This window comes from Echiichthys vipera, assembly GCF_963691815.1.
Source record: "Echiichthys vipera genome assembly, chromosome: 13".
Lineage (NCBI taxonomy): Eukaryota > Metazoa > Chordata > Actinopteri > Perciformes > Trachinidae > Echiichthys > Echiichthys vipera.
Window position 1 is genome coordinate 11,013,397 of NC_139838.1, and position 144,179 is coordinate 11,157,575.

The 144,179-nt window shown below is 40.7% G+C and overlaps 7 protein-coding genes across 10 annotated transcripts in view; 3 read left to right on the forward strand and 4 right to left on the reverse strand.

Annotated features, from left to right (window-relative positions):
* The first annotated feature begins 27,777 nt into the window (after positions 1–27,777).
* Positions 27,778–44,221, forward strand: mfsd2ab (MFSD2 lysolipid transporter A, lysophospholipid b). The gene is made up of 14 exons (XM_083925873.1): positions 27,778–27,988; positions 31,128–31,250; positions 32,174–32,298; positions 36,921–37,044; positions 37,431–37,509; positions 37,621–37,796; positions 37,943–38,033; positions 38,668–38,786; positions 39,007–39,090; positions 40,996–41,079; positions 41,263–41,375; positions 41,455–41,598; positions 42,031–42,207; positions 42,291–44,221. The coding sequence occupies exons 1-14, from the start codon at positions 27,899–27,901 to the stop codon at positions 42,343–42,345; spliced, it is 1,584 nt and encodes a 527-aa protein (XP_083781999.1). The 5' UTR covers positions 27,778–27,898; the 3' UTR covers positions 42,346–44,221.
* Positions 44,222–47,323: 3,102 nt separating this feature from the next.
* yars1 (tyrosyl-tRNA synthetase 1) lies at positions 47,324–57,798 on the forward strand. Of its 2 annotated transcripts, none has more exons than XM_083926310.1 (14): positions 47,324–47,415; positions 52,232–52,301; positions 52,389–52,535; positions 53,006–53,181; positions 53,299–53,428; positions 53,671–53,751; positions 55,244–55,336; positions 55,422–55,557; positions 55,652–55,737; positions 55,841–55,976; positions 56,129–56,238; positions 56,380–56,573; positions 56,681–56,822; positions 57,001–57,798. In XM_083926310.1, the coding sequence occupies exons 2-14, from the start codon at positions 52,245–52,247 to the stop codon at positions 57,109–57,111; spliced, it is 1,599 nt and encodes a 532-aa protein (XP_083782436.1). In that variant the 5' UTR covers positions 47,324–47,415; positions 52,232–52,244; the 3' UTR covers positions 57,112–57,798. The 2 variants fall into 2 exon arrangements, with proteins under 2 accessions (XP_083782436.1, XP_083782437.1); XM_083926311.1 differs by having other exon boundaries at positions 47,354–47,415; positions 52,235–52,301.
* An 81-nt stretch (positions 57,799–57,879) lies between these two features.
* Positions 57,880–95,665, reverse strand: nhsl3 (NHS like 3). Of its 2 annotated transcripts, XM_083926308.1 has the most exons (10): positions 95,632–95,665; positions 94,596–94,998; positions 65,346–65,504; positions 64,944–64,987; positions 64,698–64,836; positions 63,723–63,830; positions 63,483–63,643; positions 63,180–63,377; positions 59,570–63,056; positions 57,880–59,095 (listed from the first exon to the last, which is right to left on the reverse strand). In XM_083926308.1, exons 2-10 carry the CDS (start codon positions 94,828–94,830, stop codon positions 59,055–59,057), a joined length of 4,572 nt encoding a protein of 1,523 aa, XP_083782434.1. In that variant the 5' UTR covers positions 94,831–94,998; positions 95,632–95,665; the 3' UTR covers positions 57,880–59,054. The 2 variants fall into 2 exon arrangements, with proteins under 2 accessions (XP_083782434.1, XP_083782435.1); XM_083926309.1 differs by lacking the exons at positions 94,596–94,998; positions 95,632–95,665 and adding an exon at positions 84,203–84,651.
* Positions 95,666–113,601: 17,936 nt separating this feature from the next.
* rbbp4 (retinoblastoma binding protein 4) lies at positions 113,602–118,953 on the reverse strand. Of its 2 annotated transcripts, none has more exons than XM_083925167.1 (12): positions 118,810–118,953; positions 118,094–118,241; positions 117,833–117,978; positions 117,399–117,572; positions 117,105–117,220; positions 116,841–117,001; positions 116,601–116,727; positions 116,379–116,456; positions 115,982–116,058; positions 115,820–115,877; positions 115,598–115,708; positions 113,602–114,514 (listed from the first exon to the last, which is right to left on the reverse strand). In XM_083925167.1, the coding sequence occupies exons 1-12, from the start codon at positions 118,823–118,825 to the stop codon at positions 114,452–114,454; spliced, it is 1,275 nt and encodes a 424-aa protein (XP_083781293.1). In that variant the 5' UTR covers positions 118,826–118,953; the 3' UTR covers positions 113,602–114,451. The 2 variants fall into 2 exon arrangements, with proteins under 2 accessions (XP_083781293.1, XP_083781292.1); XM_083925166.1 differs by having other exon boundaries at positions 118,094–118,244.
* Positions 118,954–120,179: 1,226 nt separating this feature from the next.
* tert (telomerase reverse transcriptase) lies at positions 120,180–129,249 on the forward strand (the record flags this gene model as incomplete). Its single annotated transcript, XM_083925116.1, has 16 exons — positions 120,180–120,395; positions 122,521–123,835; positions 123,918–124,107; positions 124,178–124,331; positions 124,442–124,609; positions 124,829–124,990; positions 125,092–125,193; positions 125,279–125,364; positions 125,511–125,627; positions 125,772–125,843; positions 125,941–126,129; positions 126,284–126,410; positions 127,042–127,103; positions 128,423–128,547; positions 128,640–128,777; positions 129,146–129,249. The coding sequence occupies 16 exons, from the start codon at positions 120,180–120,182 to the stop codon at positions 129,247–129,249; spliced, it is 3,327 nt and encodes a 1,108-aa protein (XP_083781242.1).
* Positions 129,250–130,639: 1,390 nt separating this feature from the next.
* On the reverse strand, positions 130,640–135,240 carry LOC310955924 (sodium-dependent neutral amino acid transporter B(0)AT3-like; the record flags this gene model as incomplete). Its single annotated transcript, XM_083926004.1, has 12 exons — positions 130,640–130,849; positions 132,026–132,188; positions 132,292–132,451; positions 132,532–132,736; positions 132,925–133,081; positions 133,174–133,302; positions 133,389–133,501; positions 133,593–133,703; positions 133,795–133,976; positions 134,395–134,532; positions 134,643–134,783; positions 135,099–135,240. The coding sequence occupies 12 exons, from the start codon at positions 135,238–135,240 to the stop codon at positions 130,640–130,642; spliced, it is 1,851 nt and encodes a 616-aa protein (XP_083782130.1).
* Positions 135,241–141,884: 6,644 nt separating this feature from the next.
* LOC310955925 (sodium-dependent neutral amino acid transporter B(0)AT3-like) overlaps positions 141,885–144,179 on the reverse strand; it is a gene marked incomplete at both ends in the record, with an annotated part of 4,963 nt that continues 2,668 nt past the window's right edge. Inside the window, 8 exons of the mRNA XM_083926005.1 lie at positions 141,885–142,094; positions 142,469–142,631; positions 142,731–142,890; positions 142,983–143,187; positions 143,402–143,558; positions 143,655–143,783; positions 143,860–143,972; positions 144,064–144,174. Of these exons, the coding sequence (XP_083782131.1) occupies positions 141,885–142,094; positions 142,469–142,631; positions 142,731–142,890; positions 142,983–143,187; positions 143,402–143,558; positions 143,655–143,783; positions 143,860–143,972; positions 144,064–144,174 (1,248 nt within the window). The remainder of the gene's footprint in view (positions 142,095–142,468; positions 142,632–142,730; positions 142,891–142,982; positions 143,188–143,401; positions 143,559–143,654; positions 143,784–143,859; positions 143,973–144,063; positions 144,175–144,179) is intronic.

Here is a 144,179-nt window from a genome sequence, read left to right on the forward strand (position 1 = left end):
GTGTTTATCCATTTGTTGACCCTTTATTAGGTGAAGACAGAAGGCGATAGACCACCTCCAGTTAGGGGTGTAGCACCAAATCCCCCTCCACCCTGCCCCCAACTCCCAAACCCTCTCAAGTGCTTTACTATGGTTGAATAGGGGATTGCCGATTCAGTTAAACTCTTCAGTTAAACGTCATTTTCAAAGATGACGTTACGTATTCGCATAACTTTATCATGTGATTAACAATTCACATGTGTATTCTTTTAGTTACAAGTGTAAATGGGATGATCACGCTGTTTTTTAACTTTGAACGTAAGTTGACGTTTCTTTCGGTAGTAGTCAGGACGAATGAAACAGCATCATTTAAACAGAAACTATTGACCTTTCTCTTGCTTTTATGCATTATACCGCACAACATACTAGTTTACTCGTTATTGCAAAAAATTCACATAATTTCTCATAATATAAATAGGTAAAAAAAAAAAAAATTCTCCTGTATGTCATTGTCAAGTTTTTATCAAAGTATTTTGATTAAACTCACCTTTCTTCTTTTATACCAGTTGGACGGTTTACTTATTTTCCTCTCCCAAGTCATGTTTAGCGATACACAGTAGTACTCCTTGTTATTTAATTGCATTTTTTTTTCTCTTTGGTGATTAATCTGTGGATTCATGTTATAAACATGTTTTGTTCATTAAAAATATATTATTCAAGGTAGATGTCATTCATTGCAACATATTTATTGATTTGTTTATTAATTCATTTATTACTTCTGTAATTTGTGCAGGTTTTGATCACGCAATATGACCGCAATTACACATGGTGGCGCTGACAGCAGCCACTGACATCTAAACCTTTCTTGCCTTTAAACTTCAAACACTGCTCACTTTAGGACATGTTTAAGTACTAATGCATCTGTCGTAGAGTCATATCATTATGGCATGAAACGAAAAACTCAACTGTTTATTACAAAAAAAACACCACAAGAAATATTTTACTTATAAAAGCGGTTCGAGGGGATAACTTTTGAACGGTATGGCGTCATTTTATAATAATTCATGGGGTTGGTCAGTCAGTCTTGCTTGCTGCACGTACTGATGAAATTTGACGTGTCAGACTTGCGTGGCTTTCCAGGAAATCGCTGTGTTTCATTCGTCCCGTGTTTCAATCGCACCGGCTCTCCCCTGCCATGCTTAAGAGGATAATACTGTGTGTTCTTATATTAACTAGCTAGCTAACTCCTGTTGTATTCAGGCAGTAAAAGATACAGTTAGCTGGCTAGCAATAACAGCTGTGTCGACCTCTGCTAGGTAGATGCTAGCTAGCTGTCATAGCAGGAGTTTGCTAACATCTAGCTACGTTTCTTTTTACAGAAATGAATTAGCAGTTTTTCTCCCTTGGTTTGTTTTTCCCGTCTTTCTTTTCTCTCTTTTCTCTTCTGGGACCCAGACTTTACTTTCTTGAGGGAAGAAACTACACTGGTGAGTAGATTAGGTGACAGATTCTCACGCTGAGTCGTAATAGATGGACTAAACCATTTTACGCCTTTTGTAAGGGATGAGAGGACCCTCAGAGAACCTCTACTATTTTTTTAAATACATTAAGTCTCTCGACCAATGTATTCAGCTGATTTTCAATTGACATTATGGCACTAATAACAAAAAAACTCTTTAAATTTCAGACCTGGGTGGGGAGGGCTGGGCCCTGGGAATTTGGTCCCCTCTTTCCCCCCAGTGTTACGCCTGTGCCTCCAATCACCGATCCAATCTCTTGTGCAGTGGATTTATTTTTTCCATTTTCTTTTTGCATATTGCGGAGAACACTTATCTCCTCTGTCTCCCAGACAAAATAACAGTGCTGTGAGTATAATAATGTTCCCACAGTCATGTGCAGAGATCAGACAGACGTTTCTCTATAGCTGCCACGCATTTGATGAAATAACTGTGCAGTCCGGATGGCCCCGAAGAATTGTAGGTGTTCCTCATCATTGTCCAGCGGTTGACGTAAGGCGTTTTCCAACTGACACATTGTGAGTGTTCAGCGGCCACACACAATCTGCTGCTGAAGACCATATATTCATTGGGTCCTTACCTCGCTACAAAGACTCTCTGCTCTCCCGTCAGCCCTCACAAACTCCTTACCTCCCCCTCTACAATCACAACAACACCCAGCAATTGTCTCTCCCCGTCCCTGCTGAAGAAAACACAATGGTTAACTTTAACAATACCTCCTCCAGCTCCTCCTCAATATGTAACCAAAGTGAGACAGGCCACTGTGTGTCCGTGAATGTGTGTATCTTCTCCCGATTGTCCGTGGAGCATATGGCCTTCTGACATCGCAGGCAGAAGGTCACGGTCTCAAAGAATTCAAATTATTCTGGGAATCTTTCTGCCTCCCTTCCTCTTTTACAAACTTAGTTATAAGGCACTCATGCTTGAAAGTGCAGGCACTCTTCGACGCACAAAGACACACACACAGACACACACACACACACACACACACACACACACACACACACAGTTCCTATTTGCAACAAAATATTTGATACAGGTCATACAATTCTATATAGCCTGTTTCAGTTTGATACATCCCTGTGAACCTAATAATTGCGGTCTTCTTAGCCTAATTGCAGTCTATTTGCTGCTTTCATGTACTCATACAGAACCCTTCACATGCAGTTAGAGAAAGTAACTAAATACTTTACTTAAATCCACATCCACTGATCATTTTTTGGTTACTGTTGGGCAGCACATGACGCTGTAAACACAACACTCACCAATTATCATCTTAGCAAACAGTTGCTTGGTTACATATCCAGCGTACACAGAGCAATGGGTCCTTTACTTTATACTTATTTCACAGTTATGTTTACTAGCTACTTTGGGGATTAGGAAGTTACGGTTTTTATGTTCAGAGCACATGGTCATATTATGAAACATGATGCATTTTTATGGAATAACTCTTAAAACAGATTTGACATTAAAATGTTGCTTACATTCTGTCCGTCAGTGATTACTTGGGACTTTACGTGGAAATTACGTTTTACTTTTCTATTTAAATACATTTAGATGATAATACACTGTATTGCTCACTTGTATTACTGCATCTGAATTGCTGTGTGGAGGTGTGGGGAAACACATACAAAAGCACGCTACACTCATTATGCACACTACACAAAAGAGCCATGAGGATGCTATCTGGAATACACGTACAGTCTGTTTTTAAAGTCACATGCTCTGAAGGTTATGGGTCTGGTAGAATTTAAGATTGCACAAATTATGTGTAAAGCAAGCAATTATTTTCTTTCTTAACATACTAAAAATCAGACAGAGAGGGGGTTTATAATTTAAGAGGCGTTGTAGTTTAATTCAAAAACACATTGCTTCCAGACCACCATGAGTATGTGATTTCAATTTGTGGAACGGTTTGGAAATAGAACTCAAATATAAATGATGTTGGCATGTAGACTCACTAAAAAAATATGAGAGGATGAGGAGGGGTTGGTAGGATGAACATGAGGTAATTGTTTAGGTAAGATATTATTTACACTGGCTGGATATTTGGGTTATACATAGCTGGGATAGCTGTTAGCCTATATACTGTATGATGAATATGATTCATTGAGTTGTTGAGGTATAACCCTATAAGTGTATACTTCTTCCTACTCCTTTTCACACATGTAATATTTATTTATGTTTATGAGAATTTAAATATTGAGTGATATATTTGCTGTTGATTTTATTTTTCATTCTAGTTTACAATCGAAATACATTTAATTGATCTAAATCTACTTCTGCATTCTTACTTGAGTTAAGTTTGAATACAGGGAATACAATGGCTATTTTTTAACATTGGGATATTTCTCCTTTTGCTTTCGTACAGGATCTAAATCCCTCTTTTACCCTTGATACTATGGCAAAAGCTTGAGGACAACCTATCATTAAGGTTTCCAAGTTGGAGCCTTACTGACATATAGCCTTTTGTTCTTCATTGTCTTTTGTTCTCTTCCCTTTGACCATATTCAAATGTTTGAGCAAGATTTTCAAAATAAATGGAAAGAAATTTATTTTATTTTCGTTCCTTTGTACTCTACAAAAAAATCATGATCCCCAAGCTGTATATATATATCATTGTATGTATTGAACTGTGAATTTTGCATACCATTACACCACTAACACACACACACACACACACACACACACACACACACACACACACACACACACACACACACACACAAGATGTAATCAGGAGCAGATATCAATGAGGAGCATCCTGTTACATCTTAACTGTGGGGAGGGAGAGACACTGTGAATGATACACACTACCCCTATTGTAATGCTACCTTGGGGGAAGGGATGCGGGGTATAAGAAGGGGATGGGATGAAGATAGAGAAATGCAAATGTTTCTATAATCTCGGCCCGTTGTTTGCCTAAGAAAACAGTAGGGGATGACAAAGAGCTCAAGAAAATATAGGGAGAGAGCAGAGATTTAGACCAAAAATGAGGATTAAAAAAAGCAGTGATGGTGGTGCTTGGTTTGGGGGTAAAGAGATGGTGTGGGTGGGGGTGAAGTGATCAGACCCCAGGGAGAGGCTCTGATGGTGGGCTGTGGTCTCTCAGGTGGCAGCCTCTTGCCTCGGGAGCTGTCCATGTGTCGGCCCTGGCTCGTGACAGATGTCTCTCTCTCTGAAAAAGCAATAATTCACACTAATCAGCAGATGATACTGTAAGAAAGGAGGAGGGAGTTAAACAAAAGAGTGAGAGAGAAGAAAGAGAGGAGGGGGGTTCAGAATATTCATTGACTTCCCCTGTAAATGAGTGATGCGGGACTTTTTCAGTGTACCTCTCTTTGCAGTATCTGTGCATGCTTGGACGTGGCACAGTATATCTTCATCCCTGCATCTGCTCTCTCTTTCTCTCGCCTCCACTCCCCTTCTTGTAAGATACAGTGTGTGTGTGTGTGTGTGTGTGTGTGTGTGTGTGTGTGTGTGTGTGTGTGTCCCAATCATGGTAGTAAATCCATCCGTACCCAGGCTGTTATTATCCAACCTGTATCTGGGTGTATTTCTCCCATGCTGACACATTGTCCCTGGTGTGGATGTGGAGGAGAAAAGCAGCACCCATGAGTGGGTTGTGGCAATTTGTGTGCGCGCGTGTGGGTATGTGTATTTCTGCATGTATGTGCTCCTGTTTCTGATTACAGTATGTGTTTGAGTGTCTATGTGCACGCACGTGTGTTGTGTCCATTTGCGTGTGTGTCTCACTGTGGTGATGTAGTATCCTCCAGGGATGATCCTCACATCAGGCCTGTAAATCACTATGATTGATCAGTCTTCTGCCCCTCCCTTCCTCATTCCAATCCGATCCCCTTCACCCTCTCCTCCCACTCTGAGCCCCCTGGTGATTAATCACTCAGTCATTCAGACAGGTAGCAGTGACATCATCCATACCAACTCGACACACACACATTTAAAGAGACACACTGAATTGGTCAGCTAAAAGTAACCCGCTGTGTCCCCAGCAGTCCCTGAAGTAATCGTACATATTGGCATCCACTTTGTGATACGGAGCAGTGAAACAAGGGCGTCAAAGAGAAGGTTTGGAAATGAGTCATAAGCATTTTGTATATATTCTTTATATCATCCTCTATCATAAAAAACAAAATGGGCCACGTAGAACAACTACAATATCCATGTTGGCCACGGCACCCCTACGTGGTATAATCGCACACCACTGCAGATATCTTTAAAATGTCATAAAATGGCTTGAAGTGTCTAAATCCAAAGTTAGCAAACTTGGTTTGAACTTTGTAATCAAATTATTTTACTTAACTACTGTGTTGCATTATAACAGAACCCTGCTTCACCAGGTTTTGTTCGGGACAGCCTGCCACAGTCCAAAGGGTCCCAGAAGGTTCATATGGCACAAGCATGTTAGAGACGTATCAGGGCCCAGTGCCATGCACTGATTTGAAAATTTTAGAAATGTTGTAATGTGGAATCCTTGCCGCAGTAGTTCCTAATTTCTGACTCCATACAGCTCACCTCTTCCACCGCTGTGCTTCCTGGGGGCCTGCAGGTGCATTCACTAAAAAAGCCCAGAATATGCCAACATATAAATCACAGAATAACTTTTTTTTTTGGCTGTGGATGTATTTTCACATGATGACACCAAAACCTCACACATCTATAAAAAAAAAAAAAGACTTATATCTATTAGAGCTGCAACGATGAATCAATTGTTTATCAACTTTTAAATTAATGGTTTGAAGATTAAATTCTAGATTTTGATTCTAGCTTCATAAATGTCAATGTTCTGATTTATTTTTACTTTAATTTACTTCTCTGTAAACTGAATATCTTTGAGTTGTGGACAAAACAAGACATTTGAAGATCTTGGGCTTTGGGAAACAATCGTTGATATTTTTCACCATTTTCTGAACATTTAGTAGACCAAAGAAGTAATCAAATCAACTACAATGCAAATATTTGTTACTTGCAGCCCTAATATCTACAGTGGAGATCAAAGTTAGAGAACAAATAATAAATATGTATTCTGAAATACTGTCAATTTTTTTCGTTCAGAATATAATAGTATGTCTGCTGTGGCTATACCACTGCTGTACTAGCATGTTTTTTTGTGAAAAGCCTTTATTTTGTGAAAAAACTAGATACCTCAAAATTATTGGTCTTAATCTGTCACCTGGTGACACTTTACTTAATTGTTGGACACATCCTATTTATCTGGCAGCTCTTCACCAATTACAAGAGAGGTTGGGCGTTCCAAGTAAGTGATTTCAAGAATATTGAAACTTTACAAAGACACAGATTCTCAGTCCCTCAAAAAGGCCGTTCATCCACATGAAACAAGTGCACAAGAGGAAGACGTTTCACCTCTCATCCAAGAGGCTTCATCAGTTCATGTATGCATCTGACCAGGCTGAGACTGGTCCAACTCTCTGGTGTGGAGATCCAGGTATTTAACCTCCCACAAGGCCGATTATGTCACTGGAACCCTTTGCTACATGGCAGGGTGAATGCAATGTTTATGTGAACTTCTGTCAGCAACATGCAATACCTTCACTGCATTTGTCTCACAATCAGCCCACAATTTTCATGCAAGACAATGCCCCCTGTCTGCAAAATAGATTACGCAGTTCCCTGAAGCTAAGAATGTTGAAATTCTCATAGAGAATCTCTGTAAAGTCCTTGGCAACAAAGTAATGTCTAAGAAACCCACTACAGTTACTGAACTGCGGAAGAGAGTGAAGAAGAATAGACCAAGATCAAATCAGAGCAGTGTGAGAAACTAGTGATGTCCTGTGGGCGCAGATGTGCTGAAGTCATTCAAAGCAAGGGCCTCTACACTTCCTGTTCATTTTTGAATCCTAATATTTTTCCATTTGTGACACAATCTTTTCACTCTTCAGCTCTACTTCAGCATCAAAAGCAAAGACTCAGCTCAATGATCAGGGGAAATAATTCTTTCTTATGTGACCCTGAACAACATTGGTTCTCTGTAAAGAGGAAGTGCGCTAATATAGTCAGTGTACACAAATGCAGGGTGAGCATTAATATTACCTACATCTACTGATACCCACAGGCCACTCTTGATTGTGTTATTGTGGGCGGCTGTGGGTCAGTGATAGAGTAGGTCATCCTCCATTTGAGAGATTGGGGATTCGATCCCCAGCTCCCCCGGTCCCCATGTCGAAGTGTCCTCGGGCAAGACACTGAACCTTGAATTGCTCCTTGTGCTGCGCATGGGTGTCTAAATGTGGTGGGAATGGTTAGATCAGATTAGATGGTATGTAGATGTCCACTGCCATCTGTGTGAATGTGTGAATGTGACAAGTTGTTTGAAAGCACCTTGAGTAGTCAGAAGACTAGAGAGGCACTATATAAGTACAAGTCCATTTACCATTATTAATGTTTTGTGTGTGGTATTTATGTTTCTTCAGTAAAGGTCAGGATCCCAGGGGCTCTGTCACCTTTCGCCTGCTGCTCTCCATATTGGATCAGCTAAATCATGTAATTCTGCAAATGAGAGAAAATATCCTTTTTGCAAATCCATTTAAAAACAGAGAAAATAAGAAAAAAGAAGAAAACATTTCCTGGAATAACTGCATTGAACATGAATGATCCCATCTCTGGTCAGCATAGCAGGAACATTGACTTTTACTGCACCCTGCTGGGCAATGACGCATCCTGCACACAAGATCATTTATCCCAATCCCCTTGGCGAACATCTAGATAAAGTATTATTGTTTTTGTTAATCATTATTATATAAGAACAGGGCACCTCTTTATAGCATCGATTGCGCTTTCTTTATGTTATGTAAGTTACAGGAATGAATCAGAAATGCTGCAATATGCTGTATTTTCCTAAAGTAATTCAAATTATACAATAAAATAAACAATGTATTTACAGATATAGCCGCTGTAGTCAACCTGTCTTCTGCAGAAATGTACATCTGATCAGGTGGACAGATGTCATAAACTTCCCAGCCTCCATGAGGAAAATAATAGCTTTAAGTTTAGTTTAGTCCGTTTTTTAGTTTTCCTTTCATTTCTTTTCTCTTGAAAAAATGTGGCTCTGTTAGACTCTTAAAGTTTGAATTTCAGTCACTTAGAGTTTGGACATAGAGTAGTATGTAATCATATGCAAAATGGTAATTCTTTTGTGGTTTTGTTTGCCTTTGCAGTGTCCTCATCTCAGCAAACGAGTAGCACACAGACACTGTAAATCGAGCTGTATTCCAGTAGGTGGCAGCAAAGTTATAAAAATGCCCGGTGCTGCTGTTCTACTGATCCATCAAAGAATTGCTCCTCACCTTCTCGCTGATCTGTTGGCATGGAAATCTGCTGCCTTGCTGCAAAAATAATTTCCTCTTGTGTGACAAGAAAGACTGGAAGTGAACTGCATGTTTAGCTGATTTTAAACAGTAGCAGTATATACATGTAAGTATTAGGAGTTATTGAACAAGTCCTATGTGAATGGGAAGCTGTAAAACTGTAAAACAAGCTCATACATTGAGATATTGTAGAAGTCCTGCTTTTCCTTTGACTCCATAAATAATTGTTGCGGCCATCTTTATGTTTGTGCTAAACTATGGCGATGTTATATACATTCTTGCATGTTAACTATGCCTAAACATGGTTAATACTGTCTTTATGGAGATTTATCACAAAGCTCAAAGCCCTTACTCAGCATTTCTCTCTATGATCTTTACCTATGATATTACTATTCGCATATTCTTACTCGTCAGGTGATTTTTAGACTGCTTCCTTCTTTATCTACAGATTTGCATCTTACAAAAAAAGTAAGGGAAGATACTGTATTCCCGCCCATGACTTATTCCTCCTAACTGTCCCTACAGTCCTTACTGAGCTGGGAAAGGGGCGTTTGAGTATGCGGCCCGACCCAGTTTAGAATCAGTTACAAAAACAACTGCATATTTGGGAGCTGGTGTCATTTAAAGTGTTTCTTAATGACTTGGAAGCAGGCACATCTGGCTGTAGATGTTTTGAAGAATGAAGAATATGTTTGATATCTTATGATTCCGTAATTTATTCTTTGTTATATGTTGGATTTACGTCTGAAACCATTTAATTTGTGCTGCTGCCTGTCTTGGCCTGGACACTCTTGAAAAAGAGTATTTTATTCCTGGTTATAAAGAAACACCATTTTATCTTTGTTGATAGTTTACAAAACAATCTATAGACTTTTTACACCATCCCACAACTGATATCCCACTCTTCAAATGGACATTATTTGAGAGGAGATATGAGAGGTCACAGAGAGCAGGACACATTAACTGGGATATCTCTGGAGAGGTAATAAAGATAATGGCTAATGAGGTTGGATAATGGTTTACTCGTGGAGGAAAGTAACCCAAGAGTGTGTCCGTTGCTTTATTGGAGAGTGTCTGAATGTGTGTTAGTGATTTGAGCTTTTTTAATTTGCTATCTACACTGCTTGTACTGTGTATGTTGCAGTAAACACTGGAACTTTTCTTACATTTGAGAGAATGTACATACACGCAAATAATAGAAACACAGCAGGAGCAGCAGAGATGACACACATCAGATCACAGAGCTCACAAGTCGTCAAGCTGGCAGTGAACTTGGGAACTCCGATTTCTTTTGACTGTCCTTGTCTATTTTCTCCCAAGGGGCCGAGGCAGACATGCCAGGGGGTTGGTACACCACACACACACACACACGCAGACCTAGAGAAAGACTCATGCACACGTCACAGTTTCCATTCTAAACAAAAATAAACCCTCCTGAGAGCATAACCATACACAGTGTCTATTATGACACCCCAGCTGCTCTCGTCCGCATGTAGCCTATGATGAGTGTTTTTATATCAACAGCTGATGGATCACCGGACACAATCAAAGCTATTAATTTAGCATCGATGTGTTGCAACACACTGACCGATATATGCTTGGTGTCCCTATTTTGACCTGACTGACCTGGACTTGAGAGTCAAAATGACCTTCCGCGGACTGAGGTGACCTCGGCTAAATCATTAAACAGTCACACCATAATGACCTCTCACGTAGCACTGAGCAAATGATCTGCTACGATGACAGGGCAGCCATGGCAAAAAGCTTAGTCTGAAATGTAATTAAGGTGCTGCATGGTGTGTGTTTATCAAGTCTGGGTTTACGGCTTTATTTTACTGCCTGTGATGACTGTAATAAAAAAGTTATAATGCTGGCTTACTGTATTCATTGGATTTTAGGCGGAAACCACAGTGGAAATCTCCATCAGACACCTACACTTCTGGACTTTGGCTTATGCTTTTATTATGTGTTTGTGTGTCAAACTGTGTTTGTATTGGTTTCTCCTGCTGGTTTAAATGAATACTATAAATGTATCACAATGTATGTGTATGTGTATATGTGCCCTTTACTCTACTTTATGTTCCACATACCTGCTGCTGTGTCCCGGGCTCACACACACTGTTCCTCATGTAAGAACATACAGTACATTATTGATCTCGGTTATTTATCTCTTTTGACCTGCAGCAGATTCAATGCATATCATGATATTCTGAGAACTGGAGACCATCTGGGATCACACACACGCTGCGTTGATAAATGTGAGTGTGTGTGTGTGAGTGAGTAGGCCTATGTGTGTGTGCCTTGCTCGAACCCCATCCATTTTCTTACTTATCTTAATTTTCATCTCAGCTACACACCTGTACCTTTTGGCAACTGCATCTTACACAGTTGTGACTCTAAACACCTTGCAAAATACTCAAAACCACCTTTGTGTTAGTGGATGTTTCTATGACCACATTCTACCATGATCATACAACCATACAGACTCACAATTCCAGTGTATAGGTGACCAGATTTCTGAAACAAAATCTGGGGACATTTTCAGTTCAGAGGCGTAAAAACCTCTAAAACATGTAGTGTTTTTGTCTTTGAAAAAATAAAACGGGGACACTGCACTTACCATTCATAAAGCAGTTTTTCTCACCCTATTTCTCCTAAATTGCAAAGGAATTAATTAACGATGAGATTTTTTTCCGCTGATCAAAGCAGCTGAGATCAAGATGATCCATAAAATCAGCTGTGATAAACAGGTATCAGACACTTCACCCAAACTAAGGCGTCCTCCTTACACCATCTGACTTTCACAAGATTTGGAGAAGAGTTTAAAACAAAAAAAAAAAAATCCAAAGTTCATGTGGAATGACAACCTGGGGTATAAGGTTTTAGAAAATATATGGATTTAATGTCATCATCATCTGCTTTCAAGTTTACCTGTCTTCACCAGAGCCAAACTGAACTGGATATAATATGTAGCCGATCCATTTTAAACAGTTAAAGTTATAGTTTAAAACAGTTTATAAACTTTTGGTTCATTATGCTGCTATTGGAATATTATTCTAAAGATTGTTTAGCTTTAATCATTTGAACCATGCTAACGTGACTGGAGGAAGATGTCCTGTCAGAGCAGATACAACTCAGCTCAAGAATAAACTCAATGAGGAGGTGGGTCTGTCACCACAGTAACACACAGTGACGTAGATAAGTAACTTTAATCTGACTACTGATTTGGAAATGGTAACGCGTTAGACTGGCCGACTGGTTACTGAAACAAAGGAGTCAGATTAGAGTAGCGTTACTAAGAAGGCTAACGTGTTAGTGGCATCACTGGTCATCACTGACACTGACAGGCTGGTACAAGTTTGTGATGAATAGTTTAGAATAAATTTCTGGTGGTTTTATTTACAGCTGACAGACAAACAGATGTCTTATCACACACATTATAGATACTAAATACACATATAAATCAATGGTTAAATACCATATAACAAAGATGATAAACGGTAACATGAAATAATCTTACCTGTAGCTGCCTCTCATGAAGGAAAAACAATATTCTACCGCGCAGCTATCCCACCAGTCAAATTACCAGAGATATGGGCATTGTGCTGTGAGCTCTGGGCTGGCCCCGCTTGTTCTGGCTTTAGCCTGTGCGGGTGGTAGGGTGTGCAACTTTGTGTTGTTTGGTCAACATTTTTGTTTTTTCAGTTATTCCTATATTCCATTTTCAGATCTTTCAGTCACAGTGAAAACCGGGGACATTTCCGGGGACAGCAGTAGCCGGGGACAGGTCACTGAAAACAGGGACGTCTGGTCACCCTAAAGCATAATTTTTGCCATCATGGAGACCACTTTTACTTTTCTTTTGTATTAGCCATTCAATAAAGCATGATATGGCTTTTGCTTTAATGGGAAGCGTCTCGCTTTGGACAAGTGGACATTGGGACAGTGCATCCGCCAGTTGGTGGGAAAGCTGGGGTCGGGCTCAGATGGAGTCTCTAGCTGGCTACGTTTACAAGGCAGCATGTGAGGGCAGAGTTGCTGCACAACCACTTGATTATCAACGTTTGAATAGAATAGAATAGTTTTTATTGTCATTGTGCATGTACAACGTAACTGTCAGTTTCCTTTTAGTGCAAAATGGTTGAGCTAAAAACATTTGTGAGCCTAAAAGTCACTATAAAAATATATAAAAGAGGTAGTTAGAAATGAAAAACACAAAATATAGACATACTACACAAAGAAGCATGATTTATGCAAAAACTCAAATAGCCTTGAGTGAAGTTATGGCTCTGGAATAAAAAGGGTTTCTGAGTCTGTTTGTTTGTGTTTTAATTGTCCTGAAAGTGTGTCTGGGGTGAGATGGAAATTGTCGAATGATCTGAGCTTTTTTGAGGCAGAGGGATCTGTCAACATCTTCCAGGGAAGGGAGAGGGCAGCCAGTCATCTTCTGGGCGGTGGTGATGACCCCCTTTTCCTCACTGATGCTGTGCAGCTGGAAAACCACACACAGATGCATATGGTCAGTATGCTCTCTACGGAGCAGAGGTAGAAGGACACTAGCAGGTTTTTCAGTGAGGTGGTTCCTCCTGAGAATCCTCAGGAAGGAAGGGCTCTTCTGTGCCTTCTTAACTGGTACAACAGGACACAATGAACTGCTGAGAATCCCAATTCAATAATACTGTATTACAGAATACTATTGACCAGCTGATTAGACACTTTTTAAGGCATCCTAACTCATCTTAGCCTGATATCAGACAGGACTTTTTTACTGGTTATGCCCAGTTTCCTCTACATGACTGTGTCAAGTGAACAGTTTTCTGTACTGTTCAAACTAAATAACTTACTGTCTTGTCGTTGTTTTGTCACTATCAGCACTGGTGACAAGCAGTCACCAACTACAAGATCTTTAATCAGTAGGAATCCCCTATTGTGATCTAGATATCTAATACCACTGCTGATGGTGCCAAACACACTGGGCTTTCAACTTTTAACCTATCTGTGGTGATATTAGAAGCTCAGAGCAAGTATTCCATGATTAAAAAGGCAGGTGGGGGTGTTGAATGGATGAAACACTGGACTGTCTCCCAGGAGACCACGGTTTATGTCCAGTCCATGTCCCATGCACCACTGTAGCTACATTACAAACCCACCCATTATCTTCTCCTAACCCTGAACAAGTGTTTTGTTGCTTAAACATAATCACATAGTTTTATATGAGTTCATAACATAAACAACATGAATCCCTGTGTTTAACACTTATGACACCCAGGGCTAACTATTGACAGGTGATGTTAAGGAGTTGGGACGGGAATGGGTTGTGAAGCCACAATGTTGCATTATCATGCATTTGATCAGGCCCAAAAAAATCAGCCAGTTTTGGACTTGAGCTCGATTAAAACACAGAATTTCCCTTGACTCTTTATTCAGAGGGTGGTGGAGGGTCATTGTTGTATACAGACCATACATTATCCATGATTGTAATTCACAGACATTAAGGTCTTCATTTTTCAAAAACCTAATAAATAAATAAATAAAATAACACTGAAAAATTTGCATGAACCCAAACTGCTTCTTGCTTGATGGAATTTTTAAGAAATTACAACCTGCTCTACGAATAAGATTGCTTGTTTTATTGCAAATGTAGTCAAGTTTATTCAATGTCATTCAATTTGACTATTTGTTACAAAATAAAAATAAAATCTTTGGGTCATTGATTGTTGTGAAAATTATGTATTTAATGTTGTTCTCAGGACAGTTTCAGTAGCCCCTCCCACTTTTAAATTCAGCAGAAAAAATCAGAATGTTCAAGTTCATGTGACATCACATGCAGAGAAAAGTGGGAGGAGCTAACGCCTGTGATGTCACAGTGATGGAATTAAGAGAATGAAAGTTTAAGAACCAATTCCACTTGCAATCACTTGTTCAATTGTTTTGACCGGTGAACTACAGATGCAATTTCTGCGAACAAAGGAAGAATTTTACAGACTATCAGCTAAATCAGCTAACAAACGAAATCTTCTTTAGACAAGAAACGTCAGTCAACGTCTGCTAAGGACAACTACAGTCTGCTAAGACAACCGACGTCTGCTAAGACAACTGAAGTCTGCTAAGGACAACTACAGTCTGCTAAGACAACCGACGTCTGCTAAGACAACTGAAGTCTGCTAAGACAACCGACGTCTGCTAAGACAACTGAAGTCTGCTAAGACAACCGACGTCTGCTAAGACAACTGAAGTCTGCTAAGACAACCGACGTCTACTAAAGAAACCAAAATCTTCTACGCACAACTACAGACGTGCCATGGATACAAGAAAGACCTCAGTAGGAGAAGATGGACCAGCTGATGGTCCACAGGTCTGTCCTGCACCTCCCGCAACCATCCCTGATTTGCAAAATGCGCTCAATCGTGCAAATGAGCAGATCAACAACATGGGAACAGATATACGCAATCTGTTGGAGTGGAGGGATGTATTACTGCGAGAAAGGGAGCGTGTCTGCCACAATGTGATACATTCAAACGTGAGAATGGAAGGGTACGTCCGGGACAAGGAGGCTGAACTGTTGGCTCTCAGCAAAAAGAATGAGACTCTCTCTGAGACGCTAACAGGGACGAAAAATATGCTGCTGAGCAGAGAAGCTGAACTCTTGCAAAGTGAGAATGCTTGGAAAGCAAAATACAGCGCTCTCGAGGAAAAGCTCTCCAAGGATCTTGTTGATAAAGAGACCAAAGACAAAACAGTGGAGGACTTAAAGAAGGGATTTGAAGAGAGCTTGGAAATGCAGCGGGCTAAACACCGACAGAAAATGAGCGGGTTGATGGAGGAAGTCCAACAGAGAGACGGTACAATCGTCAGTCTCGACAAAGAAAAGAAGAGCATCTCTCAGAAGCTCACAGAAACCACAAACCTTCTGAGCACCAAACAAACTGAACTTCTACAGAGCGAGAATGCCTGGAGAGCCAAATATAACGCTCTCCAGGACAAGTTCTCCAAGGATCTTGTTGATAAAGAAAATTGGCAGAGCAAAGAAAAACAGATGGAGGACGAATTCAACCAGAGGGACACAATGATCGTCAGTCTCAGCAAAAAGAACAAGAGTGTCACTCAGGAACTCGCAGAGACCACAAACCTTCTGAGCACCAAAGGAAGTGAATTCCTACAGAGCGAGAATGCTTGGAAAGCAAAACACAACGCTCTCGAGGCAAAGTTCTCCAAGGATCTGGTGGATAAAGAAAAACAAATTCAGGACTTGAAGAAGGAATTTGAAGTGTTCCTGGACACAATGGAGTCTGAATTACGGAAGAAAGTAAACCAGATAGTGGAGGGAATCCATGAGAAGGACGCTGAAATCTCCAATCTCAGCCAGGTGAAGGAGAGTCTCTCTCAGAAACTCAATGAAACCACTGAACAGCTGAGCTGCAAAGAAGCTGAACTCTTAGACAGCGAGAATGCCTGGCAGGCAAAACTCAACGCCCTGGAGGAGTCCAGAAAGGTTCTGTCTGAGAAACAACAGAGCTTTGACTTTCTGCTGATAGAAAACCAGAAGAAAGTGGACTCCATGGTTGAACAAATCCACCAGAGAGACACCCAAATCCTGGATATCAGCAAGGTGAAGGAGAGTCTCTCTGAGAAACTCAAAGAGACAATGAACCTGCTGAAGAACAAAGGAGATGATCTCCTACAGAGCGAGAACGCCTGGCAGGAAAAATTCAACGCTCAGGACAAGAAGTTCTCCAACGTCCTGGCCGAGAAACAGCAAAACTGGGAGACTACAGTCAAACAGATGGAGGAGGAGACAAAGGAACTGGAGGATATCTGTCTGCGGATGAAAAAGAAAAGGAGAGGCTTGTTTCGCACGATGGGGGACAGAGAGGTAGAGCTGCAGAAAATGAAAAGCAAAATGTCCCAGAAGAAGATGAAAGAAAACCAAAAGATGGACAAAGCTGAGACGGAAAACACAGCAAAGGTGGACGGTGACAGTGAGGGAGAGGAGGCTGCTGGTTCTTCAGACCAGATGGGACAACAATAGTCCTCCCCACTGCAGCCTCACAGAGACACCTGTGTGGAGTTTGTATATTCTCCCTGTGTGTGTGTGGGTTTTCTCCTGGTGATCAGGTTTAAACCCACAACACAAAGATATACAATGTGTTTGTGTCTCTGAATAAATGTATGACACTATGGTGACTATAATAGAAGTGCTGGTATCTGTTTAAGTTTTGATTTAAAGTGGAAAAAATGATTGAATCCACTTTAAACAAGTGTTTTTTCCCGATTATTATTTATTTTTAATAGTTTAAATATTATGATGAATTACAAAGGCAAGCAGTTTACCAGTCTTTATGCTAACTAAACACATCTGATAAATGGATAAATGTCAGACTGCTGTTTTATGGAAAAGTTTGACATTTGGGAAACACAGTTGCTTTCGTGCTAAGAGTTAGATAAGAAGATACCATTTTCGTGTGTGTATACGGTAGATCTAAATGGGCACATGAAGCTAGTCAGCAGTCTATTAGCTTAGCTTAGCACAAAGACTGTAAACAAGCTACACTGACTTTGTCCGAACTCCAAAGGTAACAAAATCTGCATCAGCACCTCACTAAAGTGTCTTTAGTTCAACAGGGTTAACTAAATGTCTAACTACTCCTTTAAACTTTTTTGGGTTCATTCTTTAGCTTTGCAAAGCAGAACTCAGTGTCTAATTTATAAGCTAGCACTGACTGTGCTCTTCAGGTTGTTCTATTCCAGATGGTGTGAGTCCAGTATGAGACTAAGAGTAAAACCTTTGACTGTCCTTTCTTACATTCATTACTGAATCCTCTTGACTGAATCACACATTTTTTCTACTGACATGCCAACTTAAATTTGCGAACTGTCATTTCATGCAATTGTAGTACTATCCTATGTGCACATTTATATCCAAATCAATGATGTAGAAAGACAGAAAAATGAAATGGCAGACACTCAGGCGTTATAATTCATATTTTGAATCGACCATGCAGCCATGATCTAAATGTGGGGGATGAGGGGCGCCCCACCAACAAAACTGCATGTTCTTCAAACTGATTAGCAGATCTTTTCATAAGGAACTGTACAAGCCCGGTACCAACTGTTATTGACTGTGCCTTCAACCAGACAAACTGGATGTGGTTTATAAGTTACGTTACAAGTAACATCATGTAAGAAGGATGCAGTCTATTAACCCGTCATTTTTTAGGTTTTGGTTATGGTAATTATTAATTTGATTGAGTCAGTCATATCAAGAATTATTGTGCATGTGAGTATGTCTGCATATTTGCGTTGTTTCTACCTGTTACTATCACTAAGACAACTGCAGCACATTTTTTTGTGTTTGCTGTAGAGTTTGTTTTGTCTGAGCATGTCAACATTGTCTCCTTCTCTTTCTCACAAATCTCCTCTTCTTATTCTCTCCCCTCAGAGTTGCTTGGAAATCCCTGGAGCTTCTCTGATATCTGCACGTGATGTCGGCAGATGTGCAGCACTGTTGACATTAAAAAGATAGCTCTGTGTGAGGTTTTTATTATAAATCTATAGGCTTTTGTAACTGTTGATCTTTTCTTCTTTTCCACTTTCTGTACCACGCTGTGCAGAGAACACACTTGAACTCTGATCACAGCCCCCTGCTGTAGTGGGATGACTGTTCAATCTTTTTCTTTTTACCTTTCTTGAACCTCTGACTCTATTCTGAAGTTTTCTTTAAATATTTATGAGGCTTGGACAGGTCCTATATTGTAAAAAGTGGAATTTGAATGTCTTTTCGATTATGAAGCAGGTCAAGGTGCTATATACAGCAAATACTTTAAAAGACCAAAAACACTCAGAAAACGCACACAGCCGTACACAGAAACTGAGCCTTTCTACGTGCCGTCAGGACTTCTGTATGGTTTTAATGTCACAATTATAATATAGGTAGAAAGTGGCGACAAATTGAGAACTCATAATGTATTTCTTGGACACAGCTGTTAAACACATTTGTTAGTAGTTTTAGATTTATAATGATTATAGGTTACTAGACCTTAACTACAATAGGCATGCATTCTTTATTTCAAGTAATATTTTAATCATTTATGACATTTGTGGATTTTAATCCAACCTGAGGGCACATTTGAAATACAAACTATCAATAAGCAACCCACTGAGAAGTTTAAGCACACAATGTAAAATGTGAGATTACAGACAGGAGAACAGAAAAATAATCATTTGTTCTCACAATAGATTTTATGAAAAACTGAAACCTCAAAAAGACTCATAGGTGTCAGCCGGGTGTGGGAGAGTAGTCACAAAGTGCAAGACATGATATTTGTCAAAAACAACAGCAGCAGTAGAAACACAATATTTCAGAAAACCCGTCAACACAACATCTGATTGGCAAGAAAAGTCTACAGTGTCACTCTCAGATAAGGGAGTATAATGTAGGGTAAGGTACTCTTGTAATATCCTTTGGTTCTGTGCAGTTAGTCAAATTATCTTGTGAAGTTTTGGCTTTTCTGATTTGTTTAATGAAAAGATCCGTTTTCTCAGTTGTTAATTTGTGTGAAATTTTTACAATTCAGAACTACAAGGGAGCATTCCAGACCAAGTCTTCCATCCAGCAGATATCAGTCCAAACCCCCTCTTCTTTTTTCTCTCGAGGGTCGTATATTAAAGCTGCAGTCTGCAAGTCTGGCAGATCGAGTTGTCTCAGTCATTTTGAATGTTTATAACTCTCACGCCCCTCCTCCACTACCACTGAGCTCCTCAGCTTCCTCCCATCGAGTGCTCGTCAGTGCGCGTTCAACCGGATCTGGTGCAAGTGTCTTCTCTCATCAATAAACAGTATGGGGTACACGCTTGACGGAGGTACGCTGGCTAACTTACTCTTAGATAGTAACTGTTAACGCCATTTAGAGCATGCCAAGCTTTAGGCGTAAGCCTGTGATATAGTAACATGCGTGAGTGGGGGAGGGGGGATCTGTGGCATGTGCAGGAACTGTGAACTGCACTGAGTGGACAGGATGCTACGGACGCAGTCGATTTTTGCAAAACAAACAACAAGCTCTAGGTGCATGTAGAGGCGCGGTTATTTTTCTAAAACCGCATGATTATTCTATCGGAGCATAGTGTTGGCATCAGTGAATATGATCAAACAAATGTTGCCGACTGCAACTTTAATACTGTGAAAGTTTGAAAACACTCAATCCACAGAGAAATCCACACAGCCCGTATTCAGAAACTGTCTCTAAAACAAGCCGTCAGGATTTCTTAACAGTGGTGTCAAAACTATACTATATAGAGGTGGAAAGTGCAGCTACAGTCATTGCAGTCATCATTCCCCAAATGCAATGACGGTGCAGAGACGTCGAGAGCGCAGATGCAGGAGACATGGAAATGCAGACCAATCAGAGCAGACTGGGCTTTTTCAGAAGGGGGACTTAAAGAGACAGACGCTAAAACGAAGCGTTTCAGTCAGAGAGCGAAAAATAAAAAGACCCTTGAAGCATGTAAACTATGTTCCGAAATACAAGAATTAACCACAAAATTAGAATAACTTGATACCTTTAGGATAAAATTTTTTAAGTACACATGTGGGGCCCCAACAGTGAAACATGCCTCCTTCCAAGCTCTTATAATCTTTTTTATTCCCCATATTTACCACTGCCAAGAGACAAATCCAGGTTAATAGAATGGCATCATATTTTTTATTTTGGGAAACTGAAGTATAAAGCAGTTTGGGCAAACCAATGTGTCAATGCACTGCTTTATGCAAGTCTTGCTAATACAAATAATACCTGAGGCCGTTATCTGGAGATGTAAAAACAGACATACAACACAGTGACATCACCTGTCTGGGTGAAATGTCTTAATGCCAACAAGGTCAGTCCACCCTGATAACAGCCAGGTTCAATGTTCTGTCACACTGAGCCACACAGGAAAATAAACATGAACTTTGAAATCAATCACACCAGTTTCCGAAAAAGTGTACACAGCACAGTCATCTAATGCGGTTTATTGTTGGCAATTGTGTGATGTGAGATCATCTTATTTAATTTTGCCAATGCAAAAATAAACACTAAACATGCTAAAATCTGTCTCAAAGGTTCCATTTTGTGCTCGTTTTCAAGTTTATACTCCCAAAAAAGCCCAGTCTGCTCTGATTGGTCAGCATTTCAGGGTCTTCAGGATCTGCGCTGTCTGCATCGCTGCACCATCATTGCAGCAGGTGAATTACTGTTCCCTTTATTATACTGTACCGTGTAAAATTTGGACATCACCACCAATACTGAAACCATACATGACGGCTTGTTTAAAGGCACTGTTTCGAAATACAGGCTGTGTGCATGTCTCTGCGGATTGTGCATTTTGCTACTTTCACAGTATTATAGTGCCTCCACTTGCTTTATAATTAAAAAAAGCAGTCACAACAGCCACCAGAGATGCTGTTAGTATAGGGGGATGCAACTTTTAAAAACATAATTCAAAAGATTAATGAAAAACCAACAAAACAACTGAATTGTTGTGTTACAACCAAGGCCACTGACCGCTTGTGGGTTTGCTGTCGATTTATTGTAAGTGTCTTATAACCTCAATGATACACTATAACACTGTGTCCTGTATGAAGTGTCTCATTAACTTAAATACACGTAGCCCTTTCTAAAGTCAAACAGCACCCAGACAATAATCAGTAACAATAATAGTCCCCTGAAATGATGACCAGGTATCGCTGAGGTTTTCGGAGCAAGTTATTATTTCCTTCTGACACATTTAACAATTAATAGACCTGCATTAAACGTATGTATTAAATGTATTTGAACTGGTAATTATGTAAGCTTTAATCTACACAGAAATGCTTTGCAACAGAGTAAAGGTGCTTACTCAGAATTAAACAATGTGGCTTTCTGCACGTAACGAGAAGAAAGAACTTCACCCTCCACCAGTAAACTTTATACACAAGTGTTTTCTTCATGTGCATTAAGGAAGGTCTATTAGGAACTTTTCTGAGTTCACAAATAGCAAGGCAATCCTGTTAACCCCCCAAATAGAAGCGTTCATTTAGCTGCAAGTTGTGTTGTATCAACACAGACTCACACAAATATGAAAGGGGGAATGTACGTGAAAGGGAGCAGCTTTTGATGCAAGTCACAACAGAGTACAAGATTAAAAAAATACACGTTTATGCCACAGAGGGTTAACTGTGAAATCAAGTAGGTCGAATTGAATAGCTCAGAGGTCTTACACAAAAACATATGGGTTTGAATGCACCTTTTTTATTTGTCAGTCTTTTTTTTTTTCTTACTAAATTTAAAAAAACTGTTTTTCCCATAGAGATAACAAATACTGTCAGCTGGTTCATAACTTTGACACACAGTGTGACCCAGAGAGGGAACAATGTTTCCCTGCTAATATAATCTCTTCTCTGAAACTAATTTCATGGGAAAATACCTGAGCTGATAACTCCTCCTTTCCCTGCACCTCCCCTCATACAATGTTATTTGTTTGTGTTATTGTGTTTGTGTGTGTGTGTGTGTGTGTTTATTGCCCTCCCTCCTGAGTTTCCATCCCACCTGTGCGATTGGTTGACGCACACATAGCTTGAACTTCTGGCCTCTGCATTCACTGCATTGCATTGCTCTCCGAGACTTTTACACACACACACACACACACACACACACACACACACACACACACACACACACACACACACACACACACTGTGATTGGCAACAAATACACACAGTCACGCGACTCTACTCACCTACACACACACGATAAATATATCCCCTTTAACACCAAACAGTCGTCATGTGTGCCAATGTGATGTCTATCATCAAGTAGTGAGACATTAGCAGCACAAAGTACAAACACGTGCTGTCGTACAAATGCGTACACAAACTCATGCCAAACAACTTGCGCTTGCACTTGTTGTGCCTACATCAAGATTTTCCTGTGCAACCATGTCCCTGCTTGCACGCATTCCACCCACAGCACAGCAGGCCAAATGCAAAACAATATTTCATTTATTAATTATCTCTTCCAAGTTACACCCAGGGTCACGCAGCTCCTTTGGAAATGCACACCAAACTATCTCTTGTGCTTTTTCAGCAGCCAAGCTAAAAGAAATGAGAATGGTAAGGGGATCCGTGGGAAAGTACCTTCCTAGGTTAGGTCTCTCAAGATGCAGAGTACAGATTAGGGCTTTGTCTTGTTGCAATAAAATGCAAGGACTTTGGTTTTTAATGAGGACAAGTCCCCCTTGGTATAGATGAACTTTGTGAAGAAAAGCACATTCAGTAGCAGGCTATATTTACTTAGAAGAAAATGCTCGAATAAACACTTAGTGTATATGGTAAGAGCAGTGAACAATAAAAACAAGGTCACAAGTGACAATGGCAGTCAGTGTACGGACAAAGTAAAGTGATCAGGGATAACTGTAAATGCTAGTTTAACAGTAGCCCAAGTCCAAAGAAGTCATAAAGTCAGCACTGAATCAGATAAGTCAGCTAAACAGCAATATTTATCTAAACTAACATTAGAACACTAAGATTGGCCACCATAAGCTACTGGTCATATACAAGCAAAAACCCTAAGTGCTGAAAAATGAAGACAACATGGAAGTGCCAAAAACTGCAGTTTCTCGAATGGCCACTTGATGCTGGGTCCAAAAGCGAGTCAATCCACCATCCCTCATGACAACTGTACGGGCGATATATAACTCAACCGTCAACCCCCCCTGTTTACGTAGCGTTAACTGAACTACCTAGCTACTGTTTATGTCATTGTCATGGAAACAAAATCCATGGGCAGCACTTCGAAGCACCCTGCCAGCAGAAAGGAAATTGCTATATGGACCAGAGATTCTCAGGGCATCAAATATTGCCGTTTGGTAATGAGGCAGGTTAGGTGATGGATGAGTCAAACAAACACCAGACTTTCACCCAGGAGACCACGGTCCATGTCCCATGTAGTTACATTACAAACGCACTTAATCTAACCCACAATCTTTTCCCGACCTTTACCAAGTGGTAATGTTAGCCAAACCAAACCACATAGTTTTATGTCCCCTGTGTTTCTGAAGTGGCCGGGAGTGTCGTGCTTGTGATGCACAGGCCTAATCAGTGCCACAACAGGGAGCATCATGCGCTTGACACTCAGGGCTACCCAGGGCACTGACAAGTGATGGTTTGTGTCCACAGGGGCGTTATTGCCCGTGTGGGTTGGCCTCGCTTCGCAGCATTGCACGCGTCATGGTCTTGTCACAACCACTTATCAATTTCTCCTCAAAGGGCGACAAAGAGAACACCCTACAACTGCAACCGCTGCACCTGATTGGACGAACGCTACACTCGTGGGCTGCCTGCTCCCGCATTTCAAAACGGATCCACATGGCAGTTGGTTTGCAAACTTTTTCTGATATTATGAAAGTAACGTGTTTATGAAAATAAGGTTCTGAGGTTCTGAGGTTTGTGAGGTTCGTGGGACAGTGAGGCGTGCTGGACATCCTTGTTTGCATAAAGTAGCCTGGAGCTCTACTTCAGGCAAATGAGGAGCGGAAATACTCGATGCCTAATGACTCAAAACTTTCCGCCATGTTACCAGAAGCATTGTCAGGTGGCTCACATAGACAACGCATGGGAAGCCTGTCCTCGTTGGCTCGTACCATGACGCTGACAAAACGTCAGGCACTGCCAAGATAGCGACAGCCAGAGCCAATGGAAGTCGTCCACTTTGAGCTTCATTTTAGCTTGTCCGAAACCTACGGGTGCCCTCAGAGAGACTACATCCATATTAAATACAATCATTTTTCATTGAGAGGAGAGGAATTATACAGTTATTTCTTCTTTTGAAAGTTGCAGTTTTACTGTAAACATAACTGCGATTAAATGTCACTCGCTCACTCTTTATTTATTTGTTTGTTCAAATGATGTTGTATTTATGTAATTATACTACGTTGCCATTTTACTTTTTCCTAAAAATTGATATCAACCTCTGTCTGTCAGTCTTGCAATATTACCATCAACATGTCTCAGACCTTCCTTCCTCCTGTGTGAAATTAGCCTTACAAACAGACAGTATTGCTATTGGCAGATAGTAGGCTAATATTTCAACATGCACATTTTGCAAACACTTTGCAACAGACCAGTAACCCTTTGCTCTGGAGGCATTACAACAAATCCTTTTATTATATTGAAATGAGCTCAAAGGTGAGCAGACAACTGTCGGAGTGTGGAGACAGTGCTAAGTGGCATTTTTCCATGTCTTTTTTGATTATGAAGCAGGTCAAATGCTTTATAAATACTGTAAAAGTATGAAAACGCAAAGAGAAATGCACACAGCCCGTATTCAGAAACTGTGACTTTAAACGAGCCGTCAGGACTTCTGTACAGTTGTGATGTCACAATTATACTTTAATAAGTAGAAAGTGCAGACAAAATGGAAACTCATAATATAGTTCTAGGACACAACTGTCAAATAAATTGCAGTTTTATATTTATAATTAAAAAAATATACCAGACCTTAAATACAATGGCCGTACTCTTCATTTCAAGTAATATTTTAATCATTTATGACATTGTGTGGATTTTAATACAACCTGAGGGCACATTTGCAATATGAACTGTCAATAAGCAACCCACTAAGAACACAATGTAACATGTGAGATTACAGACAAGAGAACAGAAGAATAACTTGTTCTTACAATAGATTTTATTAAAAAAAATGAAAACCTCAAAAGGACTCATAGGTGTCAGTTGGGTGTGTGAGAGTAAAGGTATGGTACTATTATTATTATTATTATTATTATCATATAACAGTAATCTTGTGTTTTGTATCGTCATTGCAGTAAGGATAAAAAGGTCTACACATATTCATTTAACAGAGTGAAAAACAAAGACAGCAGCAGTAGAAACACAAACCTATCAACACAACAACATCTGAAAAGATTGAAAGTCTCTCACATACAGGAGAATAAGGTACGGTAACGTCCTTGTGTCCTCTTGCATTGTTGTCTTGTGGTTCTGCAGAGTTGGTCAAATTGTCTTGTGAAGTCTTGTTGGGTTTTCTGATTTCTTTAATGAAAAGATTTGTTTTCTCAGTTGTTGATTGGCTGCAATGATGGTGCAGAGAAACAGAGAGTGGAATGCAGAAGACCCATTTAAATTGTTTTAAACACACTTTTGGCTGTCACCAACACAACTTCAGCCAGGGCACAACATCTTATCTAATCTGCAGCATGTTGACACACATTGATTTGTCTGTCCCATTACAGACTCAAACCACATGAGTATGGTCTGACAGCACAGTTTGAAAGGTTGGGGTTCAGCTATCAGAAGGTTATTGCAGCTTGTAAAGTCCCTTTTAGAGGTGCGTTTGTGTATCTGCTTTGCAAACAAATAGGTGCGAACACATTCCGATATAAAGCTGCTTTGTAAATATGTTTGAACTAAGGGAGGTGGCAGGTGTGTGCGCTCGTACCTGTGTGAGGCCTGTTGAAATGTGTGTGAGGGTGGAAAGACTGTGCGCATGCAAAGCCATGTGTAAACACTGCAAATATCTATATGTCTACCTCAATCCAGAGGTTCCTATGGACACAAAGATGAGTATTCAGACTAGTGGCGCTGAGTGTATGCTGCATATGTATACTGTAGGTATGTGTGCTCAGCTAAAATAGAAACATATACATGCAGAGCCGCCCGCCAGAGCAGAAGACGTTTTGAATCAGAGAGTGTGAGAAACTCTCAGGCAGCGAGCAGGCAACCGTTAACTAGCCACATGAGAAAAGTTCTTGTTTGTTCTGCAACACATGAGGAATCATGTGTACGTGCCCATTTACCAGCCAGGCTATTCGCGTGTCCATATTAAAATGCGTTAAAATGGTCACTTTGAACTCTCTTCATTGATGGTCAGTACAGAGGACGGTGGTCAATTTGAGTTGACAGCATATGAAGTAGAGCATGACTGACCAGAGATAGTACACACACACACGCAAGCACGCACACGCACACACACACACACACACATTTACTATATTTACGAAGATCTGGGTAGTTTTCCCTGGAGCACCGTCCCCCTCCCCAGCTCTCTGCTACACATTGCCATTACCTTGTTAATAAAACACACACACACACGTAAGTGAATGTATATATATGCTTATAATTGTGATTATGAGTATGATCTTTGTGGAACACATTCACTTTGGGGATTTATCAATCAAAATGATAAATAAGGCTACAGGGATCCACTTCAGGGCCTGAAGGGACCTGTTAATGCCCAAAGGTACTATACATTTGAGGTTTGAAGATATTTGTAGGAAATGGGATTCCACACACATACAATAATAATAATAACTTAAAACAAAGATTTAATAATTTACAAACTGCTTTGACAGACAAAGCAGAGCAAAATCAGAATACCCAGAAGGCAATATGACAAAAGAAAGCCAAACAGTGAGGCCAAACAAATAGGAAATCAGGGTAAATAAACAGTAGAGGAAGACAAATGGAAAACAAAACTTCACATAGTTTTGTACAAACTGAATAAAGAAACTGTTATTTACAGCATATCATTATGAGGGTAGAAACACTGCCACCGTGACAGTAAGGACATGACCTCAGTGCTCTGTCTAGTTTAGTTACCCCTTATAGATAGATGCAACATGTGACATTTTCACTAGCTCTGACTGTCAAGAACGTACGCAGACTTTGAAAGAAGGCTGAATTTTCTGGTGAAATGTTTTGTCTTATCTCGTGGAGGCTCCTGCAGCTGCTCGCCGGCTGATGATGTAGATGAGCGTGAGCAGCCGCCTGACTGTGACCCGCCTTCAGGGGGGCGGGGTGAAGGATGGGGTGAATGGCACGTTGAAAGGGGCGGGGAGCTCCAAAAATTACTACATCCACCCGTTCTGCCTCCGCATCCTCTCAGTTTTCAAACAGACCGTGGACCACGACGATACAACTGGACGTGTTTCCTCAAACCTTATCGAAAGACCTGCTTGATATTTCCACGGGTTCTTTTTTATCACTCAAGTTCAACCAAGAAAACAAACAAAACAGCTATTCTGCTATGGCAAAAGGAGAAGGGAGTGAACAATACTCCAACGCCAGTTTATTGAATAAACATGTCAGCTCGGATGGTATCAAGCTCGCCAAGAAGGTGAGTTCATTTATTAATTCAAAGTGTGGCGGTTTCTCATCTTAATCACCGCCACGCACGGCACAAGGCGAGGGGGAAGCCTGGTTTAAAGGGGTCTCGAACATGTGAATGAATGGAGCACACCGGTATAGTGACATTTCCAGCGTTTGAGTCATGCACGGTAACTTACGTGTGCTAGGCGCGCGCTGCTCATTGTGATATTTCGCCACCAGAGATGACCAATATATGCGACTACGTAAATGCAAATATTGATTAAAAAATGAAAAACTTAAACGAATTTGTCTGATATCAGTCAATAAACCAACACCACCTTAGCTTCCAACCGTCCGAAAGCCCATTTACTCTCCTAAATATCGCGAGATATTCTTCAAACCGTTTAAATCATAAAGCGTAAACTACACTAAGGCTTTGGACGGTTAAATATCGTCTATTTAAGTCATATATTTTTTGTTTTTTGGCTGAAATGGGGGAGGTTTTCGGTGCACTCATTACCCCAGTAGCATTATAGCTAAATTTAAATCCATAAAATGTTATTTACGGCTGCCTTTCTGCTGAATATGTCCGTGTCTGCTTTATAGTGGCGAACGTTAGCTCATCAAATTGGTCATAGACATTTAAATTTCTCATTTGCATAATGGTCTCGTATGTTGCATGGCTATTTGCAATCACACTGTAAAACGTGGGGACGTGTCTTTCTCCAAACCCAGAGCAGGGTGTTGTCGGCTAATAACAATATTTAGAGTACAGCCTGTATATCCGTTTTTCTCAGACTATAATGGTTTATTTGGGATTCAGACAAGTACGTTGTAGTGCTGCGTTCAGGGTCTCCACCGAAGCCCCCCAACATCTGAGGGAAGTAGCTCCATTTCTAACACTAATGTTGATTTATATCAAGGGAAGAAAAAAAAATAAACAATTGCATTGGTTTATCTGATTTTCTGCATCATCAGAAATGATGTGACAATGCTTTACATTGTATTTGCACATGAGGGTAAACATTTGCATCATGATGTCAATTCACCGACAGACCGTTAATATGAAACCGTTGACATGAAACTGCATTTTCACCATCTCCTTCACTAAGTTTTTCTTTTGTTTTTCTGCACAAAAGTCTTGCTAAGATAAAACAAAAAACTTCCCACTACATTAGGTATTCCGAGTGCATTTAGAGGTGGAATATCCATATTTCCGACAGCTTTGAATGCAGCAGGAAGCGCCCACCAAGCAATGCGACGTGTCAAACACAGAGAGAGCACGCAGAGGTTTATTTCCTTAGATACTATCCAAAAAAAAAACCGTTTTCGACATTGCTAGCGTCATCCATTTGGAGTTTTTACTAAATATGCCAATCATAAACGCCTTTGCTACCTTTTTGAGTTTTTGAAAGCCCCACCTGTTCTAGGAAGTGTCTTTTTACATTTAACCAGTGATAACGTATCATTACTGGTAGCACTGATAACACGAGTAGTAGCCTAGGCTTTATGGGGTAGTGATAGCAGGCTGGCCCTTCATGTCAGGTCTACAAAACGCTGTCGATACCTCATTAGATAAACTCTATTTTAGTTTTTTAGAGACACATTCCTCCTCTACTGTAATGTAATGTAACTAGGATGGGTAGTGCAAAGTGGATTTCTTCAAAGCTGTTTAAAAAGTGAGATTAAAACACTGTCAGTCTAGAACATTCCTACAATGACATGCCACATTAGGTATATCTATGTCATTTTAAAGCTTGGAGGGGCGAAAGTGTGACTTGTTCACATGCATACTGGTAGAACAGGTGTAGGTGAAATATAGTTGTACTCCCACACACTGTCAGAAAAATGTCTTTGTCATAGATCTTAATTGAGCATAGACAGCTCTGTAAGGACCGGTTTGCATCTGTAAATAACTGCTGAAATGCCGGCCATTGTGTTGAGTCAAGTTTGAATAGTTGTTTTGATGGTGCCGGTTTCTCATTTCAGCCAGAGTTTTTTGTCACCTAAACAAAGGCTGGGTTGGGTGTATCAACAAGACAGAGGCTCGTTCATTCAACAGTCAGGGCCACAGTGATGTTTTGTGTTGTGGTCTGATCTAAGATGAGGTCCGTCGCATACGCACCAGTGACGTGTACTTAAAGAATACTGAGATTTGACTGACGTTTACGGTAGTTTTCATAACCTGGCGAGGCTCCCTTAAAATATTTGTTTACCTGAGGCTATACACTTTCATTTTCCTCATTGGGCTCTAGTGATGGGCATTTATTTGACCAGCTGAAAAGAGCACCAGACACAACCCTCTTGATTGGTCAGAGAGGAGGGTGTGTTTTCCTCCCTCTGTGGGCAGGAGTGGTCAGAGCACTGGTCAAACTGGCAGGCAACCAAAGAGAGTTCAGGTTGGGCTGCTGCCAATGTGCTGGGCCCTGGCTGACAGCGAGTGTGACACCATGGTGTTTCCATGCTCTGTCACTAATCAGCAGAGATTTGTGTTACTATTAGAGGGGTTGTTAAGAGTCTGTGTCTTGGGGAAATTATTACATCTACAGTGGAGAAAATGGAGCAGAATGAGCACTTGTTAGAACACCAAGGGTTTATTGTTTCCCAGTGGCTGTCCCTGACTTCTGCCAAATACGCTACACGATGGTTAGCTTTTTGCCAGCTGAACCCTCTCGCTCTTAAGACTCTCTGGTGATTAAGAAATTAGGACACATTCCTTATGAAGCGCCGCAAAAAAAAAACTCATGTTGTCGTCTCAATCGGACTAGGATGAAATCAGCGACACTAAAGATTAAATAGTTCAAACAGAAGTTGAGAGAAAGTTACCTATTTCTAAGCCTGAGATATAACCATGTGCCGCTCTATTGGCGTCACCCTTTTAGGATTAAGCCTCTCTGTGGACTCTTATAATTATAAGGGCTGGTCTCTGCTAGATAAAGCCTGAAAAGGTTTGCGGGCACCTGCAGATACTTAGCCTTTAGCACACTTTCTCCAAAAGTAGGTTTATGTTGGATGAGTAATGTGCCCGATGTTTTGGGCATTTTCTTCTCAGTAGGTAGACAGATCTGATGTGCGCTATTATGTCTGCATAATCCTGTTCTCACTTTAAAGGTCACTGGTAGTTGTTAACTTTTATCTAATGTGTTTTTTTTTTTGTTATTTCCCAGAATGAGCGGAACAGGCTGTCAGTCTGCAACAAGATATGCTATGCCATCGGCGGTGCACCGTACCAGATCACAGGATGTGCCCTGGGATTCTTTTTGCAGATCTATCTACTGGACGTAGCTCAGGTGAGTCGGCTGGGATTATTTTACAACAACATAATCACACCTCTCCTGTCACAACTGTCACGAAACAGACCTAAATATAGCCCCCCCACTGCCCTTTTAAGGACCACCTTACTGGGAGTGGGAACATACTGTGCGTGCAATTCTGTCCTTCCTATACCCTATGCTGTCTTGCCACAGTATGCACGGTGGCATTTACAGACTTGAGAACAAAGAGTTGTGAGTGATCCCTACTGGGCCCTCAGATCACCTCTCTCATAAGGGCACATACAGGACATTGTGGCGCCAAAGCTCGCCAACAATGGGGCGATTTATCCTGAAAATGAATAGGTGGAAAAAGTTTTCCATTACTGACTCCATGATGTGGCTCCACTGTATCAAAAGGCTTACAGGGGCTTGTTCTGTAAAAAGTTGGGGAGGGGGGATGATGAGGAGGGGCTCGCTTTAATGGGCTCTGACACTAATCTGACGGTTAAGGCCAAGTTAGCGTGTAAGTCAACTGCTTCCCAGGGTTTAGCTTTGTCCGGCTACCACGATTGTTCATTAAGAGTCTATTGGATGACACAGCATGGAGCATATTGTACAGTCAGGAGGCGTGCATTCATCCTGCTCAGCTCCCAGTCAGGCTTGTGTCCTCCGCACCGTGCTGAATGGGGAGCAGACAGGCTGATCTGCCAAGTGGCACATTCACTATTTGACTTAATTCTTGCCGCCTTGTATTCACTTGATAAAAAGCGGATAAATAAAATTCTGCTCACTGTAATGTCGTGACGCAAAGCTACACTGCTGACTGCTCCATCATGTTTATATGCTAGCAAAGAGATTGAATGTGTATCTGAAATGCTTTTTTTTTGTGCGTGTGTGGAGCATCAAGAAATTCACTTCACTCACAGTTTCACTAATCTTTGTGTCTTCTCCCGTTGCAGCTTGATCCCTTCTATGCCTCCATTATCTTGTTTGTGGGCCGGGCGTGGGACGCCATAACGGACCCCACAGTGGGCTTCCTGGTCTCCCGAAGCCCGTGGACGCGCTTCGGACGCATGCTGCCCTGGTAGGTCTAACTAGCTACAGTCTGATTCGGTTGGACGTATTTAAAAACTACATTTACATTTCCGAGCTTTTCCGAAGATCTGGTTAGTTTTCCCTGGAACACCCTCCCCCTCCCCAGCTCTCTGCTACACCTTGTTAATATAACAAACACACACACACACACACACACACACACACACACACACACACACACACACACACACACACACACACACACACACACACACACTTTGGAGCCACTTGGTTTCCAAAAATACACAATTTATGCAAAACAAGTGTGTGTGTAGATGACGCAGGTTTCCAGAATTGTCCCCCTCCCCAGCTCTCTGCTACACATTTCCATTACCTTGTTGATAAAGCCCAGTTGAGTGTCACTGAAGCACTTATCACACATTCACAGTTGCAAATACCTGTTGGGCTGGGCGCTGAGTCAGAGCTGTAAGCGGAAGATTTCCAACATACACTGTACATGTGTCAGTAATTTGGGGCGGGGCTTTGTGAGTGAACTGCATTTGAATAATCTCCCACGAGGGGGTTACTTCGGGTCATGCTGATGCAATTGCTGCTGCCACTTCCTCATTGGTCAGTACAGTACAGCCCCCCCCCCCCAAACACACACACACACACACACACATGGTATAAAATAATCAAATGAAAAAAGCTTGTAGTTGATATTGTCAAGGCTGGACCACTAAAGCCAAAATACAAAGGCACTAGGTCTTTGTTTTATTTTCTTTCTGAGAAAATATAGGACGTTCCTGCAGGTGCTAGTCTCGCACATTTCCCACAGCATGGCCTTTGGCATGCCATCGACAAATATAACTCCTGCCTGCTACCGAGTCCTCTTACAGCAAGCACTCAAGCGACTTTTCAGAAAGAATTCCCCTACAGGACTCGTATGTTTGGTTTTCCTTTCAGTTTGACCAGTATACTTACTTACTTTTTGAAAAATCCCCCTTAATTAATAATAAAATGTTGCCATGCATCTTTGCTTGTGTGTGGCAGTGAGTGGGAGGCCTGTGGTGCTTCAGGGCCTTTTCCACAGAAAGATCACTGACCTTTTTCTTTTCAGCTGCTATATCCCCTCCCCCACCCCTCTACCTTTCAATCTCTGCGCAGTCTATATGGGTTTATCTCATAGGAGTTGTCTGTCTGGCTATTGTATGACCGTCAAACTGTGTTCCCTGCATTATCAAAAACTACAGACCCTCCTGGAACTCTGTGCCCATGTGTAAAGGGTAAAATTCACACTGTTATGTGAGAAAAGTATGGCGCTGGGTTACAGAAGTGACTGCCAGTCTACTGTCTACACAAACAGCATGTTAGAGCTGCTGTCCCTTCAGTATATCGGAACATGCACTACCCCCATAGGGTGATCAGGCTAAAAGGGGACACTAAAATCAAGGCAAATGTCTGTTTTATAATCAACATTACAGGGAGATGCAGGACTGAGTGTGACACCAGCACATTTGCTCCCTAGTTGGTTATGAATTGTGTGTGTGTAAGAAGGATGAAGGTCTCCTGCGGTTCCCTCCTTGTGTAATTGTTCCCATGGGTGTGTGTACATCCAGAGCACCTGCATAATTAATTTAGAATATAGAGGAACAATCATCCTGTTCAGCTGTGGGTTAGCAGAAGTGTCAGAAAGGTTCTTCCTTTGGTAAGGAAATCAAGCTTTGGCAGTTAAACGTGCAAAATGTGATGATCGCCCCTTGGTTGAAATATTAAAATGATTAACATTTTTCAGTTTTCGCAACAGTTTTTCATGAAAGATTTAATGTTCACATAGTGTTGCCACTGTGAACATCATATTAGGACTTCTACATGTTGGCAGTTATGGAACATAGTTTTCATAGATATAATCTCAAATGAACAAAATTCAAAATCTTGCATACTTCGGATATTATGTTGATGAAAAAACAGCTTTGCTTTTGATCGACTAAGCTTAATTGAATTAATGCATATCATTATTGTAATTTTCAGCCAACATCAAGATGCTCACGTTTGAATCTCAAAAGTGGGTCATGCTTGATGCTGCTTGTACAGAGCGAGATGCTTCACTTTTGTTTTCAGAGATGGGTGTGTGCGGACGGTGGAATGATTGGCACGTTCATTCACATTAAGGGCAGTCCGGTCGTAAAGATGTGAGGAGATGGGTGCGGTGCCTGAGAACAGGGAGGAAGAAGCAGAAATGCAGCCGGAGCCGCATCCATCAGCTACGTGTGTAGGAAGTGGGGGAGGGGAGACCAGTCAGGCTAGCCAGTCATTGGTCCAGCCCACAACACACCACATACGTGAGCCAATGAGGTCTCTGCTTTCAGCAGCGAGTGGCAGATAAGATTTTTAAAGAGTGGCTGAGGAATTCCAGGAGTTTACTGCAGTTCAAGTTGCGGAGCAGCAACAGAATGAGGCGTACTGTGCTGCAGAGCTACTGGAGAAGTCACAAGTGACAGACTGCAGGTTTCCTGTTGCTATACCCTAATTTCTAATTTCTTTGGACATTGGCTGTTATGTATCCAGAGTTTGCATCACTGCTTCAAGAAATACTGACTGCCTGTCTTGAATTTACATTAAAGTCAATATTGCTGAAGGTTAGAATGTGGATGCTTTACCTGATCATTAATTGAAGGAAATTGAGGACATTTCTCTAATTTCTTACGTTCTTGTCAGAGCATGAAAACACAAAGTTAAGACTTAAAAACCAGAATATTGGCTTTGTTTTTTATGTTTAATTACAGCCGGTCACCAGCCCAGCCTGATGGCTGCTAAAATAATCATTTAGATGTCCATGCCAGCCCATAAAATAGATTTCACAGTTAATATATGCACCGGACTAAAAGCTATCACTTGCTTAGTTAACTTTACTGGGATAAAGTCACTGCTCCCTAGTCAGCACAACTATTTCAGAGGACATGTAAATATGATTCCAGGAGCGGACTCAGGGCTGTACTTATAAGGCATACTGTGCCAATGCACCTCTGCAGGCACAGTGCAAGTCTTGGCTTAGCCTCGCAAACTGAGAATAGCACACACTGAAAAGAGAACCTGAAAAAGATGGAAAAAAACCAATTCAGATTCAGTCATAATGATTTTTTTCATCCATGTTGTAGCATGTCTGCATGAGGCAGAGATTCAAGTAAAGGCGTTTTCACTGACAGACGCACACAGTTAGATTAAATCCAGTACCCTGCCTAATTTGGCGTCCTTTGGCACAGAGGAAATTGCATTCCTAAGTGCTCTGTCATCTCAAGATAAAATATCTGTTATAACTTGCAGACCACTCCTGCACACTCCTACAGTGACTTGACACGAGTGTACAGTCAATCACATCACATGCACATGTCTTCTGAACACTGCCCCTCCTGACATTACTTTCTATAAAGTGTTCTGTTCATCAAAGTTTGGCTGTAAATGGGCTAAAGTTGATTAGTGGGGATTCTGCAGCGAAGCTGTTCAGCCACAGAGCACTTTGATTGGAAATTAGCCGGTCCCATGGTGAGAAGTTTATGATTTAATTTGTGTGATAAGGATAAATCACTTGATGTTGAGGTAATTTCAGTATTTAGACAATCAAGCAGGCTGCCCATGCTGCTTCCTTTTCCACGTGTCATACTCCCTTTCCTCTATCTGATTGGAGGATGTCGGTCTGACCATAGGAAGATGCAGATGAAGAATAGGGGGAAGGAAGTGACTAAAGGAATCTTACTCCTGCAGCATTCTTCCTTCGACTATGACTCCATGGTGCAAATTTACGGGATGCTAGGCGCAGACCACTCCCCTCTGTCAGAAGCTGCTGTCCAACAGGACCAAAACGTCACACGACAAAAAGTGTGTCATCAAACACGCCCGGCAGCCCCACACTAATGCAGACTCTTATTCCCTCCCATAAACCATACACCTTACACTCACACGCAGTCCGAATCTCTGTACACTGCATATTCTTTATATTCTTGGAAACGTTTGCACATTCTCTTAGACAGAATTACCACTTCTAAAAACCTTTTTCATTTGAATTCAGATATATCATGCTGATGTCCAATTGTCAATTGTTTTCTATTCTATAGTCATGTTTCTTGTAATTGTATTTTTATAAATGAACTGACTTTTATTTTTACATTTTCACCAATACACCAAAGCAAGTTCCTCGTATGTGAAAACCTGCTCTGCAGTAACCTGTTTCTGATATGAGGAGCGATTTAAAAAATTTAAAATGTATTGGTAGGAACATTTTTCACATTGAATTTCTTCAGTAAATAATTTTGATGTAACAGACAAGCATTTGTATATGGAAAGACACAAGCAAGTTTCGTAACTTGAGCAGCGTTCCCCAGTGTTGTATCCTCATATAACCGTCTGATTCAGCAACACGCTCAACCTGTTCCGTGCCTGTGAACTCAGGGAACACTGTATCTCTACTAACGATCATCAGAGTTGGCACTAATTAAATGAAACACAGACTTAAATGGCTACATTTTGTTATGTAATGAGTTTCCCTCTCAGCTTGATAATTGCTTACAGATTGAGAGGGTTTCACGCTCGAGTAGGATCACGTTTTCACCAACTGATGTTGTTGTCTCTTCTCTTTCCCTCCTCCCCCTTGCCCTCTCCTTTGTCCGTGTAAAGGATCGTGCTCTCAACCCCTCTGGCTGTGATTTCCTATTTCCTCATATGGTACGTTCCTCCCTTTGAAGACGGCAAAATCATCTGGTACCTTTTCTTCTACTGCATCTTCCAGACCCTTCAAACTGTGAGTACCAACACTGGACACGTGCCCACTCAGACGCTTCCCGGTGACTATTTTGTTGTCCCATATGTGCAATACAGGGTCATGGAAATGTTTGAATTATCTCGCAATGACTCCTTATTATGAAGTAACCTTTATTTGAGATTTGCATTTGTTTTTGTTGCAATCTTTCCAGATAGCAATCTATCCAAAATATTTCAATACGCATGACTAAGAGTTGCATCAATCCTCTCAAACTTTCCACAAGAATGCAAAAATGCAAATTTCCCAAAATGTGAAACAATTACTCTAACTTGACTTTACTTCTCTGCATGACAAAAAATGAAATTAAGAGCTGCATTATTTTATTCTCAATCCATGTCATCTCTCTTTTTTTTTTTGCAAATCAGTGCTTCCATGTGCCGTACTCTGCCCTCACCATGTTCATCAGCTCAGAGCAGAAAGAAAGAGACTCGGCCACGGCATACAGTAAGTATCGTAGTCACGTTCAAATACTTTTCGTTCTCTCCTGACGGAAAACCAGTTTAGTTTGTCACCTCCTCGATGACTAAACTACCCCTTTTTGTTTCCTCCAATCAGGGATGACGGTAGAAGTTCTGGGCACTGTTCTTGGTACAGCGATCCAGGGGCAGATCGTGGGCATGGCGAACGCTCCCTGCCTCCCAGGACCCGGTGACATCATGGCAAACCTGAGCAACTCCTCTCTATCCGTCGGGCTTAATCATTCAGGGCCTGTCATTTCTCTGGATCATACGGTAAACAAACTTAGCTGTTGACAGTCAATGCTAATAACAACTTTATCATTCAAAGGGCAAGAACTGATGAGGAAACTTAAGGTCAATTTCGAGAAACAAATGGTGTTTGCTAAGTGTCGTCCTTTTCTTCTCTCCCTTCCTTACAGAAAACGGCCTACATGATTGCCTCTGGTGTCATCTGCATCATCTATGTCCTCTGTGCTATTGTTCTTTTCTTTGGCGTGAGAGAGCAAAAAGGTATGGCGTTAATCTCTCCATCAAAATAGCTCCATCCTTCAGTTTAGATGCCATTTTCCGCTCCTTTTAATCGCCTCACTTTGACTTCCATTCAAAGCTCAAAACTAAGTCGTGAACAAGATGTATTTTTGCTTTTAAAATTACCGCTCCATGCCTTTTTTTTAAGTTGCAGTATAACACGCCACTTACATATTTGGTTTGAAATTTTAACTGTTGAATCAAAGTTTTTTTCTTTTTTAATGTGTGAATCTTGTGTACTTGATGGCTTTGGGTCACATTAAAAAAAAAAAAAAAAAAGAAAAAAAAATGCTCCGGTTCAACCAATGCACGTAAACGTACGTCTGCAATGTGACAGAGCCGTTGTCCTCTCCAGTCAAATGTGGATGCACAGTTGTAGCTGTTTGCTGTGGCACGACTGTGGCCTGACAAGCTGTGTAAGTGTGAGAGCGCACGAGCTTGTGGGAAGCCTCTTGACCAGCCCCAGCGATGAGACAAACCGAAAGGCCCCTCCTCATGTAAAATTAACTGAAAACAACTGTAGTAGGAATACAAGGTTTTAGCATGTATTCGAGTGGTCAGAAATTTAGCGCCTTTGCTTATTCTTTCCTCTCTTTTTTTTTTTCGCCCTTTCCAGAGTCTTGTCGTCCCAAGTCGGAACCCATGGGTTTCTTCCAGGGGATTAAGCTGGTGATGGGACATGGACCGTATGCCAAACTGGTCATGGTCTTTCTCTTTACCTCGCTTGCTTTCATGGTAAGACACAAACCCAAATTATCCATGAGCCTAGTATGTGCAAAGTACGTCAATCACTTTTTGTTCTTGGCTCTTATGTTAACTGTTGGGTTGTTGCTGGTTTGTGCTCCCAGCCGGCGTTTACACGGCGCCTGCAAGGTTGGCAGCGGTTTGTGTGTGTGTGTTTGTGTGTTTAGGCAGCAGTGTTTGACTGAGTGAGTCTCTGTGCTTCGTCCCACAGCTCCTGGAGGGAAACTTTGCCCTGTTCTGCAGCTCCACACTGGGCTTCAGAAACGACTTCCAGAATATCCTGCTGGTCATCATGGTGAGTACACACACACACACACACACAGACACACACAGACACACACAGACACACACAGACACACACAGACACACACAGACACACACAGACACACACAGACACACACAGACACACACACACACACACACACACACACACACACACACACACACACACACACGCACACACAGGTGGCATTTCCAGAGGCTCAGACAGATAGGCGCACTGTTCCCATAGCAATGACCGCATTTCCCCGAGCATATGAAACCTCAAGCAGCTCCATTTGTGTGGAATAAGTTGAGCCATTAGCTTCAGAGTGCAGACAAAAGCTTCCCTCCCAGGGTGAACACATAACTCGTCTTCAGTTAAAACGCCGGTCTGTTCTTGGTTAGAAAGCAGTGTCTCCTGGCTGTCCCTGTCCATGATGAGTGTCCTCTCTCGACTGCTCTGCCTGAATGCCACCCCATTCCCACAGACCATAGAGAGCCACATTTGATTATCCTCTTATTTATCTCTCTTGACCTCTCCTGGAAAATATCAGTTCTTCATATCAAAGAATGACTTCAGATCCCTGACAGTTATTAAACCAAGTTAATCCTCAGATGTGCCTTCTGTAGCACGCACAAGAACTGTACTGGGTGAGAAAGTACTGGTTAGAGAGGTTGAAAAGATTACATGCTTTGATCCTTTACTTAATGGAAAGGATTATGGAGGCAAAGCAGTTTGAACTTTTTTTTGTTAGTGATTTTATTTAGTGAAATTACTTTTTCAGAGGCTTCACTGTAAGCTTTGACAAGGACGGCTCCATAATCAGCACTAAGTGATCCTAATCCCTCACCTTCCGTCATTTGATAAGATGTCGGACAAACCCTGGAAGTTGGGATCTTATTATCGTAAAAATAAGTTAAACAAATCAAACTAACAGACGTTCCATAAGTACTGCTTCTAGGTTACTGGATTGACACAGTGAAGGTCAAATTAAATGAAAACTTGAGTGAGAGCCACGGGGGGGCTCTTTTTGCAACAAACAAAAAGAGCCCTCTGTGCACTGACCTAACACATGGTGCAGAAAGCCTCACTGTACGATACATTGTTCTCTAGTTTTGCACGCTGTACTGCAAATGAACTCATTTTTGAGGGCTGGACAGTGTTTATGTTTGAGGAGTAGCTGTGTCATGCTTCTTACTTTCATTTGGCAGGAAGACACTGAGTCAGTTCTGTAAAATAGCCTAATAAATTGCCTAATAATGATTGATTTCTGAGGAAAAGACATAAGGCTCATAGAGGGGAGTTTGGTGCCTGTGCAAGGAAGTGGCTGAGACTGGTGGCTCTAAGATTCACACGTACTACTGATGCAACAAAAAGGAAATGGAAACGTTTACTCATCGAAAGAAACCACATTAAACAGCTTTAAAAACCACAGAACAATGTCTCTGTGACACGTGACTGTGCAGTGAAACTGAAGTGGTGTGTGGTTCAGCGTTTGACTCATAAAAATAAGAAAAGGTGCAAAAACACCACCGTTGTTAGCTTTACCTTAGTCAAACATGAAGGGGCCAGAGGCCAAACTGATCCAGGCCCTGTAGAGTCATAGGACGACTGCTGTGGAGCTCAAATGTTTTTGTTGGGAAGAGCTGTAGGAGCCATATTGTTTTCCATCTTCACTGTTATGTTTGGCAGGTACCAGAGGTCAAATGTGCTTCTGCATCACCACGCTTTTAGGTCAGGTCACACCCAAGCGGAAGCTGAAGCATTTTACTGTAGGAATGCACCAAATGTCGTCAACGTCAAACCAAGTTAACTTTGAATAAAAGTCCATGTGCGGAATTTACTGGAACGTCTGAGTTTCATCGGTGTGTGTGTGTGTGTGTTAGTCAAAACGAAAACAGCTGGTTAACCAAACTGTGAATGTTTTTCCCCCCTCAGCTCTCCGCTACTCTGACAATCCCCTTCTGGCAGTGGTTTCTGACTCGCTTTGGGAAAAAGACGGCGGTTTGCGTTGGCACCTTGGTAAGTCCCACGATCACGTCCAAACACCACTTCCTAAGATTGACAGGAATTAAGTGATATTCTAGGAGGTGTGGGGGGAAAACTGCTGTCGTGCCCTTAAGAGACTTGTTTTCGGGAGTAAATCAGTGAATGACAGCTGATCTAGTGTGCTTTAGTAGTCTAATGTCTTTCTGTTCTGTCCAGGCTGTGGTTCCCTTCCTGATCCTTGTGGTGTGTATGAAGAGTAACCTGATCGTCACCTACATCGTCTCCTTTGCTTCTGGGGTCGGAGTGGCCGCGGCCTTCCTGCTGCCCTGGTAAGACCCCTGCTGACTTTTCTTTGGAGGTTTTTTTTTATATATTTTTATATATATATAACTTTGTCGTGGTTTTCAGGTCTATGCTGCCTGACGTTGTCGACGATTTCCAAGTGCAGAACCCCGAATCCACCGGCCACGAAGCTCTCTTCTATTCCTTCTACGTCTTCTTCACCAAGTTCGCCTCTGGAGTCTCCCTTGGCATCTCCACACTCAGTTTAGAGTAAGTATTCGCTCAGACACGCACACACATAACCTATATTGTAAGTAATTCAAAACATTTTTGTAGGGGTTTCATTAGGTCTTAATCCAATACACTATAGACACAGAGAGACACAATGAAAAAAGTCTAAGTGAGGCTAAGTCAAATCTCCCAGTACCCAAATCCCACATGAAAGCAAGAAATTCCTTTTGCTCTCCTTGGATTAAGTACAGTGAGGCTGTGTGTGTGCTGCGTGCATCCGCCACATGACTGACTTTACAGAGGGTTGGCCTTTGATCAGCGATATGGTGGGAATTTTGCCTTCACATCAAGGTCTTGCCCTTGCTTAAAAATAAGGATTAACACAGCAGATGCACGCCTCAAGATTAATGCTCTCCAATGCATAAAAAATGGGAAGTGTACCTGTTTTTAAATGATGTTTCTCCTTTTCAGTTTTGCAGGCTACATCAGTAGGGGCTGCACTCAGCCAGAGGAAGTGGATATAACGTTGAAAGTGCTGGTCTCCCCCGCGCCCATAGTTCTCATCATTATCGGCCTGTGCATATTGTACTCCTATCCAATCACTGAGGAGAGGAGGCAAGGCAACCGCAAACTGCTACAGGAACAGAGGTAAGACTGGATTGAAACGCCTTTTTTTTTGTCTGTGTGTCACTGACTCAAAACAACAAGTGAAACACTGTATTTCCTTGCAGGGACAATGAGGCAGATTCAGAAACGGATTCGACAGAACTGGCCAACATGGTGTAGCACATCTCGGAGACCCACGGACCAATCGGGTGATCGACTGGCGTTTTGCACTGGGCGGGACCAACTTACCTGGGCCTGTCGGATCATATAGACACTGCCTTGTCCAATCACACTGCTGCTGCTCCTTGTCTACAAAAACTTGATTGACTTTAAAGTGTCACCGCTTCAGCCACACTGAGGCCTTCCTAAAAACGTCCTACCCTCTGCATTTTTGAAAGATATGATGAAATTCACTCTGCTCTTTTGTTCAGTCAGATCTTAAAAGCCTTACTTTTTGTACAACGTATGAGTACTGTAGGGGAAAAAATAATTTTTTGCTGTTTTTTGTTTTTTTTAAGTTGGCCTTGTTCTCAGTTGAATTTGCACAAAACCATGAAATGTAATGGGAGCATGTTTTGTCAGTGCTGCCGTTATAGGTGCTACTCGCTGGAGCTGAACAGTTTCCATCCCTGAACATACCACACGGAGCATTGATGACCTTGAGCACTACGCTAAAGACAACTTTATAGTTCAGAGATGTGAACGTTGTGAGAAACTTGAACAAACAGCGATAAGGCCTTAATATCAGCCCCGTTTTTGGGGTTAAACATTAGAAAACTGACAAACTGACACTTGTGTCAGTCACTTGCTCTTGAGTCACTCACTTGGTGTGTACTCCAAACGTGTTTATGTGTTTTGTGATTTTACAATTAATCCTCATAGTTTACTAAAACCAGTTAGCCAGTTTTTCTCCATCCCATTGGCATCCCACTGGCTTTTTTGTTTAGTTTTTTTTTTTTTTTTTTTTTTTACACAGCATAATGTGATGTTTGAACTAGCACTGTCCAGTATAACATTTTGGCTCTGAAGAGCTTGATCTAGTTCCCCACCATAGTATGGAACCACTATAACAGAAAAAGCAGTTTGCAACTACATTGCTTGCATTATCTTATGATATGGCTACTGAAGACGGGAAAATTCTTTCCTTTTTTTTTCTTTCTAAATGCTTTAATTTCGTTATTACGGAGTAAAACGATGACTACAGCCGGTAGTGATATCATTATTTAAATATTTATTAGTTTTGATTTTACTGTTTTTGAATGAATGTGTGCTGGAAAGTCATGCTTCTTGCGGTATTTAAATATATTTAAGGCCTGCGAGGTTCTAACTGAATTGAAAGTTTCGAAATGAGGTGGGAGTCAAATTGTAAAACATTCACACACCTTTTAATGCATGTTGCTATAGCTACTGTCTTTGCTCCTTATGCATTCAAAAAGGGAAGCACATTATTGTGGGGGAAAAAAAAGAAGATTGGAAGATGGGGAGAGTGAAGTTGTAGTCTCCCTTGTTTATTTTTCTCTGTATATATGTATGTTTATTGAAGGAACAACCAGGATGCTGTGATCATCTCAATCACTGTCATGGTATTGTGGGTTGGCATATTTCATATCCATTGATATGGAATGACATACAGTGTCATATGTTATACATACTGTTACATCTTAATAACATCTTACACTTAATTCATGGCATATAATATCACTTTGTGTGGGTGTGTGTGTTTTCCTCCCTAGAGGTTCCTCATATCTCTAGCAGAGGATACTTTACATGCCAACGCAGTGCCATTATCTAATACCAACCCAGTAATAATTGTACATCCGGTTTTATTTAGTCTTTCATGGGTCTGTCAGTGAACTTCCCTGAGGACTCTTGAGGCTGTAGCCAAATGTGTGAGCTTTAATCCCACCGGGACACACAGAAGCCTTGTGTACATGCCTCCTGTGCATATGTATATATTGTATGTAAACCTGTAAATATATTTGATATTTGTGGCTGTGAAATGAACCTATGTACACTGTACTGTAGTTATTTATGAAAAGAAATGTTGAGATTGACAAAAAATATTGTTAATAAATACTAATGATACGTGTACTGTGAAAGAGCTGTGAACGTTGCCTTACTTGAAACAGAGAACGACCAGCTTGAACCAATTAAGATTCAAGATTCAAGATTCAAGAAGCTTTATTTATCCCGAGGGAAATTATTGTGCAACAGTTTCGATACAAAGGCGGAAAAGGATGAGAGTAACAATAAGCATAAACATAAATCTTTAAATAAAACCTAAAAAACAAAAACATGATTTTGAATGTGTGGACTCACATTCACCACACGTGCATCATGTGGGTATTTAGTCATACAAAGATAATGATACAATCTTCAATTTGATTTTTACAGTAGCTCCACTTTCTTTTACATATGTAGCACTGTTCATGGTAGACTTCTGCCATCTAGTGTCTGGATTTGAGAAAGAATTGCTTAGAATTGCAGGAAATGCGTGGCAAATCAAACTACTACTTATTTATGTTGCTCTTGTTTCATAGAAGCATAGACACATTCTATGAAAAAAATATATAAGAGAAATATTTGAGACGTGATCATATTATCCTATCCCCTGGGTTGTGATTTTAGTTGTTTTAATAAGAGTAATATTCAACCACATAATGTCCAACAATTATGAACGATGACATAAATTTTACTACTACTACTTTAATATTGTTTTTATGCCTCATTTTGTCTTTTTTTATGTTATTGTTCTTTTATCATGATTTACATCAAACATAACTGAGTTCTTACCAGTTTAGGTCGATGACTACATAAAGGAAGAGTTTTTGTCAATACCATACATCCACCATGGTCAATCCAGTAACAGCTTGTTAGATGTCATGTGCTTTTATTTTGAAGGACGAACACTCTGAACCCACCCCACAAAGTCCTTATTGTTGCCTGCAAATTATACATGCAATATTTTTTTCTTTTTTCTTTCTTTGTTCTCTAATCAACCAAGTGGTGATTTACGTTAGACATCCAAACAACTTCACTGATCAAATATATTCAAACACAGTCAATGTTGATCTATTTGCAGGGGTGTAGATAGGCAACTGGGTCCCCAGAAAGAACACTGCTCTCAGCCCCCCTGTAATTTTATGAATACATTCTGCTGTAATTATAAAATCACAATGACTTTTAGGCTACCTGTTGCCATGCAAAATGATACATGTAAGAGGATAATAACATATTGTATAAACTTTAGTTGTAGAAGATTTTAAAAAAGCCCGCTTGACACTGCCCCCACCTTTGTTAACCCGGTCTGGTCCGGCGTCAGAGGCAAAAGAATATCACCACATGTAAAAATAATGTAGTACAAAATACAGCCTACATTGAAAAATACAACATTAAAAGAAAAAAGAAGGGGCACCGGGAGCTGAAAGCCCCCTACAATAGGCCAAACCCTAAAAGGTACCAGAGCCACCCTACAACCCAGCACTGCAAGTGAACGTTGAACCACTGCACACTAATGGGACACCAGAGTAAATAAGCACTAAATAAGGCACACTTGAAACTGTACACTGTAGGCCAGACCCACTTGCTGATGTTCAGTCACAGCCGGCTTAGAACAGCGTCACCATAGCACACTTTTATCCTTGCGTGATCCTTCACACCCACTTACACAGGTGATGGTCATCAGTAATCAACTCCACAGAGCTGCCTCACTTTAAGCGTTCACAGGGAGACCCTCCCCCACATTTTCTCTTCACAATATACAGTACAAAGCTTTTCTTCAAAGGTGGCGATGGAGATATAAATGTGATATGGCCTAGAGGAGGGACAGCACTTGCTGGCGGAGTTGTTAAGGTAAAAGCAGGAGCACAGAAAGGGACAAATCATATACATTACAAAGGCCCACATTTACTTGGGAAAATAAAGCATTCTTCAAAACACAATAGGCCTTTGTCTCCAAGAGAAATAGTTATGTTAAGGCTGGACACCAACTAGATGAAGGCATCTAAACAACATGATTGGATTAACTGCAATTTTAGGAATTAAGGCACAATACCCTGCATTATTACATACTTTATAACAACCTTGTATTGTCTTTTAGAAAAGCACAATGTTAAAATGTAGTTACAAGACTTTAAAAAAAACTTTATACCGTGCACATAAACTGTGATTAATGAAATGACCATTAACATACAGTGTATCCGAACCCAGATGTACTGATTGGTTTAAATGATTCAACTTGCGTGTACTGTATGGGGACTGGGAGGTGACAGTTACACTTATACAGTATATGCTCATTGGGTCTCTCCGGAGGAAGAATCGTTTTTCTGCCTTTTTCTCCTGGAAAAAGTAGTTAACACATAAATTGCACAATACGTTTTGCCTGCATCCATCATCAACACAGTCTCACACCCAGCACGTCAAAATCAGACGCCAAAGGCCCGCGACCAAGCGTCTGTTTCTGACGTGCTGGGTGTGAGACTGTGTTGCCATCATAGGCTCTTAAGTCCCACTGGTCTGATAATAATAGGCAAGCATAATACAGGAAGATGTGAAGACTGTGGGAGAGAAGAGACAATAGACCATGTTATTATACATTGTGAGAGGTATGAGGGAGAAAGAAGACAAATTAGACTCAGAAAAAAGAAAGTACAATTTGATTGAATAAATATTTTACAAAATAATTGAATCAGTGCTATGAATTTATATTGCATTTTTTCAGCTGGGAGGAGGCCTCGGGGAAGACCCAGGACCAGGTGGAGAGATTATATCTCCACACTGGCCTGGGAACGCCTCAGGATCCCCCAGTTAGAGCTGGTTAATGTGGCCCGGGAAAGGGAAGTTTGGGGTCCCGTGCTAAAGATGCTGCCCCCGCGACCCAACCCCGGATAAGAGGCTGAAGATGAGATGAGATGAGATGAGATTTTTTCAGGGTGTGCTCATTTGTTTGGAAAGATATAGCTTATTATAATGATGATACATATTTTACAAGTTTAGTTTTGTAAATATAAGTCATAAGGGTTATTTGATCCACACTCCATACCAGTTGGTGGCGATGATGCACCAAAAGATCGTTTGCCAACCGCCAAAAAAACTAGAAAACAAAGATAGAGATGCTCTGCAGTCTGCACTCGATTGCTTTCCCCTGGAGTTCAGTGTGAGTCGATGGCAGAGCTGACGCTGACGCTGATGCAACCCAGTGACAACCGGCTTCACTCACACACGTCTCTCAGGAAGAAGACAGGTTTTGAGGTGAGTCTTCGGGCTGTACCGGGGGGCTTTTTGATAGACTGATGTCTCTGTTAGTTAAACTGATACCGTATGAACTAAAGTGGTAATAGTTTTAACCCGGGACATCACTGGAGCTGGTTAAAGTTAGCTGCACATGGTTTGGCTGCTACCTAGCCAGGTAGCGTTAGCCGCCTGCCCAGTGAATGCCCAATACCTTTACTAAGCGTCATGGGCTTCTGGTGCAGTCAGCATAGAAAATACTACTACTACTACTACCAATATAATAATAATAATAATAATAATAATAATAATCATCCCCGCTGCTTTCTACCGCCCACCCTCGCGCAAGGTGTGTATGTTAAAATGCAAAGATATGTCTATGATCACACCTGATGTATCTTGTAGTGTATATTGTATTGATTGACATATATTGTACATTACATGTAAATTATATTGCATTACGTTTTATAAGTATATTATAGTATATACATGTATATTATTGAGTTGTAGTTGATATAAGAGAAAAGACAAATATATTGGATACATATGCTGAAATTAATTCATATTTTGTTATAAAGTAAAGACAAGTGTGATTAATGAATTATAAATAAATATGCTGACATTAATTCATATTTTGTTATAAAGTAAAGACAAGTGTGATTAATGAATTATAAATAAATATGCTGACATTAATTCATATTTTGTTATAAAGTAAAGACAAGTGTGATTAATGAATTATAAATAAATATGCTGACATTAATTCATATTTTGTTATAAAGTAAAGACAAGTGTGATTATTAAATGATAAATAAATATGCTGACATTAATTCATATTTTGTTATAAAGTAAAGACAAGTGTGATTAATGAATTATAAATAAATATGCTGACATTAATTCATATCTTGTTATAAAGTAAAGACAAGTGTGATTAATGAATTATAAATAAATATGCTGACATTAATTCATATCTTGTTATAAAGTAAAGACTAGTGGTGATTAATAAATGATAAATAAATATGCTGACATTAATTCATATTTTGTTATAAAGTAAAGACAAGTGTGATTAATAAATGATAAATAAATATGCTGACATTAATTCATATCTTGTTATAAAGTAAAGACAAGTGTGATTAATAAATGATAAATAAATATGCTGACATTAATTCATATCTTGTTATAAAGTAAAGACAAGTGTGATTATTAAATGATAAATAAATATGCTGACATTAATTCATATTTTGTTATAAAGTAAAGACAAGTGTGATTAATGAATTATAAATAAATATGCTGACATTAATTCATATTTAGTTATAAAGTAAAGACAAGTGTGATTAATAAATGATAAATAAATATGCTGACATTAATTCATATTTAGTTATAAAGTAAAGACTAGTGGTGATTAATAAATGATAAATAAATATGCTGACATTAATTAATATTTTGTTATAAAGTAAAGACTAGTGGTGATTAATAAATGATAAATAAATATGCTGACATTAATTCATATCTTGTTATAAAGTAAAGACAAGTGTGATTAATGAATTATAAATAAATATGCTGACATTAATTCATATTTAGTTATAAAGTAAAGACAAGTGTGATTATTAAATGATAAATAAATATGCTGACATTAATTCATATTTTGTTATAAAGTAAAGACAAGTGTGATTAATGAATTATAAATAAATATGCTGACATTAATTCATATTTAGTTATAAAGTAAAGACAAGTGTGATTATTAAATGATAAATAAATATGCTGACATTAATTCATATTTAGTTATAAAGTAAAGACAAGTGTGATTAATAAATGATAAATAAATATGCTGACATTAATTAATATTTTGTTATAAAGTAAAGACAAGTGTGATTATTTAATGATAAATAAATATGCTGACATTAATTCATATTTTGTTATAAAGTAAAGACAAGTGTGATTAATAAATGATAAATAAATATGCTGACATTAATTCATATCTTGTTATAAAGTAAAGACTAGTGTGATTAATAAATGATAAATAAATATGCTGACATTAATTCATATTTAGTTATAAAGTAAAGACTAGTGGTGATTAATAAATGATAAATAAATATGCTGACATTAATTCATATCTTGTTATAAAGTAAAGACAAGTGTGATTAATGAATTATAAATAAATATGCTGACATTAATTCATATTTAGTTATAAAGTAAAGACAAGTGTGATTAATGAATTATAAATAAATATGCTGACATTAATTAATATTTTGTTATAAAGTAAAGACAAGTGTGATTAATAAATGATAAATAAATATGCTGACATTAATTCATATTTTGTTATAAAGTAAAGACAAGTGTGATTATTAAATGATAAATAAATATGCTGACATTAATTCATATTTTGTTATAAAGTAAAGACAAGTGTGATTAATGAATTATAAATAAATATGCTGACATTAATTAATATTTTGTTATAAAGTAAAGACAAGTGTGATTATTAAATGATAAATAAATATGCTGACATTAATTCATATTTTGTTATAAAGTAAAGACAAGTGTGATTATTAAATGATAAATAAATATGCTGACTTTAATTCATATTTTGTTATAAAGTAAAGACAAGTGTGATTATTTAATGATAAATAAATATGCTGACATTAATTCATATTTTGTTATAAAGTAAAGACAAGTGTGATTATTAAATGATAAATAAATATGCTGACTTTAATTCATATTTTGTTATAAAGTAAAGACAAGTGTGATTATTTAATGATAAATAAATATGCTGACATTAATTCATATTTTGTTATAAAGTAAAGACAAGTGTGATTATTAAATGATAAATAAATATGCTGACATTAATTCATATTTTGTTATAAAGTAAAGACAAGTGTGATTAATAAATGATAAATAAATATGCTGACATTAATTCATATCTTGTTATAAAGTAAAGACAAGTGTGATTAATGAATTATAAATAAATATGCTGACATTAATTCATATCTTGTTATAAAGTAAAGACAAGTGTGATTAATGAATTATAAATAAATATGCTGACATTAATTCATATCTTGTTATAAAGTAAAGACAAGTGTGATTTTTAAATGATAAATAAATATGCTGACATTAATTCATATTTTGTTATAAAGTAAAGACAAGTGTGATTAATAAATGATAAATAAATATGCTGACATTAATTCATATTTTGTTATAAAGTAAAGACAAGTGTGATTAATGAATTATAAATAAATATGCTGACATTAATTCATATCTTGTTATAAAGTAAAGACTAGTGGTGATTAATAAATGATAAATAAATATGCTGACTTTAATTCATATCTTGTTATAAAGTAAAGACTAGTGGTGATTAATAAATGATAAATAAATATGCGGACTTTAATTAATATTTTGTTATAAAGTAAAGACAAGTGTGATTATTAAATGATAAATAAATATGCTGACATTAATTCATATCTTGTTATAAAGTAAAGACAAGTGTGATTATTAAATGATAAATAAATATGCTGACATTAATTCATATCTTGTTATAAAGTAAAGACAAGTGTGATTAATGAATTATAAATAAATATGCTGACATTAATTCATATTTTGTTATAAAGTAAAGACAAGTGTGATTAATGAATTATAAATAAATATGCTGACATTAATTCATATTTAGTTATAAAGTAAAGACAAGTGTGATTAATAAATGATAAATAAATATGCTGACATTAATTCATATTTTGTTATAAAGTAAAGACAAGTGTGATTAATAAATTATAAATAAATATGCTGACATTAATTCATATCTTGTTATAAAGTAAAGACTTGTGGTGATTAATAAATGATAAATAAATATGCTGACATTAATTCATATCTTGTTATAAAGTAAAGACAAGTGTGATTAATAAATGATAAATAAATATGCTGACATTAATTCATATCTTGTTATAAAGTAAAGACTAGTGGTGATTAATAAATGATAAATAAATATGCTGACATTAATTCATATCTTGTTATAAAGTAAAGACAAGTGTGATTAATAAATGATAAATAAATATGCTGACATTAATTCATATCTTGTTATAAAGTAAAGACTTGTGGTGATTATTAAATGATAAATAAATATGCTGACATTAATTCATATCTTGTTATAAAGTAAAGACAAGTGTGATTAATAAATGATAAATAAATATGCTGACATTAATTCATATAATTTTATAAAGTAAAGACAAGTGTGATTAATAAATGATAAATAAATATGCTGACATTAATTCATATCTTGTTATAAAGTAAAGACAAGTGTGATTAATAAATGATAAATAAATATGCTGACATTAATTCATATCTTGTTATAAAGTAAAGACAAGTGTGATTAATAAATGATAAATAAATATGCTGACATTAATTCATATCTTGTTATAAAGTAAAGACAAGTGTGATAAATGAATTATAAATAAATATGCTGACATTAATTCATATCATTTTATAAAGTAAAGACAAGGGGTGATGATTATATCAAAATTATAATATTCATCATAATATTATAAGTAATTAAATTATAATATTTATTATAATAAATTATTATAATAATTAAATTGTACTAATCATGAAAAAGTAACATGAATAAATGAACGTTTGAATATTTGTTTTTCGTCATTTTTCTTTATTATTTTATTTTATTGTTTCTGTTTTAAATTGTAGTTACATGTTCAAAATAAACATTTCAATCAGTCAAAAAAGGTGAATTTGTTTATGCTGTAGAATGACTAATGTCTTGGTGTGTTTTCGGCTTAAATGAAACCAACCTACTGCCGTTGATTCATGACCATGCTCACCCTCCCATCTTCCTTGTCAGAAGGCTCTGCACCATGACGGATCAGCTGAGCCCAGATGAGAAGCTCCACCTCATTACCAGGAACCTTCAGGTGGGACACACCGGCACAGACAAACACATACTTACAGTGAAGTCCCCCATTCGCTCTCATTCATCTTTTGAACGTGTGTTTTTGCAGGAGGTCCTTGGGGAGGAGAAGCTGAAGCAGGTTCTCCAAGAGAGAGAGCTGAAGGTGTACTGGGGCACAGCGACCACTGGCAAACCCCACGTAGCTTATTTTGTCCCCATGTGCAAGATCGCAGACTTCCTCAAGGCTGGGTGTGAGGTGGGTAGATCTCCTTGAGCATCTTTTTATATTTGTTCATTCATTCATTCATCTTCAACCGCTTATCCCGGGGTTGGGGTCGCAGGGGGTGCTGGAGCCGATCCCAGCTGACATCGGGCGTGAGGCGGGGTACACCCTGGACAGGACGCCAGTCTATCACAGTTTTTATATTTGTATTATTATTTATTATTAATGCAGGCAGACGGCATACCCAAAACACACAACATAACAACGAATAGACAAGTCACATCGACAGCACAAAAAACACTTAGAGAAAAGAAAACAACGAAAACAACTAAACATAATAACTAAAATAAAATTGGCAGGATCCCTTTTGTTAATCATGAAAATAAAGTTTAGAAATGCGTAATTGTACAAATGACTAGTAGAGCATATCCATATTTGTATATTGTCTAAAGACATGTGTTTACCAGGAGCCTCATGGTTTTGTTTCTCCATCCTTTCCTCAGGTCACTATTCTGTTTGCAGACTTGCATGCCTACCTAGACAACATGAAGGCCCCCTGGGAGCTGCTGGAGCTCAGGGTGAAGTACTACGAACAGGTAATCAAGGCCATGTTGGAGAGCCTTGGCGTGCCTCTGGATAAACTCAAGTTCGTCAAAGGAACTGACTACCAGCTCAGCAGGTGAGTAGTGCTGACAGTACTAGAGACGCTCTTACGTATATGCATTTATTTACCTTTGCGTTCTCAGAAACCGACCTTGTAGCTAATGTTTAAGGTGTGTATTTTTATGTCTGTCAGAGAGTACACTCTGGATGTGTACCGTCTGTCTTCCATGGTGACTGAACACGACGCCAAGAAGGCTGGAGCTGAGGTCGTCAAACAGGTGGAGCATCCCCTGTTGAGTGGTCTGCTCTACCCTGGACTGCAGGTAACAACACGGCTCTAGATGGGGAAGTACCTGCTAGCCTCATCGCTCTGCTGCTAATTAGTGGTGTATTATTACGACCTTAGTGATGAAATTAACCATTTATTACAACAAAATGTCCACATATGGTGATATAAGTACCGCTCACATCTTGAACTCTTTAGAACTAGTTTTTTTCATGTTTTTTTGTCATAATTGTATTAGCTGTTATGATCGTGACTGTGATTTTTCCTCTTTGCCCGCAGGCTCTGGATGAAGAGTACCTGAAGGTGGACGCCCAGTTTGGAGGAGTTGACCAGAGGAAGATTTTCACTCTGGCAGAGAAGGTACCATCTCCGTCCGTCTTTGCACATTTATTTCAACCCTTCACCCTCTCTCTTCCCTACATGACTGACCTCTTACCGCTCCTCTGTCGTTTTTAACCAGTGACCGACATTTCAAGCATATTCTAAAAAAGTAGGGGTTTCCACCTTGTGCCAACATGAGTAAATAAAAAGTTTTATACACTCACCGGCCACTTTATTAGGTGCACCTGTCCAACTGCTCGTTAAAACAAATGCCTTATCAGCCAATCACATGGCAGCAACTCAATGCATTTAGGCATGTAGACATGGTCAAGACGATGTGCTGCAGTTCAGACCGAGCATCAGAATGGGGAAGAAAGGTGATTTAAGTGACTTTGAACATGGCATGGTTGTTAGTGCCAGACGGGCTGGTCTAAGTATTTCAGAAACTGCTGATCTAGTGGGATTTTCACGCACAACCATCTCTAGCGTTTACAGAGAATGGTCCCAAAAAGAGAAAGGATCCAGTGAGCGGCAGTTCTGTGGGTGCAAATGCCTTGGTTTAGCCAGAGGTCAGAGGAGAATGGCCAGACTGGTTCGAGCTGACAGAAAGGCAACAGTAACTCAAATATCCACTGGTTCCAACAGAGGAATGCAGGAGAGCACCTGTGAACACACAACACCACCTACCTTCTAACAGATATGGAACAGCAGCAGAAGACCACACTGACACTTTATTAAGCACCAGGTGCACCTAGTAAAGTGGTCGGTGAGTGTATGTAACAGTGCTGTTGGAGTAAGTGTGTGATAAAGACAGAAATTCAGAGATCTGCTGTAAATGAATGCATCTGCTATTTGTCCTCACATGTTGGATAGTGTATATCATGGGACACTGATATTTATAACAAACTGTGGTTCTCTCACTCAACACTGTGTTCTCTACACTAAAGTCAGCTGGTTATTGTTATATGCACGTCGCCTCAGTCACTGGCATGTGCTCATCTATAAGGCCATTCTGGGTAAAATTCCTCTTTATTTATCTTCACTTTTAATTTGGAAACATGGAGGTTACAATCTCCGCTCAGTGGACATTCTGCAACTGGTTCTTCAAAAATAAGAACAGAGTTAGGAAAGAAAGCATTTAAGTTTTCAGCACCTGTTGCTTGGAACAATCCTCAACCTGAACTCCATCTTGAAAACATTGAGAGTCCAGGCTCTCCGTATGCAATTGGCCAGGTCTCCCTTGTAAAAGAGATCTGTGATCTCAATGGGACTTCCCTGGGTAATTAAAGGCGAAATTGAAAAAATGAAATGAATGAAAATACAATTTTTACCCTTCCACCACCAAATGTTTGACACTTTATTTACTCCAGGTGCAGTAAGTTTCAGGTCTCAACATAAAAAAAACTGATAATGAAGATAATTTATATAAATGAACTGTAAATGTCACAGCAGGTTGATCCCATGGAACACTTTTCAGAATGAGACCTCTATATAATATTAAGTGTAATTGTCACCTCTCGTCTGTCTCCAGTACTTGCCTTCTCTGGGCTACGCCAAGCGCTCCCATCTGATGAATCCGATGGTTCCAGGACTGACAGGGGCCAAGATGAGCTCATCAGAGGAAGTATGTCCCAGTAAAGTCAATATTTGCATGAACATGTTCTTCTAATGCTTGTGCTCAGTCATAACCCTGTGTCTTCTGGCTGCAGGAGTCAAAGATTGATCTGCTGGACTCTGCTTCAGATGTGAAGAAGAAGCTGAAGAAGGCTTTCTGTGAGCCAGGCAACATCCAGAACAATGGAGTCCTCTCTTTTGTCAAATATGTGGTCTTTCCTCTACGCGGAGGTAGAATCGCCTTCCTTTGTCTTTGCTTCAGAATTTTCCTCCACTCATAACAATGTTATATTTCATTTTTATTCATGGGATTTCTGTGTTTCAGAGTTCTGCATCAAAAGAGACCCCAAGTGGGGTGGAGACAAAATTTACACTGCATTTGAAGAGGTGGAGAAGGACTTTGCTGAAGAGGTAAAGTATTGACACACTGGTTTATTTGAAGAATAAAAGCGCTGATTAAAGTACATCTCTGCTAAAATGCTTAACATTTGTTCTCTGATATAAAAATTGGCAGCTGGTCCATCCAGGAGACCTGAAGGCCTCAGTGGAAGTAGCACTAAACCAACTGCTGGAGCCAATCAGAAAGAAGTTTGAGTCGCCTGAACTCCGCAAACTTACCAACACTGCCTACCCCGATCCGTCAAAGATGAGTCAGTATTTACCCATCATCCTCACTGTCTTCCCTCTCTCACATCCTTTTAATCTAAATATAGCAGTGTGACTAGTTCTGCATAAATTGGATTGACAGCTAGCTTTATGTGGAGACTCACCATCGTGTGTGTGTGTGTGTGTGTGTGATCAGAAGGAGCAGGAAAGGGTGCCAAGGCAGGGGCTGGGGGAGGAGGAGAGGATGACGAGCTGTCCCCCTCCAGAGTGGACATAAGGGTGGGCAAGATCGTCAGTGTGGAGAAGGTAGGATGTCAACATCTTCAACATGATGCATGATCAGCTGATCTGTATATATTTTCTTCAGATGATGTGCATGAAGATGATCCATCTGCACGGGCATATTTCTCTGTGTTCACACGGCTTTCTTTGTTTTCCAACTTCCAGCATCCCGATGCTGATTCGCTGTACCTGGAGAAGATTGATGTTGGGGAGGCAGAGCCAAGAACGGTAGTCAGTGGGCTGGTGGCTTTCGTTTCACAGGAGGATTTACAGGACAGAATGGTGTTGGTGCTGTGCAATCTGAAACCCCAAAAGATGCGAGGGATTGAGTCTCAAGCCATGCTGCTATGTGCCTCTATGTGAGTGTTATTTCTGTTTCGCACAAGCACACGGTGTATATCCCTCAGCCTCTTTTTTTTTTTTTTTTTTAATAAATTCCTCTACTTTCTGATTGGTTGATTTCTAGTGAAGGGGAGCCCAGGAGGGTGGAGCCTTTAGACCCTCCAGAGGGGTCATCGCCAGGAGAACAGGTCTTTGTCGAGGGATATGAGACAGGCAAACCAGACGAACGACTCAACCCAAAGAAGAAAGTCTGGGAGAAAGTCCAGGTATGTTCCAGTCACAGAAAGACTCAAAAATAAATTCCAGTAGTCATGTTTTTTCTCCAAATATGGACCAACGTTTTGCAGTTTGCATTTCTCTATAAAGGTATAATGGAAGAAAATCCATCATCTTTAGAGAATTGACATAATGCATGTACATACTGTATCATCATTCTGTCCCCAGGTCGACCTGAAGATATCAGACGAGTGTGTAGCTCAGTGGAAAGACAAGCAGCTGATGACTAAACTAGGACAGATCACATGTAAGACACTTAAAGGAGGCAACATCAGCTAGATGCATCCCAACTGTAGCTGAAGCTGCTCCTGCGGGCCACATCGCAACTACAATACTTTCATCAACAAATCGCCATGACAATAACACTCAAACCTCATCTGGATGTTGTTCTTGGCGAATGATGGGACATTGATGCCAAAAGTCTCAGATGCGTTGGACTGGCTGTGATTAAATTCTATCTTGCTTTGACATGATTAGAAAATGTTCCTAAAAGTATAAAACAAAAAAAATTGTAACTAATCAACCACATTCATTACGGTTTCTTTTCTTTCTTTTAACCGGTGTTGTATTGTGTTCCTTACACACTTATACACGTACAACAGTTTCTGCAAAAGAAACATATTGCTACTCAGATAACGAATGATAGCTTCAGTGTTACAGTACTGGTTGCCCGTTTCTGGAAGAAGCTAATAAGGGATCTTAGGTGTATAAAGGGAGACTAGTGTTCCACTATTTTTTTCGGCCTTCATTGTAAATGTCAGGGCAGTGTTTAATCTGCCAAACCTAAGTCATAAAAGTAGTTTTATGGTGTACAGACATCAGATTTTAATAAGAATTGTTACATCATGTACCAAAAGACACGGTATGGTTGCATTGGGTGGTAGTGTACATAAATCAATATGTGGATATTCACTGTCATATAATCAAATGATGATCTCTAATATGAAATAAACTTTGTCTAAATTCTGTTGTCTTCAGAAATGAGATGTATTTGTTAGATGAGATTTACTGAATGTTCAGGTGTTTGTACCACAAAATGGAGCCGCATTTTTAATACACTTACATTTTATTTATAGAAGTAATAACTGTACATAATTCTTTATAATCTTCAAGATGTGGATTTTTGACCCATTACAAAGGGTCAGTAATATTCACTCACCAATGATTTTGCTGGGGAAAGCATTTTGTGCAAATGGTGATGAGCTGGATTTCCCACCTTAAAGGCCTTGGCCAAAGTTTTAGATTCTTAACATTTAATAAAAAAAACACTGACCTCACACTAACTCTACTCCAGTGTATCAATCATCCAGGGCCAAGCACATCCATAAGCCCTACGAGTGGTTTGTCAGATGAAATAGATTCTTAAATATGTCATTTGGTAGGAAAAAGGTGACTGACAGTGCTACAAGTGGAAACACCCACACATAAATAAATAGGATGCGTGTCACTGTTGGTCTCAAAGATGTCTCAGGATATGTTGACCTTTACTGAACCCGAGAAGAAATTGTGTTGAAGCATCTAATTAACAGTTTAGTAGTAAGTTCTTAACGGTTTATCCTTTACAAAAGTGCCTCTGTCCTAATTGACAAAATGTCTTTTATCATTGCTGCTCTGCCGCATCCCTTTTTCTCAAATACTGTTCCAGATATACTCTGTCTATCCACACAGTGAAAAGCAGCATTGAAACTGAATGTGACTATTTGTTTTACCTCTGATCTGTAAGCCAAGAAGGAAAGAAAATGCTGATTTCGCCAATTCCATGGTCAGGTTTTTCTGACAACTGCTTAATCATGTATTATATTACAACAAGCAAAAAAAAAAAAAAAAAAAGACAGTAAACATCTGTACATAAATGCTTTGTCAGGACAAATCATTTTCTCTGAGCTGCAGTGACCACTACCTAATTCTACCTCTGGGAGGCGATCTCTCACAATCCAAATATTTACAGTTAAGCCAATGTACACCATTTCATCCTGAGGGGCCTTAATAAGAGATAAACTATATCATAGAAAAATACTCCGGAATAAAGCTATCATAAGAAATTGGGAGCTACACATTTTTTTGCATAAATATGTAGGAAGGCCATGACAGGCTAAGGCGTTTGGAGAAGGCTTAACACACACACACTCTTGATAGTTGAGTTATACGTCTCTAAGTAATGTCAGTCCTTGCTGTGAGTTCTCCCTTTACTTGCTTGTAGTCTTTGCTTCTTCCTGGTTCTTTCAGAACAGTGTTTCAATCGTGTCTGCTGTCACTCGTGTAGCTGAGGGGGGAAGGCGAGAGGAGGTCAGACATGATGGCATCAACATAATACAGTTACAGGAACACACGTAATGAGGATTCTGTCCTAATCTAATTCAGTCACTGAGACATGATCATGAGTTTTATATTAAGGCTGATGGAAGCACATGCTTGCACGTTCCAGTGGAAAAAGCTGAAGGCAAACCGGAAGCCTTTGAGTGTTAGGGGGCTTGTGCGCCTATATCTCTTGTTGGTATGGTGATCAGAAAATATGCTGTTTAAGGGAATGTTAAACTGCTTAGCTGCTCAAGATCAGGGTAATGCTAGAATTTGCATCCTGCTTCTTCGTGACAAAGAGTGCGGCACGTTAGCTATTGATTTATGCTAGCACTAATGACTTTACACACTCGGCAGCAGTACACTGATGCACTCTGATGAAGGCAGTCTTTCATGACTTTTGACAAATGAGAGATCAAAATAATGTTTCTGCTCTTACTTGTTGTCTCAGGAGGTGTTATTCCACTCGTATGTTGTACTTCTCCTATTGCTCCGTTTCCTTCAACTCTTAAGTCCATTTTTGCTGAACAAGCAGGAAGACTCCGGGAAGGACTGATGCTCCCGTGGGCTGGTTTCTTTGCTACTGGTGGAGGAACTTTGTCGAACTTCACCCCACCATTAGAGAAAGTGGTGCCCTTGATTTGAGATTGGTCAGACACGTGCATGAGCTCCACTGCCAAGCTTTGCTTCAGACTTGCCTGAGCTTCAGGGGAGGAAGCAGCCGCAGTGTCTATGACAACCTTTTTTGTGCTCCTAGAGAAGATAAAGCTGGCGGTAGAGGCTGGGGACTTGTGCAGGTCACATCCCTCAGGTGACTTCAGGGACAGAGCCCCTTGATCACCTACGGAGCTGTAAGTGGAGGATCTCAAACCCAGTCGAGATGGAAGACTATCTCTTGAAGACATGGCTGCGGTTTTCATACGTATGGCTTCCTGTAAGCGCATGGAAGGGGTGTTTAGTGCCACAGAGGATGTCTTTACTGTCTGAGGGGGAGATTTTAGTGACAGAGACTTGCGGACTGGCTTCTGTGGAATGTTTTGAAGTCCTGGGATTGAGACTTGGCAAATCTCCTGAACTACAGCTCCCTGGTTTGTTGACTTGTCCTCTGATGGAGCTTTCACCTGCTCTTCAGCCATGTTAACTGATCTGAGACGAACCATCTGAAGCAGGGAGGGGGTGACTAGAGGTATGTTAGCGTCCTCTTTGGGAATGGGGGCACTTTTGTGGCGGGAAAGGAGGTCCTTGCTCCTGGTGTCTCGGTTTGGTACACTGGGCTGCCTTCTAAAATTAACCCCATGAACTAAATTATCAGCTGGTAAAAGGGGTGCTACTGGGACATTGATTGAAGGTTGAGCACTGATGGGAGGCTCGGAGGGAGACTGGTCTTCAATTTTCAGGGAGTCTCGCTTCTGGAAACTGCTGGGAGGAACTAAAACAGAGACTGATGCTGGGTTCTCTGCTCTTGTTATGGGTGGCAAAGGGGGTGCCTCCACTGGGGGCGGTGGGACACTGTCTGAAACATATAAAAGATTCTGCACTGGTGTGCAAGAAATCTCGTCAAGTTTTGCAACTTGCATGACAACCTCTGGTTTGGTGTCAGTTACCATTTGTTGAACAGCAGGGGACAAAGCTGGAAGTTGTTCGTGTACAGATATCCCAGCTTCACTTGAATCTTCAATTGCCTGTCCAACTTCCTCTGTGGGTCTTTTTGAGACATCCAGCCCTGTGATACAATTGTCCATCACATTTGGCACACTGTCGGTCAATAAGGGTGGAGGAGGCGGAGGAAAGTCAGTCTCATCTCCTCCATCAAAGACAGAGTCCCCTTCCATAGGAGGCGGAGGAGGTGGCCAGCAAGACTCTACAACTTGGGTCTCTTCCTGTACCCTCTGTAATTCATCTGGTGGCATATACACCGATGAAGGAGATGTCTTTCTTGACAGAGGAGGTGTAGGGTGGTATGCCGGGGGAGGGGTAGGTGGTGGCGAGGCCTTACTAATTTTAGGGACCTCTACAGAAAGCGCCTGCGTGGATGTGATCTCACTTTTGTCCATCTCATTATCACTCTTATCAACTAAAATGCTAACTCTGTGCTGTGAAGAGGTTGTAAGGTTCTCAACAGGTAAATGAACATCTGTGGTGGCGCTGCCACTCATTTTCTTCTGCTGTCCGTCCCCTGGGTGTTCTGTTGACACTGGTTCCTCTCTGTGAAGTACTGCCATGGGTTTCTTCATGACAGGAGGAGGATCTTTCTTTGGACTCTCAGGGTCCTTCACTACAGGGCTACTAGTCTGCTCTTGTTTTTGAACGTCTGCACTTCCTTCCATGCTGTCTTGCTCAGCACTTGGACATTCCCTATTCTCCATCTCCTTGTGAACACCTTCAGAATCCGTCAAAGTCTCAGGTTTTTCTGACAATTCTAATACAGATTTGTCTATAGTTGGTTGCTTTTCAGCTAAAACTTGTATCTCCTCGATTGCTTCAGTCTGGGTTCCTGCTTGTTTAACTGTGCTGTCCTGTATCTGTACTGGTTTCTGAGTTACCTTGCTGACATTAGGGCAGGGCCCACACAGGAGCTGAAAGGTGTGCCTGTTGTGAACCCATGTCTCCGGAGGAGGAGGACATGGTGCTTTGACTTTGGGAGGCGGTGGGATGTTCAACAGCTCTCTGACTTCACCTCCCAGAGTTGAAGAATTATTATTTGGAGTGAGGTGTTTTGCAGCAACAGTGGGTGGAGATTCTTGTGGAGGAAGACCGGAGCCACATGTGGAAACATCTGGATTGACAGGCTCATATGTACCAGACGATAGAGAGGTAAGTGAGGAGGAAGGAGAAGCTGCTGAAGATGAGGTCCGAGACGCTGATCTCTCTGGTTTGACAGGTTTCTTCTTCTGTTTGTCGGGGGAGGATGGTGAGATCCCTTTTGGGGAGAGTGTTGGAGTGCCGCTCTGACTGGAGTAGCCACTGGAAGGGGACATAGTCCGTTCAAATTTCCCCCCTACCGAGGGAGTTTTCTGTGGGGAAGAGCTGCTGGATTCTGCCTGGGGTTCTGTTGCTCCTCCTGCCTCTGTGGAAGATGCCTGAGTGGGGCTCAAAGGACTGGAGGAAGCATCTAGACAGCTGGATCCAGTGGAGTTTGACACAAGGGTGGGGATCTTATTGGTATCTACAATAACTGATTTGATCTCATCCTTTGCTACAATATTTTCTGTGGCATTTGCCACATCTCGAGACACAGAGTCATTGACCGCCACCAGAACCCTGGAGTTGCTCTTGATCTTATTACTATGCAGAGAGTTCGTTCTCCGCGGAGGTGCCGGGGGTTGCTTGGTCTTCATAATCGACAGACTGCGAGTGAAATTTTGTCTCGTCTTTGCATCGTCTCTAGCAGCCACAGACCCAGAAACATCAGACTCAGATTCTTGACCTGTAACAACATTTTCCCCTTTACTGCTGGAGCTGCTAATCATGCTAACTGAGCTAAGGAGACTGCAGAGGTCTTGGTCCTCACTAGATTGCTCTGTCTGGTTTTCTCGTCCATTAAGAGCCCCTCTCTGTGAGCTACAACTACGCCTGCTACCCTTAGAGGATACTGGGGAGGAGTTTGAAATAATGGTATTTGAAGACTGGCTCCAGTTCGACCTCGAAGCTGATGTGGATATCATTGTGAAGTCGTTGTGAGAACTGTCAGTCTGGGAACCATCTCCATCTGATCTTCTGGATAACAAAGGGCTGACTGATAAGTCCCCGGATGCAAGGCTGCTTTTGCTCACAGTGCGGACATTACCACCATGGCTTACACTGCTGCCACGAGTCCGGCTGCTGCTGCGGTCAATTTCTATGACATCGATCGAGGCTGGCAAGACTGCATTAGGGATGATTGTAGACAAGTAGGTGGCCTGAGGAGATATGGACATCACTGGGCCCTAGGAAGAAACATCCAAATATAAATAACAAAAATGGTCAACATAGAATCAGACAAAAAACAGAAGACTGGATTTTTAAAATATCAATATATGTCAATATCCTCTAACTGATTTCATTCGTACCTGGGGTTCCTGGAGGAAACTAAACATGGTTGAAGGACAGAAAGATGAGGACGTGGTCATGCCAGGTACTGCAAGGGACTTGGGTCTAAGGGTTGAGGTGGGGCAGAGATAGGAGCCAAAGCCCTGGTGTTTGTAGGGCAGCTCGTCCTGGTACATTGCCTGGAGGTTCTTCCTCAGTAGCTGTTCTTCCCTGGATGCCTGATTAGGAGTGGAGACAGGACAATTCTTAAGTGATAAAAACCCAGCTGTAATGTCTAATAAAACTATTCTGAATAAATAAATAGTTTCTGGAGAACCCTTTACCTCCAGTTCTGAAAGGTGCACCCTCGCTCCCTCCTTATTCGCTACTGGAGTCCCTCCATCAACCGTAGGAACGATAACAACACCTGATTGGCTGTTATTGATCTTTGCATCGCGATCGGTGGTAGAAACAAGCTGCTGGAAGGTTGAGCTTCTGTGCAATGCTGGGAAGAGGGCAGGTCACTGTCAACAGAAAGTTTACTACCAAGGTCACAGGATGTCTACATCATGATGGGGACATACCGAGCTCTTTTTGGACCTGGTTGGGAATACCCATGATGGTGGTCCTCCTGCTCCTCTTCCTGCTCTTATCGAGTCTCTTTACTGGATTCAGAGGCTTGAATGTAGAACCTGAGAGAAAGAGAGAGCATGTCTTAATGCTGTAACGGAATTGAAGGAGGGTTATTTTTGCAATGAAAAGCTTCATGTTGAAATTGGTGAAATAATGTGAGCAATGCACTATAATGCATTGAAACTCAGTGAAGAACACCACTGGGGAACTGGCTTTTCCAGAGGATTTTAAAAAGGATGTTTGAAGTATGGACCAGAATCGCAATCACTCTCTCTCTCACACACACACACACACACACACACACACACACACACACACAAACACACACACACACACACACACACACACACACACACACACACACACACACACACACACACACACACACACACACACACACACACACACACACACACACAGGCATACTTTGCCTTACAGCTGTGATATGCAAAGGCAGCCACAGTGCTGTCTTCAGATGCTTAGAACTTTTAAGTAACGGAAAAAAGCTCCGGCTGCGCGTCTATATGAGTGCGTGACTATGTGTGTGTGTGTTGCTTTTTTGATTTCACTACATAACTGCAGAAGCAGCTGGGAATGAGACGTGCATGCTAAATAAGTACATGCTCATGATATGCCATAAAGCAGTAAACCGAGGAACGAAGCTAGAACTGCTTTCACACAGGCACAAAAACTATGATTAGCTCCTACTTCCCTAAGATGAACGAGATTTGGATGCTTCCTTTCAAAGTCTCCCTTTAAACACACACACACACACACACACACACACACACACACACACACACACACACACACACACACACACACACACACACACACACACACACACACACACACACACACACACACACACACACACACACACACACACACACACACACACACACACACACACCGCTATGGTTTACCTTGGCGGGTGAGCACAGGCCTAGTCGAGACAGCAGAGGTTACCGTGGTATCAGTACTCCAGGTGGTGGATCTCGACTCTGGAGAGCCACCTCCGTCCTTGGAGGTGATATCCTGCTCCAGACGCAGAGTGTCTGTGGACTGCAGGGGGAACACACACACACACAGAGACAGCAGTTATCTAACCATTCAGGTGACACTCTTTGTGTAAAGGAAAAATGACACACAGAGCCTTTGGGGGCACTTACAGCAACGCTCTCATCGTCAGGTAAGTTCACTCCATTTGTATGTTCTGTGTGAACCAAATAGACGAGGATCAAACACGGAAGATGAATACACTCAAACTCAATCCATACTTGTTTATATATTATGGCTGCTGGAAACTTAATCCCTAAGGATCAATAAAGAGAAGTCTAAGTCTATGTCTGACAAACACAAATCTGTTGTATTTTCTAAAAAAATACACTCATATGCCTTTAATTAGCCTGACAGTGTTTACTAAAATATACTGCACTTAAATTTGTTATCAAATACGGTGGGTACACTTTATTTAGTTGGGTTTACATTTATTGTACATTTTTTTGAGTATTAAACAAATATATATAACTTTGTCTACAGTATGTGTTTTCTTATTTATAGTGCTGTCTGACCTTCCTGCTGTAGTATCTTGAGCCCTTCCTGGGCCTCAGTGTGCAGGTCCTCCAGGTACTGTGGCCTGCTGCCCTCAATGAAAACATTCTCCTGGTAGTGCTGCGAGGTCCTGTAGTGGACGGTCAACCTCTTCTGGTCTTCATTCCCCTTCGGGCCAGCTGTTGGGATGGTGGAAAAAGAATGGGTCAGGGAGATTGGCTTATATGAGAATAAACAATTTGCTATTGTCTCCCTAGAGCATGCGCTTCAAGAAGATTTCCGGAGTCATTTCCCTGTGATTAGGCTGGAGTGGGTACCAGATTAACATAATTCAATATCACTTATTACACTTCTTCCAAATTAATGTACCCGTTAGCCTATTTTTTACTCTTTGGATAAAAAACATCTCACTTTTTTCTGAAACGCAACAGCTTTCTACAAGCCTTATAAACCGCCAACACACATACAAACACTCAACACTCAACAGGTGTCCGTTTGACAAAACATTTATCAGCTTTACAGTGAATCCTCTGCACCTCCACCTGTCGTGTGTGTGTTTATCTGTGCACGTTTGACACAGCACACTCTACAAATCTCCTCAGCCGAGCAGTTTAGTGGGCAGACGTCCCAGTCTGATCAAGCTCTCAACAGTAAACTATTGCTTAGCTAATCTCCTGCAGTATCTCTCTGCCTCAGTGGGCCACGGAGGATTAGATAATCTGGATTGCCCACATGTAAAGATGCCACTGGACCCCTTAGTGGGGGACATAAGCAATAATATGTCCTAAAATGTCTTCAGTACTGTTGCACTGTTGAAATTCATTTTTGATGTGATCACCAAAGACAGGGTCACATTGGTGGCTTTTCAGTTGGCTGTGAGGCACTAGTTTAATAATTTTATATATATTTTATTCTGTCGGGCATGTTTTTCTGTGAGCCGAGCTTGTGGTCATACTGTGCTTTATGATGAATCATGCACAAGTTGAAGCAGCTGATGAGACAGCATTTTACTGGGACTGTACCTTGTACAATTCAATGTTAAAAATAAAAAAAGATTGCTTGATTTTATTGTTGAATGCATAATCTAAAACAGGCAGGGGCAGCTAAATGATTCAGAGGAGAATTTGTGTGAATTAAAGTCAGGTTTAGAAAAATAATAGAGCAATATTGTTATCCTCAAAGCAATTTCAGTCAAAAGCAACTGGACTGGTTGTTTGTCTAGGAAGACGTTTCACCTCTCATCCAAGAGGCTTCATCAGTTCATGTACGCATCTGACCAGGCTGGGACTGGTCCAACTATAACAATATTGTTGGTTTATTTCTGTGGTGTGTTATAATATTTAGTGTAAATGTTGTTTATTTGCTTCTGGCTCTGTAAGTTATATAAATTGTCTGTTATTAGCTAATCAAAGGTCAATGCGAGGTGTCCCCTTTCCCTCCTTTGTCACTCTCAACACTGTGGCTTTCAGTCTCACCTGTAAGATAACACTGTGCGAGTGTGGATGTACATACTGTACATGTTTGTGTGTGTGTAGGGTAACAGACACCCCTACCCCTATCCTCCCGCATTCACACAGGTGAGGCAGTGCAGACACAATGCCCTCCCCTGTGTGTGGCTGTGGGAAATCTCAAGTCATTGTGAAGCTGGGACTGTCTTATGCAATCCAAGAAAACAGAGACGGGTTTCATTATGAAAATGCACCTCCACCACTGCAGAGTGCATATGACTCCCATTTAAGGTGTTCTGCTCAAACTACTAGTTGAGATTAATTGGAAAAGCAGCCTTCATGAGATTCCGCCAGACCCCCGCGGGAGGTTTAGGGCTTTTGGGCGATTTAGACGATCGCCAAAAAAGTCGGTTAAGCCCTTTATCTCATTAGAGAGGTCCCCCAAATTGCCCTCAACAGTCATTCTTGCGTGCCAGCGTGTCTGTTAGTAAGTGTGAGACAGAGAGACAATGAGCAACAAAAAACCCTGGCAGTTATCATCAAGTCTTTACACTAAAACATGTTACTAATCCATCACCTCATAACCTGAAACGTTCAACACAAACTTTCTAGGGTATATTAAGTACTGGAAAAAAGGTCAGCTGAGCCTCAATCAAAGCAAAGTTAAAGAGTATTACTGTCGTATAAACCTGCGCTCATTTCTCAGCAGCCTAAAGTTAAACCAACAGCCTGCCAAACTTCTCCACTTGAGTCAACACTCACCCTTCTTCTTGAAGACAGACAGCAGAGAGTGGAGGCTCTTCCTCAAATAGACCACCATGCCTACACCAGTGCCATAACAGATACGAATCGAAATATTTGGCTACAGCAAAGCAGAGTCCAACAAGTCCTCGTTCTGTCAGTGGTGATGGAAATCTGTTTGTGTTTCATAGAAGATCCAGATGTCCTGAACTCTGAGCGTGGAAGAATGATGAAAATGTGTGACAGCCGTCTGAGGGAGAAGCTCTCTCCTCCCGCAGACTATCTGAGTGACTTGGGAAGGACGAGTACACAATAAGATCTGCTCCCAGCCAAAGCAGCCTGTCCCAGCTGCCTTATCCCCAAGTCTGATACCCTCCTCCCTTCCCCCTCTGCTCTCTCCCTCTCTCTCTATTTTGCTCTGTCGCTCACACAGGCTCTCTCCATTACTATACCCCGTCTATTGTCAAATGAAGAATCCCCCCACCAGCAAAACGGCTGTCAAACTTTGGCTTTCACGAGGCAAACAACCCCCCCCCCCCCACCAAAGACACACACACTTCCCTCTATATAGACAGACACGTGTGACTGTGTGTACACAAGAATTCCAAGAGTCTGAAAACCCGAAAAATACTTTACTATGAAAAAGTGACAATTAGAGAAAAATCTGACACAATCACCCCTTTTTTTCACCCCCTTTAAAAGGGTTTGTACTGTTGGGTTTTTAATAGGGACGCATCTAATGAATATTTTCATCAATTCATCTCTTGATTATTTTCTCGATGAATTGCTTAGTTGTTTGGCCTATAGAATATCAGAAAAATGTTTTTCAGTGTTTTTCGAAGCCTAAGTCGACGTCCTCAAATGTCTCGTTTTGTCCACATCTCAAAGATATTCACTTTACTGTCATAGAGGAGTGAAGAAACCAGAACATATTCACATTTAAGAATCTGAAACGGAATTCTTCTCTTGAAAAAGGACTCAAAACAATTAATGAATCATCAAACTAGACTAGTTCATTTAAACAGTTGACATCTTATCGATCCATCGACTAACCGGGGCATCTCTGGTTTGCAATATGAAACTTTCACAGCATATCTTGATGTGGAATACTACCTTGATAATTACTGAGATAACATGGAAATTGTAACCTGCTGTAACGAGAAAAACAACTTAAATGAAAACATTTTGAAGTCAAAATACATAGATGTAAACTTTCCCAGGTTCTTAGAAGAATACATATCACATTTGTTTGCAGTCAAGTAACAGGAATGTAATCATTTAGACGAATCGAAGAAGCTGCATTCTCCAGTTTCTGCCATGAAAATGTCTTTTTATAGACACGTTGTAACTTTTTTAAAAGCACACCATAACCACTGATATACATGATGATTATATAGCTATGTTTATCATTGTCCTTTCCCTAATGAAAGCCTTCAGCACCACTCATCTGTCTGACGCTCCGTCTCATTATCTAAGGGCTACAGGGGCTGCATTTGACAGCAGAGGTTGTGTCCTCGCAGTGAAAAGCGAAAAAAAACCAAACTATTTCAGTGCGCTGTAGTGCCTTACCCTCTTCGCTGCATCACTTTCTCTCCTCCCTCTGTCTCTGCCAATCTCTCCTCCTTCACATCTTTCTTTTTCCCTTCCTGTCGGCCCCTTTGCCTTATAGCCACAGAGGTCTAGTTTGAGTTATAAATAGCTGACACAGCCTCGGTTCATGATCGCAGCGCTCATGGTGCAGTGTGTGTGTGTGTGTGTGTGTGTGTGTGTGTGTGTGTGTGTGTGTGTGTGTATGAGCTTCTATTCCCCTACTGATGTTTCCTGACAAACTGCAGAGGGTATGAAATTCAACACGGATGGGAAAAAAAACCCAACTAAAAAGGCTGATTCTGTGCCAAACATACAACCGGCGCTGTGCTCCAGGGTTATTTCACCACTATAGAGGCAGCACTTGCGCTCTGAATGCATGTTTATTCCCGATAAAGTAGCATGGCAGGGGGCCCCTGCTGGCCCAGACACCCGCACCAGCTGGAGGATAGTAACACAATTACTCTCATCCATTCACCCACCATCCCTTCTCGCACTGGAAAATGTCAAGTTAAGAAATTTCCACCCGGGTCCAGGGTCAGACTGCCCGGCCCGGGGTGCTGGCGGTGTGTTCAGCATCGGGTTGAGTGGGGGCTGGAATAAGCTGAGGCCTTCTGGAGAGCAGCTTTCCACCTGGGAGTCATGCCAGAGGATTAACTCTGCCAGTGGCTTAACCTGTCCACCTCTTCACCTTACACTCCCTCACTCTGAAAAGGTTTTCCCTACATCAGCACTTCTCATCTCAGTCCTTTGCTTAAACATATATTAATTGCTTCTTCTTTTTTTTTTTTAACTTTACATCAAAGTTTGACCTATCCTCTGGCTGATGCCACTCATTAGCTCCTAATCTATTTTAATTTGTGCAAGACAGTTGACCAATATGGGACATGTGCACAAGAAAACGGCTTTGTTTGGCACTGATGTGGCACTTTAAGTTCCAAACACTTTTTTTCAAATATAAATCCCTTCCACACCCAGTCCCCAAAATGTAGACCTTTACTAAGTGCCAATTCTGGGGTCTCTAACCCCCCTGTTGTTAACCAAGACCCCTCATATCAATATTCATTAGAGGGCCTAAAGAGACACCATCTGGTCTTGGGGGAGAGGGCAGAGGGGAAAGAGGGGCTTCAAATGCCTTTGATTCAGCGTACACAACACACCATTCCACTGTGTAAGCAAAGTAACATTAAAAGAGAGGAAAGTAACATACGCTAACTCCGTGCTAATGTGGTTTTCCCCAAACTTCTTTAATTCTAGAGTGAATGGAGAAAATATACAAATATTCACATATAATATAATACCATTGTAAATCAATGACTTTTTAAAGGGATACTTGGAAGCTGCTTTACAGCCTCCTCCATATAACACTAAAGATGATATTATAAATCAACTGAGCCGGACTGCTGGACTTGTTAGCAGGTCAAAGTGCCTGTTGGAAGACAATCAGAGTTCAGACAGGCAACAAAACAGGCTTGTTGAAATGTCAAAGGCCAAAAGACATAGGACTCATTTGTGAGTTCAAAATAACGATAATGATCTGACGTGCCATTCTCTGCTTTTGATTTATATCTGACGTTGTGGATTTCAGCCAATATACCTGAAATAAATTGTGTTAATGCATTTAAAATCTATGTGGCATTTAGAGCATTCTCTGGTTCCAGCTTCTCTATTCTACGATGATAACACATGAATACAATAAAATAAGAAACCCCTTTAAAACCAGATGAATAATATTCATTTGATGAAAGCAGCTCTTCAAAACGGAGTGGAAAGAAAAAAAGCACTTGACATACCTGAATCATACATTTCTTAAATGTCTAAATCTTGAATAGCCAGAAAAACACTGACCTGAGTAAAAAACTATTGCAGACACAAACCTCACACACACACACACACACACACACACACACACACACACACACACACACACACACACACACACACACACACACACACACACACACACACACACACACACACACACACACACACACACACACACACACATAACATGTTGCTCCACTAGAGAGTGCTGTCTCAACTCTGACTCTGTCTGGGCTGCATGTATGAGACAACAGATGAGAACACTAATGTGGACACACAGGGCCGGACGAATAAGCAGCTAAATGTAAAATATGACTCCCAGTGGAGTGACCAAGCCCAAGCTCTGGCGCTTACGCACACACACACACTTATTGGAAAATGCAATATCATGACTACACGGTGAGTATTCACTCATCTCATGTCCTCAGCTCAACCTCTCATTTGCTGCTTAGTGGAGGAAGGATGTAAACAGAGAAGCAGAGCTGTTCTGCCTTTGTCATAACCTCCACATCAGTATGAGGTGAGCATTCGGGCCACCGGACCATTAGAAGTAGCAGGGTTTCCACTTCATGCCCGACTGGGCTTGAAAACAGCCACTGTCTGTGCGTATTAATGGGCGTATGTGGTTCAGGGCTGGGTTCGTTAGAGAGAAAACAGGGGGAGCATGGGAAGGCAGGGACAGAGCTGCGTGAAGACAAAACAATATTGATCGTAGTGCTTGCCAAGAAGGAGCAGTTGTTTTTACACCAGATGTGAGGCACATCTGCAGAGCCTGGATGGCTTCACACAATGTCACAGCTGAAATGAGGCAGAGGCTTTGGACTTCCTCATCCTCTGTTAGTTTCTTGATGTTTCTGAGAGATTTACTGTAAAAATGCCAAAAATTATCATCAGAAATTCCATGACATGAGTACGAACACAAAATAAAGTGTGTTGATCCTTCAATGTTTTCCAACTGCACCACCCTGTCTGTGTAACAAATATAAACTTTGATGTTAAAAAAAGGCTAAGTAGTTGCCTAAAGCAGTTGTGCCCTGTAGGTTCTAGTGGACATTATTCCAACAAATGCATTTATTGGGGACTATTTTCAAAGGTGGATTAATACACATTTGCTCTAGTGGGTATTTACAGCAGCAGGACGGTGCATGTGGGATTGTTAAAGATCACAGTACACATGTTCAAGGTAAATATCTCACCCAGTGTGGCTCACTGTTTTAAATAGTTTCTGGACGTCGGAGGAACTGTTGCCTACGGAGCCAGTACTCGTTAGGAACAATCCATTCTTTGTCTTCATCTTTTCATTGGAAAAAAAATATAGAATATCACCAGTCTTGAGATTTGTTTTCACTCTACAGCATTTGTAGGGATACCGTCAGATATACAGTGGTGGCCTACAGGGGTGTCTTTGTCTGCTGAACACAATGATTGGCTGCAATGCCTTTCTCTCCGAATTGCTCTTTCCATTCCTTCAGATAGAGGTAATGAAACTGCCAGAGTACAGCGAGACAGGGTTAAAATGTGACCAGCAATAAACCTCGCCCCGACACACACACACACACACACACACACACACACACACACACACACACACGCGCACACAGGTGTCATTATTCCGCTCGTTGCTGCTCCCCTGATTTGTATTCTATGGTTGCTGCGGTGGACTTGAGTTATGAGCTCCCCTTCATTGAGTGGTGTAGCATTAACCAGGGGGGGAGAGGGAGGCAGGCTAACCTCCATCCTCCTTGCACATATCTAGTGGAATATCTCATGTTTCATGTATGTTGTTATGATAATATCTGGCACAGGTCTGCTCAGACGTGAGATTAGACTCATTCGTTACTGTATCTATATGACGCGAGCAAATAGTCGTACAGGGAGCATCAAAACCGAACATACAAGATGTAAAACTTGCACAAGAGCAGCCTGGGTGTGATGGGAAGATGACAGCAGGAATGGTGGAGACAGAAGGGCTGAGACGTGAGGAAGGAGACAGAAGGGTGGGGGAAATAGGAGAAGAAGGGAAAGGTACAGCGGAGAGGAAGTACATAAATCACTGAGTACAGTAACTGTCATTACCTAAGAACCACCGCATTTATGATTTCCCCTGGCAGGGGGTGGGGGGATAAAGAGGGAACAAGACAGCAAGAGTGTGGGTGGAATAGAAATGGTGAGGAGGACAAAGAGGGCAAAGGAAAAAAGAGTCATTTTAGGATTGTGAGCAAAACTGTATCATAAACCCCAGATTAACATGTAGGCATGTATTTTGTGTTTATTTATTTATTTTTGGTGGCTGTCAAGATTGAACCAACTACTGCTCCGCTACGAATGAATGTGAGTATGAAAGTGAAACAAGACTTATTATCCTAATGGAGGTTTAGTAGTTGAATTGACAACAGCACTGCATTTAGGATAAACTTAACTAAATCAAAAGGCATGGTTCCTTGATGTTTTGTATTGTACTGTATGTCTTCCTAACCTAACCCTTCCTCAGCACAGATCAACTCTGTGTTTGCTTCAGTTCTTAATCCTGACCAGAAGCAGGCTGTACACATGAGACTGACTCCACTTCAAGACCCTCGGCGAGGAAGCACAAACACGGAGCTAAACTAAATCGCTGGAGCACCTGTTGTGCTTAAAAATAGTAATAGTCTCTCTTTTTGTATTTATCCATCTCTTGCTCCCTGCTGTTCTTTACCTGATAAGGAGATTGGGGGTATTTTTCCTCATGGAGGGAAAACTGTTTTTGCTTCTTGTCGTTCCGACTTAAAAGCTTTTTTTTGAGCCAAACTGAGAGCTCTGCAAACACTGATACACCCGCTCACAGCGGGGACATGGTTGATCCGCCGTTCACAACATTCAGACAGTCTTAACACAAGATAATAAATCTATTTGTTGCCAGTTGGTGTGGGAGTGAGCCTATGAGTCCTGGGGGCGACCCTGGAAAATTAGAGGGTATGGAGAGACACAACGGCCTCCAGACAAAACCACCCTGAGAGAAGACAGAGTGCAGAACACACCGGAAAAGAAATCGTATTATGTCTTATTTGGTATGTGCTTCCAATGATGAGTCACAGAGACAGATGCCACTGACTTGATGTAAACTTGATGTGAAACCAACTGTAAAGAAACAAAAACATTGGAAAACTCCACCCCTAATTTTACTTGCATCAGTAGTCAGAAAAGTAACACCACCCAGGCAACAGCTGGGAAGAGAAAAAAGACACAGGTGCTGCAGGTTATTTGAGGGCATGCCTCCCTAATGGTGAATAGACTTATTGAGTATGATTGATGAGTTAATGAGAGACCTACAGCTTCCCCACAGACTCATCTCCGATCAGGACAGGACAGAACAGGCCCGGTGCCCTCAAGTCGGACTCTAAAAGCCCTCTTTAGAAAAGTTTGAGGACCCGATCGTCCGGTTTGATCTGAAGCAAACTTCAAAAACACATTCGTAGCAAAACAAAATTTACAACAAATTTATATTTAAATCTCTTGTCATGTAAAGGTTTTTATAATAGTGAATATAATAAGACTAATATTAGTTAAAGGAATAGTTTGAAATTTGGGGGAATTTGGGGGCTTTTTTCCCTTTCTGGCCTAAAGTTAGATGAAAAGATTGAAGCTAATGCTAGTAGCTTAATTAGCTTAGTTTAGCACAAAGACTGGAAACAGGGAAAGAGCTAGCCTGGCTTTTGTAAACTTTGGACAGGAAAGGCGCAAAGGGCACAAATATCACTCATTAACACCTTATATCTTGTTTGTTTAAACAAGATATAAGGTGACAACTTGTAGTGGTTACGTCCTCCCCCTGCTTCCATTCTTTATGCTAAGCTAAACCAAGTTAAGCTAACAGCCTGTTGCCTCGTACTTGGCGTAGAGATATGAAAGTGGTAGCAATCTTCTCATCCAATTTTTTAGTTAAGTCAGGATTTATACTTTAAAAACAATTTAATGACCTCTCTGGCAGGCCATTGTTAGAAATTAGGCATAACAAAGATTTTAAGACCATTGCTGACTCAGCAGTTTTTTGGGCTGTTCAAAAAAATCTCTGCAAACTAAACCTTAAGCTGTACCTCCCACACAACTTTTTTTTTGATGAATTCATCCCGGTTATTCTTGGTCCTCATTAAAATAACTTCCTTGTACCCGTTGTTGATTGTTTCATGGATTTATTTACCTGTCCTGTTATCAAGAAAATCTTTTTTCTAGGACTTGGACATGCCAAACCAAAATATAGTGTATCTCCCCACTGTCACAGACCCATGAGACCATAAAACTTCCTGACTGAGATAAAGATGTCTATTTTACAGGAAAAGATGTTTCACGTGAGCAGCTGTTCAAACTCCCCCCTCCTTGACCTTTTCCCTATATCCAAACTCCAAATGTCACAGTATGGTTTTCATTCATTAGTAAGTCAGAATATATGTCTGCATTTCACTTTTCCTTATAACCAAAGTGTCAGTTACATCATGTCATGTCCTCATCCTCCTCTGGAACTTATAGAGATTGTAAAGATTTCCAGATATGGACGTTTCTGTGGGACAATCATCCCTTGTTCTTTTCTGTACTCTCTGTACTATCTGTCTGTTATAATGGGTTAATCGCATGTGATTCAGATACAAATCGCTGAAACAAAGGGAACTGATATAGAAGCTGTTAAACAATGGAAAATATAAAACTATACATTCAGGAAGAAGTGCTCCCTCTGTCACCATGGACATGTTGATGCCTTTCATCAATATCATGTGTGCTGATGAGGAGTGAGGAGCAGAGTTTAGATCAGGGCTGCCCAATCCTGCTCCTGGAGGGCCACTGTCCTGCATGTTTTAGGTTTCTCCCTGCTCTAACACACTTGAGTCTAAAGATTTTCAAACCTGTGACAAGCTTCAGCTGCTTGATAACGAGCACATCATTAGATTCAAGTGTGTTAGAGCAGAGAGAAACCTAAAACATGCAGGACAGTGGCCCTCCAGGAGCAGGGTTGGGCAGCCCTGGTTTAGATAAATAAACATCTGCTGACGTCCTAAGTGCTGAGCTGTGAGATACAAGTGACTTTAAGTTCATTTGAGTGTCTGTCACTCGAATCACATGGAACACATTGAGCATGAACAGATGCACCCTGTTATCAATGCACCACAAATCTAAATGCACAGGAAGTAAAAGTACTAGTTTGTTCATCAGCAATATAAGTGCTACAATGCTTGTATGTGAGCAAGAGATATGCAGACATTGAGGGTTGTGTGCGTGTGTGTGTGTGTGTGTGTGTGTATGTGTGTGTGTATGTGTGTTTGCCAACAACACCTCATTCTGCCAATTGTGAGCGTTCATTAAAAGCATTTAATACACTCCTCCTCGTCGCTCTTCCCCGGTGAAATCCGTCTCTCACGGCCAATGAACTAAGCTTCCCTTTCGTAAACAAGTCACAACCATTTTGACTGATTCTGAAAACGCTCGTAAATCTGCGTGAAAAGACGACAGCGTGTTTGAGTAAATCTGCTGCCAAATGTTAAAGTACAAACAGTGGCCGCGGCTGGCGCTGGCTCCACACCATCTGCTTGGCACAGATTCTCAGCTCCCCAGTGGAGCTGATATGAGTCCAAGGTCTCCTGACACCGGTAAGATGAAATTGCTTTAGTTGATGAGGTTAATTATAGCTGGTATTACACTGATTGACATATGTTTTATGAAATAAAACCATATACCTACGTGTAGTTCAAAACTCCACTGTGTACCTTTAGGTCAAATACAAAATTTTGTCACTGTTTTGTTGTTACCCAATTTTTCGTTACAGTTATATAATTTGTACAAATATAGTACTATAGTGATATAGAACAACATGTTTTGCAGTGATTTTCAAAGTTAATTACCATCCTTTCAAATGTCTGATGAGATACACATTCCCAGGGTGTTTTGAGAGGTGGATTATGCTCAAATTCATCAGTGTCAGTCTGTAAAGGCTCCACTGAACTATGCTGCACTCTGCCTAAAGGAGCTTCTAATGCACCTCAAGGATTTCTTAGTGCCCCATAATGGTCTTAAATGCGGATTCAAAGGCTTTTTCATGCTGATAAAAGTTATATTTTCTTCAGTCAATGCAAAAACATTGGTTTCAGTCTTGGTTTTGCGAACACAAAAGAATGCAGTGTAGAAAACCAGATTTATTCTTATCAGTGTCAGAAGAAAACTCTAAATGAGCACTTTGAGACGTCCGGTAATAGCCATTTTGATTGGTGGATAACTTCATTTCAGCGAGGTTTAATCTTAGCTTTGATGTCACTTTCGTCTCCATCAGGAGGCTTAGGGAAGACTGTCACAAGTTTCAAATTATAGATTGGACAAAGTGATGTTGGAAAATGAAGCCGAACGTGAGCGTAGAAGATGATTTTCTTTTCGTTTCAAATTGATAATCATCAAATCAAAGCAGTGATGCTGACCTTTGAATGGCCAGGTCACACACAGGTCTGAGTGCTTTTCAATGGTGTGGTCCGATGCTTTAATTCAATTCCAACACTGAGTCCTTTTATACTAGAGATAGACAGTTCACTTGAGCTGTTTCCACATATGAACCTCGGACAATGTCAGGAGCATCAGGTTCTGAGAGAGTCAAACATAGTACAGTTTCTTTTCTTTTTCTTACTTTCACACATGCAAACTCAACTTGGGATTCACCGTCTCAGACGTACAGAAATACTCTGTTTGGTGTAGTCAAAGGGGGGTGACTGTGTAGAGTGTGCGCCGATGGAGCCGGTTCTTATTTTGGTCACAAACAACAGAGTCTCTTGCTGTTCTTTGTCTCATGATTTAGGTATCGGTCCTTACTGACAGAAGTTCCTGAATTGTGTTACTGACCCTTCTTATTCATGCATGATATACACGTCATCAAGTCGCCCCATACAGCTCCATGGATACACCGGCTGTATTCACACATGAGCTCACTCGCAGATTCCCTTTTGTTTGTACTTGGGAGCTGGCACAGTAAACTCGATGTCTGGTTCCAACTGAATCAGTATTTCGCATTCACACACAGTTAATGTCTAGATAATTTCAGGTTTTCAGTGCATGTGTGAAAGGTAAAGGGCTTGACTGTTAAACAACGAAAACAATGAGATGAAGGACGCTAAACTGCTCTGTAGAACTGAGGAGAAATGCAGTCATTTCATCCATTGTTTATAAAAAAAATGTTGACTAGTGTAGCTTTAATTAAGTAATGGAAAAGGAATGTTTTAAGTGGTGTAAGGTATTACTGCCTTCATGTCGTAAACATATACGTATTTTAATGAGTAACAAGCCTAACAGTGTTTTTAACCATGGTTGATATAACTGGATTTATTTCTAAGGGGCAGCTTAAGTTAAATGTGGGTCAAGTCAATTTAGGGATACTTCACATGCACTTTCTTTTTTGCATGCATGAAACTTGCTAACAGGTGGTGTATCTTTTAGAAAGACTTATCCTTACTTTAAAGGAGATTCTGTCCAACGGCTAAAGCATTCCCTTGCTGCATTCACTGCACTTGCAGACAAACCACAATTGCATGCTGCCCTAAACATCTTTTCATTCAAAGTAAGAAAACAAAAGTTACGACAGCTAAAGGGCATGAGAAGACAGGATAGTGGAAAAAGGTAACAATCCCCCTCCAATCTCCAAAGAACACTTTGGCGATGCTTTGGTGCAACAGGCCAGAACATGATGTTACAGGTGAAAAAATGATGACAACAATTAAAACAGAGCCTTTTCACAGACTTTAAACAGACCTTGCTTGGTCTAAAGAGGGAGAAGACAGAGGTTGGTTTACATTATTCCTCCTATTGTTTTGTCTCCTGTGGTAGGAAATACAGCTTCAAAAAGAGCAGGAAAGAAACTAAAAGGGAATGGAGGTTATATATGTATGCCACCGAGATGCACCTGTGTGTGTAGGTATTGCAGGGAAATGCACAAAGAGAAACATCAACATAACATGAAAGATCAGGGCTGGAAGGCAAGATGGGGCGAGGCGTAGGAGGGATAGATAGCAGAGAAGAAAAGTCATCTTCTCTTTATCCAACTGTTGCCTAAGCCCTCTGCGGGGAGTCCATGGCTTTGACAGTGGCACACAGTAAATGGGATCTTCAAAGGAGGACCAAGAAGAGAGTGTCTTAGCCCAGCTTACAGAAATCAAAAGGCTTAGGCGAGCCTTACCCAGCAGCATAATGGAATATGGAATATCACGTCCCGCACAAGACAGGCATAATGAAAATGGCAGGGAAATTTGCTGCCAGCCTTGTTCTCGAATTATACAGAGGCCTCCTCTCTTCTTCTCTGCTCTTTATACTCTCCAGACTACGTTCTCCCGCCCTAATTCTGTCATGAGTTTTCACTTTACTTCACCTCTCAATCCTTCATCCCTAAAGTCACAATCTGCACAAAGGCGTGCAGTCAGTGTAAATCTTACCGTGCATACAAATATCTCTAATATCTCTAACCTTCTGGAATGCTGGAAGATAAATAACTAGCCAACAATCCAAGGTCAAGAAGATAGCAGCACAAAGGAGAGGAAGCAGAGGGGAGTGCAAAGGAATGAAGGTAAAAGGCAGAGAAGATTTCAACAATATGTCCTAAAATTGCACTTTCAAGTTTACAGTAATGCTAGTTTATTAGATGGATCATTCTGACTCATCTCTCATCTTAGGGTGGTGACACACTCTACCCTGCCATGAAAGCCAGCAGAGGTTCTCCCTGCAGAGTGGACAGTTATGAGAAAGTAATATAAAACATCTGGAGATCCATCAGCTGAATCGCACGAGTTTATGAAACCTCAAAAGGGCCCAATAATGAAAGGATGACAGCACAAAGAGAGTTTCTGTGTGTGTGTGTGTGTGTGTGTGTGTGTGTGCACATGCGTGTGTGTGTCTGGCTCCCTCTGCATCACTGACAACCTGTGGATGCAGTAAAGTGAGCTCATAGTGAGCTAATCTCATCCACTGCAGCCACTGTCCTACCACTCACATCATCAGATGAATAGGCATCTTTGTGACTTTGGAGCTCAACTGGCAACTTCTCAACCACGACCACCATGTGTCTTTTACAGTGAGAACTGGGCGATTCATCAAATTTTATATTCAATTATAGTTTTGGCTGAAAACAATTGTGAGTAAAAGATAGTCGTGTGTCGCTTTCCGTTGATCTTGTGATGATCTTGTTTTGTCTTGTGTTATAAATCCAATACATTTCTTACCATTACAGTGGAGCGCTTTTCCCCATTTTGAGTTATTGGCTGGAATAAGTTGAATATAGTTTACTAAAATGTTGAATATATGTTTAGGAGTCTGTTGAGAAGATTTGGGGGGGTAGAACGTAGGGAAGGGGCCACTGCGTAATGTTTAGCCAACGTTCTGTACAACTGATCCTGAATCAGCGGTCAGAAACAACTTGACCAGTTCTCAAAGCCGAGTCCAACGACCAACACAAGTGCAGACGTCAAAGAAGACAGAGTTTGGACTACTGATATGGATTATATTATGTTTAGTAGTTTTCCAAAGGTTTTAGAGGTGCACTAACATTGAAAGTTGATCTATTTATTTTTTAGATTAATTTTATAATATTTATTGAATATTTGTATTATATAAACAATAGAATGTTTGTTGTTTATATTATAAACTAAATTATTATATGATATATTATTTATTTTATTCATTAGTCTTTCAGTTCAATAAATGCATAACGTTTACAAAGTAGATTGACAGAAAATGAGCTTTTTTTGATAATTACTTTTTGTCAAACATTCTCATTCCAGCTTCTTAATTGTGATGATTTGCTGCATCTCTGGTGATAATGAAACGAATATCTATTGGTTGAGGACTGTTGGTTGGACAAAATGAGCAATTTGAAGATGGCATCTTGAACTTTAGAAAATTGTTCATTTTCCTTATTTTCTGATATTTTACAGCCCAAATGATTAATTGTGACAATAATCAACAAATCAGTTGATAATGACAATAATTGTTGGTTGCAAACCGAATAGTAACTCTTCTTCAGCGCTTCCCTGGGTGTATTTTCACTATGGAACACACTGCTTTACTATCAACCTTGGGATTTGTAAAGGTTTTTCAGGATCGCACCGAGTGACCTCAAAGGAGGTAGAGTTCTAGAGCTCTGACACTATTTTGATGAATCGAGTAATTGTTACAGTCATTATCATGCAGAAATGGTATAAAGTACTGCTTTCATCCTCTGAAATATGGAGATTTTCTTGTTTTCTCTGTTTTATATTATATCAAACTGAATATCTTTGGATCTTATAGACTAAATTATTAATCCAACCGTTAGCTGCAGCCCTATTGAGCTCACACTGGTTTAAGGACAAAAAGTTTAGAACAACACAATCGTTTCAAATATGTGTTTTTAAATCCCAGACTGGGAGACATTAATATTCCCCTGCCAATGGGAAACATGGTTTGGAGAGAGAAATACACCGACGGATGACCTTGACCAAAAATACAGAAAAGGTTGGTCATTCCACGTGTGACATCCAGTCGTTTCCCAGTCTGTTAAGTGTATTCCCCAACACAAACAACCTCTCAGGTGCTGTGAAGGACACAGGCAGGGTGTCCACACACCACATATATTTCAGAAGCACATTGTGTGGATCGAGTTCATCTTGTGCATGTTTCATTAGCCTGCTACACATCAAAGCTGTGTTACTGTGGCACAACAAGACCATGTACTGTGTGGTTGCTGCACTTACTGTGGTTTTAATCCATTCGCTATGGTTTTACTAATATATAAATAAAGTCAACAACTTTAAAGAGTATTTCCATCAATACAGATACACATAAACATATGCAATGGCAATTATTTGCAATAAAATGCAATCTTTCCCTCTTTCTCTTGCTCAATCTGCCTTCACTTGGGGTTATTGTGTAACAAAAGGCAGCTGCAATCCCCTCAGAAAACAGGAATTGAGCCTCATTTCAAGAAGTTGTGTGATTGTGTGCTGGATGGGTGCTCATGTGTAAGGAAATCGACTGGAATGCAGGAATGCATTCATACCCCAAGTTTCTGAATAAACTCCCTATGAATGAGGCGGTGAATACAGGAGAACAGCGGACGACAACCCCACACGCCCACATAGACACCGACCACCCTGACAGAAAATGAAATCAAGATGTGTTTGTATACACCAGCATTCATTATCTAGAATGAGCGTAGTCTTTTTTTGTGCACACACTAACAGCATCTCGGTGTTTTGATAAGAGACTCTCGTTTAACACACATGGTTCAGTAGGGTCCGACGTCACCATGGAAACCAGTGGCATCAGGAACCAATTTTGTGGTGAAATACAAGATGCTCTGAAGGCTATCAAGACAATTATAAATTAACCATTTTTGCAAAATACAGGCGTCGATATGAAACGGTTACATTTGTCTCATCTGAAAGTCTAAATGCAATAGAAATTACACCCACAAGAAAATGGATGTCCGTCAAGAATTGATTAGTCTTTGGTTCCAGCTAATGTTGGTCATATTTCATTCTAGGTAATGACACAAGCAGATAGATGTATTTAGTAATATTCTAATGCACCAACTCCAACTAATGGCCATATAACCATGACAGCTGTCTAATGAATGTGGCAACACATATATGGTAGGTTTGTGGTGGACAAATTGCTCCATCAGCATCTGTCCATCAAAAGTCTTCAGGCCAATGTTCAACACAAATTACTTGAAAAAAATATCAGCTTGTTGTCACATTGGCTTAGCCTTTTGAGTTTGGTACATTATTGTCTGCCTAAAAGTACTTGGATATAAACCACTAGGCTGATTGAAGTCCACATGAAACAGTGTGTATGTGCCTTAGAAATGGTTTCTTATGGGTCTATACTGGTGATACTTGTATACTTGTCTTTGCCAAGGTAATGAATGTGCCAAGGCAGCAGTGAAAATGAAAGAGAAAGACATATTTTCAGCATGTTTAAATGCCTGTTGTTATGGTTTGTTTATCAAAACAAAATAACAGGCTAAACAATTATAAATTCAAGCTGCATGGCTCCAAGCATCCTTTACTAAAGCAGCAATGATTGATTTTTTGGCCCCTTGGAGCTGCACAACAAACACAACTCTGCCATATTAGTAGCTTGTAAGTTGGTCGGTTTATGGCAGATCTAACTCCAATAGTCACTCCACTTTTAGCATTGTTATGGTCTGAACCAGCCCTGAGTTAAATATCTGTCTCTTTAGCCTTAGATGCACCACTTCATTCAACAGCTAGTCCTTAAATTTGCCTGCCATTTGGTGCAGAGAATGCAGCCTACTTTGGGTGTATCAGAGCTTTTTTTGATGAAAACAGCTGCCTGCTGTGACTGGAAGTTAGGTTGATGAGAGCAGAGTGAACCAAAATAGTAAAGTTGCGGGTCAAAAACCAAAACCAAGACTTAAAAGAAGAAAAAGAAACAAGGGTAGCCTAAAAATAGTACTGGCAGTAAACGTGAAACAGAAAGCAACACCTGAGAAACAGAAAATGTCCTCAGCAGCTTTGAAAAGACAAATCTCAGTGACTGAGCATTATCTGACAATCTGTTTCAGCTTGAGTTAAACCTGTTTGTCTGGTGGTTTTTGTTGCTTCAGGGACTTTTAATAGAAACAGCGATCAGCGTGGGACAGAGGGTGAGCTCTGTTTTCCACTGCAGGTATACTGGTCTGGAAACAACTCACAGAATCATAAATAATAGCCACTCTGAAGCACAGAATCACACACACACACACACACACACACACACACACACACACACACACACACACACACACACACACACACACACACACACACACACACACACACACACACACACACGCACACACACACACACACACTGTGGCATTGAAGTACATGGAGGTTTGGGTGGAAACAGCTGTGAAAAAGGCTAATTCAGAGTCAGTCTTAAGTTAAGATCCTCCATTACTACGCAGCAGGATAAACAAATCACCGGAACAAAAAGAGGAAAAAACCACTCTTGCCCACACCACCCTCTTCTGCACATTTGTGCAATAAGCAGTACGCTTTAAAGCTGACTAAGGTAAAGTCAGCATATTGTCACTCTGCATCTAAAAAGCTTACTGTGGGAACTAATCCACATGCACACGACCACACACCCACAGGCATACACGGCCAATTAACTCAGTAATCTAACGTCAAAGTGGTCACTTTCAAAGCAAAAGTGCTACTTTTTCAAGAATGAGATTTTCACTAAACATTTATGAAAAGCGACATCTATACCTCCACTCATCAGTCTGCCCCTCTCACCTGTTTTCAGTTTGTCTCCATGTCCAAACAGCCACAAACCTTTAGTTTTCCCCTGGCTTGGGCTCCGGGAAGGGGATGAGGATGCAGAGAAGTTATTCTCAGTGTGGACCTTCTTCTTCTTATGGACGCTGTTCCCCATTTTGGGGCAGTCCCGAAGCCCCTAAAGTGGGTCTTTCATCTTGTCGTCCTGTGACATTACATCTGTAGTCCCGCTCTTTAGACCTTCCAACAGTCCCTCACTCTCCACCGTGAAAACACACCCTGAGTCAAAGTCAATAACACGCTTCTGAATCCCTTTGGTCAAACAATTACAGCTGATTGAGTCCCACACGGTGTGGTGATTGTGTGCTAAAGACCCACTGACACCATTCCTATAAAACAAAAAGCTATAACACGCAGATCCATCCAACGTGCAAAAACACAAGACAAACACTCAAATCACTCCTTTCCCTGACGCACTTCCAGTTCCGTACATCCAGCTGCTGAAGCAATGGCAGCATAACATACTGACAAGCTCACTACCACTAAGTGTGTGTATATGCATGTGTGTGATTGTGTGTGGAAGTGCCCCTCCCACTCTCTGCCTCTGTGATCGCTGAGCTCCCAAGCTGAGCATTCACACAGCTGAGCATCGGAGAGGGGTGAAAACACACACACACACACACACACACACACACACACACACACACACACTGATCTCCATAATATAGCTCATCAAATGACCCTCACATATTTCTCCTTAATGGTTAATGCTACTCTTCAGTTGTGTATCTCCCTTAAGTTGCTTTTTAGTGAGCAGTTATCTTTATTTTATACCATTATAAGCACAGTTGACAGATCCTGTCAACACATTGGGTGATGGAGAAAATACAGATTACTCTATGATACACACACACACACACACACACACACACACACACACACACACACACACACACACACACACACACACACACACACACACACACACACACACACACACACACACACACACACAGAAATCTATTGATGACAGACCAGTATATCAGTGGTGTTCATGTAGTAAAGTAGCAAAGATAGGAAATAAAGGCAAGAAGAGTGGGAACTAAAAACAGTAGAAAAATGCTCAATAATTCACATAAGCTTCACAGTGGTAGCTCTCCTATCTGGCACCTTTTGAAATTCACACACACACACACACACACACACACACACACACACACACACACACACACACACACACACACACACACACACACACACACACACACACACACACACACACACACACACACACACACACACACACACACACACACACACACACACACACAGATAAAAACTAGTAAAAGCAGGATATATGCCAGTCAACCGGTCGGACAGATCAAAGCCTCTTTTGAGTTTAGAATATTCCTGCTATGCTTAGAGGGAATGCAGATGCTGATCCAGATGGGTGAGTTACAGAAGCACCGATGATGGGGCATTCCAGAGAAGCAACGTCTCTCAATTTAACAGCGCACTAACACAGTAATGTGAGACGACACTCAGCAAACACGAGGAAGAAAATATAGCGGTGCCATGTAAGCCGTCGTTTTCCTCGTTGCTTTTTCCCTCTATCCCTAAAGGTGAACACATCTAACACTCCCTGAATACTTGATGACTTGGCAGGGTGCGTCCCAAAATGATGATGTCATGACCTTTGCCGTCGCTTAATGCTTACGCTCCCAGATCTTAAGGATCAATAGCAGTCATCCAGAGCAAGGTCGGAGAAAGACATATGGGAAAAGGGAAATGACATGAACACCATCAGCATGTAGCTTGTTGCTAATATCAAGTGAAACGGAGATTCACTGAAGGAACAAAATGGAGGAAGAGGGAGGAAGTGTGATGATGAAGAGCAAGAAAGTGAAACCACACACGCCTCATCGTGGTCACCCTGCTCACGTTTCTTCCCATCCCTCCATCCCCCATCCCTCTGGTGTGTAGAGAACTGCTGGAAGATAAAAAGCCTCCAATAAAAAGCAGATTTACTGACTGGGGGAGTCATGAGGAAGGGGAGATGTGCTGGACTACTGAGCACTGAGCTGTTTTCCTAGAACAGGAATCGATTTGGTATCTGAAGAGCCAGCGGAGTTGCTGGGAATTTCCAAATATGAATAAGAATAAACAAATGTATCTAGATAAATATAAATGAAAGATGTGAGAGTATGATATCACTCCTGCTGCACATTGCAGTGTAAAAGGATCTCCAATAAAACGCTTGCAGAGAGATGCTGTCTCTCAATGCAGCCCCATAAGAACCACACCCAGTACATTTGTGCTGGTAGAGTACTCTGAGCTCTCTATCTCAACTGTCATAGAGCTATGAGAGTGCACTTAGATAGTGTGTGTGTGTATGTGTGTGTGTGTTTGTGTGTGTGTGGTTGGATGCTCTATACCCTGCCTTCACCTACGAGCTGCAATTCAACGTGCCAAACATGCCCTAGATACATTTAAATATGAGTGTGATCAAAGTGTGTGTCATTGTCAAAAGAGATTTTAGAATTTGACAGCTGCAGGGAACTCAAAGGAGAGCACAGCGAGTCAGGCTATGTGTCCGTGTGTACGTGTTTGCATGTACGCATGCGTACATTAAAGGACGTTTGTGTAGAGGAATCCCGTTGTCAAGGAGTAGTCGTCAGGGAAAGTGGTTGTCAGGGTGACCATCACCAGGGCCTCTACCTTTCTAAATGTTTCTGTGTGTACTTTTATTGTTGAACATGTACCCGAGACCAGGGAGGTCAGAGGCCTAAATTAGGACATTTGTTTGAAAAAGTAATGTCATGTCATATAATCTCCATTGCAAATTCTTTACATTTTAATTTCCAAAGCCAGTGAATCTGCCAACATCAGCCCAGCACTCCCATCTTGTGGCAAGGTAGAGCTATCACAATAAGGCCCTGGGGGAATACAGTGACACTAATGCAAAGCAGTCAAAACCATTTAATTACCTCCAGTTGCAGAGATGCAGATCTGCAAGAGCAACAGCGTCAGATATGCCCCCATGTTTCAGTCTAACCTGTGCCACCTACTGGCAGGAAAAGCAGAGGCAGATGTAGAGATGCTAATGTGCGCCATCTACAGGCAAGGAAAACGAGTCGTACAAATGCAGTTCTTTCTTTGTTGTAGCTGCTGTTTGTGTGTATGTTTGTGTTGGAGAAACTAACTTGCAAAATGTAAAGACTAAATAGTTCTGTTAACCGTAGAATATTATCCGCTGAATACTGGGCAAAGTACAAAGTTCAGACAGCTCTATATGTCACTCTGATTCTTCTGTCCTTTTGGTTAATCAAGAGAGTGAGGGAGGTAGGGGATCCTATTCAAATATAATTTGGTAAAAAGTGAGATTTCCAAGTCTTTTTTTTTTATTTAAAGCCAGTCAAGCTGCTATAGAATTACTGTGAAAGTATCAAAACGCCCAATCCACAGAGAAATGCTCTCAGCCTGTATTCAGCAACTGTGACTTTAAACAGCCGTCAGGACTTCTGTACAGTTGTGAAGCCGCAGCTATACTAGGTAAAAAGTGCTGCCACAGTGCCATTACAATCATTTCCCAGCTGCAATGACAGGACAGATAGCACAGAGGCAGAAAACCTGGAAACACTGACCAATCCGAGGTTTTTTTTCGGGTTGTGGACAGTATGAGAAAAAGAATGTGTTTTTTGAACATTAACATAAAAACAAGTAGAAAGCTAAAACACAAGTGTGCACCTGAAAATGAACATGATATGTCCCCTTTAAGAAATTGAGATTTTTTCTCAAGACAATTTGCAGATATACTTGATTAGACGAGCTGTCTAATTGTTGGATGGTTGAACAGCCTCAGAACCCCCACCCCTCCATTTTTGATAACAGGTGATTCTGTAGGCAAATTGCCTGTAGGTGGAGCAAATGTTACAATAGCAACAGTTATGACTTTCTTTGTCTGTATAGATGACATCTGCAGGTCTAAATGGCTGTTGCTGTTACTTTCCTATTGGTGGCATGGTATAGTATGTGTAGAACTTGACTAAAATTACTGCGTTTGAGACGCAAGAGGCCAGTGTTCGAGGATGTTTTACTCAAGCCATCAGAACATATATGGTCCCAAATGTCACTCTACTCAAGAATTGGCTGACTGAATTCCTTAGTTGCTTTGTCATCATCCGGGCTATTCTTGCTCTTCACACAGAAACAAGTCAGAAAGAGAGAATGCACAGCTGGATCAGGTAAACAGTGTTCAATGGGTGTATCTATTACAACAACTTACGTAACAAGTGCCACACACACATGTGCACATACGCACACGCACACACACAGAGTCTTAAGGGTAAATCAGTTGTATATTCCAGTGTATACACACTCCCACTCCCTCAGTCCCACTCTGATGTCTTCCAGCTGCTCCCCTGCCACATCAAACACACTCCATGTTCTATAAAACAACCCATTATCTCTTATTCCATAAACAATACCTTTGAAGAAGAGCTTTGTATGGTGATCACAAGTAATTTTAGTAACCTCTTCATGTCCATGTGAATGGATCTATGCGTTATTTGCATGGGCATCTCAAGGAGTAGCCATAAAAGCAATGCTACTTAAATTTAATAGAGCACTAACACAGTAATGTGAGACAATACTCAGCAAACTGCTAGCTGTTTACTGTGAGTCGTCATCGTCCTCATTTATTATATGCTGTTTCTCTCTGCCTCCTCCCATTTCCCTCCATCCATAAAAGTAAACACATCTAACAGTGTTGAAGAGTCCTTGAATATCTCGGTGACTTGGCAGGGTACGTCCCACAATGATGATGTCAGATGATGATGAGTAGCCCATGTGTGCATGATTCTCTAAAGAAATATGGTAAAAAATATCTATATAAAAAAGCGTTTTGCTCAGACAGTATAAAAGAAGTGAACATAGTGTCCGGGTCTGAAAGGTGAAGACAATGTGGAAGTGCCTTAAACTTGCATTCTTTCGAATTTTCAGCAGAGTTTGCAAAAAGAAGTCCAGTGTATAGAAGTCAATGAGAAAATGACTATACTTCTCACTTGATTTAGAGTAAAATTGGCAATTAAGCAGGTTTAGGGGGTGGCTACCATGTGATTGCTTGTCCTTGTATACTAGTAACTAAGAGAAACTTTGCCCTTTACCAAGCTCTGCCCTCTGGTCCAAATATGGTCACTTCTGACTCCAAAATACCAAGATGGCGACAGCCAAAATGCTAACTCAAGGCTTTAAAACTGTAGTCTAGCTAGCTACGTCCACTTCTTTTATCCCCTATTATTTCGCTCTGTGTTTGTGTGTGTCTGTGTTGTATCGGGTAAATTTCAATGTTAACACGAATATACAGTGGGGGATTGTGACCTGAATTCATGTCACGCTGTCCTATTCTTCCCATGTTATTTCCATCAGCTCTTCATTCTTCCACTCACAACACATGTCCACATGCTACTCTACTGTATATCCTCACATTTAATGCATCCTGAAAGACAATTAATGTTTCACTCCGACAAGGACCCTATTGTTGCCACACAATATTGATCCCTCACAATGCAGTTGCCTGGGAGACGTTTACCTCACCCGCATGGTTTTAAGTCTACAGTGATGGATGAGGGTTGGAGGTATCTGCTTACCCAGGTAAAATTACCTTGCTCACCAAAGTGTGTGTTGGTGTGTGTGTGTGGTGTTGCGAGCGGTGAATGATGTCCAAGGGGAACATTGTGTGGCTGCATTAAACTTTCACACTCCTCCCTCTCTGCCACATGCCTTTCTTTGCCCTCCACTCGCTGCCTTCATCCTGTCAAACTGTATTAAAGCAGCCCTGAGTTGTTGCCTGTAATATAGCTCAGGCTATATAGAATGTTCTCTACGTAATGAGATGTTTGCTCTTCAATTACTCTGCTAGGTCTGTAATCTGCATTATAGTTTGTGAATCTACACACCCTGACTTTGTTTGTGATGTGGCAGCCACACACACGCCCACATACAGACCCATGTACAGGATTCATTACGTACAGATTCACAAGGCCTGGATTTGTGACACAGTAATACGTATTCTCACATGTACTACACACACATGTAGGAAACAATGACTACACACTGGGACAAACACGTGGAATCCCAGGGATTGTGCAAAATGACCTCACTGTTCAAACAGCCAGCAGCCGAAGATGAGCTGTGCTGGACAAAGCAGGTAGTCGCGGGGGCTCTACAGTATATGCCCTTGTGTGTGTGTGTGTGTGTGTGTGGAGGTGATGTAATGAGTGCTGCCGCTGGGTTGGCGCCGCCCTAAGCCCAGCAATATGCTGCTGACACACAAACACAGAGATACCCTGTGATACAGGGTAGCACTTGGTCACACATCATCACTCAGCACTGTAGCTGTCCACACACAACTTTAAACACCCACTGATTAAACAATAATAAGCAGTGAAGAAGACCAACACACCCCAAGCACTGCTGAACAGATGGTATTAAGCAATCTGAGAAGCAAATCTAAAACAGTAATATGCTGTAATAAATGGGCAAAGAGACTAAAATATTTGAGAGAAAGAGAATTGGCGTGTGTGTGTGTGTGTGTGTGTGTGTGTGTGTGTGTGTGTGCTGAGAAGTTGCTCTAATTAAAAAAGTATTGAGAGAGTGTTCCCTATGAGTCCTCTCAAGGCTGAATGGGGCTTTGTGATTTGTTGTAATCTCTCCTCTCCATCGCATAACTCTAGGTCCAATCTGGCAACCAGGCTACCATGCACGTACACATGCACGCTGACAGACCTTCACACACACACACACACACACACACACACACACACACACACACACACACACACACACACACACACACACACACACACACACACACACACACACACACACACACACACACACACACACACACACACACACACCACTTTGATACACAGCTCTCAGGAATTCTGCACATCAAAGAGTGTTTTTTTTAAAGGAGAGGGATCTCTGTAAAATATAGCTGGCCGTCAGCGCTGGACTGCAGATCGCGGATGAGCAGATCTGAGGCAGTAATGCAGGGATGACACAGCCAATGTAAACCCACCAACAAAGACATACTATAGTAAGAGCTACATGTCATTGCAACAGACACAAGAAGGCACAGTTGCTCACTAGAGGAGTTTGTCTTTTAGGGGGAGAATTCAGTGCGTTCTGTTGTCATTTCAACCATCATGTGAAATGTCTGTAGACACTACAACAAATATGCGTCTTAAGTTCAGATATCATTAACCTAGACTATGGGAAAATATGATTGCTGTCTCTGTAATGGTTTCCTTGTTATGCTTTCAATATCCCCCCTATGATTCAATTGTGAATCTTCATCGTTTCATCCCTATGCAATGATGTCTTGTTGAATTTTGTGATAACGATATTACAAGCGATAAATAAAATATATTAAAGTGTACTCACTTATGCCTTTCTGCTGCTTTCAGTATACTGATAAAAAACAACAATTAAAATTGAAAGAAATTATTTCCTACATTATTTTTTGAACAAACTAAACAGTACGCCAACACAACCGGCACCATACATTTGTTCGTATAACTCAAAAAACTCACTGAGTGTCTTAGCAATTTGTTTATTAGAATTTATAAGTTGATGATACAATTTTTTTTTTAAATTGTGCAGTCCTAACAGCAACTGAAACTACTTGGATAATGTATAAAGTATAAAGATAAGACAGGACAGGTCACTACCTAATAGGGCTGTCCTTAATCAGAGAAGTCTCTCTAAGTCACTCTTAGTTAACTGACAAGGTTTTGTTTACTGATTACTTGATTAAATCGACAAATCTCTAAAACTGAGTTTTTCCACAAAGCAAAAAAAACATGGAAAAGCACCACTTTAAATCTTGTGTTTACCAGAGATGTGTGCATAAGTTTCTTGGAAATAAGTCATTCAGCATGAAAAAATCACCAAGAAATCTTAGTCGTCAAAGACAAATAAACCAGTTATTTACTGGTGGGAACACAGGCCTCCCTCACTCTTTCTGTAGGAGACAAAGACAAGAAAACAATCCAAACCTAACAATTTGTTCACACACTCACACACACACACACACACACACACACACACACACACACACACACACACACACACACACACACACACACACACACACACACACACACACACACACACACACACACACACACACTCACACACACACACACACAGGTGAGACAGAAAGCACCAGCTGTTCATGCTGGTGAAATAAGGAACAGATCTTTCTCACGGCTACAGGTCTTCTGTGAATGTTAACTTTGACAAGATTCATGGCTGCATTTTCAAATATTATAAGAATTAACACATAATTTCCACTTTATACTTAGTGGTTTCACTAATTGTCTTTCCAAAATAAAACTTTAAACCAATAGCAAACACGCCTGCAGTTACATTAGAACCTACCCGTGGTCGAGCACAATCACTCTACAGACAAAAAAGAATATGCAATAAACACAACCTAAAAATGCTGTAAAACAATACGGAAGTAAAGTAAATGTTCAAAAACCTTAGTCACACTATATCTAGGTCACTTCTAAATCTGCAACTCCTGGCTGGCTGTGTGTTCAAGACTATCTGCGATCTGTGTCTTGGACATGCTTGACAGTGATCTGTTTTGGTCTTAAACTTGGAAAATCGTTGAGCCAAAAAGCCAAAAGATATGGTTCCCACACATTGGCCACTTGCTCCGGTGGGGAACTATTAGCCCTACTACAAGTTTATCTTTGGTTTGAAATGGAGTCTGTTACCCATCCAGTATTCATAGTTCTCCATAGGCCTTACAAAACCACAATGTAAGGCATAATAAAGGATCATGGAAGTTATTTTTAGGCAGAACGAGCACAAAAACCACAAAAGACCAAACAAGGACTGAAGGACTGTGAATGTGGATTTCCAAGAGTTGTTGGATAGTTACTACAGTAACAAACACACAAACACACACACACACACACACAAACACACACACACACACACACACACACAGACACACACACACACACACACACACACACACACACACACACACACACACACACACACACACACACACACACACACACAATGACAGAAGAGAAAGGGATGGCTTTGGAGGTGGAACAAAAACAGGAAGTTGGGACTGTGGGTAATCTCTGTGCTGCCGACCAAGCAAACGCATCAGTAAACAGACAGGGGGATTAGACCCCTGTGTCAGTCTACGTATGAGTGTGTGTGTTTGTCACTTTGGCCAAGTTATAAATGTACAGACTGATGTCCTGACGATAAGAAAATCCCTGTTACCTTTCCATCTTAATCCAAAAGTCACATTTATCCGAAACATCATGACCATACAATCTGTGATCATGGCAGACAAAACAAGACAGAATTATACAGTACAGTTGCCAAACAAGCAAACCGTGGCTTCAAAACGCTGATCCTCACCTAAACTGAACCTTGACAAGGAATGTCCATCCAGACAGGGACTTCTATGCACCCCTTATAAAAGATCGAAATTTATCATTTTATCAGATTATCCTTTCTTAATCCATGTGAGAGAAACTGTGCTTACAGAGAAACAATAAAATTGGTGATTTTCCTTCTGCACATAATACATTCACTGGTTTGACAGTTACTGGCCACATCTTAAGTTGTTTTTCTATTAAAAGTAAACTAATTGATTGTTGGCCATTCTTGGACAGACTGACATCATCCTGTACAACCTTATACAGTAAAGTTGTTATGGCGAACATATTAGCCAACACACTGTTGACACGGGGCTACATCACCATTCATTAATTGGAGTTGTTTTCTGACCACCTGGAAGTCTCAGCTCCTTTTTGCTCTGTTTACATCCCCACCAACTTATTAGGGTTTTCAGCTGCTAAATGCTCGACTATGTTCACCAGTGGGTTGCTAACTTTGTCTGGCTGCTGTTCAGTGTTGGATAAGTTGCATACATTGGAATTGTCAATGAGCTTTTTTGCTGAAAACAGCTGTCTGCTGAAACTTAATATGAGGTTTATGAAGGTGATGAGGTTAAACCAAAAGTTTCAGGCCATAAAACCAAAGCAATGAGACGAAATACTATAAAACGCTACAGAGAGCTGAGAGAAACTGCAGACGTGTGATAATTTTCTTCGGGTTTGTCATTATGAGCGATAGCTTTCACATTTTACAGTCATTTGAACCATTAATAATGTAAAAATATTGATTAGCGCAGCATTAAGGATATCACAGATTTATTATGTAATTGTATTAGCTCAGATTTAGACTTAAAATATGTGTTTTCATGTATGATAAGACAGACTGAACTTTTCCTTCAGCTCAACTATTAATTAGCCTTTGAGGGTTAAAGAATATTGAAAATGCACAAGCGTCTTGACCCACTCACCTTTTGCAGGGTCATGATTCTGAACTCCCAGTTTGGCATCTGTCACACCTATACCAGTTCGATTCAGCCCATTGCCATGGCTCTTCTTTCTCCGGCTCCCCTTTAACCAGCTGAAAGCCTGTCCCAGGGAGCTACCCGGCTTCTTCTGACCACGCTGAGCTCTCGCCTCCCGCGCTAAGATCTCAGTGATGTCCCTGGGCACCAGATCCCCTGTAGACCTCCTCCTGGACATCATGGAGGTTGGTCCTGGGAGCTAAGGCCTGGTGCCTCCACCCGGATCAAAGTGTCTTCTATCGGGAACAAGTCACAGTATCTGAAACCTCCCTGCTCGCCAGGGTTTTATGAAGCCTTCTGTCCCTCTTTGGCCTCACTCAGTGTCTCTGTTTTCCCTGTGTGTCACCACCTGGGACAACAGTGAGATCAGCAGGATGAGAGAGAGAGAGAGAGAGAGAGAGGGCGAGATGGAAAGACAGAAAAATTGGATAGAAGTTGAACCCAGATGGAGCACAGAATGACATGAGAAAGCAAGAACAAGACAGAAAAAGAAAGCAGATTCATTAGAATAGGGAGATTAACTGGAATAAGTCAAACTCACTTAGGGTTATACAAAAAAGAAGAAGAAAAAAGGTGAAAATAAAATCTACCAGCCTCATTGCTAACTATGTATCAAGAGCCTACCCACACTGCCCTACTAAAGTTTCTCCTCCATTTTTTCATTTATGTGTATGTAGAGGAGAAGCCCCAGGGAGGCGAGCAGGACCTCTGCAGAGTCTTAGTCTATGTATGTGTGTGTGCATGCGTGTGTGACATGTGGTTCCCATCAGCAAAAAAATGGTCTATGGGTGAGTTTGAGAAGAAGTTCAATTCAATAAAACTAACTGTGGAAAAATCCTTCCAAAATGCATATTTTTTTACTTAATAAAAAAAACGTAGATGAACACATGCACTTCAACTGTTTCGTCTGCGTCACATTATCAAACAATTCAAAATATCTGCTGTAAAATGGTCGAATAGGATATAACTGCATACAACTTACTCAGCGAGCGTGCAGTCCTCTCCTCCACTCCCCTCTTTTCTCTCGGTCTGAGAACTGCTTAACGGAGCATGTGTGTGTGTGTGTGTGTTAAGCAGAGTGAATGAAGCTCCATGCTCTCTGAGTCCCTCCCTCTGTATGAGAGCCAGCCTCTCCTCCCACCTCTCACAGTGTTGTTAGGAGTTAGCAACACCATTCCAGCGCTAATTGCTTCACCTCACGTTCCAAACAGCTTAAATTTAGCATTAAGTATTGAGTCCTTCACTTCAGCTGCATGGGTCGTCGTCATACTTTCTTGTCCTGCAGTTGGCTTTTCCTTTTTTCTTTTCTCCTTGCCTCCTTTCCGGGGATCAGGTGCAGTCATCCCTGTATCCCTCAGGAGGGGAACCCCTGGGTCACGAAGCATCATGGCATCGAGGAAAGAAAAATACACACCTTGGACCAGTGTATCCATAGATAGACAGATCCCTCTATGAGCCAAATGAGACAGAAAGCGAGGACAAAAGAGAGGACAGGTGATTTTTTTCTCGTTCTTGAAGTTCAAAAAAGATGACAAAGTTCCCCGGGAAACTACTGAGCAGTCCTGTATTGAAAGGTGGCCTGACAAAGGTGAAGAAGGGGCAGCGGTTTTTCTGCAGATAAGAGGGAGTGGCTCTACCCTGTCACTGTGCAGCCAGGTGGACACCAGATACTCAACATACAAGCTCTGCCACTTAACTCTGCTCTGACATCACTGTATATGTGTCGGTGGGGGGAATGGGTGGAGCACATATGTGTGTGTCATGGCACTTGCTCATCTGGTTTGAATGTGGGGAAGACCCACTGGTGTAAGGAAAGGAAGCAGGAGTAGGAGGTGTCATGGCTTTGGGACAACATGCTTAAGCCCCTTTCACACAAGCACTGCAAACCTAAAATTATCTGGACACAACGGCAAGAAACTTGTTTATGACCAAATGACAAACCGGCTCTGTAAAACGTGGTGAAATCAGCATCATGTCCTGCCTCCTGCACGCTCTAACCAAACACCCACCCTCACCTAAACCAAAAAGAGTTTTTCCAGTATGTGAGAATGCTTCTGACATGGACAATCTCCTGTTGTGTGACAAATGTGAGAAAGGGAAACTAATGACATTGTCTGGAGTTCATATGAAAAAACAGACTACAACCAATAATACAATTTGGGTAATGGAACAGCACAGTATCTCAGTGTAATATCATAATATTTGTATTATTTTCATCCAAGGAGAGAAGATTGAACACAAGATTCTCTTTGGGGTTATTAAGCCCCCATAGATAATCTCTGGAAAATCCTCGGTGACAAAGTAATGGCTAAGAAACCCACTACAGTTACAGAACTGATGAAGAGACTGCAAGATGCATGGACCAAGCTAAAACTAGAGCAGTGTGAGACACATGCTAGTACAGCAGTGGTATAGCCACAGCGGTTATTCTATCAAATTCTGAACAATATAAAAATAACAATATTTCAGAATAAATTGAGTATTTATAATTTGTTCTCTTATTTTGATCTCCAGTGTATGCTAATGTAAAGCAATATCATGACTAAAAAATAAAATAAATGTTGCATTAAAATATCACTCGGGAATTAAAGGAGCACTAGATGATCTGACATATGACTGCCATTAACCTCCTTCAGAAACAACCAAGATCTGACAAAACCCCCACCCCTCTTATGTCTGTAACCAACACAAACAACTAACATGACAGTAGTAAACTCAACTCGAGACACTTAAAGAGCAACAAACTTAATTGGAGCAGAGATTTAGCAGAAATATTACAAAATAAGTAAGTACAAATATAATAATACTACTATTTCCTTGGTTTTTACCATTTTATTATAAAGACTTAATAGACATTTAGTTTATCAGGAAGTGTATATTTGTGAAATAATATGTGCTAAACAATGAGCTGTGGGTCACTTTCTTGATTTTACTCCTTTGAGGACATTCCTGGGCTAATTCTGGCACACAACATAAAGATATTACTGTCAGTATGTTTTGGATATGCTGCAGCTTTAATGACCCCCATTCCTCACATAGATTGCATACTCTCAGCGCTGGTCGGCAGCCTTTTGCTATATCGTATGAGCAAGCATTATGGAGAATTGCAAGGATCATCTTCAGCCAGGCCATTCTTCATTCATATGGAGTAGATTTACTCCATACGCTAAATATTGTGTCAATTAAGATCATGCGGCAGATTCCCTTTGTTAAAAATAATTCAAAGTTCAATTACTTTTCCCAACAAAAATCTGACCTGACGCACATTTGCAGTGATCCTGATTTTTGTGTGTGAGTGTTTGGCAAATTCATACTGTGTGCGTGTACTCGTGTGTTGGGAGGGTTTAAAATGACTCATAGTTTAGTTCACTCATGCCTAACAGACTGAAATGTTTTAACGTTTCCATGGCGATACAATCAAAAACAGCCGCCCTCTGTATGTCTGCGAGTGAGCTGCAGAGTGTCTGTACATTTGTAGTAAGAGGTACAAAATCATTAACCACAATAACACTATGAGCCTACTGGGGAATGTATCACCAATCCTCCCCTACTCTGTTTCCCTCAGTTTCTGTTCTCTTCCATCTCTACTTTTCTAGCTCCAATGTCTGCTTCGTCTGCTGGCTATGTTAACACTCATGCAAACTCATATACACAACGCCTGAGAAAAGATTATAATGGTCTTGCAAACAATTTAAGATAGTTCTGGAATAGGTTCTAGGCAAGGCAAGGCAAGGCTTTATTTGTATAGCACTTTTCATACACAAGGCAGACTCAAAGTGCTTCACAGCACAACATGTCATGAATTCAAATGCATTACAGAAAGACAAAGAGAATAAAAACATAGACAATAATCAAAACAGTGCTGACGTTAAAAGTGCGAAGATTTAGCAAAAAGCTAAGGTGAACATAAAAGTTTTCAGTCTAGTTTTAAAAGTGGTCATGGAAGGAAATATAACTTCTGCACAGCTTCTGGTTCCAACATTTCTCTGTGTAGTTGCATCAAACTTAATTCTATTTCATCTGTGGAGGAACACAAATGTGCAGCGGTTCTGTTTATTCATAAATATTGATTACAGAGACATACTGGACCTTGTTACGTCTGGATGATATAATGAAGAAAATAAGGCAATTCATGGAATACTATGTGCATATAAAACACTAAAGAGGGTAAAACAGCCGGAATACAAGTCCAAAACATGCAAGCAAGCACAAGGGCCCCTATGGTGCCTCACAAGTAGGGTGACAATATGGATAAAATCTTGTATCACAAATAATAACATTTTATGTCACAATATTTGTTTAGGCCTACTTAATACATTTTCAGGAAATTATATTGAGGATAGGTTGATAGATAAAATAACCAGGGACCGTATCAAAAACATCATAAGGCTAAATCTGGCTCCAAACTTGCTGAGTTAGGACTAACTCTTTTAAAAAAAGGGCATCGGTCCTAATTTTAGGACTCCCAAATTTTTAGTCTAAGAGTATTTCACAAAGCACTTTAGAGCCAAAAGCATCTCCTATATATGTGAAAACAAGTAGTTAAGTAGTTAAAAGCAAACAATGGCTGGTGCCGGCAATTTGCCTCGTAATCGCGCCAACATCTTAGAAGCCTTAAATGATACAAGTGGGATAGACGCATTTGTTTTCAGGCATATGGCTTTAGCATTTACTCCAACTCTGATTTTTCCTTTCAAAGTCAGATTTTTTCTTTAAAATTCAGAGTCCTTCCTTCCATGTACAATTTGGGCAAAAAGTAAAAGCTGTTCTTGGATCCAGCCATGGTTATTGTAGCCCGATAATTATGAGGCTTCTTAAATGGATACCTGCTCATTGTTAAGCTTCCTGACCCCACTAACAGGGTCAACCCGCCCTTTCTCTTAGCTTAAAACGTCTTCTGATTACTTTGCATATGATGGACACAGCAGGTTTTAAGAAGACACTCCTAGCTAGACACTTTTAGTGATATTTATTTAATTTTAGCCATGGTATCGGCTCTCTGTGCTATCATTAGGCAAAGTGATGCTTGAGCTAAATGCTAACATCAGCATGCTTACATGCTTACAATGACAATGCTAACATACTGAAGTTTAGTTAGCTAGTACCACAAAGTCGCTGTGGCTGATGGGAATGTCATTAGATTTGCAGGTATTTTGTCACCAACAAATTTAAAAATGATGACGGTGCAAGGTGATAAGCTATTACACCTCCAGAGAGGAAAATGACTGAAGCAGTTGTCATGGCAATTCCCCCAAACGTTGCCACAACTATTCTCTTAAAACCTCAAATGTGAACTGTATGCTGGTGCAAAAGGAGAAGTCAGGGGATCATCAAAGTCAGTAAGCATCATCATCTGGGAACCATGAATGTCTGTTCAAAAGTTGATAGTGGCGTGTAGTAAAAGGGATTAAAATCCCCTTAAGATCGAACAATTTACTACTTACGAGTGAGGCACCTTGCTCAAGAACATTTGACGCCTTGAAACTGACCCATCACACAATAAACAGCACCAACACAGTAATGACAGCAGCATGAACTTTCTGTCAATGACCTGAATATGTGTGTGTGTGTGTGTGTGACTGAAAGGAGGCTGCAGGCAGGAAATCCATACTGCCGGTTAGGATAAGCCCAGCTCTCTCGGACCAGCATTATCATTCCCGACTTGCCTTTGTCCGGCCACAGACACATTCTTTCTGCACTGACTGCTTCTCTCTGTCCATTCCTCTAACAACAGCATGCAATACTGAAACTACATAGATAACAGGTCTCAACTGCACTTCTCTGCTGTTTAGTTAAGTTACCTTTTAAGTGCATGCATGTTTCTTATCTAGTGTATTATCATGCATTTCTAAGAACCAAAGAGTAATCAAAATCGAAAAAGAACAAAAGTCTCCAAAGTTACATTCCACAGTCCACTATTTTTAACGTCAGTTATGGGAGGGGTGGGGAGAGGTGAGAGAAAAATGAGGACAGACAGAGTCAAGGCGTGTAATAATAGTTTGAGAGAGACGAGGGAGATGTTCCAGGTTGATAATCAGCTGTGAAGCACACAGAGGGGATTCCTCTGTGCAACAGAAACAGCTTTGTCTCACCAGCCTACGACTAGAATAGAATCTCTTTTCACAATCTCTTTTTGCAGTGACTTCTGCTTGAAAAAGGGGTATTGAAAGAGGAATGAACAAAACATATAAACCAAAGTAGTTCAAGAGTGAAAAAAGCGCAAAGAGAAAGAAAAGGAAACAATTCTCTGACCCACTGCACTCCAGTTTTCCCTGCCCAGACAGGTTGTGGTCCTTGGTGGTAGGGACAGACACTCACTGTCCCTTCTACATTCCTTTGACTTGCCATTAATGGAGGCTCAAAAGGACAAGGTTATAAGGTTGTTAGAGCGAGAGGGAGGTGTCCATTTCATTGCCTTCATGAGAAAAGGGAGAAAGTAGAGGAAATATTGTTGAGTCATGTCTCTAGTGAGTGTGAGACGAGGAGGACAGGAAAGAGAGACTATGGGTTGAACCTGCTAAAAATGAAGTTGTAAGCTGTTGTCTGTTTTAGGGGTAGCTTTAGGGAACAATTCTATCCAAGAGCCAGACGACAGAGACAATAAGCCTAAAGGTAGGTCATTTTCTTACTAGCTGTTAGTTCTACCCTAAAACAAAGCAGTATACTTAACACCGCAGTTAGTGACTCTTGCGTTACCACACTGTAATTCCAGGGGACAGGCCTGCTATTCGATTTCTGTAAGCAAATTGTTATGTCAGTTAGACAAATGACGTAGCTATAATCCAAAAACAATGCAGTGTGCATTGCCATATTGTAAACTGTGTTCACTGCTGTCACTAACGACTTCTATTGAATAATTACTGCGTTGAATCTGCCTCTAAACACACATTTCTAGCCGCTGTATTGCTTTGTAAAAAATGCTGTGATTTAATAGATATACTGGATAAACTAAATAGCAATATTGACCCTAGATCTGTTTTCTATCTGTCTGATACTCTCTAGGGAATAGGAGATGGGTTGGATCTCCATGTGTGTGTAACCCCATCATAGATCAGCTTAGGGTGCACTCGCACAGTCCATCCGTACCGTGCCCAAGCATGTTTTACAGCCAAAGTCTAGTTCGTTTGACCAGTGTGAATGCAACTGACCAGATTTGGTCAGATAAAAATAATCAAAAACAGTTGGAAAAGACGCACAAAAACTCCGACAATGGAAAGTCGATCAATGCGTGTGACGTGTTACAACGTGATGACGTATAGGCAGCAAGAAGTATTTGCGCAAGGCCCAGGAAGTGTGAGTACAAACGGGCCTGGGCTGTCGGGGGAGAGGGAGGGGGGGACAAGGACCCTAAAGCACGGGGCACGGTAAGGATGGACAGTGTGAGTGCTCCCTTAGTGACCCTTAAGCCGTCCATCAAATTTTATTAGCCCTTCGGTGTTTACTTCTGCCCAGACAAGTCGAAGCTGACCTGTTAATGGTTCTTGCTTTAAGTTGACACGACCCTTTCTGGACATACATATACAGACATAAATTAAACAAAGGGAACGGCACAGTTATACATTTTCCATGGCGAGTTACAGTGGATCGTGTGTTTTTACTAAAAGATGAAATAATAAAACAGAGTCAGAGCAAATATACAAAGCCCTGTGTGTCCGATATTCAGAGTGAAGTAAAGTATTTCTCAGAATCCAGAAGTGTTCAGTGCCAAAACCCACTGGCTGTGTACAGAGCCATCTGGCTAGTAATTCATATGCACATGAAGATACACACACATGCTTAAACAAACAAATTACTCAAATAAAAAACATCAGAAATATCTAGGCCTAGACACAAAATACTTTTGATTTAGAACAACCTCATGTTTACTTTTTTTTTTTTTAACTAATTTGCCATTGTTTCATTATTTTCTTTTTAATTATTCTGCCATTTGACCTTTGGTTGTTAGCCTGTTTGGCTATATTACTGTAAGTGACTAAACCAAACTCTAACCAAGGTCCATACCAAGGTCTATTCATCATATAAACCTCTTTTTTTTCATGTGTTCAGTAATTGTTTTAATTGATTATCCTCCTCATTTTTACTAATCTTGTGTACCTAACTATTTAACACTATATAACTTATCTGAACATAACACTATCGAACAAACGAAAAACAAAAAACATTGTACATACAATACATGGTTGCATCAAGTTCCATATACATCCTGTTATGCAACATGGAGGCTTTTTAAGTAAGAAAACATTTTTATGGTAAGGGAAAACTGCGCCCTTAAAAACATGACATGAAATATTTTTTGCAACAGGAATTCCTGAGAGGGTGTGGTTGCTGCTGAGTTGTTTGGGACTGGACAAAAACAGGCCCCAAGTTTCCATCCATGCATCCAACCATCTATTTTTCCTTCTTTCTTTGTTTCTCCCTCTCTCTTTTTGCAGAGAAACTATCTGCCTGTTTTCACTCTCTCCAGGGGGCTGGGGGGGCTTTTTAAATCAGGCACTGACGTCAGAGCCTGGAAACCTGAGGTGACCTCTGTCGAATCTTTATAAAAATAACAGGATTGGCACCAGCACAACATCTAATTAAGAGATCTCTAAACAGAGTGGTGATTTTCTCTGGTGGAGCCATTTCTGAAAACAAAAAGGATTAAGAACATATTTGTGCAGTGTAACTTTGAGGCTTTTGGGAGCGTGCAAGAACACATTTGACTTTTATTATAGGAAGCAATCTTAATATTTACTATAGTATCACATTTGCATCACACCATTAATTGTCTCAAATGGACACATCTGCATATACTGTACATGTGCACACACCAGCCAATGACTCATAGCACTAACAACATTAACTTTACATCCAAGCTTTATATGTATTGATTTAGAGCAAGCATCAGGTGAACAGGGTGTCCTCTTGGAGCCTTTATGATAGATGGTTGTGCTAAAAGTGCCATCAGCCTCTACTGGAGAGAGATGAGTAAGACCAGAGGAATGCTACAATTTATACTGACTAGTGTGGTGGATAATATGTTGGTGTACTTACTGGAACCAAGAGAGAGCCATGTATACTAATGTTGAAACAAGACCTGGAGTCCACAGCAATGCTAGCAGTTTTTTGAGACTGTACTTAGACACAGTGGTGCTTGGAGCTAATACAAACACATCTTAGTTTAGTCTATTAAAACACTTACAGGAATATGATTAGTTTTGCAGGTATTTGGTCAGCATTAAACTTTTTTAAAGTGATCATAGTGTTAGATGAGGAAATAAAGGATCCCCACGGTGATTGAAATTCATCCTGAGGGGGACATGTAAGTCTGTGCAAAATTTATATAGTTGCCAAGACATTTCACTCAAAAACATAAATGTCAACCTCACTGAGGCACTAGATATTTCACAGGATAGGTGAAAACTTTAACCTGGTAGTGGTAATACAGGATGAGATAGCATATCTGTACCGAATGACATAGCAATACAAGGCTTTCAAGATAGTTTGCGTAAAAAACTAACACAAAATGTCAATGTAATGGTGTTGGAAAAGTCAGAAGGAAAGTCAGCAGATTCTCAAAGTCTGTAGACTTCATCCCCAGGTAACCATGCATGTTGGTGGAACATTTCATCTTAATCCATCCCATAGGTTATGACATATTTTAGTCTGGTGACACTGACCCTGCAGTCACTTGATCCTCCCACCACTGCTGATACAAATCAATTCTTATAAGTAATAAAACCACAATGAATTATGACTATTCATACACAGCTTGCTCAACACATGATCAAACACCAATACACTGATGTAAACCGAATCTCTATGGTAGGGGTGTACGGTATAAACGGTACAGACGGTATGAATTTGGCTGCGGTATGGATTTTGACTCATACTGCGATACCAGCAGAGCAGCTCTGACATAATCATACAATGCATGCACATCTGGCCCGCAAAGGAATATTTACTGGCCCTATGAGTGTAGTGTGCGGCCACAACACTCCATGCGCGCCCGCTACATGGACTTTGTGTGCTTCTTCGTCGCTCCTGTTGTTGTTCTTGTAATCATTTCAGTCTGGTTAAATCACCACCACAATGTCTCTTTCTACTCTGAAAAAACAAAAGAATGACACAGAAAAAAGGCAATTCAACAGTGAATGGACAGAGAAGTATTTGTTTATAACTTTCACTGTGAAGCCTGTGTGTTTACGATGCATATCAATGGGAAGTAACTAGTAATTGAGGTTATCAGATAAATGCAGTGGAGTGAAAAGCACAATATTACCCACTGAATTGTAGTGGAGTAGAAGTATAAAGTAGCATAAAAAGAAAATACTCAAGTAAAAATCAAGATCCTCAAACTTGTACTTTAAGATAAATATACCGTGATATGATATTGTTACCGTCTATGCTTTAAATATTATATTATAGGTTAAATATTTACGGATTAACATTGAATATCTCCTAATGATTTAACTGTGGACAATGTTCACTCTGTAGACAAAGTCTGTCTCCCATGACTGAACCCACAGTATGATCCTCACTGACTGAGCGTGTGATCTCATTTCTGTCTGCTCATCTCTCCGTATCAGCTGTTTTCATCTGCAGTGTCCCTTCACGGGAACTGGTTATGACTGTGTTAAAGCATAAAGTTGATTCACTGAACAATAAATAATTGCCAGTAACGGTTGATTCAATACTTAAAAACATGGGGTCTGTCCTAACACTGAAACTTCCAAACAAAGACTCCATTATGATTTAAAAGAGAAGTATCATAGTTTGAAAAGGGTGAGATAAAAAAAAGAAAGAAAGAATCAAAGCGCTGTGGGAAAAAGCTGTAGCTGCTCTGTGTCTTTTTTTAAGGGTAAGTGTGTCTGTCATCTTTAAATAGAGGACATTCTTAATCCGGAAACAGTGGAAAAACACACTGAAGAAGAACATGGGGCCCCTACTTCATTATATTAAGTGGTCCCTTAAGACCATGAAAAGCCAACTGGTACAAACACTGGGTGGCTGACGACAGTAAGAAGATGGTTCCTGACAATTATGAAGCAGAGACACTCTCTTTAAAATAAACACCCGTTAAGGTCACTGTCATTAAAACACACTTAGCCATAGTGAGACAATGCTTTATGAGGCACGGCATGACAGACGACAGGAAACAACAGTGAGTGAGAGAACAGAAGTTAAAGTTTGGAAAAGTAAATTTGTTATCAGGTCAAAATCCCAGACCAAGTAAAAAAAAGTTGCTTGGGTTTTGTTCTTCATTGTGTTTTACTGCATTGTGAATAGAACAGCAGTCCAAGAGCAATGTCAGTATTATGACGTTTTGAACATGTATCTTGTATAAACATGTCTAAACTTTTCCTAAAGACTGAATTTTGAGGGTCTATTTTTCCAATCTACAGATGTTTGTTTAATCACATGTATAAATTGTTTTTTGAACATTTCAGATTTTATAATTGTGCTCCTTCAACCCCCCCCCCAAAAAAAAATGGATTATGTGCAAATGTTATGCATCTATAAAAAAACAACAGCGGCTGCTACTATTTTGGCTAAACTTGGGTCATATATTCTATTCAGCCATGTTTTGTCCACTGGAATGTCATCTATATCAAATTATTTTTTCAATAAAACCGTTGAGGTACTAGTATAACTACAGTGGTTTGTTTGGTGTTAGATGTGTGCTACTTATATTTTTATTGCCACATCTTAGGCACCAATGTCTTAACCGTACTTTATTTCAAAATCAGTCATGGAAAAAAAATCCCTAAAGGCCAAGTGTGGTGGGACCACCAAAATTGAATAAAACCAGTGCAACTAGAATGGGACCAACCAGAATTGGACCACCCATAAGGGAATGCTTTCAGATGAATTTTAAGGGTTCCTTTCCCCAAACTATTCATGAATTTTTTTAGAGCAAACAATAGACCAAATGCACATTCTATTTTGAATGGGATGTGTACTATAGAGAGGCACTTGGTGTTCACCAGTCAAAACACACAGATAATCCCAGAAAAGATTTTAGTGAACAATACAATACTGTTCTGCAAAGTCCAAATTTGAGGCGAGTAATAATGGGCTGCCTGCCCCAAATGGCAAAAAAAGTTTTGAAATGTGAAATATCACTGTAAGAAACCCTGTGTGTTTCACATCACCACAAAGGGAAATAAATAAAATTGATTTCATCTTTATCTGGATAGTGATGCCTTATCGCTGTTTGCGGGGCAGATTAAAGGATGGAAAGAGATGAGAAACAGGAGTAAGAGGAGGACACACTGACAGGATGTTCTGGTGAGTTTGGACAGCGCTGCAGATTAGAACAGACAGTAATAGACCAGACCAGTCCAAATGAATGTCCAGCATATGGCCTATCTCAGTGGGATATTCAGTCCTCAACCATAACGCCCCCTTAAATATTTGGTTTCCCCCTTTTCCTACTCTATACCCCCCCCCCCACACACACACACACACACGCACACACACAAACACATTGATGACATGTCCATCCACTACAAAGCAGAAGACATACATGAGACTGAATAATTATGATTTTTATGGCAGACAAGTGAGGGAGAGCCTCAAAGTCTCTCTGTAGATCCTAGTGGCTATGTGGGTGTGTATTAGCATAACAGGGTCGAACAGCATGTTGAAAGATTTAATCCCTTGATATAACTTCATGTAAATTGCCATCTCTCTCTCCCAAAGCCTAGATTTGCCAAAACAGAGTCACGGTGTCCAACAAGGGTGAATTCGATAAACATTACATATTTTCTTGAGCACAAGGGATCTAACCTTGTCATGGAAACACTGAATCAGAATCTCAAAGGAATTACATCATTATTTCATAGGGTGTTAACTGCAAAGGAGTAAAAACGGTCATGTAAGTTCTCTAAAGTGTGATTTGCAGTAAACGAGGTTCAGATTTGTTCATTTTATAGCACAGACGACTAAACATGCATCTATCATCTTCTTTCCACCTCTATATTCCTTCGTAAAGCAGAAATTTGCCTTCAGTGACAAAAAAAAAGAATATAACAAGTTAGACAAACGCAGAGAAAAGAGTGTGAAAAGTTATCCACTGCGTTAAAGTAAACTTGTATAATGTCTTCCATTTATCTTCTAAAACAAATCTAGATATTGCTGGTGATATAAGTGCTTCAATCCTGTATTTACAGTTAAACCATGACTGTAAAATTAATTTCTGAACAGAAACACTGGTTTGAGAGGTTGAAAAAGTTTCTTAACAAAAGTGGCTGTTGAAAGTTATACACTCAACATTTCCTTTTACGTCAAGCTTAGGATGAGATGAGTATATATTAAGCAGTGAGGCCACCTAGTGGTGTCTGACTGTAATGTGTTCCTATATTTTGAGAAATACTCCAAATTAGTGTGTAATGAAAGGTATGAAATATGAAAAGTAAGGGGGAAAAATACAACCCATACATTAAATGAATGATAAACTGTCATGACTGCTCAAGATTCAGGGCACACCGAAATCTGTCTTTCAACAATCTGTCTTTATCACCACTTCACTATATCCATCGTTCTTTTATCTCTGGAATTAGTTCTCTTTTTAATACATCTGCCACGTCTTTTCATGTGTCATGCTTTCTGCCCTCTCCTCAGACTACAGAAAACCACCTGTGGTCCATTGTTGGGGTCACAAGTTTAGGCGAAAACCAATCCTCCCATGGGAAGCGCTCAGAAAACGGAGGGGTGCTATTTAAAGAGTTTTAAGACTCGATAATGAGGAGGCACGGTTGGAATCCTGGAGCCATGTTCTCTTTCATCATAAACACACACACACACACACACACACACACACACACACACACACACACACACACACACACACACACACACACACACACACACACACACACACACACACACACACACACAGACACACAAACACTCACCATAAACCCTCCACACACACCCACCTTTCAACAGTCATAATAAATGCATCCAGCTGTAACTCCACCAGTCAATCTGGCATTATAAAGGTAAAAACTAGAGACTTTGTGTGCAACAATTTCTGCTGATTCAAAAAGTGATGATCTCTCCAAACGTTTATTAAAACTAATGAAACATTCACCCGGTTAATTATCAACTTGTAGTTTCTATTACAGTTTGACCTTCAGTTGAATCATAAATGACTGCAATACTGTAAAGTGTTCAACAATACATATACTTTAACCTTACAAAGAGGTTGTTGTGAGGTCCTTTTATATCCTTAAACTTAGATAAAATGATACTGATATGAAAATTGCATATGGCTACCAGGTGTTTAGTGCACTTCTTAGAGGCACAGTTTTGGCAAATCCTTTATGTCTCTAGGGTTAAAACAGCCTGCTGCAGCACCTCTTTCTGCCAGCCCAGTGTTTATTAATAAACCGAAACAGAATCGAGGTAGTCATGGTCACACATAGCAGCACAATGACTGAGAGGGAGAGAGAGAGAGAGAGAGAGAGAGAGAGAGAGAGAGAGAGAGAGAGAGAGAGAGAGAGAGAGAGAGAGAGAGAGAGAGAAAGAGAGAGAGAGAGAGAGAGAGGAGGCTGGGTCAACTGACTTTACTCCCCCCCCCCCGCCTCTCTAAGTTCATCCTCACACACTGCTCCCGCTCACTTTTTGCTCTGTGCTTGAACCTCAGCTAATTTCTAACAGATTCAACCTGAGAATAACGCATACGAGACGAAGAAACAAACATAAACATAGAGGTAAGTACAATTACATTTCCTGTTTACATGATGGTTTGTCAGTGATGTTGATCAAATTTGAATGGACACTCCTTTGAAAAATCCAAACACTAACAAGTCACGCCCGCTTAAAACGTCCAGATAATTAACGCTCAATTTAGCGGTTAAAAAAACTAACAGTGTATCACATTAGATTTAAAAGAAATACTTTTTTTTCTGTTTAATGAGCGTTCAGAATGCTCAACAAATATAGACCAGTGCTGTCTTTGGGTGGTGGTGGTCTAAAGGAATGTGACTTGTCCGTCCTGCAGCAAGACAGCTGGTGACTTCCCCAGGGCTTTAGTCATTCATGCATAGAACAGCATTGTGCAGTCTTGTACATTTAAGCACTCAACATTATTTGTATAAAGATGTTTAACACCGAAACACTAGAGCTGCGTCCTGAATTCTGGTTGAGAAGGTTTTCGGGAGGAATCGGCAGCTATGAAATGAATGTCACACTTTTCTTCCATGCCCTTTCTACATGTCTCTGGCGATGACAGTATTGGGTCAATTTGATCAATTTACTCTCTGGGAGTCTCTGGCCAGTCTTGGCAAACACCTCAAAGGGTGAAATTACAGCTACATTGCTCACCAAGGGAGAGTGCAAATGCCCATCCATCGACACAATGACATGTTATGATAACCTGCTCCCTAATGTAATCTGTGTAATGCCACTTGTTGGAGCTTCAGACGAGAGCCTTTTGTATGTGTTTATGTAAATTGTGCTGTAGTGCTCAGGTGACTACATGAGTGGGCTTAGTTTGAGGTTTGTGCCATTGCCCAGCAGTCAGTTGGTGCCTAGGGCATCTAGCCTTGCGGGACAGCTGCTGGTATTATACCCATTGCTAAACTGCCCCCTTGCCCAGCTCAACATATCTGCATGTGCTAATGACATCAGCAGAACTGACATAGACGTCTGGCCAAAATATTGACCAGACTCCTCTGTTGACATCTCATCAGTGCTTGCCAGGCCTAGTATTTGTGACATGTAACATGACTGGCAAAAAGAGCTATCATGTTTAATATGCATTAGCTAGGCTGTCTAACCTATTCATGTGCTTTTGTCAGGGGATGAGACAGTACTAAAGGAGACTTCTACATCAGAAGTAGCTACAAGAATTGGGCTAAACCTATGGAGGACGATTCTTCTACTGGGTTCGTGCCTCTCTTCATTAAAGAAGATGATGGGGATTCAGACAGAACACTCATTGACCAAAGAGAGTGCAACCCGACACGATCTGGACTCACCTTCACAGGACCACAGCTGAATCAATCAGCTTTAATCAAGCCATACTTACAGGATATGGATGACCTGCTGAAAAGCTGTGAGGAACTCACTGGAATCCCATTTGGTTCTCACTTCTCAGCAAGTTACAATGAAGCAAGCCTGACTGAAACAACTCATAGCCACAGCAAAGAGGAAGACAAAATGGAGAGTTATGGACAAAAAAGTATTTCTCCCCAAGCATATCTTTCTACAAGCTACATTGATGTACACATGGATGGGGCTGGAACAGAAGAGCAGCCAGCACAAGACCAGTCGCAAGGCGTGGGTACCATCATTAACAGCTGTGGAATGACCACAGAAGCTTCTTGCCAAAAAGAAATGCCTCTCACTTCAGCAGGAAACAAACTGAGTGAAACCATGGTGGAGTATGAGGGTCAGCTGTTGGGGATGCTGGCCATGCTGGAGGGCTGTATGGAAGAGTCCGGGATGGACTTTGAGCCGCAAGGCTGGGCTACAGATGCAAGCCAAGAATATGTACACATCAGGAAGAATCCTCATCTTTACAGGGGTACAACACTGGTGCCAGTTCAGCAAGAGAAACCAATGAAATTGGAGATCCATCCGATGCAATTAGAATCCTGGGCTGGTCAATACGCGGGGGGAGAGGAAAGTGCAAAGGAGGAGTCAGTGGGTTCAGCAACAAATGGAATCCAGCATAATCCTGTGCTTAGCTGTGAAAACATGGGTTGCTTCTCAATGGCCACACTGGAATGGCAAGACCAGGGGGTTCTTGGTCCTCAGTTCGGGTTTCCAGGGCCATCAATGCCATTAAATACAGAAAATGATCCCATGGACTGTAAGGCGACAAAGACCGAATATATGTCTACTAATGAAGGCATATACACGAAGGGTGACGCAACTGGGACTGAAGTAGATGAAACTGAATTGCCAGCTGAAGAGAGACAGGAGCTCAAGATGGACACCATTAAACTGGGATCTGAACTAGGCGCAATAGGGTCTCAGATGGAGAAGTGCATAGAGGAGGTACAGTGGTTAGAGAAGAGGAGGAAGGAACTGCTTACGGAGGTGCTGGAGTTGAGAGGGAATAAACATAAAAAGGAAGAAGAGGTGAGCACTGAAGAGGAAGAGGAGTCAGAGGAGCGAATTGATAGCAAGATGGCAGAGCTGATGGATGCACTGAAAAAGGAGGAAGAGGGGAGAAGAGAGGAGAGGAAGAAAGAAATTCAGAGCCTCAGGGAGGAGAGAGCAGAGGAGGAGAGGAAGCTGTGGAAGGTGAACTTGGAGAGACAGGGGCTGCACGAGGAGCTTAGAAAGCTGAAGAGGAGGTTGTTTGCCATGGCTAGGGACTGTGCTCACAACCAGGCCGCACTGAACGCCCAGCACCGTGAGGTTGAGCTGCTGAAGAGAGAAGAGGTAAGAAACTCCTCAAGAAAAATCTTCATCTGTTGATCACATTTCAGAGGAAACCTGGATGTAAATATCACTTTCTTCCCATCTTCCAGGAGAAGCTGCAGTCGCTGGTGCTTCAGCTGGCAGAAGAGGGCTCCCAGCTCAGGGAAGCGCAGAAACAACAGCTATTAGACCTACAAGCAGAGTTTCATGCCCAGAGGTCCAGTCAGACCTCTAACACCCAGGACGAGCTGACCCAATGCAGGAGGCACTCCTGTGGGGACATACAGCAATATCTACAGGGGGGGCTGAAAGCGCTGGAAGACAGGTTCTGTCACCGTCTAATACTGGTTTTGACTGACTAAAAATCATGTTTAAAATGTTTTTATTTGGTCTACACAGACCTTTAGTGTTTTATTAAATGTATGTTTTAAATTAAACTGTAAATGGTTGTCTTGGCAAGGTATGAACCCATTTTGCTCACATTGCTGAAGAGGAGGGAGGCAACAGCCGACGCACTGGTGAAAGCCAAAGAGCAGGCCCAGGACCTGAGGGCCCAGCTGAGACCCCTAAAGGAGGAGATCCAAAAACTGAATCTCCAGAGGGCTTGCTTGGAGGAGAAAATTAAACTAATTCACATACAGAGAAGAGAGGATGTTGGGCAGTACAAGGTAAGCAAGCTGTCCGGTGTGGAGAGTGGGTGTAAAACTTGAAGATGGAAAGGAAGACAGAAAATTAAAGGAAATTAACTGTGCATCAGTAAAATGAAGGGTCACCTGATACACGAAGCAATAACGCTATGCCCTTCTTACAGGAGACAGTGTGCTGTCTGGAGGACAGAAGCAGAGAGCTAAAGACAGAGTTGACGATCCAGAAGAGAAAAACCAAAGAGATAGGGGAGCTGAGAGACCGGCTAACCAAACAACTACTCCTTTACAGGTGAGTTGTGCCTCTCTTCTGGAAACACATAACAAAACAAAATACACATATAGAAGGGAACAGCTCTAACTGAAATGTTTCTCTTACAGGGCCGCCATTGAGGACCATAACAAGAGTGACAACGAGGAGGAGACCTGAGTGTATGTTATTGATAAAAGAAACACTGAGTGAGTTAATAACAGATCATTCATTTTTATCTGCAACATAGTGAATTCCAAGTTCAATGAATCAGTTAATGCACTTTGCACACACTATAAGACATGCTGTTAAAAGAAAAAAAAAGTTGACCTAAGTTTTTTTATAGACCAGTCTGAAGATTAACTGCACTACAGATTGTAGAAAGGTTTTTGTTATGAATAAAGGCTTTGTGTTCGTTGTAATCCAAGTGCGACTGACGAGTTAATGTCTCTGCATGATGAGTAGAGAGGGGTTCATGTACTTATAAGGGCAACATGGCTGAAGACCTAAACAGTGGGACACAGTGTAATAGAGTGAGAGTTAGCTCCACACAGACACATAAATAGGTCTGAGAAAAATGTCATGAGGGATAACCACCTAAGAGGATTATTTATGGTTGTTTGAAAATTCTTCCAAAGACACTAATCGTATTAATACATTATGTAAGTACCATTCATATTAGCAAACAGATCCAAAGACCAATGAAACACATTTTATTAAGAATGCACTCACTGTACAATTACAAAATATTGAACATAGAAAAAGTTCAACCACTAATCTATCACAACAACATTTAAATGATTACTGTATGACTAAGGTGAGCAGAGGTGGGAACACAAATGGACAGTCCAAACAGATATTTTTAATTTATTGTAATTTCAGAAGCAGCTGGTGTGAAAAATCAGTGTCCAGAATAATTAAGTGAGGCCCAGACTGAAGGAAGGAAAATAGGAGACATTTTTAGGACGATAAGCTAGTCTGCAAACAACCTCTATAAAAGTCAAGAGTAACTGTCGCTATTCTGTTTATATTTTTAAAAAAATCTGGGCTGCATTTTTACTTAAAACATGTTTTTTTTCCTTCATCATTTCCAACATGTGCAGACGGAGCTGCTTACACTCTGTAACAGCAGGTTATCACAAATTACTAATTGTTTGGGCTGACAGAACGATCATCTTAGGCTCTAGAAAAGCATTTATTTGATTAGTGAACAAGCCTTTTCTTAAACATTTCAGTGTACGAGGGAGAGCCAATCTGTTTACAAAAATATATCTTGTATATGCAGTCCGAGAAAAAAAAAGAAAAAAAAAAGAAAAAGAGTGAGATTCTTCCGGCAATAAGTTACTCAGTAAGAGGAGAGTTCATCGCTGTGAGTATTCAAAAAGGTTTACATGATGATTTGCTTCCTTGTATTTACAATGATTTACAGCAAACAACCTCCCAGGGTAAAGTAGAGAAAGGAAGATGGAAAGAAGTAGCTGCATGGATGTACAGAGGTGGCAGTTTGTGATGAGGTTGTAGGTTAAGACACACAGCAGGCAGAGGAGTTACGCTGTGGCCTCAGGGTCTGTTGAACCCTCTGGGTCTTCATCGTTGTAGATGTTCTCAGCCTAAAAGGATAATCAGCGTGTCATTCAGCCACATACTGTCAGGTTCCTAAGATGTATTTATGACTTTTGGATTTCAGGACAAGCTAAAAAATTAAGTATTTAACTAATTAGCTTTCAGAGAGCCAAATTGTTTACAAGACAATACTACAGGCTTAACTGCTAGCTTTTCTGATATGTATCACAGTACAAGGCTACAGGAAAGACAGACATTTTATAGTATATCAAAAGTAGCACAAGGTAAAGGAAGTATACGCACAACTGGGTTAGTACACTTACCATTCCTCTCTCCTGTCTCCTCATCTTGCCCTGACAAGAGTCCCTCCAAATGATATATCAAAAATCGATCTGTGTCAGGAACTTCCCATCACACAAACTTTCCCTGCAAATTCATTGTTGCTTACTCTGATCCACAAGTTATAGTTTTGGTAAGAGACACAGAATCCTGAGAGAAGAGACGCCTGCAAAATTTGCTTTGTTCTACTGTCTGAGGAAAAATAATTCCCCTTAAAAAGGTCCAGAGACACCAACCCAACATCAAATAACTTCTACTACAAGAAGCTTCTACTACTAGCAACGAAGGCCAACTGTTGTGCTACCTCATATCGCCTGCGTTTTGCCCAAAAAAGTTGCACTTGAACAACATCAACAGGACGGCTCAAGATACTAGCACATTAACAACACAAACCAATGTTGTAAGAACAAATCATATCTACTGTGCACGAGCGACCTATAACAGACAATTACGATTGTTTTCTGCCCTTGAGCTAGATGATGAAAAAAATAAATAAATAACCTTGTTTTTGATCAGACAGCCTCTTGACTTTAGCCATTTGTTTACTTAACTCAATGCTGTTTCTCCTTTTATGCATTGGCTTAACAGCCAATCAGAGTGATATTTCTCACAGATGGGCTTCAACATGCTAAATCAGCCAAAAAAACAGCCAATGAGGGCCGACTGAGGCCAATGGTGTGGGACACAAGATAACTAGTGCTACGGACGTACAGTCCGCTTGGTGAGTCGCGGAAGGAATAATGCTCTACGACTGTCCGTCGCTAACGTAGTAGTGGTTTCGGCCGTCTTACCATTTGCCAAACTTGCATGATGTTGTCTTCAGACACTGAGCAGATGACCCAGGGCTCATTTGGGTTCCAGGAGAAGTCAGAGATCTTGGCTGTGTGGCCTCCATGGATAAACTAGTAGATAGAAGAAAAGCCATCATTTTAATTGCTATGGAACAAACTGATGTTACCAATATAATAAACAATCTCATCTTACAAAGTTCAGCAGGATTCAATGGGACTCACCAATAGCTCCGGTGGACCATCCTCTGCATCTTCTGGTGACTGCTCCTCTCCAATTTTACTACAAAAAATAAATAAATAAATAAATGGACAGAATAGTTGAACTTTGTACCAAACAATGTTATAGCACGGCTATCCCCACGTCTACAAACTATAGTTGTTTACCTGAGGTCCCAGACGTTGAGGCGGCGGTCTGTTCCACTGGATGCCAGTATGGTTTCATTATGAGGTGACCACTGAACCTGAAAGAGTCAGTCGGAGAACTCAAATTAGATCAAACTGAGTAGCAACACAGATGTTCAATATTGAAAGTCTGAATATTTTGCCAGGATCATTCTATCTCAGTGTACATGTTTTTGCTTGGCAAGTGTGGACTTTTTGAATTTAGTATAACTTTTTGACTTATACATCAGAAATTCTTGAAGCACCAGGAAAACTTTAAGAGATCATTGTGACCCTAATTCATCCATTGTCTTTGAAACAGAACAGACTTGCACAGGAGACACCCTGCTATCATTATTCAATTATTGTAATAAAATTCCATGAGTTATAAATATCCTACCTGGAAGATCTCATCCTTGTGTGACTCAAAGGAATGCAGCTTCAGTTTCAGGTTTCTCAAGTCCCAAAGAGCCACAGTCTGTGAGCGAAGAGTTACAAAACAGTAATGATAGTCAGTATTTATTCAGTCAAAAACATATTCAATGCAGACAAATTCAAGAGTTTCATGCCATGCTGTAAATTAAATGAATGACAACTAAGATGTAGTAGAATATTGCATTACCTTGTCTGCAGAGCCAGAGGCCAGGATGAACTCGCTGTAAGGGTTGAATGATAAACAGTTGACCTCTGCTGTGTGGGCGTCTACTGCATGGCTGGGTTTGGAGGTGTTGTTCGAACGAGTATCCCAACTGAGTTGAAAAATGACAAATATTCATTGACTGTGAAGATACAAGATCGCATAACTTTTCAGGTGAACCGTTTCATCTTCCTACCAGATGTGACTTATTATCAAGAGTCTTACATCATGAGCTTCTGGTCATCTGCTACAGATCCAAAGAGTGACTCGTGAAGCAAGTGCCAGGAGACATCTTCCACCACAGCAGTGTGACCAGTGAAGATTGTCTTCGCCTCTACTATTTTCCCCTCCTTTGGCACAGCACTTATGTCCCAAAGGCAGATTGTCTACAGACAACAGATAAAAGCACATTTAGTGACCCAATAAAAAACTTCCAAAATGTGGGAAGATATTTAATAATACAGCAATGAAACCTGACTTTTATCTTACATGGTCATCTGAAGCACTAAGGAGGGATCCAGACAGATTTGGATTCCAGGAGAGGCCGTAGCCTTCTTTCTGATGTCCTCTGAGACGCAGATCAGGATGACACTCTCCAGAAGCATCTGTGTGCAATGAAATTAATGCACATTGTCTATTTCTTTCACAGCGTTAACAGCATACACTTGCAGCTATGTGATTAAACAAAAATACTTCAGTAGGTCAAAAGTTCCTACAGAAGGTCCAGTAAGCTTACTTTACTGACAGACAGGCAGTGTCTTGTGTTCTGTGTAATGTATGTACCTGGCTTGGACGGGTGCTTGGTGTAGTCAAACACCAGCACTTCTGAGGTGGGGGTCTTGGTGGCGATGATGCAGGGGTTCTGGGGCATGTAGCGGGCACGGTTCACCTCTCCTTCATGGTTGATCTTGATTTCTATCTCGATCTTGCCGCTTACTGAACCAAAGCCTCCGAATTCTGCAGGGAAATACAATGATATGTTTACAGACACAATATGGAGGCAATACATACTTTTCGGTAAAATATGTTCATTTAAATGCTTGCTGAGGTTTTGAACACCTAGAAGTGTCACACTTTTTTAATTGAATGGCTTCAGAATAGAACTATTCTATTATTCATTCCATTATTATTATTATTTTATTATTATTATAATTAGCTGTGTGCATGTTATCCATCGCTTTACACTTATTTGGAATGTGACTGTACAGGTCTCCCACCTCCTTTTTCACTGTCATAATGCGAGGCTTCAAACTGGGCGTCATCATTTGGAAGCTGAACGCTGGCAATAACCAGGTGATTCTGCTCATCAGACGTGTGAGTGCCCAACACCAGCCTGTGCACACTGTAATCCTTCCCCTCTGGCCTGGTACGGACAAGAAAAAAAAGAAGCAACATCATTAAGTAATTCACACTTAGTGAAATAATGCATGTTGGTGTGTGTAAGAATTACTGATGGTCCAGTGTGTAACGGCATGTACCTGGAGACATCGGGCAGCCACTGAGCGGTAAGACTGGGCCACTCCAACGCGTGGGTCATAACCAGGTCATACAGGAAAGGAGTGTTTTTCTTCCAGATCTTGTACTCCTCATTTATCACCCTCTCCTCAACCGCATCATCAAATGCTCCTGCTGCGAGAGGACACACAGTGAAGTAAATTAAAACTGAAATGGTTGTGGAACAAGTATCCATCAAACTGAAAGATGAGTCTATGGCTGACATTAACTGAGTGCCACTTTAATATTAGGGAAACTATTTTATCTCAGCTTCAGTTAACACATCAATGATAGCCAATGTTATGACACTTGATCAGCAGATGTTAAAGGTTGTCTTCGAAGACCAGTGTTCACTATGTAGTAACTTAGTATGAGTGTATGCTTCCAGATCACCGTTAGCTTACCAGGCTATCATGATTACGCTCTTGCTAGTGTTAACGTGTGTTACATATTAAAATATGTCTCTGCGGCCACACTTGCGACTGTGGTGACATATAACGTTACAGTAGACAAAACCCACTGGTGTGAAAACAATATCTGCAACCTGAAACTTAGGCTGGTGCCGCTTACACAATGAAAACGCACCCGACTATTGTTATGACTGAGTACGGCAGCTAGCTGCTACCCAAGCTAGCCAACCAGCTAGCGCGAGCTAAGACATGTCAGATCATGAATGTCCGAATAAAAGACTTCGGCTCACCTTCCTTGTCCGCCATCGCAGGAACCTCGAGTAGCTGATAGTACACGCGGAGACTTAATGACGATTGAGATGCGGAGCCAGAAAGCCTCGACTCTGATCCTCCTCCGGTGTGGCAGGACCCCGGTGCTGTTAAAAGGCACAGAGCTAACGGCTAACAGCTAACTAGCTACAGTGTAAGAGACGTGGGTGCGTTCGCGCGCTCTGTCCAAGCGCGAGGGCCGTCCCCGTATCAGTGCGCAAGCGTTATTGTGCTCGTGCTTACCAGCAGAGGGCAGCAGGTGGCCCTCTGATGCCAGCAGGACATACTGTAAGTTTTTAAAATGTATTTATTGAATAGAGTCATACATATTTAAATGTGTACACACAATGCAAAAAAAATGCATTTCTAAATGTAGAAGCAATAATAGCATACATTAAAATGCACCAAGACAGTAAAACATAAAAAATGAATGAATAATATCAAAAACAAATACGTGAAATATCTAATATCTAAATAATCTAATAGTTTTTGCCAATTTATTATTTTTGAGTTTCAAGTTTTCCATAGTGGTCAAATGTGATTTAAAATCTGAATATTCCAAAATATAAAAGGAGGGTAACTTGTTAAGCCAAATCATTTTATAGATATAATATATTGCTAAGATAATTATCAAACTAATTATGCAGGTTTCATCTGCTGAATATTTGGGATTGTTAAGAATAACCAATATAACCATCTTTATTAGTATCACATATTATAGAAATCATCCATGGCACGTTAAATCAAACAAAGAACATAGAACATGTTCAATAGTCTTCCCCTCACAATAACAAAAAAGCACATCTGTTTTTACAATTGAAAAGTAACGACAGGTAGTAAGTGCATACGTTATGTACATGGCTTGTATAAATAACTTTGTGGCAAAATGCTTCTTCTAAAGATTGAAATAGACATTAAAATAATTATTTTGTCACTGCAACAAAACTCCGACATTTTGGTCTGATATTAACAAGTTAATTTAAGCTTTAGCTTTATAATACCGTTACATCATCTTGTTGTGCGCTAAGATAAATATTACAGCATAGTTATCTAGATACAAGATTAAGATTTGACTTTTAAAATAAAGATGTGCACATGGAACTGAAAATGTCCTCATCTATTAATAATAATAAAAAAAGACTTTTCTGGTTGGCTGTTGGTGAACTGGGAATTCGCCGGTGGATGATGGGGCTCTGTGATTGGACGTTTACAGTAAACTGATCTCTCATTGGCTGAGGATGACGCGGGGCCCTTCAACGGCAAATGCAGCTCAACGCACGCATGCTAACCGCGGTTCTGTTGTGGTCTCTATCATCAGCCGGATATCTGGAGCCATGTCAGTGCTGTCAGCATGTCTACGACTGACATGTCCCACACGCTCGACATCCTCCGGTCACTGTATCAACAGGTGCTGACGCTGGAGGAGTTTGCGAACGGCATCGTGTTCAGAGAAGGACGGAGAGCGGTTCTCTTTGAACAGCCCGACACAGACCGCTTCAAAGCCTTCGTCCGGGGGGTCTTTGTATGTTATGACAAGGAACTACAGCAAGTGCCAAGCTGCAACCAGGTAACTTTCATTAAAAGCATAGTTGACACGTTAGCAAACATAACTTATTCCCTCTCTTGGAGTAGTGTTCTACATGAACATTTGTACCATGTTGTCCTTGAGTTTTGGTTGTAACAGAGTTGGGGCAGGAGGTAGGATATTTGACTTGGATATTAAACTGTCAGCAAATATGAGCAGGGAACTTCAAATTAAACCAATTTGATTGTGGAATATAGAAAGCCAATAGCTTTCTTTAATTCAATAGTTTAGTGCATTGCATGTAGTACAGTTAAACAAGGGAATCCATTCTGTTTACATGCTTCCATGTGGATACATAAGACATGCGTAAGATTTACATAAGAGGTGTGAGGAACTCAGAGTAGAGCCGCTGCTCCTTTGCGTTGAAAGGAGCCAGTTGAGGTGGTTCAGGATCATCTGGTAAGGATGCCCTCCTGCTCGTCCAGCTGGCAGGAAGCCTCGGGGAAGACCCAGGACTAGGTGGAGAGATTATTATTATTATTATTATATCTCCACACTGGCCTGGGAACGCCTCGGGATCGCCCAGTTGGAGCTGGTTAATGTGGCCCGGGAAAGGGAAGTTTGGGGTCCCCTGCTAAAGCTGCGGCCCCGCGACCCGACCCCGGATAAGCGGTTGAAGATGAGATGGTTAATCAACAAACAAAAACTAAAAAAACATTAAAATCAAAGGGAAATTACACATTTATATTTGAAGTGTTTCTTTGTAACATTGCATTAAAATACCACGGAGAATGTTATCAGCAGGGGTCGTTTTCTTTCTTCAGATAAGGGGCTGAGATCAGAAGATTATTTCTAAAGAAATTCTATCCTTCTACAGTCAACTGTACACTCCCCAGTTCTCAGAGAGTGATACACTCACCTTTTTGAAGACATTATATGTTTCATTCCACAAATTAAAGAAGATTTTTAGGGACACTTGTGATGCAGAGTTACAAATTCAAGAATTGGATTCAGTTAGCAATAAATTTAAAAAGGACAAATGCCCAGGAGTGATCCCTTATCATCCAACTTCTATAAACATTTTTGGGCAGACTTGCGAAATTTCTTTTCAATACATTCCTAAAAATATTAAATAGCCATACACTTCCTCCATCAATGAATCAAGGTATTATAATATGAATTCCCAAACCAGGAAAGAATCCTTTACTTTTCGATAACAGAAGGCCTATTACACTTCTCACAACAGATTACAAACTTTTAACTTCTGTTTTGGCTAACCGACTTAAAACAGATCTTGAATATTGTCACACTCATGCTTTATGAAGAATCGGTCTATTCATAATAACAGAAAGTTAAGTTTAGATCTCATAGATTATAGAGATATGATAGAAGTTGACGGTTTCATATTATTTTTAGATTTTTTTTCCAAGGCATTTGACACCTTAGAACTTAACTTCATCTTTCAAGCTCTTGAATATTTTGAATTTGGAAAAGTATTTTGTAACTTTGTCAAAACATGTTAAAATGACATTGATTGTTCTGTTGCCCTACCCAGTGGTACAACCAGACGCTTCCCTATCAAGTTGGTGTAAGAGAAGGTTGTCCACTTGGCCCTTATCTATTTATCTTGGTAGTAGAAATGTTGGCTATTTATATAAAAAACTACAAAGAACTACAGGTACTCTCTGTCTTTGATACAGATACTACTATAAGCCATCTTGCGGACGGCATAACAATTTTTCTGAAAGATAAACATCAAATACCAGTGGTTATTAAGAGGATTGAAATTTTTTCCAAAGCCTCGGGCTTATGCCTAAATATTAACAAACGTGAGCTCTTGCCTATTAAGCAATGTGAAGAGACAGTCGTCTATGATATACCAATTAAAATGAAATAAAGTACTTGGGCATCTACATCACTAAGGATAAAACAGAAAAGTATCAAACTGTGTTGGAGATGATGTTACTTATACTTGCCAAATTTACATTAGGACATACATATAACTAAGTGAGTCATGATATAGGCTATTTTGGATACACAAACAACTAAGCTGTCAGGTTTATTAGTGACTGAATTTTTTTTTGGTAATGCTAAAAGGAAGGGAATGTGTCAGGATTTAATGCTATAATAAAGCTGATTTTCATTATGTCTTGTATTCATTCTACAGATCTGCACTCTACCTGAGCTGTTGGCGTTTGTTCTGAACAGTCTGAAAAGAAAGAAAAAAAGAAACGTCTTGGCACATGGCTACAATTTTCTGTCCCTGGCTCAGGAGGAGCGAGATGCAGACCACTTCAAATTTCAAGGCGATGTCACTCAAAGTGCTGCCTACATTCATGGCAGTGATCTGTGGAAGAAAGTCACACTACGCCTCGGCACAGACCTCACACGGTATCTTCTAGAGAGCTGCTCTGTGTTTGTGGCTGTCCCTCCATCATGTGTTTTCCAGGTGTGCGGCGCTCCTGTCTATGACAGGGTGTCCATGACTACTGCGTCCACTGGGTTTAAGCTCCAATCTCAGTCCAGGGCGCATAACAGGGCTCAGTTTGGAAGGAATGGAGGTGCAGTGAACTTGAAAAGGGGACAGGATGTTGAGAATCCTACTGTCAGCAATACGAGGAGCCGAAGGAATTTAGGAATGAAGAAGGGGAAAAGAAAGAGAGAAACTGATCAGAAGGAAGAGGAGGAGATTCTGACTTGTTCAAGAAAGAGGAGACGAGTAGGACAGCAAGATCCCACACGGGAAAGGCAACAGGTGTGCTATGGAACAGTGGAGGAAGGGCAGCCCATGTCTGTAGAACCAACACTGTCTATCAAGCCTTCTGAAAATGGCCCTACTGGTTCCAAACAGCCTGTTGAAATGCAAACAACCATAATTCCACTGGAGGGAGGACCCAGTTGGAGGTCAGGGATTTACCCCCCTTTGCCTCCATCGCAGTGTTTTATCCGCACACTGGGCTTCCTGTATGGGGGAAGGGGCATGCGTGGCTTCCTCCTCAACAGAAAGAAGAAGAGTGCCCATGGAAGCAGAAGGCTCCAAGGTCAAGATCTGGTACGAACAATCTTCTTTGAGGGACTGGCGTATCTAAACGGGCTAGAGAAAAAGCCAAAGAAACTCCCTCAGCGTTTTTTTAACATGGTCCCCCTTTTCAGTCAGCTGTTGCGTCAACACAGGAGATGTCCGTACAGCAGAATACTGCAGAGGATGTGCCCAGGGGTGGAGGAAACGGATGCAGAACAAGGGGAATTAAGCTCCCTCTTGCCTCAACACTGTGGACCTTATCGGGTCTACCTGTTTGTCAGGGAATGCCTCTCTGCTGTGATCCCTGAGGAGCTGTGGGGCTCAGACCACAACCGACGTAATTTCTTTTTTAGGGTCAGGGGCTTCTTGTGCAGTGGCAAGTTTGAGAGGCTTTCGCTTGCTGAACTGATGTGGAAGACGAAGGTGAATGACTGCGATTGGTTAAAGATCAGTAAAACTGGTAAGTCCGTCGTAGGTGGTGAACTTATTTTCTTTTGCTTTGTGTATTTTGGCTGATTTAACCAAACCACTCTCATCTGTAGGCAGGTTCCCGCCCAGTGAGCTCTCATACCGGACACAGATCCTGGGTCAGTTCCTGGCTTGGCTTCTGGACGGCTATGTTGTAGGCCTGGTGCGAGCCTGTTTCTATGTCACTGAGAGTGTGGGCCAGAAGAACGTACTCAGGTTCTACAGACAGGAAGTCTGGGCAAAACTGCAGGACTTAGCCTTCAGGTACACACACATAGCCTACACACTCATGCAGTCACAGGACACAAGCTCACAAACCATTTTTGTGATTTAGAGGTCACCTCTCCAAGGGTCAGATGGAGGAGCTGACTCCGGCTCAGGTGGCATCCCTTCCCAAAGCCACTGTCATCTCCCGCCTCCGCTTCATTCCCAAGACCGATAGCATGAGGCCTATCACACGAGTCATTGGAGCAGATGCCAAAACGAGGGTACATTTAAATAACGATGCTAAAATTCTGTCTTACAAATCCAGAAGCTGTGTGTTATCACATGCTATGAGCTTCTGCACATATTTTAGGACATTTCTTTTCCTCTGCAGCTCTACAGAGCACATATCCGTGACCTGCTGGACATGCTGGGGGCCTGCGCGCACTCCTCTCCATCCCTCCTGGGCTCCACAGTGTGGGGCATGACAGATATCCACAAGGTCTTACTCTCTCTAGCTCCAGCCCACAAAAACGAACCACAGCCCCTCTACTTTGTTAAGGTTTGTTTTTTATCCTCGCAGATGATGGTATTGATATATTTTATGCAGTCATATTCATACTTTTATTTTTCTGACGATACTGCCAGAAAAAAACATAATGTAGTTTTTGCACATTTAAAAAAAAAAAAAAGGAAATGGGTTATAGTCTTTTGTCAAATGTTGTTGTCCTCCTTCATTCATTCATTAATTAATTCATTATGTCTTTTTCTGCAATTTAAGGTGGATGTGAGTGGAGCCTATGAGAGTCTGCCTCATGACAAACTCATTGAAGTGATTGGCCAGGCTCTGTCACCTGTCCAGGAGGAACTCTTTACTGTCCGTCGCTATGCTAAGATCTGGGCTGATTCCCACGAAGGCCTAAAAAAGTCCTTCATCAGACAGGTACAGTCATACACACACCTACTCATACATTTAGAATGTGTGTGTGTATACGCAGGCAATAGTTGACCCGAATGCAGAGTTGCCCATGTTTGTTAATACAGGCAGATTTCCTGGAGGATAACATTGGATCCACCAACATGAAAGGCTTTGTGGCGTCACTGCAGAAAAGAGGAAAAGTCCATCACTCCATACTAGTAGAGCAGGTGAAAATTGTCACTCCCAGATGTTTCTTTAAATCAGGAACATTGCTACTTCTTTTACCCTGAGCGTTTCTTTTCTTTCTTCCAGCATTTCCGCTCAGATCTCCATGGCAGAGAGGCGTTTCAGTTCTTCACACAATTGCTAACTGGCAGTGTTGTTCAGTTTGGAAGGAAGTAAGCATTACAGTACCTACATTAAATAGACCATATGGGAGGAGCTTGTCATTGCTCATTTGTAGATGTGATCACAGGCAAATAACTTTCCTTGAATTGAGTTTTTACAACATTTTCACGTTCACACTTATTTCGCCCTGTTTCAGAACATACCGTCAGTGCCGAGGGATTCCCCAGGGATCGGTTGTGTCCAGTCTGCTCTGCTGTCTCTGTTACGGTCACATGGAGAATGTCCTGTTCAAACACATTACAGGAAAGAAAAGGTACACCAGACAGCTATGTATTTCAGTAAACCTCAACTTCTCTACATGTAATAACACATCTTCAAAAGCAGAGGGCAGTCTTTCTGTACTTGAGCTATATTCGGTTGATTGTATCTGTTATTTCCCTCTCTCTGTGTCTTGTAGATGCTTGATGAGACTGGTGGATGACTTCCTTCTGATCACCCCAGACTTACACGAAGCACAAAGCTTTCTCAAGTAGGACACACAAGATCTGTTCTTCCTGCAGACAAGAGGTGTAGTCAGTTACATTTTTATTTAGCGGTTGATAATTGCACTTAAATGTTGTATGTAGGACCCTGCTGGCCGGGGTACCACAGTATGGTCTGTTGGTAAACCCTCAGAAGGTGGCGGTCAACTTTCAGGTGTCTGGAAGCATGGGCTCATGTCCTGGCATTCGTGTCCTGCCCCCTCACTGCCTCTTCCCCTGGTGTGGACTGCTGCTGGACACACACACGCTGGACGTCTACAAAGACTATTCTAGGTGAAGCATTCACTCAGTTGTAATTATGCTCTAGAATTATTGCCTCAAATTAGCTTCTTGCGGAACTTATTAGGATTTTGGCAGTCTTTTATAAATTTTTTTTGTTGTTGTTTTTTTACTATTGTTGCTTTTTGTTACCTTCCATCTCTCACAGCTATGCGGGCCTGTCTTTGCGCTACAGCCTCACTTTGGGCTCATTCCATTCAGCTGGACAGCAAATGAGGAGGAAACTGATCTCTATCCTCAGACTCAAGTGCCATGCCTTGTTTTTGGACCTGAAGGTCAGGGAAGTCATGGCGCCTGCATTAACAAAAAACCTTTAATTGAAGAGCTTGTTAAGTAACAGATCCTCTACAAAGGTTGAGTCTACCACTGTTAAAAAAGGCTATTGACCCAACTATATGTTTAAATCCGCTGAAAGACAAAGACACGTCCTCCATCGAAGAACATAGCCTTTAAAGGTAGAAACCTGAACCTGCACTGCCAATAACAAACGATGCGGCCAGGCAGAATTTATTAACATGTAGAGTCAACAATATCCAAGATGACGGGCAAGGAGTTTCTCTCAAATAGCTTCAAAAAATAGTTTCACTTTGACAAATAATGGACAAACAATGTTGCAAATTGATAATACATTTTACTAAATACACATAGGACAAATGGTAAACTGATCAGGGAACCAGAGAATGTATCATGAACAAATATATACAATTAAAACAAATAAAAACAGTTTGCCTTAAGTTTACCTTTCATAAACGTTTTTTCAATTGATTGAGATGCATCCTACAGATATCAAATTTATTTGTATTGTCCCACATTTAGTTTTTTTTCTATTTTAATCACTTAGATTTTATTTCTGCACCTTTTGCTTTAGTGATAGTAATATTACAATGGATACCTTTTCTTTTTCAGACCAATTCTCTTGAGGCAGTCTACAAGAACATCTACAAATTGGTGCTGCTACATGCATGCAGGTAAAGACAGTGACTTGACTTCTTACACTTTTTTATTCCAATCCTAAATTGCAATCTTAAATATGTACTTGCTGTCACATCACATGTTAAGAGGCTAAAAAAAGAATCTTTAAAAAAGAGCAGCCACAAATTCACAATATACACACACAAACACACACACACACATACACACACACACACACAGACACACACACACTTGACCATCTTGACAAATTTCAGCCTTACAGATAGAAAGTTGCGGTTGTTCTAGGGTGGGCGCAGCTTTATGGACCAATACCGTTCCATCCATTCATCGATCCATCACTACCCAAAACTCATGATAATGAGGGTTGAAACAGGACTGGTAAATTGAGAGCTTTGCCTTCCAGCTCTTCCAGTTCTACACCATCAACGGTCCGTTACAACGCCTGCATCACTGCTGATACCGAAATGCCCTTCTGTCTCACAATACCCCAGGATACTCAAACTATGTTTGGGGCAGTATCTCACTCCTAACCCTCAGAGCCTCAGCCTTGGAGGTACTGACTCTCATCCCGACCGCTTTGCACACTTCACGCCATGGAGGTCAGGATCTAATTAAGCCAACAGACCCACATCATCTGCAAAGAGCAGATACGTTTATATGCAGTGTTTATGTATCGATTCATACATTTTATTTCCCTGTCCAGCGTAACAAGTGAGGTAAATCTGCCAGTAGTGACACAAACACACTCACAGACAGATTGGGGGGTAAGAGGCTATTAAGGTTAAAATGTATACAGAGTGGGTTATCTGTGTGATTTTAAGAAGCTATCTATGCAGACTATGCTTGACTAAATGCCACAGAAATAGAGCTGGTCCTCTGTTCTACAGCCAGGATGGAATCCACATTGCTCCTCTTGGATGTGAGGCTTGACCATCAATTGTCGAGTACCCTGGAATAAACTTTCCCTTGGAAGCTGAGCAGTGTGGTACATCCATATTTTATAGTTTTCAGTCACGTGACTATGTTATGATCACAGCTCAGGGACTTCCACAGTGGTTAGAAGTGAGGAAAGGTGCATTTCGGCGGGTTTAGGCACATCTCCGATGCTCAGTTGTTTGAGGTCAACTACAGGCCAAACATCGTTCATCTGAACACAATGCTCACATTGACATGACACAGACCTGGATTAAAATGGGTACAATATATCTTTAAAGTAAGCACAGTGAGGGTTATTAATCAATAACTGGAGCTGAGAACTAATTGTACTGGCTTTTATCTCAGAATGTAAAATATCTGAATGGGCAGGGTTCATTTTTGTATTCTCTTTTGTCTCCTGTTTTTTTTTTTTTTTCAGGTTCCATGTGTGTGCCCAGAGTTTGCCCTTTGGTCAGACAGTTGCTAAGAACTCTGTCTACTTCCTGCAGATGATATGGGATATGGCTGAATACGCCAATCAGCTCATCAGGCTTAGCAACAAAGGCAAAATTCCCCTTTCATAGATCTGGTAAAAAAATGATTTAAGCATTATCAAAAGTAATTTAATTTTTTAAAATCTCTTCCCCTTTTTCCAGGACAAATTTTAGGCAGTAAGACCCACGCCGGCATTGTGCAGTATGAGGCAGTGGAGCTGCTGTTTTGTCTTTCCTTCTTGCTGGTGCTGTCACAACACCGTCCTCTCTACAAGGATCTGCTCCCACACCTGCACAAACGTATGTTTCCGGTCTGGTTTGATAGTGAAGAGTGTAACATTAGTCGGAGGTAACGTGAGCAAAATGTTAGCAATTTGGCAACACTGGGAAATCCCACAAGTAAAACGATGATGTTTGCAAGGCTTCAGTTTCGAGGGTTGGAACTAGTGTTGCCAATTTCAGTTACTGTTGCACTAGAGCTGTGAACTGGTAATTGGATCACCCAAGGCGCATTGTAATGCCAGGTCTGAAGAAGGCCTTAGTGAGAGGTGCATCCACTCCTGCATGTACACAAGTCAGTTTATTGCCACCTTTAATCCCCTTTTACAGGTGCTGGATATAGTTCAGGTGGAATTATTTTACAGTCCTGTGCTGTCATCTCTTGACAGGGAAGCGCAGTCTAGAGCGGCGTCTGGGGGATCTGAGGCTGGCAAGGGTTCGACAGGCCACTAAACCCAGGACCCCAGTCGACTTCTTGGCCATTCAGATGTAGACTTCCAGCTAGCCCTAATTACTGCTCCCAACCGCACCATGAAACCCACAACAGGTCAAAGGTATCTTAAGTATTTAACCCAGCTTCTCTCTGTTTGTCTATTTTTCTTTTTGAAAATATTGCCACTGAGAATTTTACTGGATTTCTGTCAAAATGAAGAAAGTCAAAACCTCCGGTTTGAAATCAGAAATTTGGATTTATCCTATCTTCAGTTTGCCAAAAACATGTACTGTAATATACCCATTGTTCCAGTGTTGCTAAAGAGGCTTTAGAGGGAGAGGGAGAAATGCACAGTCCTTAGTTATCTGATTTGAAATAAACAGCACTTTAATCAATGTTAAACCTAAATCATTAACCCAACCTACAAAACAACCACAAGATCAGTAAAGATGAGTAATTGAAAATCATCCAGCTACTGCACTTGACCCCGCCTCATCCCAGTCACTCTGGACTTTGATTTACACGTTGTGGTAGTTTTCCACAAAGAAGACATGACGTCACTTGGAAGATCATTTGTATGTAAATAAGTTCATAGAAATATTGTCAGCTACCACATTACAGTAATAAGTCAAATCACAGCAGAAAGATATGATGTTTTGTGACATGTTTCAATATGATGTTAAGATTAACTGTGTTTTTTCTACATCATGTATACACACACGACAATGTACAAAGGAAAGACTTTCACTGTTAAATAAATCCTGTTTTGTTATTGAGGAAACAACTGTGAGTTTTCAGGTCCGTTCCTGAATCTTGAGGAATGTAAAAATCGGAAATCAGTAGGAAAGTCTATATTACAGTCCAGTATGATATTCTTGGCCGACCAGTGGTCGTCATTTAGAGCGATTAGTCGACTAATCATCGCATATCAGCAATTAAGCAAGGAGACGGTCGGAATGCGTCGCCATGGGCAGGTAGCTAGGCTAACGTTACTTACATGTTTAAGGTGGTATATCAAGTTCGTCGTGGACGAGTGAGGCAAAGTTTTTCTTGCAAAGTTTGTATGTGACCTTCTTGGGGTCATCCTTGTTCTTTTCAAAGCGATCCAATATTTTAGATGTATTTCCCAACATGATGAGCTATTCGTTATTAACTGTCCAAAAGCGATATACAGCCGTGTTAAAAAAAACAAAAAAACACTGATGGTGAGTGAGTGTCATGATTTCCTGTATCTGGCCCTTCAAATTAAAAGCCATCCAGCTCCAAATGGTTTATTTTTTTCTGCCACCAATCGACGAATGAAATTTTGGTCTGCTAGTGCTTGGTCGACTATTTGGGGACAGCCCTACAGCCCTACAGTCCAGCGTGACTGCCTAAATGTCAACTGTCTGGTGAGTGTGAAAAACTGGATGTCCAGTATCATCGTCATTTGCAACATTTCTTAAGCTCTCTAGTCCTTCTGTTCCTGTGTTTCAACCTCAAAGCCGTCATTGCAGTAGGGATTTAGGTCAGCGAGAGCCGAGGACTTCTTAATTCTACAGCAGATCAGTTTGTAGAGAGCCACCAGAGGGATGGAAATTACAGGTAGCACATAGAGGAGGATGATTATGGCAAACACCCAGTTTGGGTATGGCTTCGCTTCAGTTTGTGGGAATAGTTCCTAAAGAAAAAAACAGAGGTATAAAATGCAATGTATAGTATATTGCAACATTACTTCATTTTAAAATGGACTTGAATAATAGACATGTTGCCAAATCTGCTAATTCTCTTCATTCTTTGTCTTTAATATGGATAATACTTGCATATCTGTGAGCTAAAGATCAAGTTCAAGTTTCGGTTTCATGAGTCTTATGTAGATTAATACAAGGTCAACAGTACAATGAAATGTATTTAACTGCAGATATATGAAGCCACAGTCAGCAAGTGATAAGCCTAGCTTATCCTTAAGTCACCTTGCTGAACCAAGAAATACTTTTGGCAAATAATTCCTCATAATAATTTGTGTATAGATTAAACGGGGAAGAAGCAACTTGCTAATAGGTTAGCTTTAGAAGTTCTGGTAGGCATGTTTATTTACCTTTTAACAGAGCCAGGCTAGGGCCATTTCCAGTTTCTACCCTAAGGCCATAAGCCCTGAACCCTCACTGACTTAATTGACCTCGCCTATTAAGGGCTTGAGTGCGAGAGGCTGCAGGGACTTGCAGTGTTTTAAATAAAAATGTGATAGCAATTTTCAGCAACATATCACATTAACTTGATGACCTTAAAACCTTTCACGTACAATTGTGGGTTTTTAAATATCTTTGCAACCAATACACCTTAGGGATGCTTGCATTCCTATGATTTAATGTGGTTTATGTACCATCCTAGGTCCTTATTCATTGTTTAATAATTGTTTAAAATTTGTCTCTATGTATATTTGTGTGCCTATCCTCGTTTAAATTTAAAAAAAATGAAATGCTGCGGGGTTCCTCTGGTAACTCTGTTTAATGTTTCGCCTTGAATTATGGGTTATTCCCTCAAGGAATGCAGATTCACGGATTCATGTTTCAGATCACCTGAATGTAAGTAATCCAATATTCAATTATTTGAGAAATGTCTGGCTCCAGCTAGCCCCTTAAGTTTCTTAGTGTATATTGAATAGTGTATAGAGTTTGTAAGTGAGCTAAAATATGCGTGAGTCGTGGTTCTCTGTTGATTGCTACCTCTTTCATATACATCTAGTAATTTGAGTCATTTTATATATCAAATATTTCCAAAAATATATATTCAAGGCTGGACTCGACTAATGACTAAATTCCTCACATCTCCATGTCAACACCCTCGACCTGCTTACATAGGCTGGGTTCCATGTTGGATAAGTTGGGTGTTTCTGTGCCTGGACGACCACGTAGGCGATCAACACCACCAGGAGCATTAAAGGACTGATCACCATCCAGCATGCCTTCCAGAAGATGTTGGGCTTCTTCCCAGTCATGAAATAGATGTCTTCACTGAAACTGTCAGAGGATACAGGGACCAGAGAAAATGGTTAAAACAATGTCCAATAGATACATGTACTATTTAGATCCCAGAGTATCAAAGAATAAGAGGAAAAGTTACGTTTTCATGCCACGGACATAAATGACTCCAGCAATCTGAAAGAATGAAACAATGAGCAGAGGCACAGAGCCCACATGGCTGTTAAAGACCTCAAACCAGTAGTTTCCTGAACCCAGCGTGAAGATGAGACCCGTCAAGAAGGCTACCAAGCAGATGATCGCTAAGGAAGTGAAGAAAAGTTTTTTTTAGAATTGAAAACATCCATTGATTTCAGAACAACTTAAGCTGATTTGCAGGTACCTGTAACAAGTTCATTAGGGATCCACTTTGGCACTAGTTTGAGGTCATTGATTGGCGTGAGGACTCCCTCTAAGTTGCCAAACATGGAAGAGAGACCCAAGCTGAAGAGCATGATGAAGAACAGTATTGCCCATATCTGCGAGCCTGGCATTGATATCACTGCTTCGCTGAACACAATAAAAGCCAGGCCGGTACCTGATGCACTCTGGGGGAGGAAGATGAAAGAGAGAAAAGAAAATAATTAGGAAACAGGAACTGACTGTACATGTTTGACCGGCACATGATGTACTGCACTCTAGAGAAAGAGCTGAAATCTACCATGATTTGAAGGAAGTGACTCAGGCAAGAAGAATGCAATGTACTGGATTGGATGTGTTTTCAAGGTTAAAATACCTGGTCAAGGAATGTTTGCAGGTCACAGTGCCTCAAGTCCAAACTGGCCACCTCACCCGCAGATGTTCGATTTAGATACTCCAACCAATGATCGTAGTTCTCCACTGTTATGTTCTGGTCTGAAAACTCAAAGTGGTTGGTCAGAGCCAAGATGTTTCTGCAGATGAGATACATAACAAATCTGCATCATTGGTTTCGGCAAGAAAGGACAAAAAGCTTTATGATTACAAAGAATATATGTGTACGTACTCCTTTATGCAGGAGTTGTAGGCAGAGTTGGCTTTAAATCCCAGGATGGAGAAGATGGGAATGGAGGCGTACAGAGATGTGGCACTATTTATTACTCCTACTAGAACAGCATCGCTCTCACAGTTATTTCTAATGGACACAGAAGAGAAAAACAGCTCTTTTAGTCAGCACACAAATCTCATTTTCTGAGTGAGTTGATGAGTTTTAGTCCTTACCTCTCTTCATTATAGCTGGAGAAAGCAATGAGACCTCCAAAGGCCACGGAGAGAGAGAAGAAGATCTGGGTGGCGGCGTCCAGCCACACCTGAGGGTTCTTCAGTATCTCCCACTAACGTGTATTTGAAAAACAGCACATCAAATTATTGTGCCCGGCATACAATCTTACATCACCTGTAATGGCAACAAGTGACCAAACCCACATCAGGAGTGAATAGGTACACCAGTCCATCAGTAGCTCCAGGCAGAGTGAGGCCCCGGATCAGGAAAATAGTCAGCACCAGGTAAGGAAATGTAGCCGTCACATACACGGCCTGAAACGTGCAAAAATAGCCTCCACTGACTTGCATGGGACGGTACAATGGCTGATTTTGAAATAGGACATTTTTCACCAGGTAAACAGACCTTGCCTATAGACTCGATGCCTTTGATAAAGCAGATGTAGACCACACACCAGGCACTGGCCAGACAGATGACCAACCACCAGTGCAGGGAGCCACTGGTCTCAATGTCAGGTGTGATGTTCAGGGTCTCACGGTACCAGAAGTAGTTCGCTGGAGTGCTCTTCACACACTCCACATGATAGTCTGTATGGATGCACACAAAGCAGAAAACAAGGGCAACATTTATGAAATTCTATATTTCTTTTTATTGAACATGCTTTAACATTTTGCATACATTGAGAAACTATCTATACTATATATCAGTAGCAAGCGCATGCTGTTTTTATTTTGTGTTGTGGTATAGGATCCCTTTGTGCCATAAAACAATAAAAATCTAGCAGTTTTCCTATGATGTTTGATCTGGAATGCCACGTAGAGCTTCATAGTTAAAAGTCCTCTCCTCTTTCATCTTGTATACTTTACTGTACTTACCTATCAAGAAAGAATTGATATATCAGAATGTAACACGTCGTGTTATATGTAATACTTATGTCTCTACAGTACTGACAATCACATTGTGTGACACATGAAAGCTAAAATGACTGGTGGGGTTTCCTGTTACCTGTGAGGTTTTCATTGAGTGGACACTGGCTCCATGGCAGAGGGTTTTGGAAAGAGTGAAAGAAGTACCAGAGCACCCAGGCCAGGAGGGTGTTGTAGAAAATGCACACCAGGAATGACACAAACATGGAGGCAATTCCTACACACAGGAGAAATTTTCCACAAAAAATGTTCTCAGCTCTCGAAATGTAGAAGAATCTGACTAATAGAAATCTTAGTAACTGTTACTAATAATTCTAGGATACGCACCGACTCCACCCAGTAGTGGTGAGATGGAGTTCCAGACACCAATGCTGCCCATGCGGAGCCTCTGTCCTATAGCCATCTCCAGGTACAGCAGAGGGAGGCCCTCAAACACCAGCGCTATCAGGTAGGGGATGAGGAATGCACCTGAACACGTGAAGTAAACAATTACCTCAGTTATCAGCCATCAGATCTATCAACATATTTTGAAGAGAACATCTAACAGGTTCCATGATCATGAGTGGCGGTTTAAACCGTCATATTAATCATCATGACACAAATGGCAACTTCTTTTTATTGTCTTAACCAAGCCACAATAAGGGAGATTTTAGACCATGCTAAAGAAGTGCCCTGCAATCCTGAAAGACCTTCAGAGATTGAAATACCACTGCAGTTAATTGCGGTTTTCCAAGTGGAGTCAGGTTAGTAAAAGTATGACGGCATCATATAATAGCATCTCACCTCCTCCATAGATTTGGCACAGGTAAGGAAAACGCCAGACATTTCCAACTCCCACTGCAAAGCCAATACATGTTAAAAGATACTGAACCTTGTTGTCCCATTTAGGTCTCTCTTCCACCTCAGAGTCTTTTGCCTTGCTCATACTCAGCTATAAAAAACAAGGCTTACCACAGTTTGAGCTCTGTAACAAGGATGCAGCTCTCCTAATCTTAGTGGGCTGTCCTTCAATGTCCTATCACGTGCAGCTTTGGGTTACAGATTTTATTGTCTTTATGAAGGAATCAGGCCACCACAAAGGGAGCGAAAACATTAGGCATGATGATTTAATGGCTAATCCTACTTTACCAGTTTCTTTTAATTGTGAGTGTGCTAAGACCAAAATTAATGGATAACCTGGCGATGCCGTTTCACTGTTACACTGACCTAAAGCCCTAGGCAGATTATGAGACAAGGTTCTTTTTTATGCGTCTGCGCGAGTGAGAGCACAAACGATCCCTTGGACTCAAGGTCAGTGCTACCTCACAAAACACCCTTTTGCCCATAACTCAAGAATTTGTCCTTTTAAGGAGTCTTTTCTCAAGGAGAAATGTCACAAGAGTTCACACAAATGTCTCACAGGAAAAAAATAAGTAACTGATGACATATATCCTAAAGGTCAAAGGTCAACTTTGCTAAGACATAAATAATTGGTTATTCATTTGGTCAGATACTGAATGTGTGACACCAAACTTGGGCGCCAACCTTGAAACTTTGGTGGTTGTATGGATGTCCAGTGCTGTTGGGTTGAAGATGCGTGTGAAGCATCCATGTTTTAAAATGTAATACTTCTCTGCAGTAGCATCCATATTTGTCTACTGCCATTGCTGCAACTTTGTGTTCTATCCTGTTCCTCTGGTAGTCCACCACCAGCTCAATAGTTTTTTCTGATATTAAGCTTTAGGTGATAGTTGCAACTTGCAATGAAGCTCTTTATCAGTCACTGTAAAAATAGTGAAGACAAGTCTCTAAGACAGCATATTTCTTATTCAAGTCATACTCGAAATTCCATTTTGCTAAAGAATACCTTTTTTAATAAATGCATTCAATGTTTTCACTACATATTATATTTTCAACAGAAATTGATATAAACTGCAACTTGACTGGTTGCTGGAGGTATACAACCACGAGACAGCAGTTCCACTGGCACTTGCTTTTTGGATTTCTCCCCACAGGGTTAAAGGGCCGATATTGCATAGTACTCAGCCCTGCTAAAGTTGTATAGATAAATTGATGGGACGAACACTAATTTAAAATTTATAATGGTGGTTTCTTTCTTGGGATATCTTCTATTGTTTAGGCTGTTCCTTCATTTTTTGTGCTGTCAGTATAAAATCATGTCATTAAGGTTCAAGTGATGAGAGTATATTGAATAGGCTGTTATATAAAAATGCTTTGAACACATAGGGAGCGGCTCCTCCTCCATTGGTTAGCATGTACAGAGATATTGTCCCAGATGTGCGTTTATGTAACACACACATATAGATGTACACATTAGGGATAGGCGTGAGTGATCAATTCCTCGAGTAGTCCTCATCGGCTCTTCGCCTCACCATCCGACAGAAGTTGTGTGACCTACGTGACGGGGTTACTGTGCATGTACCAGACGACATGGAGGGGGGGAGCAGTTTGGTTCATGGCCGCAGCGTTGCAAGCACAGAGGCACTGGACACCCTTTGCAGAGAGGATGTCAACGAGCTAGAAGCGTGTTTCAGTGAGCCATACAAAAAAGCTCTCCAATAAATGTTTCCATAAAGAAAATATGTATATTTTTAAATTATAAATATAAAGTATTTTTGAAGTATTTCTAAGATGATAAAACATGGTTGTACAATATTATATGCTGCTCAAAATATTAACTTAAATTTAATTAAAAAACATTACTATTAAACAAAACACCAAGATTTATTGCAACATGCTGGATCTGTTGCAACCAGTAGATGGCAGAATTTGTCTTGTGATGTGCTGCCACTTCTTACCAAGGATATCTAGAATTCTCTGAAATTCCCATCCTTAATCCAAATTTGATCTAGAAACGGCATCATCATCACTGTTTTGCAGACATATATGTTCCTGTGGGAAACAAACTGAGGCATATGGGAATACGAAATGGGAAATAAACAGATTTGAGAAACATACATATGGTGCATAACAGTTTTAGTTCCCAGTGTTGATGATTTATTTTTTAAAGGTCGTAGTATCTGTATCAGAAAATTCACATAGGGCTCCACATTGGGGTTCAATATTTATTGTGAGGGTTTGAGACACAGATTTAGCATGATGCTGGATTTTTATTTAAGTGTTGATAATGTAACTTACATGTGTGTGGGATTGTCTGGCTGGGGAAGCAGAAGGTGCTTATCAACTTTCAGGTGTCTGGAAGCGTGGGCTGAATTTCTGGCATTTGTGTGCTGCCCCCTCATGCTGTAAAATTATTTCCTCAACTGTGCTTCTTGCATAAGTTATTGGGCTTTTGTCAGCCGTTATGGCTTCTTGTAAGTGGAATGACACCCCCCTGTACTTTGTACCTATCATAAACAGGGTGTTCCATTTAGAATGAAAACAAATGAGGCATGCCTTGTTCCAAGATCTGAAGTAATAGTGACCGCTTTTCTAAAAAAAGAAGAAAAAAAGTTCTTCCACTCTGTTCAAAAAGGCTGTATTCTGCCCTCACTGAACACAAACCGCTCAACTATTCTGTCAAGTTTAACTCCTTCCACCACCCTCCGGGCAGTAGTTTCTGTTGAGACTTTAAGGAATAAATAATGAAACTACAAAGCAGAGCACAAACATACACTTTATAACACATACACACATGAATATTGAAATAATGCACATTGCTAATGTTGCTGCTAGCATCAATACGTTATTATTGCTGACAAGTTATCATAGAGGATGCTACTACAATAACAAATTGGGAATGCTTCATTAAACATTGTAAAACTAAGGAAAGTATTGTAAAATATGATAAATTGCATTGACAATGTTTTGTTAATGCTGTAACAAAGACGAGGGTTGCACTGGATTTGATCTACTGAACTGAGGAAGTAGAAGAAAAAAAAATGTCAACAGAGTGGCCGACATTTTTTTTTTTTAATCATTGATGGCTAAAATGTTACACAGGTGGCCAACTAAAATCTAGGAGCTCCGTGACACTCCCGCTATGTGAGTCATGAGAATGTCCATTCTGCAGAAGCATAGAATTCATGGCGCCGTGCAATCCCTATCATCCGTGTCCAGGCTCAACACAAGTGCGAGGAGTACAGAGGGTTAAACGTGCGTTTCTGCTCGAGAAGGTTGTTCCTCAATGCTTGTCTGCCCTTTGACTCTGAGGATCCAACTTGAGCTCCTTGCCTGTCCCTACAAGTTGGTCCCAAAGTTGGACTGCAATTGCTTGGCAGGCTCTGTGATTGAGAAAAACTTTCAGAGCACATGATGATGAGAGGCGTCGCACTTCTGAAGTTTTTCAACTGAATAAGATGTCATTTAACTCTGTGAGCCTCCACTGTCAATGAATGGGCAAAGCTTGTGAAGAGAACTGTAAGGTTCTGTTTTGCTTCAGTAGATATGAACTCCTCAAGCTCAAATTTAAAAAACAAAAAAATGGTCTCACTACAATGAAATGGTAACTGAGGACTAACATCTTCCCACATGAATACAATTTGGCCCATTAAATCTTCAACAGTCTCAGCTTTCCAGTCAGATCCAATTTATGCAATTTCAGGACCCCAGTATGCAGAAATATTCAAATACAACATTTTACAATAGGCAAAATTACAAACCTCAGAAAATCAGGCCAGTTTTTCCCTCACCAAAATTTGGAGCAAACTGGAGCATTATTTGCCCCTTATGGCAAGCTAGTATGGCATGGTTGCTAGATTCCTTAGATTGTCTAGTTTTATATGATACCAATATCTACTCTACCTGTAGAGGGTTTTTATTCATGTTTATTATGTATCATACAAATGATGCACTCGGGCAGCATTTATTAACATGTAGAGTCAACAATATCCAAGATGACCAGCCAGGAGTTGCTTTCAAATAGCAACGAGGTGGTAAATAATAGTTGTAAACATGTCAAGTTCCATGAGTTTATGACCCGTGACGTTTCACTTCGACACATAATGGACAAACAATGTAGCAAAATCTTACTAAATACACACAGGACAAATGGTACACAGATCAGGGAATGTTTAATGAACAAATATACAAGCCAGTTTGCCTCAAGTTTACTTTTCATAAACGGTTTTGCATTTCATTGAGATGCATCAATCATTTTTTACTGATATCACATGTAGAAAGACACCACTGTCTATTATTCAGATTAAATACAGTCAATGGGCACTGCGAAATATTTGTTTTCATTACCCACCTGAACTATTGAAATACAGTTGGGAAAAAGAAGAAAAAAACAAATCTTCAGACACTACTCACTTCCCCTCTTGTATGTGCTTATTGACCTTGACTTAATAGATAGGCCTGTAAGTGTAATACTGCTATTAAAACAGGGAAGGTTATCAATCAATAACTGCACTGAACTAATTTTACTACCCTTTATCTCAGAATGTAAATATATAAGAAGGACAGGTTTGTCTATGTATTCTTTTTTGTCTCTTTGGTTTTCTCTTTAGGTTCCATGTGTGTGCTCTTTGGTCTGATGTTTGCTAATAACTCTGTCTACTTCATATAGGGTTAGGGTGACACGACAGCAAAGTATGGCTCCAACTAACAATTATATAGATTATTGATTCATTTGTCATCATTTTTTGGATTATTGTTTGGTATAATTCTTCAGATGTCTTGCTAGTCTGGAAGCCAAATTTACTCAGTTTATTATCAACTAAGACACGGGTAAGGAGCAAATCCTCGCATTTAACCGTGTGCAAAAGCTATTTTCATAAGGCGAGAACAAAGGTTGACATTTTCGTTAAAAATGATCATGACTGCATGAATCTGCAGTATCAAAGTCAAAACGATTTCTGGTGACGCAAGGTGTTAAATTCTCATGGGGCTAGAGTTCTGCCATAATGAGTAACTTGAGATGCGTGAATGGAGTTGGAGTTGAGAGACGATGTCTACGACACAATCTTGTTCTGAGATTGCATTTTGGCCAATGTGTTCCTGCGCTTTTTCTTTCTAGTCGCACTGTTGACCTGCATGCAACCAAAGCAAGCTCAAATGTGATTGGTAAATACTACTAGAAATACAAACTAACGACAAATGGAAACCAGTAGTGACCATAGACAACCGATTAGGCTACATTGGTTCACGATGGAGCCTATGACATAAGTATGTTTAACTAACTTGGTCAGTGAGTACTGTCTGTGTAAACACACAGCTTGGCAACAGCGTCCGTCCCGCCCATGGTGCTAATTGGCTAATCGTCAGTCTCCGCAGTGCTCAATGGCTTGTCTGTGTTATTAACGGGGAAACTGCAGTGTCATGTCACGATGCCGGAAGAATCAGTAAACTCGTGGAGTTTGTAGATTCTAAGGTCTGGAACCAGGCAATATAGATTCTGCATCCATATGATTATAGCTGCATACTTTTATACAAATGTATAATATTAATGCATAAGATTATACATGCCTAAAATGGACACAGCCATTTCACTTCACTGATTAAACATAAATACAGCCTCACTAAGTGCTGTCTTTAGAACCAGGAAATGATGCACCTGCTAGAAATTAGAAACCTCAGTCTACTTTAGAAAAGACTCCTTAAATTAACAACATAGACACATAACAACTTGACAGAAAGGCCAATCCCTTTGAATGTGGACTTTGTGAGATGTTCACCCAACCCAACAAATCTAGATACAACATGATCTTACATGTACACAACTCAGTTTATTGCCAAGTATAATTTGATTTTACAGGCACTGGTTATAGTTCAGGTTGATGAACTTTACTGTTGATCGTCAAAGAGGGAAAAAAGCATCTTTGTATCCTCTGCTGTCATCACTTCACCAAAAAGTGCAGTCGAGAGCGACGTCTGGGTGATCTGGGGCTGCCAAGGGTTCGACATCTTGGCCATTCTGATGTAGACTACCAACTAGCACTAATTACTGTTTCTGTTGTGAGTTTTGCCTACTTTTGTCCTGACAGTATTAAGAAAGCACATACATGTTTTGCTTCTCTCATCCTCAGGTTTAAAATCAGTGATTTGGATTTATCTGATCTTTAGTGTGCCAAAAAAAGGCAATGTATCCGTTACAGTGTCTGTAAAGAGGTTTTAGAGAGAAAAACAGTCCTAATGATCTGATATAAAACACTTAAGTCATAAACCTCAGTCATAAACCCACCCTATAACAACAACCACCAGATCAATAAGGATGGATAATTGAAAAAATCATCCAGCTACTGTACCTCACCTCATCCCACAGCTGTTCGTCCCTCTGGACTTTGATTTACTGGTTTTCGTAAAAGACATGACATCACTCAGGCGAAATATTGTCAGCTACCACATGAATCGGTCAAGTTTTGATGTTTTTCAGTTCTTTACATTAGACATTACATTGTCTTCTTTCTATGAACAGTAAGAAACTTAAGATATCCAATGATTTTTCATGACATCTAAAATGAGTTTAAGACTATATTTAGGTACAAATGTACAAAAATCAGTAGGAAAGTCTATTACAGTCCAGCGTGACTGCCTACATGTCAACTGTCTGGGGTGGAAGTCCATGGAAGCAGTGACAACAATCTGGATGTCCAGTATCATTGTCACTTGCAAAATTTCTTAAGCTTTCTAGTCCTTCTGTTCCTGTGTTTCAACCTCAAAGCCATCATTGCAGTAGGGATTAAGGTCAGAGAGAGCCGAAGACTTCTTGATTCTACAGCAGATCAGTTTGTAGAGAGCCACCAGAGGAATGGAAATCACAGGTAGCACACAGAGGAGGATGATTATGGCAAACACCCAGTCAGGGTATGGCTTCGCTTCAGTTTGTGGGAATAGTTCCTATAGGAAAAAGACAACAATGTAATGTATGATATTTATATACAGTATTGTGTATATACGGCTCAACCAAGCGCTACTTTTGGCTCGTGACTTTTAGAGGGCATCATTATTTCAATTCTAAATGAATAATTGATTAAAATGTGCTTTCAATTTTGTAAATAAAGTGCAGGTTTTAAGTTGATCATATGACCTTGGTGTGGTACACAAAATAGATATGGTGGTACATCTAAAATCAAAATGAATTGTGGGTTGGAGAATCTTGACACCCCTACTGGCACGTTTTTTCTTTGCTTTTACAACAACCGCACTGTATATATGGTTCATATATTCTAATATAATGGATACTCGACTGGAGTTACCCTCGACCTGCTTACATAGGCTGGGTTCCATGTTGGATAAGTTGGGTGTTTCTGTGCCTGGATGACCACGTAGGCGATCAACACCACCAGGAGCATTAAAGGACTGATCACCATCCAGCATGCCTTCCAGAAGATGTTGGGCTTCTTCCCAGTCATGAAATAGATGTCTTCACTGAAACTGTCAGAGGATACAGGGACCAGAGAAAATGGTTAACACACTTGACCCTGAATTGTACATTCTAATAAGAGAGTATCAAAGAAGAGGAGAAATAGTTACGTTTTCATGCCACGGCCATAAACGACTCCAGTAATCTCAAAGAATGCAATGATGAGCAGAGGTACAGAGCCCACATAGCCGTTAAAGACCTCCACCCAGTAGTTCCCCGAACCCAGAGTGAAGATGAGAGCCGTCAAGAAGGCTACCAAGCAGATGATCGCTAAGGAAGTGGGGGAAAAAAACAGAGAGGGGTTTAAAGTAGAAAACATCTATCCATTTATCTCATATCAACTTAAGCTGATTTGCAGGTACCTGTAACAAGTTCAGTAGGGATCCACTTTGGCACTAGTTTGAGGTCATTGATTGGCGTGAGGACTCCCTCAATGTTGCCAAACATGGAAGAGAGACCCAAGCTGAAGAGCATGATGAAGAACAGTATTGCCCATATCTGCGAGCCTGGCATCGATATCACTGCTTCGGTAAACACAATAAAAGCCAGGCCGGTACCTGATGCACTCTGGGGGAGGAAGATGAAGAGAGACAAGAAAATATTTAAGAAGCAGGAACTGACTGTACATGTTTGACCGCCACATGATGTACTGCACTCTGGAAAGAAAAGGGAGGCAAGAGTAGGAAACCATGATTTAAGGGAAGATGGAAATTAGAAAAATGTGACTCAGGCAAGAAGAATGCAATGTACTGGATTGGATGTGTTTTCAAGGTTAAAATACCTGGTCAAGGAATGTTTGCAGGTCACAGTGCCTCAAGTCCAAACTGGCCACCTCACCCGCAGATGTTCGATTCAGATACTCCAACCAATGATCGTAGTTCTCCACTGTTATGTTCTGGTCTGAAAACTCAAAGTGGTTGGTCAGAGCCAAGATGTTTCTGCAGATGAGATACAGAAAAAAAACTGCATCATTGGTTTCAGCAAGGAAAAGGGAAGCTTTAGCATTATAGAATACAGTATATGTGCGTACATACTCCTTCATACAGGAGTTGAAGGCGGTGTTGGCTTTAAATCCCAGGATGGAGAAGATGGAAATGGAGGCGTACAGAGATGTGGCACTATTTATTACTCCTACTAGAAGAGCATCCCTCTCACAGTTATTTCTAATAACGAGAAAAACAGCTTTGTGAGTCATCACACATATCTCATCTGAGTGAGTTGATGAGTTTTAGTCCTTACCTCTCTTCATTATAGCTGGAGAAAGCAATGAGACCTCCAAAGGCCAGAGAGAGAGAGAAGAAGATCTGGGTGGCGGCGTCCAGCCACACCTGAGGGTTCTTCAGTATCTCCCACTAACGTGTATTTGAAAAACAGCACATCAAATTATTGTGCCCGGCATACAATCTTACATCACCTGTAATGGCAACAAGTGACCAAACCCACATCCGGAGTGAATAGGTACACCAGTCCATCAGTAGCTCCAGGCAGAGTGAGGCCCCGGATCAGGAAAATAGTCAGCACCAGGTAAGGAAATGTGGCCGTCACATACACAGCCTGAA

Excerpts from the sequence above, each read along its gene's own strand:
- mfsd2ab (XM_083925873.1), top strand. The coding sequence starts at position 27,899 with ATGGCAAAAGGAGAAGGGAGTGAACAATACTCCAACGCCAGTTTATTG. Across the intron at positions 38,787-39,006 it reads TTACCTCGCTTGCTTTCATG|CTCCTGGAGGGAAACTTTGC; the intron begins GTAAGACACAAA and ends TTCGTCCCACAG. Across the intron at positions 41,376-41,454 it reads GCGGCCTTCCTGCTGCCCTG|GTCTATGCTGCCTGACGTTG; the intron begins GTAAGACCCCTG and ends CGTGGTTTTCAG.
- yars1 (XM_083926310.1), top strand. The coding sequence starts at position 52,245 with ATGACGGATCAGCTGAGCCCAGATGAGAAGCTCCACCTCATTACCAGG. Across the intron at positions 53,182-53,298 it reads ACTGACTACCAGCTCAGCAG|AGAGTACACTCTGGATGTGT; the intron begins GTGAGTAGTGCT and ends TATGTCTGTCAG. Across the intron at positions 55,738-55,840 it reads AGAAGGACTTTGCTGAAGAG|CTGGTCCATCCAGGAGACCT; the intron begins GTAAAGTATTGA and ends AAAAATTGGCAG.
- nhsl3 (XM_083926308.1), bottom strand. The coding sequence starts at position 94,830 with ATGATGTCCAGGAGGAGGTCTACAGGGGATCTGGTGCCCAGGGACATC. Across the intron at positions 65,505-94,595 it reads GAATCATGACCCTGCAAAAG|CTGGCCCGAAGGGGAATGAA; the intron begins GTGAGTGGGTCA and ends CCATCCCAACAG. Across the intron at positions 63,057-63,179 it reads GTTTCCTCCAGGAACCCCAG|GGCCCAGTGATGTCCATATC; the intron begins GTACGAATGAAA and ends GTTTCTTCCTAG.
- rbbp4 (XM_083925166.1), bottom strand. Across the intron at positions 116,728-116,840 it reads GATGACCAGAAGCTCATGAT|TTGGGATACTCGTTCGAACA; the intron begins GTAAGACTCTTG and ends TTTTCAACTCAG. Across the intron at positions 116,457-116,600 it reads CCTCTGGCTCTGCAGACAAG|ACTGTGGCTCTTTGGGACTT; the intron begins GTAATGCAATAT and ends CTTCGCTCACAG.